The 121,896-nt window shown below is 49.1% G+C and overlaps 1 long non-coding RNA gene and 1 pseudogene across 1 annotated transcript; one reads left to right on the top strand and one right to left on the bottom strand.

Moving 5' to 3' along the window:
* Positions 1–527: 527 nt before the first annotated feature.
* Positions 528–4,557, top strand: LOC144110044 (uncharacterized). Its single transcript, XR_013309686.1, has 3 exons — positions 528–733; positions 1,524–1,612; positions 4,448–4,557. It is a non-coding gene; the product is annotated as an uncharacterized LOC144110044 (long non-coding RNA).
* A 20,112-nt stretch (positions 4,558–24,669) lies between these two features.
* On the bottom strand, positions 24,670–87,256 carry LOC144115973 (uncharacterized; annotated as a pseudogene).
* Between the last annotated feature and the right edge of the window lie 34,640 nt (positions 87,257–121,896).

The following is a 121,896-nucleotide window of genomic DNA, read 5'->3' as shown; positions in this document are numbered from 1 at the left end:
GAGTTAACGCTACCCAGTAAACCAAGAATATGCAGAAGATATCCACAAATGGTCCTAACGTCCAATGTCCATGTATCGATATCCTCTGCATGTTGAGGGGACTATTGGATTCAGATATCAGTTAGTGGATATTCAGAGGATATTCGAATATGCATGATGTTCTTTCAGCACATTGAAAGTTTTGGAAATGTGCTAACATCTTACCAAAACTTGATATTATTGTTTTTGAAGGCATGAACATGCTGAAATTATGCTTCCTTTAGATTTTAATCATTCCTGCTTTCGCAGTCTTACATTTTCAGGAACTAATTATTTCAAGCAGTCGACTATTGCACGCCCTGATTTTATTTTATGCGTGCGAATGCATGTACGGTATGATTATTTAAAGAAATTGCTCAAGTTAGACCGACAGCCACAAACGCCGCGATTTCAAAACCAGAACAATAATTAGAACTCTCTTGACACTGGGCAGCTTAACGGCCATGGGCACCGTCATTAGCCGCGACGCTAGCTTCACATTCAATCCAATCCAATCCAAGCGCCATTACCAGTTTATTTGCGACGGCCGCAGTTTTCGCGATTTCTTTCAGCGTTTCTTCGCAAGTTTTTATTTGTTGTTTCGCGAGTTCACATTTTCTTCGTTGTGGCGGCAAGCTTGTTGTGCATGTTGTACACAGTCGTGAGCCCTCACTGGTGGAAGTACTGGAGGATTACGCGGATAACAGCATTAATGGTGAGTGTTTATGACACTGTTCTGTCAAACAAAGTGTTAGTGTTCGTTTGTGGCATTGTGCAATTTTCATGCTGGCAATTTCATCATCCGGTTTATCAGTTCATGGAGTGCAGGCATGGATTTAAAATCTGTGGTGTTTAGTTGGGGCTCGATTTGTCCCCGAAGTAGTTTCGCGGGAATGGCTGCGCTCTGTGCCACTTCTCTGCCTTAACAGCCTTCACGCATGATACTTCAGTGCTCAGTTGTAAGGCAGAGTTGTTGGCAGTTAGCTGTGCCCTCTAACAATTGTTGGAATAGCCTGCACTTTGATGGCGCACATTCCACTGCATATTCCGGCCATCCGGCATGCTATGGCTTTTACTACAGGGGAAAATCTAAAATTTGCTAACAGCGCTAAATACACTCTTATCTGCCTTCCTTTAGTCAAGCCCTTGTGTCTAACTCTGCATTTTTTCTACCCGGAATTGTTTTTTTTCATCTTTGTGCTTTTAAACTTTTGTGGGAACTTGGTCTATTCTCGCTTCTTGTAATTTCCTTTTATTTCAGTAGCACATTTCAAGATAATTGGCTACTGAATACTTTTTGTTTCAGCTCGTGGCTTTGACTGCTTTTTCTGAAATTTTCTATTTTATTACAGTGCGTAGAGTGAAAGTTGTGCTGTCAAAATTCTTGCTACTTATTGTGTGCCCCAGCAAGGGTTTACATCTTATGTATACAATGAGAGTTGCTGGTTGTAAACCTCGTATAATGCAGCAGGGCATGACTATTTCTCTTTGCTGTTCCATTTCAGATATTTTGGAGAACATGTTCAGAGAAACAATAGCCTCATGCATCTTGCCACTCAGTAGATGCATTTTGCGTCATGAAGACAAACAGCTGGTATGAAACTGTTTTTCATACTTCATTTTTAGGTAGTTATAGTCATGACTACAGAAAGCAAATAGCTTTCACCAAATATTTTCTAGTTCTTCATTAATTACAGGCCAATTACCAACTACTGCCGCGTCTTTCTTCCTCGCATAGCACATAAAAAATTCAATCAATCACTTTTCTTTGGCCTCATTGACTCGCTTCATTTAAACCTGTTTTCCCACTTGTCCCAACTTCGATTCCATAAATTCTTTCGTGAAAAACAATTTCTAATGTTCAACAATGATTAACATACATTTGGAGCTTCTGGGTTTGGAAAGAGCTTTGTTCTTAGATGTCTTCAAGACATTTCTCACTGTTAAGCTCTAGGTTTCTGTAATAAAACTAAGGCACCGCAACATTGACCACTTGGTTCTCTACAGGATCACAGACTTCCTTTTTAACTACACAACATATGACTGCTAATGCAACCAGCTCATGGTTTTCCCACCCTTTCAGGCATGCGTCAATAATGTGCTTTAGCATGTTTATAGTTTCTGACCTGCATTAGCAGTTCATTCAATGTTGTTTCTAGTTCTACTATTTTTTGCTGCTAATTGTTCTGATAGTTCTAACATTGCATCATTTCGGACTAAATTCAATAACACTGTGTAATGGTTTTGCTAGAGTGTGGAGCTTTACTTTATAAATTTGAGCATTTCTCATAACCAGTCACCCTGTCCGTATTATTTTCAAAATATAGTCACCTTGACTTCTCCCTAGCATACAAGTACTCTGACATAGATATTACAACCTTTAACAAAAATTCATGGAAGTCTAATATTGACTACCTAACATGAAAATCTAGCGGCATGCTGCTGCATTTATTACACAATTTTTCCAGTGAAACTGAAAAGGCCTACCTATATCTGGCTTAATCTACGATATCCTTGTCCTTTGTGGGCCATGGCTGGTCTCTTTATAAATTCCCTCAAGAATGTGCACACCTGCTCAATGCATTTCATCCTGCCTGCTTACTGCAAACATCATAGACATGAAAAAACCAAATATCCTCCCTCACTCTTTGCCATAAGGTGTCTTCTGTCTTTTTCAATACACCGCAACTGGCTCTGATCGCACTTTGTTATACCTGCTACTTCATACTTGCATGCACCAACCACACTCATGAAGTCAGCATACGTCACCCAATATGGTCATATACGCATGCTCATTCCTGCTGAAAGCCTGCTGTGATTGGCACCACTGTCCCACTGCAGTATTTTTGGATACGGATTAAGAACGAAGCGACAGATGTTCCTCCATCCAAAGGCGGGGATCGATTATCATGCCATAGTGGTTAATCCCCTTTCATCTACGACGTCACACTAGCTGGTGCAAATTGGGTAACACCCATGTCATGAGACTCTGTTGATGCTAGTGGATGGAGGGCCTGCTTTGAGAAGGCATTTGCCACTTCATTCTTGAGTTTTATTCGAATGCAGTCGCCAGCCAACATTATTCACTATTGCTGTGCACATTCTAACTTCATTGCAAAAGTATGGTTGCATATATGTACTTGAAATTCTTGGTTGTCATCCTTGTGTTTGTTTGCTGAGGCTTGGGTTTCTTTCTTCATGTTAAGCATTCAGGCTATTGCATGTGAAGCTGTAAATACTTAGGTGTAATCATCACCTCAGATCTCAGATGGAATGAACATGTTTCATACATTACAAAAAAGGCTATGCAGAAACTAGGTTACATGAGAAGAACCCTGCGCAATTCTACACAAGAGATAAAACTCCTTGCCTTCAAAACTTTTATCAGACCCGTTCTTGAATACGCTTCTGTAGTCTGGGATCCGTGCACTCAATTAAACATTGCCAAACTTGAAAGCATCCAAAAAAAGGCAGCTCGATTCATCTATAACTCATATAGTTGGCGTACCTCAGCAACTGCACTTGTGGAAAAAGCTAATTTAGAACCATTACAATTGCGACGGTATTTTGAACGAATGAAATACATGCATCTACTCTACAATAGTAAGCTAGGTATAGATAGTAGCATTTATATCGAACATGTTATACGGCGATGTACACGATCAAACCATTCCAAAAAATTAAAAGAATATATGTGCCGAACAGATACCTTTCAAAATTCCTTTTTTCCGAGAACCGTCCGTCAGTGGAACGCTTTGCCTTGTGACGCTGTGGAATGCCCGACTGTCGAATCTTTCTTATCAAAATTGAAGTGCATAAGTTAACTCAACCTAAGCGTTTTTGGTTCCCGCTATTGATATTGCTTTGTGGTTGTGATTATTGTCATTGCTGATGGATCAGCGTATGTCTACCGTTAGTGTTTATTTACTAAAGCGTGCTATTGATGCCAGTGTTCTTGTGTTATGTGCCAGTGTTGTTTCTATATGCCTGAACAGCGCGAGCTTGTACAAAGCATTTTCTTTCTTATTTTTTCTTTTTTTCTCGGTGTTAATCTGCTCAAGCAGGTGGATGACACCACTGTTATCATTATCATATCTTGTAGCACTTTTTTGTACTTTCTTCACCATGTATGCTCACTCCTGCCAAAGGCCTTCTGCGAAGGCTGGCAGTACCTCTGAAATAAATAAATAAATAAATAAAACCCCTGTCTGGATTTAGTCTTACCTCTGGTAAGGCTAGAGGTTATAGTGGATGCACGTTTGTGTACTTGGCTCCTACCGCATGCTTTTTCCTCATTACTTTTCAGAAAAGATACTAAGCCAATTGGATGAAACATTAGCTTTTGCATTATCTTGTGCACCTGTTTTTTGTCCATATTTCCTGCTGTGTCATTTTTACTGTTCAACACAATGCACTGTTATATTCACAGGCCTCCGAGGACTTGGAGTAAAAGAATGCACAGCAACAGACGCTGATCATTATGGCTACTGGGCAATAAAATATGGCTGAGGGCAAAACAAGTGATTGAATTCCTTGACGTTCTTCTGTACTCGAAGCCTGTGCTGTGCATATTCCTTGCCCGCGTACTGCCTCGAGGTGCAATATTCTGAAGAAACGAGAACTGCAGCTGTTTGATTACGATTTGTTATTTTATGCGCTGTACAGCTTACAAGAACAGAATGAGTATGATGAAAGATCACAAAGTCACAGAGAGCACAAACTAATGACTTCACTACACATGAATTTTCTATCTTGCACGTACTGGAAATGACATTTCAAGTAACTTGCATACCAGAAAATGACACTTCTTTGTGACATGTTTATGTTATTGCATTGATCAGAGCCCAGTGTGTAATTTTCTCATAATGCACCTGTTATTTGAAATGTTATTCCCAGATCATGTACAAAATATTGAAGTTTCCTGTGTAATGAGCAACTGTTGGTCTTTGCTTTGTATCTCTGTCATATCTTCCATCATATTTGTTTTCTTGTAAGCTGTACAGCACACAAAATAAATGGTACAGCATCCAGCCCCCAACCTGAAAATAGATTGGCAGAATATCTGGTTAACATCCTCTGAATGTCTGGGAATCGTCGCATGTGGGCATAATATGAGCATTATATGGATCCACTATGATCAAAATGAACATTGTATGGACATTACATGGATGTAATATGAGCATTTATGAACATCGTATGGACATCTGATATCTTGTGGAGGATATTATATGAATATCCACTGGACATAACTTGGTTGGCTGGGTAGAAGTAGTAGATGAGTACAAGTATCTTGGGATGTGGATAAATAACGGTGCTGAGTATCTGACAGAGCATGAAAAATATGTAATGAATAAAGCTAGTATAGGAACGCAGCTGTCATGAAATATAGGGCACTGTGGAATTACAATATGAAGTGGTAAGAGTGATCTGGAAAGGGGTGATGGTTCCTAGCCTGACTTTTGGTAATGGGGTCCTGTGCATGAGACCACAGATGCTCAAGCAAGGTTAGAAATTAAACAACGTGGCGTATATTGCGGCTAGCTTTGGGAGCACATGGCAATACGTCAAATCAGGGGGTACAGTGTGATATATGGGATGGGCGTCGTTCGAGAGCAGATAAGCTAGCAATAAGATAGCATTTGAGGAGCGATTGAGAAAAACGGGGGAAAAGCAGTGGGCTAGGAAAGTTTTCAGATACCTGTATATAAGTAATATGTTGACACGAAATAGAGAAAGCGAACTAGAAAATTGACAAGCAAAATTAAATGTATACAGCAGTAAGGGGAGGGGGGGATCAGTTATATAGGTTAAGAAAAAGGTTAAAGAAACAGAGAGAGCTCTGTGAAAACATGGATGCTGACGAAATCGGCACCGGGAACATACAGGATTTTTAAGCAGGATTGCCAAAGAAAATATCTATGATAATTGTAGGGGAAGCTCTTTGTTGCCAGGACGGGAGTTTTGCGGACTAAGACATATTGCCAATTAAGGTTCCTTGCACCACAGCGATACCACGGCTGCACCCAAATCAATCGCGGACAGTGGTGCAGGGGGCGCTGTGAATCGAAGGCTTTGGTGCAGCGCACCGTGAACCGGTGCCGGCGGAGCAGAGAACCACGCCTGAATCGAACAAACATATCGAGTCAGGTACCACGAGATAGACACGTACGTAGTACGTACGTTATGCGTTGCGTGTGGAGAGGAGGAGGAAACAGCTGAACACTTGATACTTTTCTGTAAAGGGCTTTACAGTGGAAAGCAGCGGGGCTGATTAACACAAGGCATTGGGGTTTAAGAACAGTGAAGGGAAAGTAGATTTTAAGCGGGTAGGAGTAACCAAGCGAAGGGTATCTGATTGGTGGCTAAAATTAAGACAACAGTAAAATTTCGTAAGTCATGGCTAGGTGACTTGAGCCACCGCCCGATTTAAAGGGTTCAGCCGTGTCCATCCATCCACCCATCCATCCATCGGAGAAGAAACAGCGCCGACAGCGCGTCGTAGGTATTGTGCGTGAAGACTGATAAGTTTCCTCGCCTCAACCGCTGGCTCATTTGCGATGAAACTGCACGCAGAGCTTGCGTACTATGGTAACTTTTGTATCGTAGCAAGTTTGACAACGGTACTTACTTAGTTGAGCCGTGCATGATGCGAAAACGTAATCGTCTACGTAGAGATCGGCGAACCAAAACCCGCAGACGACGTTTTTTCGCAGAATGGCGGTAGTGGCGCCATCTGTTTTCGGCAGTCGAAAGCGTCACGACAAGGACAAGGCCGCCGAGACGAGCGCTGCAAGAAGCGCGGGTCCTTTGAATATGCCGTTTCGTCTGCTTCAACTGAAGCCGAAGAAGACGAAGACACCGAGCTGTGTGGACGTATTCTACATGGGCTCTCGCTTCACAGCCAACTTTTGGCGGAAATACTGCATTCTCTGAGCTGCCGTTTTTGGGAAATCTTCGGAGCATTGCCCCGTACCCGCGAACAGCAGTTCTGGCAAGTCAACGCCCTTTTCTGTGTGCCTTACGGACTTCTCTACACGCTGCCGTGCCCTCAGGGCCCTGGGCCCTGCGCTCGCTTGTTCGAGCCAGCCGGCCGCTCACACGACCTCAACTATGAACTACACCGTCGTGGGGGATGACATTTCGCCCGCGGAGCTGGCGTCCGGAGAATGGGAAACCGTTCTTCGCCTACAAGACCGCGCCCGGCGCCTGCAGCAAGACGCCGCCAACGATGACTCCGGCGTTCCTGCCAAGAAGAAACGGAAGCCGCCCGCTATCAAAAGGCGAGTGCCGCTACCGCAACTCCCAAAGAGCGACTACAAAATAGTCTGCCGTCCGCGAGGCTGGAACTTAAACGACTTTGCGCCACGCCAACTCGAACTCGCCATGTGCGCGGCAGCCAAGGTTCCTCTTCAGGCCGCACTAACTGAAGACACCATGCGTGTTAATTCTAATAACAACATGCTCACTCTAAGCACCCCGGCACGCCAGCGAGCTGCAATGTACTCCGAAGTCAAAGCGTTCCAGCTTGGAGATCACACCTATGAAGTGGCGACGTATGTAGCAGCGCCAGACGACTCAGTCAGAGGTGTCATTTATCAAGCCTACGACGGAAGCTCGCCGGAGGAAGTCCGACAAGGCTTCATTACTCGCAACCCGGGTGTCGTGATCCTCGACGCTCGTCAGTTGGGTCGTTCAAAAACGATCCAGATAACATTCCAAGGGAACAAAGTTCCGAGCCAGATATACTATTGGGGATCCGTATTCCATGTGCACCCTTACCGGGAACAAGTCGAAACCTGCTACAACTGCAGGAGAGTCGGACATAGAGCCGACGTCTGCTACAGACCCAAAGCCAACCTGTGCCACCGATGTGGCGAGAACCATCCTGCACCTCCTGATGGGGAGCCACTCACATGTAAACCCGACTGCATCGTGTGCCATGGGGCACACCACACCGGGAGCCGGAATTGCAAGCACCGCCTCGTGGTCCGGAGACAACAATCACATAGGCTTAACGAGGGTGCGGCCCAGCATCACGTGGAAGGTGCGGCCCAACATCACGTGGAGCATCACCCGAGATCCAGGCACCGATCTTCGAGCCGGGCGAGGAACCAAACATGGAACCAGGGCAGAGATAGATCCAGTTCCTTCCCGCCGCTGAGTGGGGCGGCTGATAGAGAAGAGCACAAGTTCAGACCGAGGCAGAAGCAGCAGAACCAACAAAAAGGTGAGCTGGCCAAATCCGGCCTCCCAACAGATGAGCGCTCGGGAGAAGGAACTTGTAGAACAATTCCACAAAGAGCTTAAGGCGCGTGACGAGGAAAACGCCAGACTAAAGAAAGAAATGGCGGAGCTTCGTCGGCTTGTCATGGCCTCGAGAGAGCAAAGAGCACAGTCACAGCAAACACCTGTGCAAACCCCTCTTAAAGCACCCATTCCCGCATGCGAGGCTATGGAAACAGACAAACGCACCGCAGTTAAAAGACCCCCTCCCCCCGCGGAGAATACCCAAAACAAACGAGCTGCCGAAGCCTCTGCAGGCGATGTACCGCAGCCGGCTACGCCCGCTCCATTAAGAGCTAACCATAATGCAATCACTACAAGAGTGGATAGCATTCAGAACAAGGTAGACAGCCTAGAGGTTAGAGTAGGAAACTTAGAGGCTAAGGTAGATGCCTTAGCAGTGGAATTCAGACCGTTCCAAACTCAAGTAATGTCTATGTTCCAACAAGTGATGGAGAAGCTGACCGCATTGGAGAACAGCTTAACATCATTACAGCAAAGAGTGGATCACCAATATGGCCCCGTCGCAACAAATTGGGGTATGGCAGTGGAATTGCAGAGGCTTCCGGCGCAAACGGGGGAATCTGCAGTTTCACATTCAAGCACAACAACGTCCACCAGACAATATTGCTCTATACAAGAAGCTAGTGGCGCGGTCAAATTACCGGGCTATAAGGCGTTTCTTCCGCCAGGATATGATGCCGGCTCAATTACGGGCGTGTCCACCGCCGTATTATTGCAACGCAATATTACTGCTCTACAGCACTCCATAGAAAGTTCAAAGGAAGACTACGTCCTCCTTGAGATTTTACCCAAGAAACGAGGAGATATAAATTTGTTTCTGCTTAATGTATATAGCCCACCCAAAGATAAGGGTACCGGTATGCCGGAATTACTTATCAAGACTGAAACTAGCGACTAAAGCCCAGCTATTAATAGTAGGGGACTTTAACGCACCACACCTGGAATGGGGATACACTAGAGCCGGTCCCAAAGGCAACAGGGTATGACAAGTGGTCCAAAATCTAGGCCTAACTTTCCTGAACAACCCCCAAGAAATCACGAGACTAGGCAACAGTATATGTAAAGACACGTCGCCAGACCTAACCCTGGCAAAGAACATACAAAACCGAACATGGACTAACACAGGACACATGCTAGGCAGTGACCATTACATTATATCTACCACCTTTGAGACAGCAAAGCATAAATCAGTCTTCAACAAAGTAAAAATTACGGACTGGGACAAGTTAAGGGTAATAAGAGAACAAAGACAAAAAGATGAAAGCACAGACCCAATAATTGAACATCTCGGGGACTGGGTGGAATCACTAAAAATGGACATTAAGGCTACCACAGCCGAAATCGGCATGGAAGAAGGACAAGTCACTGACTCTAGGTTATTGCATATGTGGGAAGCACATTTCAGCTTGCAAAACCGCTGGAAGAGGAACAAACACAACAAAAATCTTAAAAAGAGAATTGCACAGTTGCAGAGACTAATTGAAAAATAAATATACTCTAGAGCTTCAACACAAACAATGGGAGCAAATTTGCGACCGCATGAATGGCAAGCTCGCGTGCAGGAAAACTTGGCATTTGCTAAGGCACCTTCTTGACCCCACAGAGGCTAAATCAACTAAACGAGGTCAACTTATGAGATTAGTGCATTAGTATCAAGGCACCACAGAGGAGTTCTTAACGGAACTACGAGATCGATACTTAAACACAACCCCAAATGGACCGCTGCCAAACTATCAGGGAACACCAAACGAAGACTTGGACGCTGAGATTACGGAGTCGGAAGTGTGGCTTGCCATGGGGCAACTACGCACCACGTCTGCAGCCGGGCCTGACGGTGTTACTAACAAAGCACTTAGAAACTTGGATGCAGGGTCAGTGACAGCACTCACTGATCTCATGAACAAATACTGGACAGACGGAAACATTCCACAAGAATGGAAACATGCAAAGATTACATTCATTCCAAAGCCAGGCAAGAAATTGTGTATAGAGAATCTACGCCCAATCTCTAACATCCTGCTTAGGAAAGTTAATGGAACATATAATTCTCAATCGGCTACAAGAATACGCTGAGGACAATAACTTACTCCCTAACTCCATGCTAGGCTTCAGGGCTAATCTTTCTACCCAACATGTTATGCTGCAACTCAAGGCAGACATAATAGACATGGAACGCAGCAGAGGAACTAAAGCCATATTAGGCTTGGATTTGAACAAGGCGTTTGATAATGTCACGCACGATGCTATCTTAAGGAATCTCTCGGACATCAACCCAGGGGAAAGAACTTTCCAGTACATCAAGTCATTTCTCAGTAACAGAACGGCAGAGATAGCAGTGGGAGAGATTAAATCAGACTCTATCTCACTTGGAGGTAAAGGAACGCCACATGGCTCAGTCCTGTCACCCTTCCTATTTAATCTCTCACTAATTAAAATTCCTTCTAAATTAGCAGCCATCCCGGGGCTGCAACACACATTCTACGCAGATATCACTTTATGGACCACAACTGGCAGCGATGGTCAGATAGAGGATACCCTGCAACAAGCTGTAGACATAATACAAGACCTGGCGGGTAAAGCAGGGCTAACCTGCTCGCCCTCCAAGTCCGAATTATTTCTAATCAGATACAAACCAAGGGGCCCTCGAGCAAAAAATTACAAACCTCCGCCTCCACTGAAAATCTGGGTGGAAAAGGAAGTTCCCTGTAAAGGAAGTTCAAACTATAAGAATCCTAAGACTCTTCCTTTAGTCGAACTGGAAGAACAAGGAAACACTACAAAAACTCCAGACAACCGTCAATATGACGGTAAGACTAATTAGACGAATTGCAAGCAAAAGGACGGGAGTGAAGGAGACAGAACTTTGCAAAATAGTACAAGCATTTGTAATAAGCAGGCTTGTCTACGCACTCCCATACTTAAAATTAGACAGTAGTGAAAAAGCCAAAGTAGAGTCTATGATTAGAACAGCATACAGGTAGCATTAGGGCTACCGAACTGTACCTCCACCGAAAGGTTTCTGGGCTTGGGAGTGCACAACACCTTAGACGAGCTTACAGAAGCACACTTAACAATGCAGAGAGGCCGGCTTTCCCGCACCAAAGCAGGAAGAACCATACTTGATCGTTTAGGACTAGGCATACAGTTGCCACCCCAAGATACCAAAACACGATACCTAAACGCATCCCTAAGGTAATAAGAGTTAAGCCACTAGCTAAGGATATGTATCCTGCTCACCACGAAGGGAGAAGAAGGGCTAGGGCAAAAGCTCTACACAACATATACAACGAAGATGAACATGCAGTATATGTAGATGCCGCAGAATATCCCCAGAAACAAGCGTTCGCACTAACGGCGGTGGATACGCAAGGTAAACTGATAGTCTCCGGCACTACCATAACGAAATCCTCGGAAACGGCAGAAGAGGCGACAATCGCCCTTGCTATCATTAACACAGAAGCTACTACCATACTCAGCGACTCTAAATTTGCCATACGCGATTATGCGAGGGGCAGAATTTCTCAGGCAGCAATGAGCATATTGGGTCAAACCAAAGACTTAGACAGAATTATTGAATTGATATGGGTCCCGGCTCACTCGGGGAACCCTGGTAATGAAACGGCACACATAACAGCTCGAGGATTCGTCAGCCGAGCAGGGGACGCTGTCGTAGCTGAGAGTTTTTCAAAGGACGGCCTATCATCTTTTCACGATATTACTAATCATTTTAAACTTGAAAGGAGGATATTCCCTCCTCCAGACAAAGCCTTTAATAAGGAGCAGGAGTCTACTTGGAGGCGACTCCAGACGCGATTCTTCATGACGCCTTACCTGTTGTCAAAATTCTACCCCGGTGAATACGACCCTGCATGTACATTATGTGGTGATTTAGCCACTTATGATCACCTATTGTGGAATTGTAAAGAGGAGCCGCCCCCGAAATCTCTAATACAGGTTCCTACTCTCGAGCAGTGGGAGGCCGTGTTGGTCAGCTCAGACTTGGGAGTTCAAACCCGGGTCATTGAATGGGCTACCCAGGTCGCTGTCAGCCGTGGACTGATAGCCACCTAGCACGGATCGTCTTCATTCTGCCTTTTCTGACGAGTTAAATGTTTTCTTATCCAATCCAACTGAAGCGCTCACAACATTTTCGGCTAATTGAGCGGGAAAAAAAAATCAGAACAACTGATTTAACGAGGCTTTACCTTTCAAATTATATTGTTTGCAACGCTCGTATCGGCGGCCTTGTCGTGACGCTTTGGACGCAGTGAACTAAAGCAGCGATACACAAAAGACAAGGCCTGCCAAACATGTGCCAAAACAGCCAAACAACCACGCCGGTCGTGCAAACAGCCAACCAAGCTAAGGTGGCTAGAGTGGGCCTAGCCAAGCGCCACTAGGGTCCCTAGAAAGTAAAGTATTTCTAGGGACCCTAGCTACAGTGTTCTAGAAGTTTGTAGTGGCAAGAGCGAAGCGGGTTTCGGCGGGAGGAGCTGAAGCAAAAAAAGCGGTCGGCCGCTCGGGGCGCTGCCGTCGAATACTGGAGGAGAAAAGCGAGCCGTCTGCTTCACCGCGTCGCTGTATTGAGCGGGTTTGAGCGTTGCCGTTGGAAAAAAGTGGCGATTTCGGCTGCTTGGAGTAGTTGGGGTAAGAACAGCAGATAACAATATTCCTTGGGGGACGCAAAGATGAGCAAAAAGACAACAAAACTCGGAGAGCGCCCCTCAGACATTTGGCCCTGCTCAATTAAAAGCCACCTGCGAACACGCACGCTGAACGAGACACCCTGAGGAAACATTGCTGCACAGAGGCCCAGAGAGTGAAAAAGCGTATGGGACAGAGAAAGTGCAGTGCATAGTAAGCTCGGCGGCCAACGAATGCAAAAGTTGACAAACAAAAGTGAGGGGTAGCAGAGGGGCGAAGGGGAAGAAGATGGGTGGAATGAAGCGAGGGAGGGGTTGCGAAATCACATAGGAACAGCGAGAAAGCGGCGGTAGAACCAGAAAGAAAGGGTGTGAAGAACTGGAAAAGGGACCTGGGGTGAAGAAGAAGAAGAAGAAGAAGAAGAAGAAGAAGAAGAAGAAGAAGAAGAAGAAGAAGAAAAAAAATGAGGCGTGAAGAGGAATGCAGCAGGGAGATGTCCCGTACTTCAGTGCTTTTGCCCCTCGAATTTTTTATCAGCTTTCAAATTGTGGTAAGTTCATCTTGTCCGTACAGTCTTTTTTTCTAGCCTTCCCCGTTCCTCCTGCTTCGCTACTTGGAAATAAATGCTCAGTTGAAAGCCAGCACTCGTCAGTGTGTCCGTGTTGTGTCTCTCCCGTGCTGTCTTCTCATCGCTGGAACAAGGCGTGTTTTGCATCGCGTGTTCTGTGGAATAGTGTGCTTCTCCTTGTTCGTTATTCGGCCACGCTAGTGCTTTGTAATAAACTCAGACACATTTTCATCCAAAAACAAATTTTAAAACCCAACGTTGCGGAGCCAGCTGGGCTCCTTCTTCAGGGGTGAATGTGGGCAGTAGTTAGCGTCTTTAAGTATGCATGGATGGGAGCAGCAGGAGGCCGAAAAAAGAAAAGCGCTGATGCGAAAGAAGCGGGCAGGGCGGGGGTTATGGCTGCGATTCACATTAGGGTGTGTAGAACAACGGTACGTTGTCGGATTGACGCAGTCAATGGCTGTCAATGGCGACTTAAATTGTCTCCTTTGAGCCGAAGAGCGAATTAAGTTCCCTGTGCATATACTGCGGCCAGGTTTCCTTTTGTGCGTTCGATGTCCCAGGAATGTGCCAGGATTCTGGGACTAGCCGTTTTTGAGAATTTTTTTTGGTTCAGAAGATGGCACGCACGTACGAGGTTTCGTCAAAGTTGATTCTGTGGTTTGAGTCTTCGGAATGTCCGGGTACACAGGACTGCGCTCTCTTGCGAAGTTGCGGACGTCGTTTTTATGTTGCCGAATTCTTTCCTTAAGTTTTTCAGAAGCGCGAAGCCGCGAAATATCTTAAACTTGGCGCACCACGTAAGTCGCACTTTCCACGACATTTTTATTTCGTTTCCTATATATATTTTTCACATGAACGTCATTATTTTCAAAGTGTGTTTACTTCTAGGTTGTCACAGTATGTAACTATTTAACATGTATAGGACTGCATATATAATACACCTGTTCGTGATTTTGTAACACGATTTCTCATGCGTGCATTTTTATTGTATTTAAGATTCGATTATTTAATGTTGCGGTAAATATACACGTCTTTGTAATCTTTTATTGCGGAAAGGTATTCTGTTTTCATGATTTCTTTTCTCGTGCTTGTTCAAGTTTTGTAGTGAGCACATTGCTTTCACGTCTGAATATATGTAGGCATTCCTTTGCGTTTGGAGTGCAGTTCTGATGCACAGAAAGCAGCAACTGCATAGATTTACAAAATCGTCGTGTCTGATCGAGAAGCGTCTTAGTTTTACATTTTCACTAAATTCATTTTCGTCTTTCTCAACTAGCTGCAATCAATTTGTTCAGTGCTGTGATGTCATGCAACTATATTATATCCGGCTATTAATTGTTCTTGTTCCGCCACTGTAAAAAACCAGGCTCAGTACGCCTGTGAATTTATATTGCAAAGAAACAAATAAAGGAAGAATATGGACAAATTAATATTGCGATGTGTTGTTATCATAACGAGTGCCGTGAAGTGAAACCGTCGAGGTCATCTCCGGACCTATAGCAATAACTATCCCATTTCGTCGGGAACACATTCAGCCTGACCTTCCTGAAAATAAGAAAAATGAAACCTTGGAAGAACAGAGGTAAGCAGTTGGCCTTTTTTCCCGAAATTAAGCGAGCTTGCAACTCCCTGATTTCCTTCTAAAAGCCTCAGTCATTTCTTTTGTGCCTTACATCAGCAGCCAAGCGGTGATGCATAAAAAAAGGGGATACTTACGCGATAATGCCACAACAAACAGCGTGACTCTCCGATCGGCCCCCCTTAGCCACGCACCGCGCGCAGCGGCAACGCGCTCGCTTCTGCTCCGGATGGATGGACGGATGGATGGATACGGCTGAACCCTTTGCATCGGGCGGTGGCTCAAGCCACCTAGCCATGTCTTGTGAAATTTTACTCCTGTCTTGCTTTTAGCCACCAATCAGACAACCTTCGCTTGGTTACTTCTAACCTCTTAAAATCCACTTTCCCTTCACTATCCCTAAACCCTAATGCCTTGGGTAAGTCAGCCCTGCTGCTTTCCACTGTAGGGTGAAGCCCTTTACAGAAAAGTATCAAGTGTTCAGCCGTTTCCTCCTCCTCTTCGCACGCAATGCACAAAGTGTCTATCTCCTGGTACCTGACTCTATACGTCTTAGTCCGCAAAACTCCAGTCCTGGCCTCAAACAACAAAGAGCTTCCCCTACAATTATAATATATATTTTCTTTGACAATTTCCTGTTTAAAGGTCCGGTATGTTCCCAGTGCCGATTTCGTCAGCATCCCTGTTTTCCACAGAGTTCTCTCTGTTTCTTTAACCTTTTTCTTAACCGATAATTGCTGATTTGCCCCCTTACTGCTGTCCAGATATTTGCTTGTCAATTTTCTAGTTCGCTTTCTCCATTTCGTGTCAACATTCTTTATATACAGGTATCTAAAAACTTTCCTAGCCCACTGCTTCTCCATCTTTCTCAATCGTTCCTCAAGTGCTATCTTACTGCTAGCCTCTCTGCTCTCGAAAGACGCCCATCCCATATCACCCTGTACCCCCTGATTTGGTGTATTGCCATGTGCTCCCAAAGCTAACCTCCCTACTCCCCGTTGTTTAATTTCCAGCCTTGCTTGAACATCTGGCCTCATACACAGGACCGCATTACCGAAGGTCAGGCTAGGGACCATCACCCTTTTCCAGATCCCTCTTAGCACCTCATACCTATTGTAATTCCACAGTGCCCTATTTTTCATGACAGCTGCATTCCTACTAGCTTTATTCATTACATATTTTTCATGCTCTGTCAGATACTCAGCACTGTTATTTATCCACACCCCAAGATACTTGTACTCATTCACTACTTTTAGCACGAACTCCTGTATTCTATGCTCGCCGCCCTCTTCATTAAATATCATGACTGCAGATTTTTCCTTACTATTCTTGAAACCTAATCTATCTCCCTCTGTACTGCATATGTCTAACAACTTCTGCAGGTCTTCCTTGTTGTGAGCCATTATCACTATATCGTCCGCGTATATTAGTCCCGGTAATGCCTGCTTAATCAATTCCCCTTGCTTGAAAAAAGATAGGTTGAAGCCTAGTCCGCTCCCCTCTAGCTTGGTCTCCAACCCTTGCAGGTACAACATGAACAACAAAGGGGACAGAGGACATCCTTGTCTAAGCCCCCGCTGTATCTCTACAGGCCCTGATACATTTTTTCCCCATTTTATGAGCATTCTGTTACCTCTCTCTATATATATATATATCTTTTAAAAGATTAATTACTCCATTTTCCACATCCAATGTGCCCAGTATGTCCCACAAATGCTCCTGAGTAACGTTGTCATAGGCTCCCCTAATATCCAGAAATGCTAGCCATAAGGGCCTATGTTCCTTTTCCGCAATTTCTATACACTGTGTCAATGAAAATAGATTGTCCTCCAACCTCCTTTGTTTCCGGAACCAATTCTGTAGTTCCCCTAACACCCCCTCGTTCTCCACCCAAGCCTGGATGGATGGATGGATACGGCTGAACCCTTTACATCTTGCGGTGGCTCAAGCCACCTAGCCATGTCTTGTGAAATTTTACTCCTGTCTTGCTTTTAGCCACCAATCAGATAACCTTCGCTTGGTTACTTCTAACCTCTTAAAATCCACTTTCCCTTCACTATCCCTAAACCCCAATGCCTTGGGTAAGTCAGCCCCGCTGCTTTCCACTGTAGGGTGAAGCCCTTTACAGAAAAGTATCAAGTGTTCAGCCGTTTCCTCCTCCTCTCCGCGCGCAATGCACAAAGTGTCTATCTCCTGGTACCTGACTCTACACGTCTTAGTCCGCAAAACTCCAGTCCTGGCCTCAAACAACAAAGAACTTCCCCTACAATTATCATAGATATTTTCTTTGACAATTTCCTGTTTAAAGGTCCGGTATGTTCCCAGTGCCGATTTCGTCAGCATCCCTGTTTTCCACAAAGCTCTCTCTGTTTCTTTAACCTCTTTCTTAACCGATAATTGCTGACTTGCCCCCTTACTGCTGTCAAGATATTTGCTTGTCAATTTTCTAGTTCGCTTTCTCCATTTCGTGTCAACATTCTTTATATACAGGTATCTGATAACTTTCCTAGCCCACCGCTTTTCCTCCATCTTTCTCAATCGTTCCTCAAATGCTATCTTACTGCTAGCCTCTCTGCTCTCGAAAGACGCCCATCCCATATCACCCTGTACCCCCTGATTTGGTGTATTGCCATGTGCTCCCAAAGCTAACCTCCCTACTCCCCGTTGCCTAATTTCCAGCCTTGCTTGAACATCTGGCCTCATACACAGGACCTCCTGATTTTGTGTATTGTCATGTGCTCCCAAAGCTAACCTCCCTACTCCCCGTTGCCTAATTTCCAGCTGCCTAATTTCCAGCCTTGCTTGAACATCTGGCCTCATACACAGGACCGCATTACCGAAGGTCAGGCTCCAGGAGTCTACGCCAGCGCCACACCGCGGCAACCGCTTCTAAAGCCTCACGGGAGCGCGCCGCTTTTGCCGCTGCACCTTGTAGAACACACAGGACCGCATTACCGAAGGTCAGGCTCCAGGAGTCTACGCCAGCGCCACACCGCGGCAACCGCTTCTAAAGCCTCACGGGAGCGCGTCGCTTTTGCCACTACACCTTGTAGAACACTGTACCCTAGCGCCACTATAGAGGCTAGAACCTTCTAGCCTCTATAGCGCCACCACTGACTTTTGCTTTGATTTGGCTATAGTGCCTAGAATATACTGGCTAGTGTGCCGACCGTGGCCACCCTGGTGGCACCGCGAGCGATGAATGCCGACGGCCGCCGCATGGAGCGCTGCAAGTCAGGAGGGTGCCGCCGAGCCGCAACGCTCTCGCAACATTGGCAAGAAGCCTAGTGCATTTTCGCTTTCGTTCAGCTGTAATCGACCAAAGCTGTCATGGAGGCAGCTGATTATAGGTTTCAGGGTATGTTTTGAGTCTCTGTCGAGGAGCTGCACATTTAACACTTGTCGCTTGCGCGAAATCTGCTGTGAAATTCAGCACAACTTCGTGTTTCGAAACACGAAACTTGTGCTGTACATATCTTTTAGATATATATGAAGTACTTTTTCGGTAACATTTTCTCTAATAACGTAGGCGAAACGCTTCGGTTAATTTTATTGGATTATATTTAGGTGTTCTCGCTGTGTACGTACTACATTTGCGAACGAGTAAACACATGCAATGTGAATAACGCAGGAAACACAGTCGTGCAACACTCGTTTTTATTCGCGTGCAATATCAATCGCGGACATGTTACAGAAGTACAGCAAGCAGGGCCCATATGTGCACATGAGAAGCATTTATTGGCAGCGACGCAGTTTTAGAAACTTATGCCGCTGCCTTTGCGCTTCCCTCTCTTTGTTGAGGCCCTTGACAAAAAAACGAAACCTTAAGAGAACATAAAACTTTACAACGGTATATAAAACTGCCTTTTCATGCTCTGAGCAGCCAAGTTGAGGAAAAGACAGTGTCTGTAGCTGACTCGAAAATGCAACTAAACTCATTTCATGAAGCTTGTTTTTACTAAAAAACACAGTAAAGGCATCTTCCATGGCTTTTACAGCAGTTGACAAGCTCTGGCTGGGGTACACTAGGCCCCCATTGTCAAAATGGCTAATAAAGTACGAAGCGGCGTCGGCACTTGCTTCAGCTTTGCTTACACATAGGCAGCCTGCACACTGTGGACAGCAGTTCTTAGCAATGATCTTTCTTGCCACGTAGCCTGTAGTGTAGTAGATCAAAGCACTGTGGCTCTTCTTCTCTATGCATGATGCATGGTCACTGCTAGACACGACAGCTTGAACTACATCTTCAGCTTCACTGACGTTTCCGTGGTCAAGAAGGTCATCTATTTTGTCTGAAAGGAACTTACTCGTAGTTTCACACACCTCCTTTGGGCTCAGCAGTGCTTTGATTACGTCTGGGGTGCAGTTCACTCCTCTTGGTGGCTTTGCCAGGTTGTAGAATGCGAGTAAATTCACAGTCATCAGAAACTGTGACACTGTCGGATGGTCGTTACAGCCAGACGACTGTCTAATTATACCAAAAAGGTTTTCAAGCTTATCCTGGCTTAATCTGGATGTTAAAAAATACTTGAAACCCACAGTCGACGTCAGGTAGGACAACAAGCCAAGTGTACTCTTGATGGTAACCCTTAGCCCAGCAGACGTGCTTTCTCTAAGAAAACCACCACCAGCTGGTTTTGCAGTTTGCTCCCATTCCTGCAGATACTCTAGGAAGCCTTTCAGAAATTGCACATTTGGACTGTCAGGCTTGAGTGCCTTCTCGCTTGTTCGCGATGTCATAACAAGAATCAGGTTATTCATATCTTTTACGAAATCTACTGTCGGCTGCACGGTCCTATGTGAGGCTTCAATGTGTTCTCTATAAATGAAAAGTCCTTTGATGACCTGGTCGCTGAAGAGCTGAAATGCGATGTCCACTTTCATTTTTTCAAAGCAGTTTGGCTTAAGGTGTGCATTTGTCAGGCTTGGCATAACTTTCAGTGTAACATTTTCTCGACCCGCTTCGAAGGCTGCTAGTACAATACCGATGTGAACATGCCCAGCTGGTGCCAGGTATCCTTTTCCAACAAATCCATTTCTCACATTCTTCAAAAGGTGTGGAAAATCTGACAAAAAATAGAGCTGCCTTTTAGGATCCACTGGGTGTTTGGTGCTGCTCCGAACGTGGCTTGGAGAACCTTTGAAAAAAAACAACTCGCGATCAGTTTCTTCATCACAATATTTAAACATTAGAAACATGAAATCTGCACTAGCACCATGCACACTCTAAACAATCTTGCATTTTGCGTGAAATTACAGCCTTACCCTGTATTCAAAACAGCCGCCACATGCTCCTATATTTCAGCTGGCGCCGTCGCATGTTATGCAATCCACGAACAGGCCAGCCTTTTCCGCAAGGACTGTGGTTTCCAAAATGATTTTCGCCAGTGTTAGGGCCTTCACATTGCCCTTTGAGGCAAAAACACCGAGGATTTGCGTCCATTTTCCTGCGGAAAGGTAATCTCTCACAAATGTACGTGCGTTTTACGTATAAAGTTGCGAACTGTAACCAAGAGAAAAAAAAAGTTTACCAGTAAATGGCTGAAACAGCACAATCATCCCATGGTCTGCCAGCACATTCTTCTGGTAAGCAGGTGTATGACCTCCAAGGTCAACAAAGCCTTCAATATCACCTGAATTGTAAAAAAAAAGCACAGGAAAAACACCTTGTTTTATGCGCAGACATCTCTCAACACAGATTAGAATATGGCAAAGTGCTAAACCAGCATAAAAAGAAACACGTGCTAAAAGACTTGACGATCGAATATTACCAGAGCACTGCACGGCTCGAGCAATATTGTAATGCTTAGCAGAACATCGTATTTTTCTCATACTGTAAAAGCTCGCTGATTCGTGCTTCAATGGACCGGAAAAAATGTTCGCATAGTCTGAAATTAAGTTCGAACTATCGAATGACCCCGAAAAAAAAACTGTCAAGAACCGCTTGCATCGCGGTAAATTTATTTGGTGAAAGACTTGGCAGTAGTTGCTTGTTATTTTAGATGAGAACGGCGCAACAATAACTATTTTTAGCGGTGGAGCTCTACCGCTAGTGCATCGCACGCCGCAAGCGCGGAAGATTCACGGGCGATGAATACGGCATTGCTCAGCAGCTCCGAAGCGGCAAGAAAAAAATGTGGATAGGGAAGATTAGCGAAACAGCCAACCAACGCTATAAACGGCGCGTAGCTGGGTTTGGCTGGCTGGCTAGTGCGGTTGGGCGCACGTTTCAGAAAAGCAAAATCGAAACTATCAGTGTGTCCGCTCTTGTAGATGAGGCCGTCCGTCCGCCATCACGCCTGCCGTGCAGCGCAAGTCAGAGATGCGCGAGTGATTCTGCAGCCCAGAATTCAGCTTTGAGGGGGGCTATTTGGACGACCGCTTGCCGAACCGATACCTGTATGTACACAACCTCCTTTGGGAGCCTGTTCGAATTAATCGGTGCGAGACCCGTAGCTTCCGAAACAGCGGGCGTGCAACGCCATAGACTTGCATAGCGTTGGCCGGGACCGCGCCGGCAGTTCGATTTATGCGGATTTTCGCATTGCGGGGTTTGAATCAAAGAGCTTTTACCGTATACACAGAACGCTCCAAGAATTCATTGCAGCTATACTCACCAGCTGATTTCACATTTAGGTACTCCGAAAGCTTTATTTCGTCAATGACGAGGCCACCGTGACGACTGTAAGCATCCATGGTCTTTGTTTTTTCATTTAGGGCATCGAATACCTTTGTACTGAGGCCAAAGCCACCCTTGAAGCGCTGTAGGTACTTTTTCAAGCAAGTTCGCCCTGGCAGAACCATAATAGATTGTCTGCTTAGTGTTCATACAACTTCGGGCTTCGCATCCTCATCAGCATACATTATAAAATCCACTCATCATCGTATCGCATTCCCTTGTGTGATTTTCGCCTTGCAGCAAGGAAACAACTCTTTATAACCAGCTGCTGCTTTGAGGGAAGAGATTTAATTTTGCTGTTAAATGTCTTTTCACTAAGAGCCTCATTTCGCTCTTTCATGTGAGCCACCTGTATCCTTGCATTTGCCAATCTTTTCTTGGTTCTTGACAGGCTTCGAGAAATGTTCCTGCACTGTTTCTTTTCATCAGATTTTCTGGCAATTTCATTTGTGCTTTGCTTTTTTCTGCACGCTTGGTTTTGAGCCAGAATCCTTTGGTACTTGCAGAAAGCGCAGGATTCACCTTCAGACCTCACAGATAATGAACACTTCTCAGAAAAAATCATGCCTTTGTAGGAGGTGTGCTTTCCTGAGGCCGGCTTTATGCCGCATCCATCACAAAGATTTGTCAAGGCAACTTCCTTGATCAAAGTTTCGGCCTCTTCGCAAGTTGTGACGATGTGTTTTGACTTTTCCCTTCCCCTGAGGTAAACCGTGGCTACCACTGTTTGTCCATCAAGTAATGGCTTTGCAAATGCTACCATCTTTTCAATGAAGAGGTTAGCGAAGTTATTTTTTTTCAGCCTCACAATAGTCGTACGCTAATGAATCGACTGTCACGGATGGCACTTTCATCCATGTCACTGGAACAGCGACGTTGGAGAATGGATGGAGACGATCGTTGGTTGTTCGTGGTCGTTCGTCACCAGCATTTTGCGCTTCGCCAGCGCTTCCTTCTGCAGAAACACAGCGTGGGATGGTGCACTTTTCAGTTACTGCAGCTCCGCTGTTGGTGTCAGATGCTTCCATGCTCACCGATTCAGCATTATCAATGCCTGAGCACAACTCGGAGGCTTCCGACGCAGCACGCCTGTGACGCTTTGCTGGAGGCTCTTGCTGGCACAGATTTCTAGTTTTCCTTTTAGCTGACACTTTAGCAGAATGTGTTCTGGGTAATTCGTGAATATCGAAGGCACGGCGTCGGATTTCAGGCGCGGTTTATCGCGTGGAAGCTCGCTGGTAACACCATTTACGCTGACACTGAATGTGCGCTCGATACAACTGCTCTCAAAATGTTTCTCGCAAACCACAGCAGCTGGTGTCAGCCTTCTGTCCTCTCTTTTGATGTTTCTTTCCCCTTCTGCAAGCCGCGTAGCATCAGATGGTGCAGTAAACATGGAAACACGTTCCTTGTTCGAGCGGCAACCGCTTTTACACATTGGCACGAAGCAAGTCTTCTATTTGCACTGTCGCTTTGGCTTTGACATCTTTTTTGTGCAGTCACATGTAGCTCGTTTAGTGGTGGACACGGGAAAAAAACAATCGAGAGCTCAGTGCATGATTTGACTACACGGTGAAAGCACGCAGAACGGATACACGCACGCACAGAACGCGCGCACAAAACCGACGAAATCACCACAGAACTGCTCGGAGGAGCGGATGCGTCGACTTTCATGTGCAAAGAGCCACACAGGACAACATACACAGTTAACAAAATTTCGTGCACAAGCCGGTTAATCGCGCACGCACAAGACCAGGTCGCTGCCTTCCGAAGCGAGAAAACCGCGTCGTCTGCTGCGGCAGCACCCTCCCGACAAGCAGCGCCCTCTGCCGCCATCGGTGGGCTTTCATTGCAAACGGTGCCACCTGCTCCCATTGCGCAGCGCTGGGGCTCGGCACACTAGCCAGTATATTCTAGGCACTATTATTTGGCTTCGGCTCGCTGTATAGTGAACTAGAATATATTATAGTGGCATGAACGGCTCCGCGCAGGCGGCCCGTTTGCGCATGGATGCCGCGAGATGGCGCCACTGCAACCTTTCCTACTGCTCCGGCGCGGCGGCGAACGGTTTCTGGGGCTTTCTCGCACGCAATAATTGCAGGCTGCGAAATTACCGAAGCTGTTATCTAAACACATCCATTTTCCTCGTGCATTTACTCATTATTTGCACACTTGTAATGCATATGCCGGTAAATCAATCAAGCCCGAACATCGCGTTGCGCGTTTTCAACCCAGTATAAGCTATTTCGCCGGTTGGGGGTAGAAAAAAAGTTCATTATCCTTTCTACATCAGCGCGAATTTGCCACTTAATTACACTGTGCTGAACATGTACAGTCGCGACCAGAATGACCTGCAATGCTTTACCGGGCACTTTCTCTTGGTTTGCGTTTAATAGCAAAAGATTACGCTGTGCTGCACAGTACCAGGCACCCATGAAAACTGCTCAGGAGCTATATACGAACTTCGTTACAGCCACGAACTAGCATAGCTTCCTGACATAAGCTCGCAAAACCTGATGCGCGTTGCGAGTCATACTGAGCGCGATAGTGTAAGCTGTCCACAGACATAAGCAGGCATTTAATAACACATTTTGCGAAACTTGCGTCCTTTTACCGATGTCGCGCGCGAAAAACAGGAAACATTCCGACGGGCGTTTCTCAATGCTGTTAATGGCGCGGAAATTTAGCAAGAGTTGATTCCCACCTTCGGCCCACTTACGCCCACCCCGATAAATTCTTGATCATCGAGTTTTCCCATGTAATTCAGAGTAAGGGCAGCGCTCCACATATGGTAAGCAGCTGCTGTGCTGAAGAAATCAGAGAGAAAAGCAGGGCTAAAGTGTGATTTATTCAAAATGGGCAGAGTGATGTTTAGCACCTGCTCAATTTAAGGTGCTTTGCACCTTCACGCCTTTTGAGACTAGCCTTGTTTAGGCTTTTTGTAAAAAAATGTAGGCGTGTTGTAACATAAAATGCAATTACTTCAGCTGCAACTTGCTCACAATGATCTTGGCGTCCAAGTACAATCTTCTGCTTTTGCTTAATGTGGCCAAGAACATCAAGTACACTGTCAGAATGCAGTTCCAAAAGGCTAAAGCATTCAGTAAAGGCTTCGTCCAGATTTACTACAAATGCATAGAGCACACTTGACGGGTACAGGAGGCCGCCGTTATCTCTCATTCGGGTGAATGACGCCAAGTTCAATCATTCTGCAGCCTCTTTTGTCATCAAGAGACGAGTGAGACATGCCTCACATCCAGACTTCAGGATGCACTTCCGGGCAACATACCCGGCAATATAGAAAATAAGCCTGCTGTCACTGCTTGCAACAACACAGGATGCATGATCTGGGGCACTGTCCGTAAGCAGGTCTTCTGCTGCACTCAAATCTCCCGAGTCAAGCGCTTTGTCAACAAGCTGTTGTTTACCACTTGAACTAGCTTGAACACCAGCATCTGCAGGCAGAAGAGCGCTGAGGACACCAGCCTCACAATTTCCTCTGGATACTGAGTGTGCTAGGTTGCTGAAACTCAGACAGTTAACGGTGATAATAAACTGCTGGGGCGTTGGATGCGAGTTGCAACCAGACGACTGGCGTACAATTCCAAAAAGACGCTCAACAGGGTCTTGACTAACTCTAGACGTCATGAGGTACCTGAAGCCAAGATCATCACATAGGTACTTCAAAAGTGCTAGTACGCTTGCTACAGTCACTCTTAGTCCAGTAGCTGTCGATTTGCTAAGGAAGCCTTGTTGCCCCTTTGTGTGGTTTTCCCAGCTCCCCAGAAACTCCAAGAATGAATTAAGTTTCTGCACAGCAGGGGAGTTCGGCCGCAGAGCCTCAGCAGGAAAGCGAGACGTCAGGATCTCGATGAGGTCGTGAATGACTCTGCAAAAGGGAAGGAGAGAAGGTTTTACTTTGTTCATTGACAGTATAACTATATGCAAATTGCAATAATAACAGAAAGGGCTACTAAGCAGAAACAAAAATGTGCTACATTAGAACAAATGTGTAACACTTACTTGAAAAAGTTCACTGTAGCTGTGATGTCACCACAGTGTTCCTCGATCGTGGTCTTGTAGAGCTCCAGCCCATCACTGACTTTTTTCCCAAAAAGCTGAAATGCTAATGAGACCCTCATTCTCTCAAAATTGTTGGGGTTTGTATGACTGTTTGTGATGCCATGCATTGCCTGCAGAGTGACGCAACTCCTGGTGCTGTCCACTCTGAGAGCCTTCCGAACCACCTGCATGGACACCTGAAACCAATGCAATGTGATAGTCAGCGAATATATATGACCATTTTGCAAAAACTAACTATAGTGTGAAGTTCAGCTGCACAAATTATTCAAACTTACTTTTCCTTCAGGCACTTGGAAGTCAGACTTGAGCAGCCCATTCCGCAGACATTTTATCAGATGCGGGAAATCTGAGATGAAGTAGAGCTGACGATCAGGGTCAATAGGATGCACAGCGCTGCACGTGGCCCCAGTTAATGATGCAGCAATGCCCATTTTGGTCCACATTTTTCTGTTCCAGGTTGCTCCATCTGATGTAATAAAATCGACCCGCAGTCCAGCTTTTTCCACTAGGATCACAGCTTCAACCATGATCTTAGCCAGAAGACTGCCTTCTACGTTTCCACGTGTGGCAAATGCACCCAGTATTGGGGTCCACTTCCCAACAAAAGGCACAAAAATGATGACCATTCCATGGTCACAGACAGCGTGTTTGTCTTCTGATGAAGAGAAGGCACCAAGGTCAACAAACCCATCCACGTGACCTGCTGTCGTCACGGAAAGGTGTTCTGACAGTTTCATCTCGTCCACTATGAGACCCCCGTGACGCGAGAAATTGTCCATTGTGGAGGTTGTCTTGCTGATCACTTCAAAAATCTTCTCGCTGAATCCAAATCCAGTCCTGTACAGCTGCAGGTATTTACGAAGTGTGGACTTACTTGGCAGTACTAGGATTTTTTCCTTCCTTAAGTGTTCATACAATCGTGCACTCTTCATCTTCATAATTAGGCACTCAAGCACCCACTCATTAGAAAACTTCATTCCCCTGGTGCTTTTACGTGACGAGGCCTTGAAGATATGCAGTGCTGCCTCACGCTGATTTGGAGAAAGGGCTGCCACCTTTTCAGTCAGTTCCCCCTCTGCAATAGCTTTGTTTTGGATCATCATTTCATTTAACTGCTCCTTCAGAGAGTTGGTGTTGCTTTTAAGTCGTGCTGTCTTTCGCTTAAGCAACTTGAGTCGATGAGCAAGGGCCCTTCCAGTAGACAGGCGCACAGCGGCATTTACGCATGATTTTCTGGTAAGCAAGGATTTTCGGAGAATCTTGCACTCGTCGCAGATTTGTCCTGAAAGTAAAGAAAATCAAAAGCACACACATGAGCAAACATGCCAGCAAAGAAAGCGACACTGTTCACAAATACAACACAAGCCGGTTGTTTCAAAGAAGGTGAACCAATAAAACAGAGGGCTCGCTGAACAGTCAAAAGTCAACTGTTAGAAATCAGTGAACCAGCTTGCTAGAAACAATCCATTTTTTTATGCCCGCCAACACTGCCATCACATTACAGAGGCCGGCACAGTATCTAAAAAAGTTATATTAACAATTCTAGTTCGCTTAGGCTGAAACACTTGGTATTATAATTAAAAGGGAATTACCTTCTGTGGATACTATTCCGAGGCACTGTGCGCTGAAGACACCATGTGCAGTTTTGGCAGTTGCAGCTGCCAACTTTATGGTCAGAGAGTGGGAAATCTGACTGAAATCCTGAATGTTCATGGCTCCTTTGCAAGCAAAACTTGTATGTACATCCTTCAAAATATTGCTTGCATCACACACAAAATTCACAACTTTTTCAGCACACAGCATGCCTTGAATGTACACCTTTGCAGTGAACTCTCCTCCTGATGCTGTAAAACACACAGCTTTTTCATGCCATAGTTCTAGTCTTTTCGCCATTTTGACAGATGATGTAGCAAATATTACGGTCTCGACCCCCTCCAACTCAATTCGGCACCAATCCTTGGATGGAGCTTCCATGGTCCGAAGAGATTCTAGAGAGAATGAATTACGATCGGCTACAAGCGAATCTTCATTCTCTTGCGCTCCAGCATCATCCTCGTCGCTGCAGGACCGGCTCCTGGTTTGATGGCACGCTCTCTTCCGCGGCACTTGAGTAGTCGCTAAAACTTTCCTCTTCCTTTCCGATCTTTGTCGAGGTGTTGAGGTGGAAAGATACGTAGGGCAGCCTGGAAGTAATGTTGGTACCGCGCCCGGAGGAAGCGACGGCTTCCCTCGCGGAATCCGCACTTCGTTGCAATTTATCACGTGCACATTGTCGCGCAGAACTAAGTGCGGTTCAAAATGATGTTCGCATACCGCCGAAGAAACGGTGAAAGTTTTATCCTTCCTGTGAAGGTTGCGATCCCACTTCTTGCGAAGATCGTCGTCTTTCGGAGCCGCGAATAGCGACGCTTTCGGTCCACTTGGGTAACCCGTGCGGCAGCCCGGAGCGAAGCAGTGGGAATCTGTCCGCCTCTTCGCCACACCGTGGGCTGCACGCGGTGAAAGCGCACATACACAAGGCACACGGTCGACACGAGAAGTCCCTTCGCATGAAACACAAAGCAAACGGATGCACAAACACTCACAACAGTTTTGCCAAACGTCGGAGAGGCAACCTGACGAAAGTCTATCCGTGCCCCACGAGGCCCCGCCGTCCGCGCCGCAGTATGAAAGAGAGCAGCAGCACCTCTAGCGGCTTTCCAGAGCGTAAGGGGACGCCGGAAAGCCAGGCGCTCCCTTCCGGTCGCGCCACTATATTATATATTCTAGTTCACTATAGCTCGCTGCTAGCCAATGATACTGATGGCGTTGCTGCTGCCGTTGACTCTGATGGTGGCTACGACGCAGCTGCAGATTTTGCGCCGATATTTTTTGCAAAAATGATTTCCGCGCGGGCTGAGGCGACTTTTCAGGAGATTTAGGCTAGTGATCGTACAAGGTGCAGTGAAAAATCGGGAGTCTCCCGACTGAATCGGGAGACTTGGCAGGTATGCAGCTGGTATCAACAGGACAAGCGTTTGCGGGTCGGTAGGCTGGAAACTCTGATTGGTAAAAAAAGTGACGTCACGCTTGTAACGTCATGGTCACGTGACTTTTAATAACGTCATGTCCGGTTGGGGACAGACATTGCGGCTGAGGCCGTGAGGCATCAGCTACACCGTCCTCAGCCGACGGCCTCTCCTCCTGATCGGGCTTAGGCTTCGGCGGAGCCTGAGAGGGGGTAGGGAGACCACCATCTGCGGGAAATAAAGTTTTTCTGAACTGAACTGAACTGAACAGACATTTTACCTAGATTTTTCTCGGAATTCTCCACGTTTTTTACAGCGTACGCGGGATAAAAAAGCGCATCTTTACCTCCACCCCACCCAGTTCGACCACTTTGCCGAGAAGAACCCTTGCCTAAATGCTGCCACCATTCACGCCCCCCCCCCCCCGACACTTTCCCGAACTCGGATGTTTTGTCGCCTTTTTTATTTTTGTTTTGTGTGTTTGTGTTTGCATGCACAGTGTACGTGTGTCTAGTTAAGCTAACTGCGCCGCTGATTCCGCATTGACTATTCCTGCCGAAGAGGCTCCAGGGAAGTGTCCTGCACGCGAGAACATGCATCTCCGGGAATCCACCACCGTCTGTTTCTGTACTCGCCGCCGCTATGCCTTGAGGGGCGCCTTTCTCCCCTCTCGCTCCTCGTTTTCCTTTTCTTCTTTCTCATTTTTTTTTGCCCGCTCCCAGTGGCTTCTCGGCGGACAGGGTGTGACAGCGCGTTTTTCTTTTTCTATTTATTACTTTTTCTTCCTTTTCTAGTAATTTTCTTTTTTGCCCATCTTCTTTCCAGCACCCGACTGCTTGTTGCTCTTTTCATGTGGCGGACATGTGTGCCAATTACAACTCCTCAAGAACGGGAGGAAGATCGCTGTGACTTCAATCTTGAGAAAGGACAGGCTCTGTCCGAAACGTCGACTCAAAATAAATGTCTAAATGAAGCGTCTCCCAACATTACACACACACACACACACACACACACACACACACACACACACACACACACACACACACACACACACACACACACACACACACACACACACACACACACACACACACACACACACACACACACACACACACACACACACACACACACACACACACACACACACACACACACACACACACACACACACACACATATATATATATATATATATATAGTTACCCTTGATGTAGTGTCTCTGTACACCAACATACCGCATGATGATGGCATCCGAGCTCTGATCGCATCCTATGCAAAACACAAAAACGCTGATGCTCCTAGCCAAAGTACCATCGCTGCACTTACTGATCTGGTCCTCAAGCTCCACTTTTTTTTAATTCAAGAACTCCTTTTACCTACAAACGAGTGGTACCGCTATGGGAACGAAAATGGCGCCAAACTATGCCAACATATATATGCATAGCATTGAATCGGAGTTTATCCGCTCATACCCAACAAAACCGGCTTTTTACAAACGCTTCCTAGACAACATATTCATGGTATGGACGAAAACCGAGGACCAACTCATCCAGTTTATTTCAGCATTTAACAACATATATCCAAACCTCTGTTTCACACACACTTACTCCACCAGTCAAATTAATTTTTTGGACGTCTCAATTCGAATGCAGAAGGGTACCTTAATCACCAGTGTCTATAGAAAGCCCACGGAGAGGCAACAGTACCTCCATTACAAGAGCTGCAACCCACGCCACTGCAAAACTTCAATTCCATATTCCCAAGTCATCAGATTCAAACGGACCTGCTCACGACCAGAAGACTTCGAAGAACATTCTAGCCGTATGCGGGAGGTTCTGAGGGACCAATGCTATCCGGCTTCTATTATTGATGATGCCATTAGGAAAGCGGAAGCAAAAGATCGTAACGAAATGTTTGGGGATCCCAATCAGCAACCGCAAATGAACGCCGCTCTAATCTCGTCTTAACCTTCGCAAACAACCTTTTTAATTTCAAGAAAACTCTAAAAAAACATTTCAACATAATCGAACAAAACGATCGACGGTCAAAAATTTTTCCAACAGTTCTACAGGTTACCTACAGACTACCCAAAAACATGCAGAATTATGTAGTTCACTCTACTGTCAATAAGTAAAAGCCTGTGGTTTGCCTACCTTGCAGGAAGAATCGCTGTCAAGTTTGCCAGCACATGCGGACAACACTAGCTCAAACACACACTCTATAACTTCAAACACTCCATCCGTGAAAACTTGAACTGTGACAGTAGTAACGTAGTATGCATGCTCGAGTGTCGCGATTGTCAGATGCAATACATTGGTCAAACCGAGAATTCCTTCCGAATTAGATTCAACAACCACCGCGCGCACACAAGATCTCTTTCTCTCCTCCCCCTGTCGAAAAACCTTTCCCAGGAAGGACACGAGTTTCACAAACTAAAAGTTACGCTGCTACAGAGCGGCTTCCAAAATACCCGTGAGCGTGAGCAACGAGAATCATGCTTTATATATAAGTTTAATACTGTGCAGGCCGTGTAAATGAGAACCCTGGTACTTCAGAAGTCAGAGTCCTAGCCCTACTCAAATTCACAGCACCCCGACTGCATCGCCTGAGGTCATGCCAATTTGCATGTTTGCTTCCACATGCCGCCCTTCTCCTCCCCTGCCATTCTTTCTTGCTCATGACCAGAGAAAACAGTTGTGACAGCAAAGCATGTTGCCTATTCCCCCCTCAACTTTTTATATCTTTATATATTTTATTTTTCTTTATTTCTTTTTTTCTTGCTTTGCAGATAATAGAGCGTGATGCTCCATATAGGGCAGTAACCCATTGCAATAACGCACACTCGGGCGATTTCGCGCCTGCGTTCCCCATTTTCTTTCTGTTACTCTCCTCTCTCGCTCAGTTTCTAGGAAGGAGCCCTCTTTTTGTCTCCGCGACGGAAGGCGGGGCGGAGGCGCCCTCGACGCATCTTCGCCTTTCGTAACTTCACTTAATTGAGGTCTCCTTCGTTTAAAAATTGCGTTCGTGGCGGGGAGCCGTTCCGGAACGACGGTGACCTTCGACGCCGCGCGAATGCAGAAGCAATGCTTTGCGCCGGGATGCAGCAAACTCAAGCGCCAGACGCCTCTAAATAGGTAGAAGACAGTGCCTTCCACTGGTTCCATGGTATTGGGGGCTGGCCCGGGGTTTCCAGGAATGTACGATGGGGCGTAAGATCCCGTGAAACTCATAGTAAAGGTTTACCTCGTCGGCATGTTGTTGTATTGTAGATGCAAGATCGAACGACACACCGGAGCGAGCGATGTCATGCTGACGCCACGTTTCAGGCGACCCCCTCCCCTCTACTTTTCTTGCGCCACGTATACGTGGTGTCAAGCAACATGCATGTGACTGAAACTGAAACTATGAAGAAGCGAAACTGAAAGAGAACCGAAACTGAAAATAAGAAGAGAAACTGAAACGGCCGCACAGTTCATTACCTGATGGACACAACGGTATCACGTATTACTTAACGTCTTCATAAAACCGCTGTTTGTTCTTCTATAAGATTAGCAGCATTAGTATATGTTTGCTATTAATGACACCCAGGTAATGAACATGATTTACCAACTTAAGTAGTGTTGGTTCTGGTGTAACGCACGAATAATTTATATGCATGCCTTTGTGTATACGTCAGAAATTAAATTGTGAAGCAAGCCTTGAAACTGCCTGTGCATTTCTCATAAAAAAGGAAAAATATTATTTTGCTTTCATAGCATGCGTGTCATCTATATCAGATGTGATTATAATCTTGAACTATAACTTGAAATGACCCATGCTGGCTGATATCAAAAATAACTTTTTTAATTGTTCAACAAACCTCATAACTCATTTCGGTCACGAAAGGAATAAAATGTTTCACTTATGTCTCATTGCTTTGGTACAGTCATGGTTCATTATGCAATGTAAAATCTGATTTAGGAATATTTTTGTTACTTGTTGCACGGTTTGTTCCTGAAATTTAGCGCATCCAACAGTGCTGCGTTCCCCCGTGGTTTTCTTTTTTATTAATTGAGTACAGATGAATAGCCACCGGATTCTTGGCCGATCGCCCAGTGTGGGTATGTGCCATCTTTTGATAAGCTAACAATATAAACAACACTCGTCTTTCACTTTCAATCATATATGTGCTGCACTATACTTTTTCTTCTACTTTGTATTGATTCCATCCATAATGATGCAAGAGTTTAAAGACAAATCTTCAATGCTTGCAGATCTTTACTATGTGCCCAATTTTCGTTATTGCGACAATGATGGTACAATGTGTAATGAAGAAGTTAATATATATTTCACCACTAAAGTTCGCAAAAACACTATGAGAGAGAAAGGGCAAATCACTCACAGCCAAAGTACCTTTCACATACTTGTAAGCTGTGCTGATAAAACGACTAAAAAGGTAATTTTCCCTAAACTCATTCCATACTACGACAGGCTTTCAGGCTAATTGTGAGAAATGTCTGTGTAAGCATGGAGAAAGGGTTGAGCCGGAATGTTGTCATGATTCATGGAAGAAAAAGACAGTAGGCATGGGAGGCACTGGCCACGATGCGCAACCACGTGCATTTCCTTTTTATTAACTGCGTTCAGGTGAACAGTCACCCGATTCTTGGCCGATCCCCCTGTGTGGGTATGTGCCACCTTTTGATAGGCTAACAACAACAACAACTATCAGCTTCCGCAAGTTAGGTTCAGGCAAGCTTCGCTGCAGGTTGCTCTGATCTCCTTGCCACGAGTTGCTGATACGCAGGCTGACACCGTCTTCTATTACGACCATATTTACCCGTCCCATGTGAAACATATGCCCGCAAATATTCTAAACGGTCTCCTTTCTGAACACCTACAGAATTTTCCTCATCATACTGTTCTCTCCACTGATGCCTCCGGCAGCTGTGAGAAGGCGGCGATTGGGATATATTCGCAAGATCTGGCTTGGAGCTATTCCGTTCCGTTAGTATCCCTGGTAATACTCCTATATTCTTCGTAGAGTTTTTGGCTATTGGTTTGGCTTTTCTGAAACTTCCCAGGCATGTAGCACGGGTTCTTATTCTTGAAGACTGCCTTTCAGTTATTGTCTCTCTCCAAAATTCGGAAAAATCTTTCTTGACTCGTTCACTTAGGTTTTTTGTTCCGTGCACATTCCGTGAGATCCGCTTTGTCCGGGTACCTGCAGGCATTCGGGTGTCTATTTGAACGAGGTGGCTGATTTATTGGCAAGGTGAGCTCTCAGCGCTCCTGTAATCTATCCCGTCCCCTCACCTCATTCTGTTGGAAACTTCACGTTTCCATCTTTTCCAAAATATTTCAGCCAGCTTGAGGGATCCGTGGCTCATTACCGTGGATTTTCACCACTTAAAGTACCGATGGAATTTCCGGTGGTGTAAATCAAGCCGTTGTGAAGTGTCCACGACACTTCTGCGATGCAGAATCCTTCACTTAAATTTGTACTTACGCAAATGCGGGTTCGCTGCGACAAAGCTTTGTGTCTCATGTGTGCAAGTTGAAACATTAGATCATTTTCTCCTCTCTTGCCGGCGGTTCGCAGTTCAGAGAAAGCAGTATTTGGAGGTCCCTCTTTCGAGGTTAGGACTCCCTCTGTCTCTTCCAGTTCTTCTCTGTTCGGTGCGAGCGCCAAGGAATTCCCGTTGAGCAGTGTTTGTGGCTACCTTCATGATTACATAAGTACAACTGATCGGTTACCTTGTTAGCTGTATACAAAATTCTGTCTCATGTCCAAAATGCTTGATTATATTCCTGGTAATTCATATTTCTTAAATTTAATTGAATTTTCCTATTTTTATCTTGATTCAGTCTTCTAGCTGCCTCCTCACGTCTTTTTTCCCCCGTGGAAATACTTCATTGGCAATCTCCACTGTACCTTGGCCAATCCCCCCGCGTGGGTATGTGCCATATTTACTGAGGTGAAGAGTGTGGACTATAAACACTATCTGTACTTGTGCTCTGTGTTTTTTTTGTCTGTTTGCATTGTGAGCCATTAATAGGTAGAAATGCATGCACGTAATGGGCATACCCTGTGCACATGAATGCGGAAAGCTGGTCATGTCTGTCAAAGCATTGCCAGCAAAGCAATGGGACCTTCAAGAAACAGGTTATGGTTGTGACCCCTCACATGCAATGATTTTCACACAATTTGAAAATGTGTCAAGTTACAGCAGTCCCGAGGTTATATTGCTGCAAAACAAGCCAGCTCATTTATGCGGAAACATTTTTAGAGGTTGCCAAAAAGGAACATGTCAAAAAGTTACACATAGCATCCTGTTTCATTGATGATGCGTATAAGTGTGGTAAACGATATGAACAAGCATCTCTTTGTTAACTGTCCTGCAATCCACGCACTGTCATGCAGTTCATACACAATCACAGTCCAGTGACTGCAGAGCGGTCTGCAACCAGTAACTTGCAACTATACTATGCAGCAAGCTTCTTTGCACGGTATTTGTTACATTTATCGAACGATGACATGGAATTGGTACAGCTATTTCTACACAGTGCATTTCCTAAAGACTCCTTTTTGCCATACTGTACTTTTTACCCAAAAGCTTCCTACAGAGTCATTTAAATCGCTACGTATAAATATGTTTGTAGCAGGTGTGTGAGCCAACAAAAAAAAGTTTTTATTTTCCTTAATTTTCACGACATGGGCATTTACATGTTGGTACAACTTTTTTCAGGCATCGCAACTGAGGCACCGATGTGTATGGTACAGATTCATCTTCAGACATTTCATATTTGTTGGGTCAAAAAAAGATACGAAATAATAGTTGACTGCATTAGTTTTGTCTGAGATGACTAGCATCACACTACATGCTCTTGAAATTCCTCTGCCTGTCTGTAATTGGCTTCATTCTATAGCTTCATGCTTGTTTCATTTAAACTCTGCACACTGCTCTTTTCACCGCATATGGTGACATGACACGCGGAGCCCCGCGGGAATGGGCGAGGAGGATTTGGAGGTCGGCTGCTACTTCCCTGGAATCCAAACACAGCTATAGGCACCTGTAAGTCACGTTTAATTTCGGAAATGCAGCTTTGCCCGCTTCCTTTCGTCGTCTTGTCTTGTCCATCGCGCGTCGCGTCTCACGGCGAACCCGACAAAGGGGAGGCCATCAACCCCCACCTCCCCTCCTCCTCTCCTCCTGAAGCGGGGAAAAGATTCCGCAGTTTCCTAGAGACGTCCTTTTTTCGGTGGGGTCAACGAGGGGTCAAACGACAAGCCCAAGTGGTGCGAGGCAACGTTCTCTTTTCATTTTAGAGACCTAAGCTTACACTGCCAAATGAAACCTTGTCTTTCTCTTCCAAATGCAATTTCATTTCATTTCATTTCACTTTATTTTTACAGAATACAAGTTACATCCTAGAGAGATGCAAGGACTAACAGCTGCTAAAAAGCAGCTTGACTGGGCCCAAGCACCTCTGAAATGGCAGTACACGACAAACGCACTTCAAGCAAGAAAAAAATGTATATATATATATATATATATATATATATATATATATATATATATATATATATATATATATATATATGTATTAAACACAAAAAACAACGAAGCAAGTGACATATAGATTCAATGCAATGAAAACAATGAGGATGTATGTGTGACGACCCCCCATAATGCGCAGGTCCACACGGGATGGAGAGGCAAAGAGACACCGTATGGCTCAGTTTAAACAAACAGATATATTCAATAATTATACATGATTATGATTATACATCAGAGGCTGGGGTGTCCGAGCTTACGTGCCGACGACTTCATGGGGACGATGGAGGGGCTCCGGAGTTGAGCTCGAACGGTTGCTGGCAGAAGCTGCACGCCGTCGGGCTTCGGCGCTGAAGGCCCCCTTGGCGAACGATGTCGTCCTGAGCGTTCTTTCTTCCGTCCTCCTTGTCGATTTTTATATCCTTCTTATTCCCCACATTCCCTAGGTTGAGGACGCCCACGCCGGAGTGGGAGGGGCCTAGGGCTTTCACTTGGGCGCACAAACACACCACCGCACGTATGGTCTCGCCCCCGTCACGTGTTGAGTCCGAGGGAAAGAAGGTTGTCGTCGAGGTAGCGTCGGCTGTGGTAGACGGTCTCTGGCCCGCTGACGGTTCCCGCGGGTCACCGACCTCCGTTCTCAATCAAATGACACTCGCCACTCAAGGCCGGAACGCGAGGTCTAAAAGGCCGGGAAAGTGGTCCCTTGTCCTAGGATGTGCTCGGGAGTGTTGGTGATGATGCCCGCCGTCTTGTCACGGGGCCAGGCCCGCCGAAACGAGGCCCTTTGTCCCCGGCACGGTCACGGCAATTGGGGAAGATAACGCCCGTCTCCCCGCGGCGGCGGCGGCGGCGTTCGACACGTGCCGACTCTATGGAAAGGGGGTCCGGTTGTGCTTAAACCCCTTCGTTTTGACGATGATCCATAACAGCGCGACAGACGGGACAAGGAAGAGGAGACACAACACACAGCGCTGTGTGTTGTGTCTCCTCTTCCTTGTCCCGCGCTGTTATGCTGTGTGTTGTGTCTCCTCTTTCTTGTCCTGTCTGTCGCGCTGTTATGGATCATCGTCAGCACCAACTCGCCCAACAACTGGTATTGTCCCTTCGTTTTGGTCGTTCACTCTCAACGAGTATGGCTCGGTAATTGGACGCAGCTGTCACCTGGGTCTTCTCTGTGCGGTCCATGGCGGCAGGCCCAAAAGCAATCCCACTCAAGTTGCTTGCAGCCATATACAGTAGAAACATGTGTGCTGGCTGCTTCCAAAACGAGACCGGCTGTCGCCGATCTCCTCTCTTCCAGCTGAATTGCTTTCCCTTGAGTGCTTTTGCCGCCACTGGGGGCTCGTGGCAGGAGCCTCTTCTGGCGTTATCTGCGCGGCAACCTCGCGCGCTTCTTCTTCTTCTAGCAATGCATGAAGTAAATCCGGTGGCATTCCGGCCGTCACCTCTGGCGCCTGCCGAACAAATGCAGGAGAGGGCGTTTCTTGCGAACTATCTGCGCGCTCCGCTTCACTTCTGTCCCCATCAAAATCCGCGCTTTCCCTTTCCTCATTTCGTGAATACTGAACCGGTGCCGACTTGAGGCGATTTGCGTGTATCCTTATCAAGCGCCGGTTCACGTCTCGGACTCTGAAGTTTACCGGAGAAAGCTTCTCGACAACCTCGCACGGTCCTCTCCACTACGTCTGGAACTTACGAGCTAGCCCAATCTGCCTTTGGCAGTTTTCAATGTACACGCTGTCCCCCACATCAAATGGCGCGTCTCTAGCACTGCGATCGTGCACCTCCTTCCTGCGCTTCGCCGCTTTCTTTAAGGCCTCCTTTGCGATGTCCCTCGCCACTTGCAAGCGCGATTCTAGCTCAACGTTATAGTCGTCCAGTGAAGCGTATGGGACACGGCGGGGGCCCTCTGGCACTTCACTAGGCTGGTCCGGGTCTCGGCCGTAGAGAAGAAAGAATGGCGATTCGCCCGTGCTCTCGTGTGCTGCGGAATTGTAGGCAAACATTGCATACGGGAGCCACAAGTCCCAGTCCCGCTGGTCGCGCGAAACAAAATGCGACAGGAACCCGGCCACGGTTTGGTTCAGTCGATCCACCGCGCCGTTGCAAGCCGGATGGTACGGTGTTGTCTGCTTCTTAGCGATCTTAAGCAGCTCGCAAACTCTCCTCATTACCTGCGACACGAAGTTCGTTCCCCGATCTGTCAAGAGTTGCTTCGGGAGTCCATGTCGGAGCACGATCTGTTCGACAAATGCTATTGCAACCGTGTCTGCCTTCTGATCTGGGAGGGCTACCGCTTCCGCGTATTTTGAAAGGTGATCGACAAATACTAAAATGTACCTGTTTCCGGAAGTGGTCGTGGGCAATGGGCCAATTAGGTCCATACCTGTCCGCTCGAAGGGAGCCGAAACCTCAGGGAACGGCTGAATTGGAGCTGGTCTTCGTCCCTTGGGTGTTTTTCTTTCGAGACAGGAATGACACTTCGCACAGTAGTCTCTAACATCCTGTCGCATGCCACTCCAAAAGTACAAACGCTCCACACGCCTGCGTGTCTTCGCTACGCCAAAATGACCGGCGCATGGCGCATCGTGAAACGCGCGAAGAACCCTTTCTGTTTTTGAAGAAACCATGTTGCGCATAAAAAGACAACCACAGGAAAGGCCAAAGGAACAGAAAGAGCGCAAACTATCAACTGGGTTTATTTGTGCGAAAGTGCCTTATATATGCAAAATCACATCAAAAGAACAAGGAGGTTGAGAGAGGGGGTATATCCAAGCAACTCCTGATCAACAACAGGTGCGCAGAAAATACTTTTCCTTATTGTAAAGTTTGACGGAAGTGTCGCTAATACATTTATCACCTTTATCTTTTATGCGATAGGCCTCCAAAAGCTCACGCGCTGGTTTGTTATTACTTTTGCCTAGTATTTTAATCTGCTTAAGCAAAGGCTCGAATCCACTGCAATCAAAGCAATGAGCATGCAAGTTAGCTCCTTCCTTATTCCGAATGGATCGGGCATGTTCCCCTGCGCGTTCATTCACGCAACGGCCTGTTTGGCCTACGTAGGCACTTCCACACTTGAGTGGGATTTCATACACCACACCAGTGGCACATTTAACGAACGTCTCAGCATGTTTGATGCCGCATCCACTGCCTCTAGTTCCTTGGGTGCCGGTTCTCGGGCACAAGGCTGCGAGTTTCCGTGGGGCAGAAAAAACGACAGAGACGCCATGCCTCTTGGTCACTTTTTTACATTGTGCGCCACTTTGTGTATGTATGGCATCACCACGATCTTCTTTTTTGGCGGCGGCTCATCCACACTACCTCGATTTCTTCTTTTTATCTTCCTAAGAAGATTCTCGGCCACGGCTGATATGACATCGCAGGGGAAGCCGGCTGAAAGCAACCTTTCAATTTGATTATTGAAACTAATATGCATTGCATGCGGGCATGACTTGGTGATGGCAGATTCCAGGCACGGCATGGCGTCTCTGTCGTTTTTTCTGCCCCACGGAAACTCGCAGCCTTGTGCCCGAGAACCGGCACCCAAGGAACTAGAGGCAGTGGATGCGGCATCAAACATGCTGAGACGTTCGTTAAATGTGCCACTGGTGTGGTGTATGAAATCCCACTCAAGTGTGGAAGTGCCTACGTAGGCCAAACAGGCCGTTGCGTGAATGAACGCGCAGGGGAACATGCCCGATCCATTCGGAATAAGGAAGGAGCTAACTTGCATGCTCATTGCTTTGATTGCAGTGGATGCGAGCCTTTGCTTAAGCAGAATAAAATACTAGGCAAAAGTAATAACAAAACAGCGTGTGAGCTTTTGGAGGCCTATCACATAAAAGATAAAGGTGATAAATGTATTAGCGACACTTCCGTCAAACTTTACAATAAGGAAAAGTATTTTCTGCGCACCTGTTGTTGATCAGGAGTTGCTTGGATATACCCCCTCTCTCAACCTCCTTGTTCTTTTGATGTGATTTTGCATATATAAGGCACTTTCGCACAAATAAACCCAGTTGATAGTTTGCGCTCTTTCTGTTCCTTTGGCCTTTCCTGTGGTTGTCTTTTTATGCGCAACATGGTTTCTTCAAAAGCAATGTACCAACTTGCCCAACAAGAAGTTCTTCTAAACAACCCTTTCTGTCCACGACCGAGGTATGACGACTCTCTCCCAAGCGGTTTTCTCTGGTCTCCCTTTCCTGGTTGGCCTCGTGCGCCGACACAGGGTGCCGTCTTTGCCAATGAAATAAACTAGCTGTTCGGGGTGAGACGGTGCGCCCTCTAAGCTTTCGATTATTCGCTTCACGTCAGGATCTTTGCACTGCTCTGTGCGTAATTCGGCGGGGTCGACTACGGGGACAAACTCATCTATAGCTGCCACGGCAGCTGTGCGGCTGAGTGCATCAGCATTCAGATGTGTCTTTCCTGACTTGTGCTCCACTTCAAAGCAGTACTCCTGCAGGTGCAGATTCCATCTAGCGAGTCGCGAGCTAGGGTCCCTGACACTCAGCACCCATTTCAGAGGATGCCAGTCTGTGACTAGCTTGAATTTGCGGCCGTAAAGGTAGCATCTGAAGTGCTTTACTGCCCAGACAACGGCGAAGCACTCTCTTTCCGTAGCTCCGTACTTTTGCTCTGTGGGGCTCAGCTGTCGGCTAGCAAAAGCAACGGGATGTTCTTTGCCCTCGATAACCTGAGATAGCACGGCATCAACTGCGAACTTTGACGCATCTGTGGCCATAACGAAGGGCAAATTAAAATCCGGGTGGCGCAACAGCGGTGCACTCATTAGCTTCCTTTTCAGGGCCCCAAAAGCATCCTCCGCGTTTTCGTCCCAGCGAAAGGCGACATTCTTGGCTGTTAAGGCGGTGAGCGGCTTAGCGAGCTTGGCGAACTCCTCTATGTGCCTTCGGTAGTAACCGATCAGGCCGAGAAACTGCCGGACCTGGCGGACGCTAGTCGGGGATGGAAAATCCGAGACACACCTTAGTTTAATGCGGCGAGTTGGGCGTGTTGGTACATAGTTTTCTAGAAAAGCAGCGCTGAACAGACGAGGACCTTACTTTCTCAGGGTCCGGTCGCAACCCCAGCCTCTGATGTATAATCATAATCATGCATAATTATTGAATATATCTGTTTGTTTAAACTGAGCCATACGGTGTCTCTTTGCCTCTCCGTCCCGTGTGGACCTGCGCATTATGGGGGGTCGTCACACTGGTGTCAGAAGTGGGGTGTCCGAGCTTACGTGCCGACGACTTCATGTGGACGATGGAGGGGCTCCGGAGTTGAGCTCGAACGGTTGCTGGCAGAAGCTGCACGCCGTCGGGCTTCGGCGCTGAAGGCCCCCTTGGCGAACGATGTCGTCCTGAGCGTTCTTTCTTCCGTCCTCCTTGTCGATTTTTATATCCTTCTTATTCCCCACAATCCCTAGGTTGCGGACGCCCACGCCGGAGTGGGAGGGGCCTAGGGCTTTCACTTGGGCGCACAAACACACCACCGCACTTCTGGTCTCGCCCCCGTCACGTGTTGAGTCCGAGGGAAAGAAGGTTGTCGTCGAGGTAGCGTCGGCGGTGGTGACGGTCTCTGGCCCGCTGATGGTTCCCGCGGGTCACCGACCTCCGTTCTCCATCAAATGACACTCGCCACTCAAGGCCGGAACGCGAGGTCACTAAAAGGCCGGGAAAGTGGTCCCTTGTCCTAGGATGTGCTCGGGAGTGTTGGTGATGATGCCCGCCGTCTTATCACGGGGCCAGGCCCGCCGAAACGAGGCCCTTTGTCCCCGGCACGGTCACGGCAATTGGGGAAGATAACGCCCGCCTCCCCGCGGCGGCGGCGGCGGCGTTCGACACGTTCCGACACTATGGAAAGGGGGTCCGGTTGTGCTTAAACCCCTTCGTTTTGGTCGTTCACTCTCAACGAGTATGGCTCGGTAATTGGACGCAGCGGTCACCTGGGTCTTCTCCATGCGGTCCATGGCGGCAGGCCCGAAAGCAATCCCACTCAAGTTGATTGCAGCCATATACAGTAGAAACATGTGTGCTGGCTGCTTCCAAAACGAGACCGGCTGTCGCCGATCTCCTCTCTTCCAGCTGAATTGCTTTCCCTTGAGTGCTGTTGCCGCCACTGGGGGCTCCGTCTACGCCGCGCCGTCGAACGCGGACCCTCGTAGCACACACAAGGAACGTCACATATGTTAACTAACAATAGTTTGCCGACGCATGAAAACAAAGAGAGGACCCGAGAAAAATAGAAAGAAAAAAACACGTAATAAGCATACATCGCACTGGCAGACAACAGAGACACATAAAATGCAACCTGGCTATATATTAACAAATTACATTTTTAACTCGCTTGGTTTAGCACTAGCCAAAACTTTGTACTTATTAAGAGTGGGCGGTAAATTGTGTTGAAGCGTTTGTAGTTTATAATTGTTTCGAAAATATGGAATATACGAGAGATCGGTGTTTGGGGTGTACAGTCGATTAGAAGCGGTCCTTAAATGTGCAGTACGTATTCAGAAAAATCTACAAGCAGAAGAAGATTGGTAAAAGAACCTCAAAATGCGAGAAATATACATATGTTCAAAACGAATTATGTTATAATTTCTAAAAGGAGTTTGCGTTGGAGAAAGATAACGAAGGTTTGCAATCTAGCGCATCATTTTCTTCTGCAGAACCTGTATTTTTATCTCATTTGTTTTTGTGGTGGTTGCCCAAACCTAGTTACAATAATTAAAAAACGGAACCGAAAAGAACATGATAAATTTGAATTTTCACGCGAGTGGGAAGGAGCCATAGACGTCGTGACAGAACACCTGCTACTGAATAGAGCTTTTTACAAATATTTTCCACATGTCGATCCCAGCTGAGATGCGACGAGAAAGGAACTTCAAGGATTTTGTGGCTGTCAACAATTTGAATTTCTTGACCTGCGTATTTAGGAGCGGGTTGTAGTTCGACTGGCTTGTTCCTTGCACGGAAAATTATTACCTTAGTCTTTGTAGGGTTTATTTGGAGGCAATTAGAAGAGGACCAGTTCTATAGTTTCGTAGGGATTACGTTGCACTCAATTAACTTGTTCATGTCGTGATCAGAGATAAGTATACTGCTATCATCGGCGTATATAATTAATTTCGCTTTGTCTTAAATATGCACAATGTCATTTATATAGATGTTAAAAAGCATCGGGCCCAGAATTCTGCCTTGAGGCACACCATTTCGTACCGCCGGAAAAGAACACTGATGGTTGTGGATATAGACAGATTGTTTTCGATATTGCAGGTATGATTTCATGAGGTCTAAAGGTGTTCCACGAACTCCGTTTTGAGAAAGTTTATGAGTTAAAATTTGATGCTTTAGGGAATCGAAAGCCTTACTAAAATCAATGAAGATTCCGACAGTGAGAATACCTGCTTCAATGTTTTGCAGGGTACATTCCTTAAGTGATAACAAAGCTGTTTCCGTCGACTTGCCCCTTCAGAAGTCAAATTGAGCCTCAGACAGGATTTGTTTTGCATTAAAAAAGTTCACTAGACGAGAAAAGATTACTTTTTCTAAGCCCTTTGAAAAGACTGGAATCACAGATATTGGTCTGTAATTGGACACTACATCTTTATCCCCCCCTCCCCCTAAATACAACTGTCACTCTTGCTTTCTTCATTTCTTCCGGGTAAACTCCCGTTTCAATTACCAAATTGAAGATGTATGCAAGCACAGGTGCAATAAAAGATAGTACATATTTGACTGGTTTTATCTGAATATTGTCAACATCTAAGACTTTATCATTCAAATTCATAAAGGTTGTACATACTTCGGTCTCATTGGTGGGCTCAAGGAAAAGGCTTTCGAAAAGGCAACAAGATGAAGGAACTTCAGATAGATGCATCATATGTAAATGGGTAGTTAAAAAATTGCTGTTTAAATGGCCAGCAAGAGCCTGGCCGGATAATTCAGAGCCCTTATAGATTATTCGTTGAGCTGGCGCATTTTTCGTATTGCGACGTAACAAGTTATTTACAACTTTCCACACAGTGTCTGAATTTTTCATTCTAACATCAGAGAACAGTTTTTGATGATCCACAATCTTAGCGCGCCTAAGCTCAGCATTTAGATTATTTCTTGTTGTTTAAATAACATCAGAGATTCTAGAGAGCGATGATTTAAAAAAGGCATGGTACAACTCGTTTTCGCGCCTTATCATTTTTTGAGCTCTGGCCTGATCCATGGTTTTCTTATTCGTTTACTTAAGAGTATATTCCTACAAAAACCTTGATAAACGCTGAATATGCATTATTTGAGTCTTTTATATCTAATTACTAGGAGTCCCGTCCAAAACCATTTCAGCTTGTTATTTGGGTACCTCCAACCTTTTTTTTTATTTGCGTGTAACTCCAGCCCTTCTTCATCTTTTTCATTGTAGCCGCTATTGTTTCTCAAGTACCATACATCATCTTAATATTTGCAGATCCTAATTCAAGCCTTCTGCAGGGCTTTAAGGACCTATTTAATTGGAAATGAGAACACGTGCACAGGGTGGAAAGCGTGTGATCTGCCAGGAAACACTGAGGCGGCCCCGAGAAGGGCCTTTATTAAGGTTGACAGCCGTTTTGTGCCTCTTCACTTGGCAGCGACGACACAGCGTGTGCGGTCCCCATGGTTTTGCACCAGGTGTCGAAGCAATCCTCGGACACGACCATGACCTTCGACATCTGATGTTTTTATTTAAAAAACACAGGGACCAAAGTCGTGCTGTATGCAGTGCGATCGCCATGTGGTTCCACTGACGGCGAACAATCACCCACCTAGCCCGGCTCTTTGGACGGATTCAGGAAACAACTGAAAAGAACAAAAGTAACGAGCAAACAAAGGTGCGCTGCATACTAGCTCGAACGCAAAAAACGAAGGCGCGCTACGCTGGGCTAATGCTGTAGAGAGGTCTAATATGTAAATTTTCACGGCTGGCGTCGATTTCTACAAAGCGTGAGTAGTCGCTACGGAAATAAACAAAGGCGCACTGGAGCTTGGTAAGTCTGTTGCTACAGGCACAAGTTTTTTGTCTCTACCGCTGATTTCCAGACCGCGCAATCGTCATAACTTTTTTTGGACTTGCTGTTGAAGCTGACAGCGATCATAAAAATTAAGGCCGCCGACTGTAGTGGCAGAGGCTTGCCATTGAAAGGAACAAAGCCGTGCACTTTGTCAACCAGGCAACGAGGCCTAGCGCGAGGTTTAGAGCCGACTTGGACAAAGCGCGAGACGGCGCGCGCTTCTAACGCTTGCCAACGCAAAGAAACAAAGGCGCGCTGCGCTGAGATAATGCTGTAGCGAGGTCTAATATGTATATTTTCACGGCTGCCGTCGATTTCGACAAAGCGCGAGAAGTCTCTAAGGAATCAAACAAAGCTGCAGTGCATTGGGTAAATGCTGGATACTTAGGCCAGGCGCGATTTCCACAATGCGCGAGTCGGAACTTCTGGACTTACCGTTGCAGCTGATAGCGATCCTAAGAGGCAGATGGTAGTGGCAGAATTATCGTGGCCACTTTTACCCTGGACTTGCCACTGCAAAGGAACAAAGGCGCACTGGGGTCGATGCCCCGGCGTCTCGCCACGTGGTATCGGTCCGCGGCAAATAAGGACAGCATCGGCTTGCCAGAAGCATCCAGGAAACGATGCTGCAAAAAAGTTACGTTACAAGCGCCGCAATTTGGTGAGTTCTGTACGAGAAAACTTGCGAAAACGTTGTTGAACCCTTACCTTAGGGTTGAGAACGTGCACGCCCGACAAGCGCTTCATCGTGGCTGTCAGACGGCGGTTCAGCTGGCGATGCCGGCGGTCCTCAAACCGCACCTAATGTGGGTCGTCGTAATGGCGTTGCAAAACTTTGAACACCAGCACGACACTAGCCACGTGCTCCTGCAGCAGCAAAACTAGGTCCTGGAATGCGCAAGGCATGTAGGTAAGCGGTACAGCACTTCATGAAGCGAAATTTGAGATAAAATGCGTACCTTTATGTCGCTGGCGATTTCTCGCGGGTCAGCGCCTTTCGGGGGTCATCGCAATGTCGTGGAAGCAAGAACTGTACAGATATTTCAGCTGGCTGTCGCCGACGAGCGTACCACGCAAAAAAAACATACCTGGACAGCTCCCGAAACGTGCGCGGCGCCGCCTCATGAAGAGAATGCCCGCTGACCACGCACGCACGCGCGGCGGACGGCCGGCCGGCCCTAGCGATTCCCTAGGCCCTCTAGCGACAGGCCGAGAGAGGCGCGGCGGCCCCACATCCGGTTGAGAACGAGGGCGAAGCGAAAAAAACGTCACGCAGACACGCATCCCACCGACCAATCAGCGTTTCCAGCCTACCGACCCGCAAACGCTTCTATCAACTGGTCCCATTGAGCAAGCCAGTGTTGGCGGTAACGCGTTACAACTAACGGCGTTACTGGTAACGCGGTACTTTTTTCGGTAACGTAGTAACGTACTCGTTACCATTTGTGACCTGTAACGGGCAACGTACTTACGTTAACATTTTTCGGTAACGTGAGGTGTCACGTTACTAGTTACTTTTTGTTCCAGTTGTCCCCCACTCCATTCCCTTTTTCTAAAAGAAGCGCAGAACACCTACAGTGATGTTGCAAATAAACAAACAGGTGCTGTCGACGACCTTTGTTGCGGCTCGCACGCATGCCAGAAAACACCCGCCCTTCACGACGCACCCAACTAAAAAAAGACACAATAGCCATCAAGCACGAAACACGTGCACGAACACGAATTCACACACTCGCCTTCGCCTACCTCCCCTTCCCAAAAAACTCACACACACAATTCTCTAAAGAGTGGAAGCATGCCGAACATTTTGGAACATCACATTTTTCAGAATTAGTTCAGTGATGTTTTCTTTGTGAAGTTAGAATTGATGATGAAGTGCCATTTTGTGTTTAATGCCACATTCAGAAGATGGCTTCACCATGTGGCGCAGAGTTAGAACCCAACACATGTAACTCTACAGGCAACTTTATACCACTATAACATTGATAAGCTCCTGACCATTTGTGCAAACTATCGCGTAAAATGGTTGTTTGGGCTTGAGGTTTTATGTGAAATAAGGGCTTTATAAAATTGTTATCTTGAGTTCTTGCAGCGTAGACGCACTAATTAAAATTTATAGCGATGAAGTAACGGCAAAGTAACGTGCGGTGCTTTTTTCGGTAACGGTAACGAGTTACCTTTCTTTATAGGTAACGTAGGGCGGTAAAGCGTTCTTTTTAGCGTAACGAGTAACGTATTTAGTTACTTTTTTTCGGTAACGCCTACAACACTGGAGCATGCAAATGGTCCCAGTTGGGACCCAAATGGGGACCAATTGGTTCCAGTTGGATACCAACTGGGAGCCAACTGGTATCTAGTGGGAATCCAATGGCCTCATTGAGCAAGCAAATGGTCCCAGTTGGGCCCAAATGGGGACCAATTGGTTCCAGTTGGCTGCTGAAAGAGAATAAACTGGCCGGATTGGCAGGCAAAGTGTGGCCAACTGTTCCTGCTGGAAACAAATTGTGAGGCAGTTCAGAGGTCAAATGAAAACCACAATTCCTAAATGTGCAGCAGCTATTTCCAGCTGGAGCCCAAAGAAACTATCCACATCGTAATGGCACCTTACTAATATAGCGAATGGTGACATCAATGAATGGGTGAAAAATATAACAAAGGCCGTTTTAGGGATGAGAGATTGATTTTTATTGACAGCATCCAGTTCACTGCTGTTGAGTGCATGCTCGTACTAGGACAGGTCATACACTTCAAGTATACTACTTTGGCAGGCACTTTAAAAAAAAAAACAGGTGCTTTCCATATATATCTGGCAAGAGAAGAAAAACAGCACTGGTTTATCCTAAAAGCACTGGCTCGTATATGTGAGACAAAAACATGCTAAAGTTGGCAAAATGCCAAATGCAAAAGTTTTGTAAACTAGTCTGGAGGCAGTACAAGTTCCAAAAATGAAAATGATGTGGGCTACATCAAGAGACAGATCAGCAAGTAATAGAGGACTTGAGCAACCTCATTGATTTAACTGGGCAGGGAATGTAATGTGCACAGTATAGGGAGTTGTATGGAGCAACAACCTCTGGAACTTTACTGATAGAATGGGCATGTTTAACATAAGACACGGGTGGTTAGAAATGACAGAGGCCATTGGCCCATCGTTCAAACTTGGCATATACTTGGCAAGCTATGCCTTTAGCGTCACGATGGTTAAGACCCCACAAAGCATTCCCCCAAAGCTGAAGCTGGCCCTCCGCGGTGGCTCAGTCGTTAGGGCGCTCGCCTACTGAGCCGGAGTACCCAGGTTTGAACCCGGCCGCGGAGGCCACGTTTAGGTGGAGGCTAAACGCAAAAGGCGCCCATGTGTTGAGCGATGTCAGTGCACATTAAATATCCCCAGGTGGTCGAAATTGTTCCGGAGCCCTCCACTATGGGACCTTTCTTTCACTCCTTCCTTTATTCCTTTCTGGAGCCCATCGACATGTAAGACAGTTACCGCACCATTTCCTTTCTTCAAAAACCAATTTTCATTCATGCCCACTAACAAAAGCTGAAAGAATCAAGAGGATAAAGTGAAATCAAGAAGAAAAAATATGCATGGGCAGAACATGTAACGCAAAGGGTAACAAAGTGGATTCCAAGAGAGGGCGAACATAGCAGGGGCAGCAGAGGGTCAGGTCAGCGGATAAAAAAAAAGAAAATTTGTGATGGTACTTTGTTGCGGCTTGCACAGAACAGGGTCAGCTGAAAGCCAGCAAGACAGGGCTGTCCTGCAATGGGTGCCATTAGGCTGACAATAATTATGAAGAGCCAAACAACATTAACAATGCATATGCATATACAATATATGTCAGTACAAAGCCACTAATAAGTTTCCGACAAAACCCTTTGCGCTACTTTTGCAAAGTAGATTTTGTTACCGATATCTAAAAGTACACAAGGAACAGTTCCTGGAACTATTTAAACTAAAACCTTATGCTGCTCCAACTGTGCTCTAAACTTGTGAGCTGTCTAGAGCGCTGGTGTAGTGGAATACTTTTTACAAACAGGAAAAACCCTCATCTTATCCAGAGTGTCATTAAAAGCAACTATATGCTCAATTTTAACAAATGATCCTGCTGAGCTCACCGCAGCTGTGGAGTCTGTTTTGTTTGGCCTGCAGTGCTGCCCACTATGGAGCATGTGTCCACAGACTATGACTCGGTGATGTTCTACAACTGGTCCATTTATAATGCTGCTGACATTATGTTGGATGAATGCAAGCAATGGCCCATGCACTTCACGTGCTTTGCCCTGTGGCAGCACTGCATCCTTGCTACTCAATTTAGACTGGCCAGCGCCATCAGGCTTTTGCTGTTGCTGATCATCAGTAAGTGTTCCACAATTTGCAGAGGAACACCCTTGGCTGATGTCACCAGCTCTTCAAACAGCCAATCTTTGCCTCAAATGTAAAGCAGGAATGTGCCCACAGCGGTCCTTGAAGCATTACAATGTTGGGCAAGTGCATAATATGATGCACATTAAATGGCATCTTCCTCTTACTGTACATATACTGTGTGTCGACAACAAATTCCACGAGGCAATGAGTACTTTCCGTGACATCTGTTGCAGTCACAGTATCTTTCAGCAAAAGATAGATGCCTTTTACAAGAAGTGTGAAGTTCTTCAAGTACACTGGGGCAGTATTCCTTCAAGGCATGGCAAAGCAAAGTATAAAAGCCACAGCTGCCACTCCTTGGCTTTCCAAAATTTTCTAACCAGCAGGGAACGCTGAATTCGGGATAAGCACATTGGTGGCCTCAGCATTAGTTAAGGACTATCTAACAACTCTAGCACTTGTGGAGAGCCAATATAATAGAGCTCATGCACTTCTGTCAGCCAGACCTCAGTAAACTGACGAGCTACCCCAAGCAATACACGTTGCATGTCATCTGGCATAAATGGCCAGATTACATCAAAGTGCTTTAGGTTCATCAGGGGTGACGGCCCCTTCACTCCGGCGATAACTCTTGTGGATGCTGCAACATCAGCCATTTGTTGCTTAGTCACACTGCTGGTTCTTTCTTGTACAGCAACACCAACAGGGTACTTTATGGTTCCTGCATAGCCAAAAATATCAAGTGTAAGGGGACAATATGATACATATGCTATAGTAGGATAGTACTTAAAAAAATGGCAGCTATAAACACCGGGCCACAGTCCGCGGCATCCTGTATTAGTCCAGTGGCCATTCACAACAGTAAACAAAATCAGCTTTTTAATGTTTGACTATGTTAAACAAGCCAGCATCAAAACTCTAGGCCTTAATTTTTTTCTTGTGATAAGGTTCTTGTTTACGTAACAAGAAAGGTTCAAGCAACGGACTACATTTTCGTCACAGAAGAATTCTGTGCGGCGGTCCTCAATGTGCGCGCAGCTTCATAGCAGACTTAAGTTGTGTATGTCTATAATACTATGCCAATCATTTACAAGTGGTGGACATTAAATAGTCCCTGGCAACACTAAACAAACAATGCCTTTATACAGAATGCTGATTATTTATACTGCTATGGATTACAAGTGGTCAATAAAGTTAAGGACATCAAAATGCCATGTCAAGTCTAAACTATAATTGAGGCCTTCTACGCAACACAAACAGTAGCATAAAGGAAAAATAGCAAGTATTCATGTAGGCGCATCAGCATTTGCCTACCATCAATGGTCTCTCCTGGGTGAAGACACCAACCGCAGCCGTAATGGCCATTAAACTGCACCATGTTCTGTAACAGTGCCGTTGCAGGTGAATCTGCACAGCAGCCCAAGGAATACACCTGCAATGACAAAATGCAGACTAGGATTAGAACACTTATTACGGCATCATACTATATTTTCTTAATGACATTGCTCGTAAAATACAAAAAATTTTGACGGCAAAGAACAAAAACCACAGAATGGTTGTTATAGACATCTATAGTTAATTACCTCTGAGTGGATGGTTTGCTGCCCAGCTTTCCAAGTGACTCCATTCTCTCCAAGTTCATTCATTTCTTCTACAAATGACTGCAAAAGCAGAGTCATGTCGGCATGACTTTGTCCATACCACAAAGCTGGTATTAATATGTTTCTGCAGCACAAGTGTGGTGGCAGCTCGTTGATGGTGACCTGAATCGGCCAGATCGAATACTTGGACGACTTGAAGATCGGTGCTCCATCGACATTGAGAGTGAATGTGAGGTCATATTTTGAAAGATTGGCACGGTTTTTTTTTGTACAAGTGGCCATCTTAAGGTCACTCATGGATTCTGCTCTATTTTCTACAATACCTTCAAGCCGGCCAAAAGGGGCATCTGACAATGCTTTATCGGCCAGCACGGAGATCAGCTGCAACTCCAACGGCAGCGTTAAGAAGAAATGGCCGTCTTGGTGTAGCTTCCTGCCACTGTAGTCTTTCTCGCACACTGTGCAGCATCCTTGCACGCTACTTCTTTCTGCGAAGTTTCCCGACGTTTCGTCTAATGACGTCATCCACTCCGCGCAGTAAAAATGAAATCGTGCGGCCTGGACTCCAGCACCGACGTACTTTTTAAACAGAAACTTCGTTTTAGGAAGGTCCTGGCTGGTCAAGGACATATGCGATTAATTTCTACAGCGCTTCGACACCTTTCCAGGGCAGCCCGAACTCAATTGCAAAATTGAGCGTTAGCGCCTGCAGATCGTGAGGCGAAACGGCCGCGTTTGCACAAGAATTGCCTTCATCGGTTGGCGAAGCTGCATCGGAATTGCGGTCACAGGATTGAGCAGGCTCCAAGTCTCAGCACTGTTGCGGAGGGTGAAGACGGGCGTCGGAGCTGCGTCTCAAGGGGTAGTGTTGTGCTGGGGCGGGGGGGGGGGGGGGGGCTCAAGCAGCGGCACGACGCTGCCTGACTGCTCTAGATATTGGTTGTGTACTGCGCTTACTTCCGCTTGTGGTCCGCTCTCAGCATTTCGTGCACCTGTCGAGACTTCAGGTTCGCACGCGCTTGCTTCCACTGGTGGTGTGGTGTCCGCGTTTGGAGAATCTCTCACTTCAGGTTCACACGGCCGATAGTTCATTATGCGTTAGTTGGTAGTCTTCTGAATATCTCCGATATCACCACCGCATTCCAGATATCACTTTCGCCGCTTCATCCTCTCACGAAGTTAAAAAGAGACGCAAACGATCACACAAGTAGGGTCCCTAGAAATAGTAGAAATAGCAAGTACTTCTAGGAACCCTAACACAAGAACGCAAATTGCTGCTTCGTGACGATGATGGATTGGATTGGATTGGATGTGGGGCCAATGCCTCCTGAAGAACATGCCTGAAGCGTCAGGAGTTTTTCTGCCTACCGTAGAGCGTGCGTCCGCCGTATGGCGGCGCTGTCGGATGACCCTCTATAGAGTCACTGGACTCTAACCCTCTAGCATTTCTGGATATTAATGGCGTCTTCGGCTGAGCCGCACTACTGCCTCCGTGCCGGTGCTTAGGAAGTGACGTCAAATACTACACGAGTGGCACGTCCACTTGCACCTCAGCCGAACGTGCAAAACATTCTCAGAGTGCCGTTGCTCTTTCTGCCCTCTGTTCACCGTGGCCTCCGAGATAATCGCGGATCTCAGAGGCCATTTTTACGAGCGGCCGACGCCAAAGACCGCAGTCAGCAATTTGTACGGTTAGCAACACCCCTTCAGTAACAGCGCGCAGGACCGGCGTTCATAGCTACGGTGGGCAATGCGTGAACCACGACCATGCTCATGAAATACTGCGACTGTGCTTGTGCAGGTTTTTCATACACACCACGGCGTTATGCTTGCTGTTTTTGATGCATACGCTTTAGAGCATCTAGATTGGCTTCCCGAAAATATCTACCGACGATTCTCAATCCAATCTCAGCTCCCCACATTCTCACTGTACATTGATATACCTTTTAACCTATGTTCATGTTGGCAAAAAGTATGATGTCACAAAGTGCAGGCATGCCAGATGGACCGCATTTGCCGTTCGCCGCACTAAAAATATTGACGAACCTTTAATTTTGTCAAACGGTCAAGGCACAGCGCTCGCCGGCCGGTGGCTGATTGCAGCGCGAATAAATGCATTGCAGCCGCTACAAGATTCAACATTTCTTTAAAAATATTCCCACTTGTGATGCTTCGTGTTTTTTCCTGATTCTGAACGTAAAAGTGATTCTGAACGTAAGAGCGCAAAAACACAAGGACACAGACTAAGGCAGACAACACGAGCGCTTACTTCCAACTGATTTTATTTCATGCAAGAAGGGAAATTTATACTCTTGATAAGCGTCTGCACATGCTTGCAGGGCAATTGCATAAGTGCTCCATCAATTCTGCTGTCACAAAAAGAGATGGCATATCTGACATCTTTCATATGTGTTACATGATAACTGGTATCTGTCATAACTCTGTGGTAATTGCCCTGTAAGCATGTGAAGACGCTTATCAAGAGTATAAATTTCGGTTCTTGCATGAAATAAAATCAGTTGGAAGTAAGCGCTCGTGTTGTCTGCCTTAGTCTGTGTCCTTGTGTTTTTGCGCTTTTACGTTCCGAATGGAAAACCAACTCGCCCAAATGCAGCCATTATTGTGTAGTGATATTGTCTGCGCCAACAGCGTCGTCTGCCCGCGACGTCTGCTAGCGCGAGCTGCACGACGGGATTGCACCGCGCTCCACCGTCGGTCTCCACGGTGGCGCGGTGGCACGCACTCGTGTTGTGTTCGTCCCAGCCGAACGTAAGGCACTGCATGAGTGGCATCCAGCCGAACGTGGGGCACCGCACGAGTGCGTGGAAAATTCCCCGAGTGCCGTCAGCTGAAGACGCCATAGGAGAGCCTACGACAACGTTATTCAAGAGTATCTGTGGGACATACTGGGCACATTCGATGTGGAAGATGGAGTAATTAATCTTTTAAAAGATATATATAAAGGTACCAGAGTGCTTATAAAATGGAAGAAAATGTATCAGCCTGTACAGATACAGCGGGGGCTTAGGCAAGGATGTCCTCTGTCTCCTTTGTTATTCATGTTGTACCTGCAAGGGTTGGAGACCAATCTAGAGAGGAGACTAGGCTTCAACCTTTCTTTTTTCCACGACCGGCTTCGTGCTTTTTTTCAAGCAAGGAGAATGGATTAAACAGTCATTATAGGGACTAATATACGCCAATGATATAGTGCTAATGGCTGACAACAAGGAAGATTTACAGAAGTTGATAGGCATAAGTGGTACAGAAGGAGATAGATTAGGTTTCAAGTTTAGTAAGGAAAAATCGGCAGTCATGATATTTAACGATGAGGTCGGCGAGTATAGAATACGTGAGTTCACGCTAGAAGTAGTCGATGAGTACAAGTATCTTGGGGTGTGGATAAATAACGGTGCTGAGTATCTGACAGAGCATGAAAAATATGTAATGAATAAAGCTATAGTAGGAATGCAGCTGTCATGAAAAATAGGGCACTGTGGAATTACAATAGGTATGAAGTGGTAAGAGATATCTGGAAAGGGGTGATGGTTCCTAGCCTGACTTTCGGTAATGCGGTCCTGTGCATGAGACCAGATGTTCAAGCAAGGTTAGAAATTAAACAACGTGGCGTAGGGAGGCTAGCTTTGGGAGCACATGGCAATACACCAAATCAGGGGGTACAGGGTGATATGGGATAGGCGTCGTTCGAGAGCAGAGAAGCTAGTATTTGAGGAGCGATTGGGAAAAATGGGGGAAAAGCAGTGGGCAAGGAAAGTTTTCAGATACCTGTATATAAGGAATGTTGATACCAAATGGAGAAAGCGAACTAGAAAATTGACAAGCAAATGCCTGGACAACAGTAGGGGGGCAAATCAGCAATTATCGGTTAAGAAAAAGGTTAAAGAAACAGAGAGAACTCTGTGGAAAACAGGGATGCTGACGAAATCGGCACTGGGAACATGCAGGATTTTTAAGCAGGAAATTGCCAAAGAAAATATCTATGATAATTGTAGGGGGAGCTCTTTGTTGTTTGAAGCCAGGACGGGAGTTTTGCGGACTAAGACATATAGAGTCAGGTACCACGAGATAGACACGTTGTGCGTTGCGTGCGGAGAGGAGAAAACGGCTGAACACGTACTTGATACTTTTTCCCGAGTGCGGAGCAGTGGGAGAGCCGGCTCACCAGCTGCGAGCTCGCCGCCCAAAGGGCAATGGTGCAGCACGAAAGTGAAGCAGCGCGACTCAGTGGAGCCCTGGACTAGGGGCCCAACCCTGCTTTGAAGGTCAAGAGACTGCAGCGATGAAGACGAAGACCGAACGCTAAACCCTTAATGGATCCAATAAAGTTTTTTTTTCTCTCTCTGTAAAAGGCTTCACCCTACAGTGGAAAGCAGCGGGGCTGATTTATCCAAGGCACTGGGGTTGAAGGACAGTGAAGGGGAAGTAGATTTTAAGCGGGTAGAAGTAACCAAGCGAAGGTTATCTGATTGGTGGCTAAAATCAAGAAAAGAGTAAAATTTCACAAGTCATGACTAGGTGGCTTGAGCCACCACCCGATTTAAAGGGTTCAGCCGTATCCATCCATCCATCCATCCATCCATCCATCCATCCATCCATCCATCCATCCATCCATCCATCCATCCATCCATCCATCCATCCATCCATCCATCCATCCATCCATCCATCCATCCATCCATCCGTCCGTCCGTCCATCCATTCATCCATCCACCCACCCACCCACCCACCCACCCACCCATCCATCCATTCATCCATCCATCCATCCATCCATCCATCCATCCATCCATCCATCCATCCATCCATCCATCCATCCATCCATCCATCCATCCATCCATCCATCCATCCAATGCCTCCTGAAGAACATGCCTGAAGCGTCAGGGGTTTTTTTGCCCGCCGTAGAGCGCACGTCCGCCATGTGACGGCGCAGTCAGCTGACCCTCTAGCAGACGACACGCAGGCAGCACAGAATTTTCTTATGACTGCCGTTGCAGCAAAAAGTATGCCTTCTGGTGCGCTGTTTCTTATATTATTTTTGTGGTGTGTTTAGTGTTACCGTTTGACAAGTGACGTGTCGACGACTGCAGTTGTTGGAGGGATGGAGGGAGTAGTGAGCGAAAATGCGTTTCTGTTGCGTTCCGTTTTGCACGTCGAGTCAGCGAAACAAGCCCGGCTTTTCGTTCCATGAAATTCCTGCCGACTTAGAACTCCGGGAACGATGGCTCAAGGTAGTTAGAAGGAAAAACTGGCAGCCAAACATAACATCAAATTATTCTGTAGTTTGAAGCTTGCATTTCCAGTCAAGTGACTTTCGGGAAGGCACCAAGTTGACGATGTTGAAAAAGGGTGTCGTGCCAAGCATCTTCAATCAGTACCCGTCGTACCTAATGCCGGCACCGGCGAAATCCCGCGACGACAGCAGTATAAAAAAGCGAAAACGCGAAGACTCGCCTGTGGGCACCGTCCATAGTCCTGAACCTGGACCATCGGGCGTGACCGCCGTAGAGGCCGTAGAGGCGGCTAGCGAATCAAGTGATGCAGCTGGCACAGTAAGTCCTGTTCCCATCCGTCAGACCGCGTCCGTCTTACTTTAGTCCGGCACCGAAACAGACAAACAAAAATCATCAGTGGCTTTCCTTGACCGAAAAAAGTGGCACATAAGGAACGTGCTTGGAAGTCACGAAACGAAAGGAAATGCACTGTTGAAGCGTACAAAAAAGAACTGGAACGCCCCAAGGAAAAATGCCACGTAAACACGTTCCTTCGGATTGTGGCAGACTTCGAACAAGACAAGAAAGCCAGGCTATTACTAGATCAGGTTGTTAACTATATGGCAAAAAAAAAAACAGTGTGGAGTGAGACCACTGTCAGACACTGCATCATTCTGCGCAACATTTCTCCCAGGTGCTATGAGCATCTCAGAGCAGAAATACTCCTTGTCCTGCCTACTAGAACTACACTTAACAAATACATGAGGACCTGCTCAGGAGAAGTTGGGTTCAGTAGCCTGGTCAAGAGAATGTTGAGCACTGAGCTAGATTACTTAGTCACCTCACAATCAAGGGTGTGTATAGCCTGGTCATAGATGAGATGCACATCAAACATAAGCTGGAATATCACAGGTAGAGGGACACTTTTCTGGGAGACATTCATATCAGCCCAGATCTTGACCATCTCCTGCCAGTGCAGGAAAATGGTGAACTCGCCAATTCTTTGTTGTTTCCTGCTCTGCGGGCTGCAGCCAGGTTCATAATTTTAGTGGGGTATTTCTTCACCAAGGGATGCACAGGCGAAGTGCTGGCAGAAGCTATTAGGCATGTGGTAAAGAAGACGGAATAAATTGGATATAAAATTGTCATACTCGTCACAGACAACCCCAAAGTCAACGTGACTGCAATGGAGTTCCTATCACAAGGACAGCCACTAAATATAATACGAGTACCACATCCTGCCGACCCGTCTAGGTGCCTCATGTTGGCTTTCGACCAAAGTCACATAATCAAAAACTTACGTTCGCAGTTCCTGCCGAAGGAAATGGTAGCAAAGAAAGAAATCTCTTCACTCTTTGTCAGAGAATTGTACAACATGCAAAAAGGGTCCACCGTAAAGCCAGTGCGATTTCTCACTAGAAAACACGTCTACCCATCCACCATACAAAAAATGGCACTAAAACCAGCGATTGAGCTCTTTTCACCTCCTGTGACCGCTGCCTTGAGCTTTATGAAAGAACAGGCTGGGCACACATGCATGTGATGCTAAGTTCTTAAACGTAGGCCCGACAGTCGAGTTCTTGTGCAAGATGAACAAGTGGTTTGTAACCATGGACGTCAGTAAGCGTAGCCAGCACGTTCATCAGAACTACCGGGACACAAAAGAATTTTCGGACATTGATGATCGAAGGGTGCACTGGCTGGAGCACGAATTCGTTGAGTATATGGAAGGCCTGAAAAATGCGAGCACCCAAGAGAACTTTTTAACTAAAGAGACCTACTACGCCCTCATGTTCACGACACTGTCAAATGCGCACTGCATCCGATTCTTGCTAAATGAGTGCAACTTCAAGTTCGTCTTGACGCGCAAATTTTCAAGTGACCCCACTGAGTCTCTCTTTGGCTCCCTGCGGCGTTCAGCAGGACGTAATGACATGCTAGATGTGAGAAGTGTTGTGAGCGGGTTGGAGAAAGTGCTGCGTAGTTGCAGCCTCAGAGAACAGCAATGTCAGAAACTCCACTTCCTTTTCTCATTCCGTGCCATTGACAATTTAACTGAAGCTGGGGCTGTCACTGCTGCTGAAAACGAAACTATAGAACTGGCTACAAACGCACTCCAAGACATGTGTATGTCATCGGAGCGTTTCCTGCCGACTCCGGAAATGGCAGCTATCAGCCTTATTGGGGGCTACATAGCTCGTGTGGTTTCCGAGAAGGTCGAATGTGACAGCTGTGTGGCTTTGGCGCAAAAACCCAAAGGAAATGCTGCTGTAGACAGTTTGACAGCACACCAAGGCTGGGGTGCTCTTTTACCCGACGTCAGCGCTCCTAAGAGTGTTAGACGGCCTCAAGAAGTTCGTCGATATCATGCTCAAAGACCGAACGCATCTTCAAAGGCCAATGGACACATGCTTGCTCTATAGTATGAATAAAATCATAGGTTTGCCTGTCCTGACCTGCGAGAACAAGGAAAGCGGTCACAGGGAAGCACTACTGCATATTATATGCAAGAAGTTCATCAAACCATTGCTAACAAACCATGCACTTGACATAACAGACAAAAACGCAGTTGCATAGATGTATAACACGGAATCTCTTTCCCGAAAATTCTTGAAACTGCAGTAATAAACGATTTCCGCCGCCTTCATCCCACTGACGCATGCCATTTTTTCTAATAAGTGCGCGCGTGTCTGCGCCTTCAAGCGGTTTTTTTTAAATATTCACAAGTCGCTCGCCATGCCTGATACTCCCCTTGTTCCAGTTGTCGTTTCATCAACGCACGCGTGCTTGTCATTTAGAAAAATCCGGTCAGTCAGGCGTGCTGTGTTACGCCCAAAGTCACTGTGCGCGTGTGCATCACGCAGGAACCTAGTGAGCTGTGTTTCTTGCGGAAAGAATAGACAAGAGGGGCATGGGTTTATTTGAAATTTGTCAACGTACGTTATTCAAGGAGGTACCGTTCGGCGAAAGCTCGTCGGAAAAATGACCAGAAACAGCGCAGGCTGGGCCTTCCAAGACCTGCTTCACCCGATCGAAACATCTCCCGCAATGCTCCACAGCAAGGCTTCCTTCCATTGAGCGCCATGCAGTCCTCCTTTCCAACGGGTCACGTGGCTACAGTTCAGAGCTCAGGTAATTCGGAACCTCCTCCTGTCTTTATTCTATCTCATGGATTATTTTCCCTTTTTTGCTTGTTTGAAGTAGTTGTAGATTTTTTTGCCATTGGCAGCAGTACGATATACAACCATGCATCAGGCAGAGTAAATACTTATCTTGCGGAATTTCTCGCCACTTCAAGCACTTGTTGCAAAATGGATTTTTCAAACATGTTCCTTTCGTTGCAAACCGTCCAAAAGTTACTGGTTATGCAGCAGACATAAGGTCCTAACGGCATGATAGAACGGGGTGCACAGCACGCTTTTAGATTTCGAAATCGAAACTGATAATCCTCTTTTAGAGATTTGCTGCACTCTGAGACATCCAAAACATGTTTTTTGTCGTTTACGAACTAATCGTTTTTGCTCAATGCCCGAAAAAAGAATGAAACAGCATGATCGGGAGCCACGCATCACAGTCTCCCAGCCATTGAAACCGAAATCGAGGGTTAAAGTCACTGGAACGGGAAAAGTACCGCAACCATCATTGGAGCCGCCATATTTGGTCCAGCGCCGCTGAAGCGACGGCCACGCGCAGTCTCTACGCAGGCATGAACTGCACACATCCCCAGGATTCTGGACCATGCGGCTCGAAAAACCGGTCGCGCCATCTCGCGACAGCCGGCGGCGCGGCGGCGCGTAACTCAATGGCGACGAAAAATAAAAATTGATATTTCGTCGCGCATAACAGTCAGAAATTAGCTCTCTCGCCTAGATGTTAAATGAATCTTAAAGTTTCATTTAGTCGAGTTTCATCGATGTAGCTTACATATTGCGTTTGCCATGAGCAATGATCTATGACAGCATGGAGCCTATGGCGAGGTCCTGAAAAATACCCCACTTGACTTCAATTTATCGCTCACTACAGCCCTATTTTAAAATATATCGACAAGCTCTAGCCGGTTCACGTAGGGTAATGTCCTACCTTTAAGGAAGTATAAGGTATTTTACATTTCAATGGCGTAAAAGTCTTCCTGCGCTATTTCACTATTGATCATGCATCATCAGCTTTTTCATGAAACGTGTGGCGCCCTCTCTCGGTGCGTTGGAAAGGCACACGTCCCTGCTCGCGGCCGGGCTCGAGTAGCGGAGGCGGCTCGATTCCGGCCGTGCCCTGCTACAGTGTCCCTGCTTTGGTAGGTTGCTTTGGGAGGTTGAGCCTGCCGTACGAATGCGCAGTTTTATCAAAAGTGCCCCCATCGGAGGGAGGCTATGGCCATGGGCTGCTACATAAAATGCTACAAGAAAGCGTGTGCCTTCTATGAGGTATATAGAGGAAATTATAAGAAGACTCTTTTGCTTGACAGGTACATTTTTCATTAAGCGCGTACAGTGACCACGCCGGCATAGGTGATAGTGGAATTGCGTACGCAATAGCAGTGCAAAGCAATGAAGCTTCTAGGTACTTTCGTTCAAGCAGTGAAATTTGTAATTCCCGGACGCTCATACTTAGAGCTCACTCACCGATACTTGTATATGGTTCTTGCACTGTGCATTCAAAATTGTAAAATCGTGTCTTAATGTCTACATTTCAACACTCATGTTATTAGCCTCAATAGCAGAAAGCTCTTCCAATCTTTTGTCGATGTGGTGCAAATGCAGCAAGGATGCGTTGAAGTGAATGTTGCATGTGTTGCACATAAGAGGCGGCAAACCTGATGCTGCGTTTTATGCCAGTAGGTTATTTGTCCAATGTAACAATTAGTAGTGTGGTAGTTCACATTTTTGTCTAGGTTGGTAAAGTGCTTCTCACGATTCGATCGTTCGCCGTCGAGAAGGGGTTTACCATTGCTGTAATCGATGCTAGTTTCGGCAATTCTGTCAAAGATGTACGTGAAGGATGAACCGCTAACGAAGACTTCATAGAGTGGCATGCTGGGAACTATTCTGAAGAGTGTGCCATCAGTTCGGCAAGCCAGTAACTACGCCGTTACCCAGAGCAGCAATCAAGAGTCAAACTCTAGTTAAATGTTCTTGATTATAATTTAAATCTGCTAAGAAATGAACAGAAGTTATTGTCGGATAACACGATGTTTAAAAGATTACTGGTTTTCTCCAGTACGGTGACTCGGCGCTCCACCCAACCCGTTTGTGCAATGCGCCGCTAGCGCGATTCATTAGCGACAGGACGCCACATGCTCGCGACCCTGAATATGCAGTGAATTTACCGTGTTGCGAATATGTGCAACAATACCCATAAGCACTTTCGCACGAGTGGCGCGAACATATTTTTTTTGCAAAAGTTCCAACCTGCCCTCGTTTTTTTTTCTGCCGCTCTCCTATCTACTTTTCGCTATCCTCTCTCTTTGCTTTTAATTCCACCGGTTGCAGTTCCAGTGCTTGAGGGATTAGATAGCAATCGCTGGGCCGGCAACATTTTTAGCTTCCTTTTTGTATTCTCGTCAGTTGTTGTTGCCTCTGAATCTGTTGGCAAACTACTACTTCTTGGATGTGTGACTCCCGGGGAGTTAGCGCGGCTTTTTAAGCGCACAAACCGCGGGAGTCAGAAGAGGGAGCCGTTTCCACGGAACGATCCAGCGACTTTTAAATGTGCCATGCATCTCCATGTTCCTGGTGCTGGCTCCCTTCCCCTGTCGAGCGGACGGAGAGAATTTCAAGCCGTGGAGAGAAGGGGTTGGAGGGCGATGAAAGAACAACTTAAACCGCGAAGAAAAGTTCGGGGAACCTGAAATAGCTTCAAGCCATGAAGAAAAGAGCCACCGAGAGCCCGGCGATCCTTCCATTGTTATAAACCGGACCCCCCTTCCAACGCGTACACGAGCGCCCGCGCGCTGATGCCGACATCTAGCACGGACGCCTCACCTAGGCTTGCTGGCGTCTCCTGCAGTGCGCATGCGCAGACCGGTTTCGGCTTACGCTAAGAGCGCGGGCGCTGAGCGCGTACGCCCAGGAAGGGCCATTCGAGTTGGCGCCTCTAGGCCTTTTTTGGGGTGGGATGACTGTCTTTGAAGTGGCACAGGAGGCCTCCGATAATGATGTCCGGCTTGTGTGTAGTTTGCATCCCTTCCTTTCTGAGAACACTGGCCAAGGTTTCGCAGACACCCTTTACGTACTAACTGCATACGCGTTTTTGCCACCAGCGTGTCCTTAGCATAAGCATATCGAGTTGTTTTCGTTGCATCCTTTTCAGTTTTAGATGATACATCGAGTGAAGAATCTTGGGTATCCATTGCCTAGAAATGTTTTCTTTTGCTGATGATGAGTTTTAATGGCGCACTGGCAACCTCGCACCAAGCGCAATGGGTTGAAGTGTTTTCTTCAACACAATGTTAGGTGGAAGACCATTTTCCGAGCACTTCAACTCAAAGAAACCAAGCGCCAGGCTTCGAGAAAACTTCTACACATTGGAAATCAGTGGGTACACGGCGACACTGCGGAACGAATCACACACCGTCCTCGAGCCGCATGCTCAAAGCGATGTGTCATTGCTGTTGTCGCTGATTTTAAATCAAATATGCAAGAATTGGGAATCGTCTTAACCAAAACTTGCTTGAATTCCACCCTACCCTTAGGGCACAATTTTCAGCACTGTTCCTCCCAAAAAAGCTACGGGAACAAGACGCACAACACGCAGCATCAAACGGATGAAGAACGTGGAGAGGCGGTAACGGAAAGGGCCAAGGATGATTTGAGCAGGTGCATAGGTACGGAGAAAGTCTTTTTCAAGAGCTACACGGGCAGCCGGTAGCAGGGTGGTAAGAGGGAGGAAGAAAAGGACAGTGGGGAGGGGTCTCCTGCTGTGCCTTTGCCTGCCTTTCTTGTTTTTTCTCCTTTTACTTTTCCTCGAATCGTGGAGCGCAGTCCATGGTTGCTTTTTGGATGCGCTATGTTTCTGTTCCCTATGGTGCGAAGCACGAGCTGCACGACATAGTCGGCGCCTCTGCGAAAACGGCCCGGAAAGGTCATGGACGCACTCTTGCCTCCAGGCTGTCACAAAAAAAAAACTTACAACCTGTAATGTGTCAGTCCTGGCAAAGGGTTTCTCCACACGCAGACAAAAATCTCCCAAAAAGGACATCAGAATTTCTGCAGAAGATTCTTTACTGCCTTCCGCCAAACTAAGGAATTCCACCAGCCTTGTTAAAAGCACAGCGCATGGCACAGGTAGACAGTGCCACCAAAATCAATTTCGGACGAGTTAGCGTGGTTACGCCAGTTGCAACTAGGAGTGCTAGCACTTCGGTTTTCAGTGCTGTTTCAGTGTTCGGTTCCGTTGCGCATAGATGCAGCTGATGAAGACGACGATATCCAAAATACAGCGCAAGAGACTGGTATTTTATGACGCAGAATGTTCCGCTGCGGCGGTGTGGCAGTCGACGGCGGCAAAAAAGCGCTCCGCTGCCGCCGACGCCGGCGAATCGCCCGGAAAAAGCGCTCCATGCGGGCCACGCTTAACGCAGTAACCAGCAAAACGTATGCGTTCTCGCCGCCTCGGGTTCGAAACTCACTCGCGGCCGTAAAACATTTTCGATTATTTTATTTCAGGTCAAGTAAATTTCAGACATACAAAGAGGCCACGTCGAAATCCAAAATTGAAACCTCAGTGCTGCAATGAAAAATGCGACCCCGTTAGCCCGCTGTTCTACCAGCTTGTGGAGGCAACGGTTGGTACCAATGCGGCCACTCGATGGAACCGCATCACCGGGTGGCCGTGGCTCTCATCTGCTCACTCACTGAAAAAGGCAGCGCGTTGGAAATGTTTTCCTTAAGCCCCAACTCGATGAGCACATCCTAGGCGTACGGCAGAGCGCCTGCGCGCCCAGCCCCGCGCCGCGACGAGGCAACACAAAGCGGACGTCCGACAAATGAACCGTGACCGCAGCGCTGCGGCCGAACACTGCGAGGCATGCGACCACCGAATGGACGTTGACGGCACTAATGTACTGGAAACCGAAGCTAACCCGCACAGGAGGCTTCTACTTGAGTCGTGGCACATCCAACAGACAGGGAAGAATGTTAATCGCTCCCTGGGGACACTTCCCGCTTCTTACATCCATGGTTTGCAGCCACTGACCCGGATGTCTTCAACACGAGGGCTTAAAAAGCCGAGGTTCGAACCATCCGAGGGTTTGTCGACAGCCCGGCGCCGAGATGCGGCGATTTCCCTGTTAATCCCCGTCAGCAGGAAGCGTGCATGGCGAGGCAAGCGGGCGTAGACCGGCGAAGGCAAAGACCGAGCCAGAGGAAAGGAGCCAAGACGTTTTCCCGAAACCGCCCGCCCCCCTTCGCCCGTCTAAGGAAACCACCGCAGTGATAGCGTAGCATAGCGCATGGTCAGCGCGGACGCGGCAAGCAGACGCCGCGTCTAAGCCGCGACGGCGTCGAAGTCAGAGGATGGGGCATACCAACGGGTCCCGAGAAGCGGGCCTGCTTAACGAAACGCTGAAGCGTGTTCAGAGGCAGCAACGACAGGCTGGCGCCTCTTTCCAGATTTTGCGGGGACGCCTGTCAACAGTCGTCCCGAAGACGAGTAGTCTACTACTCGCAGCGGTAGCGATCGGTTGAATATCGGTGATTGGCGTAAAGCTGGGAGCCGCATGGGAATGTTTTGATGTATTTTCATATGTTTCTCTTTTTACTTTTTAAGGGAGAGAGTTTGAGTAATACTGTGGAAGAATGGGGCGTGGCACGTAAACCTGTTGGCCCAAGCATTTCGAGGGTTCATTCCCGGAATTACATTTTCTTATAGCAATTTAGATGTGCTGTGTATTTCAGGGAGAGGGTTTGAACCTTGCCGAAATTGGAGGGCGTGCCATGAAGTTTGTAAACCAATGATGGGTTAGTTTGCTGTTGATTGGGCGATGCAAGAGGTGGGCCGGGTTTCTAGGTCTTTAAAACCGGGGTCCGGAGCCATGGGAGATCAATCTGAGCTAGATTTAGATCCCTTGCATCTTCGGCGGTGCCAATGAAGGAAGATTTTCCCTTAGCCAGTTCCATGTAACCGCCATCGCCCCATACACCTTGCCCTCGTCTCCCGCATCCTTTAAGCTCCTCAGGACCTGGCTGTCTCGCTACTGTCTGTCATCAGCTTCATCTGGTTAGCCAGTTCCCTGCGTCCATTGACTTTCTTCTGCTGAAGTTTTGATGTACCACCTGGTTGAGAGAGTCATTGCCAAAACGGTAAGTAACAACCTTCCCAAGCCATTTCTTTAAGCACCTCGGTCCATGTTACGTTTTGTGTTTGTTTGCATGTCCTGATTACACAATTCAGGGCGGTCTGTAGAGCTTGTTGGTAACTTTTTTTTAATTCCTACAGCATGACAAGCGTAGAGCTTACATGCGTGTGCAATCACTGTGGATTTGGTTTGTGTGGAAGGATTGTCACGGAAATTCAGTGTGGGGTCATCGTTTCGATTAAAGAAGATAAGAGGCTTAGGCAGAATTCGACACAACCACTAGGTTGCGAACCAAACGCGCTCGAGGCCACAAGCACGCTTTGGTGTTTTGGCGAAAGGAAATGGCGCAGTATCTGTCTCGCATATCGGCGGACACCTGAACCGCGCCGTAAGGGAAGGGATAAAGGGGGGAGTGAAAGAAGAAAGGAAGAAAGAGGTGCCGTAGTGGAGGGCTCCGGAATAATTTCGACCACCTGGGGATCTTTAACGTGCGCTGACATCGCACAGCACACGGGCGCCTTAGCGTTTTTCCTCCATAAAAACGCAGCCGCCACGGTCGGGTTCGAACCCGGGAACTCCGGCTCAGTAGTCGAGCGCCCTAACCACTGAGCCACCGCGGCGGGTAATGATCTGGGAACAAGAACAAACAAAGGACGCGTCTTCGTTTGGAGCTATCCACGAGGGCCACGATTAAACCCTAATTCTTTCGCATTCCATGATTTCACAAGCAGTCTTCAGTGTCCTCAAAATTTCTTCGTTTTTTTTCTGACATATAACTGCGAATTTGTTAAGATAATACTTGTACATAGTTCCTGACCACTCTCCCTCCTATAGTTTATGGCTATAGTTATTTCATTTCTCTAATCTGCCTGATATCCCTTTATTTGCGCTGCCCCAGCTCAGGTGCTCGCAGCAGGAAAAATCTTTCCCTTCTTTTCTTTTTATTATTTGGATAAAATCACCGCTACTACTACTACATAGAATTGCCACCCATCACAGTTAGCATTCAACATTGCACATGCGACACGTGACACGCCGCCGCGGTGGCTGAGTGGTTATGGCGCTCGGCTGCTGGCCCGAAAGATGCGGGTTCGATCCCGGCCTCGGCGGTCGAATTTCGATGCAGGTGAAATTCGAGAGCCCCGTGTACTATGCGTTGTAGATGCATGTTAAAGAACCCCAGGTGGTCGAAATTTCCCAAGCCCTTCACTACGGCGTCTCTCATAGCCTGAGTCGGTTTGGGGCGTTAAACCCTCATAAAACAACGACCATAAAAAATGTACAAAACGACCGGTCGTTCATCAGCTTAAGGCACTTGCTTACATGGTGCTAATTGCGGTTTACGTAGTGTTCTCATATTTTATTAGGTAAAATTACAACATTTGGCCAGAAAAAAGCAGTACAGGTAGACGTCGGAGCAAATGTATTATTATTCCAAAGGATATGCAAGGCACTGCAGATAATTTAGCGAAGCTTAAAGAGATAACATGCAAAGGTCCGAATAATGCAGAAATACAGCCGGCGCCTTCTGCTGGACATAATATTTCTGAAGTACGTAATTAACAAGTAGCGCTATCTCTCTTGTTATTCATAACTTTAGCTCAACATTTTCAACATAAATGTAGACCAAGTGAGGACTTTATTTACTAATGTACGCATGCCAGTGTTACCGGATACGTTGTCATTCACAAGTAGACATGATGCAAAGCATGCAAGGCGAGCGAATTAAAGAGGAATCGCTCGTGGGCGATGTAAAACGGTATAGCATACCTACTGACAGAGGAGTGAAGCGGCAAGATTTGACACATGAAAAAAAACCTGCAGCTGGTTCGCTTTCCCATCTCGAGGAATAAAAATAAGCGCACAACAATATGTTTGGATAGAACAGATGACAACCTAAACCTTGCAAGTGCAGAATATTTGCAGCGCGCGCATTTGTTTCTTCAAGCTTTCCTTAGCATTAGCTGAGCGACTCTGAATACCAGGTGTTACCTGGAAGACGTTTCAAAAATATGCGTTTTGGCTTTAACATATGGCTTTTACGGCACAGTATTACCAGTGTGAATTGTTTCCGGTGAATCGTTTTAACTATTCAGCTGGTTAACTAGATTTTAATAATGAACTTTTAACAATTGCAGTTAGGCGCTTAGTCGTAATTTTAGATTTGTAGCCGGTAGTTAGTAATAGCCACATAAGTTTTTAGAATTTCCAAAATATGGTTACCTTTGGCCATATGGATCGACAAAATTTGGCTGCTTCGACTAGTTACGCGCACTGGAAAGGTTTCTTTGCTTGCATGCTTTCGAAAGCGCATGTATTTTGGCGTTAACTGGTTCTTGAAAATTGGCTTTTTTGAGGAGAGGAAATGACACAGTAACTGTCCCGCCTATCTCGGCGGGCACCCGAATTGCACCGTAAGGGAAGAGATGAAGGAGGGAGTTAAAGAAGAAAGGAACAAATAGGTGCCGTTGTGGAGGGCTCCAGAATAATTTCGACCAACTAGGGATCTTCAAAGTGCAGTGATATTGCACAGCGCATGGGTGCCTTTTGCGTTTCGCCTCCATAGAAGCGCAGCCGCTGCGGTTGAGTGCCAACCCGGGTACTCCGGCTCAGCAGATGAGCACCTTAACCACTGAGCCATCGCATGATGTAGCCAAATTTTGTCGAGCCACTGCGAGGAGGGTAATCGCGTTTTCGAAATTCTAAAAACTGATACGGATATTAGTAACCTACCTCTAACTGCAACTAGGCGCCTAACTTATAGTTAAAAGTTAATATCAGAATTAGTAAACCAGCTTCCTCCCGGTTTAATGCCTGTTAACTACTGGGTAACTGCCGGTTAGCTACAGTTTGCGGGCACTGGTATACTACGCCGCAAAATCCATATTTTAAAAGCGAAAGCTTTTCCTGCTTTCGTCGGAGCGATTTCGCCGTCACCTCACGTTTGATCTTGAACGTCCTTGCTGCGCCGCTGCCATAGCAACCCAGCAAGTGACTTCGCCGCGCCGCCAAGCCTAGTCTTCGCCGTCTCTGCGCAGGGGCTCCCCAGCCGTGCAGCGGCTGCTGCCTGACCACGTTATCTAGCCGAGTATCAGCTGGATAAAAAAATATTAGCTGTTGCTCAACTACTGCTGAACCTTGTTAGAGAGCGAGAGCTGTGATGTATCGTGCAAGCAGACGCGGCTTAGCGTCTGTAGCGTTGAGTGCGTTCCGCACACTGGATGAGCAGTGCGCCCAACCTGCCACCCTGGCATGTGGCATTTGAATTAATGGCTGATCGCGAGAGGTTGGTCAGGCTGCGGCCTATTGCTGCAGTGCCGCGTGTCTGCCACAACGTTGTCAGCGCTAATGCATGCAGCCCACATCTTTCTCTCACCACCATCACGTACCTCAAAGCGCTATTGAGGCGCCCACTTACACAGGTGGCCAGTTATATGCGCCCTTCCTTTCCACAAAATCACCAAGAAAGTTGTCAACGCCAACACCAATGAACACAATGAACGCCGACGACTTTCGCTTTGTTAGCTGAGCTAATCCGAGAAAGCTTAATTTTGATGATGACTTAGTCTTCTCTGTAACACCTGGTATGTGTTACTGCTGTTATCTGTATAAGAGAGCCCAGAAAAATTCAAACCTTTTTCTTTTGCATTTTTTTATTGATGTTTGAAAAAATGTTGTTAGCTTGCATATAAATAAGCTGCCAGGAATATAAACTTAAGAGGTGTCTTGATCACGTTTTCTTTAGGTTTTTAGGTTTTCATTGACTAAAATGTGTTAGAGAAATTGGTAAAATTGCACAGTAGGAGGCCCCAAAGCGCGGCAGTCAGGGAGACTTCCTATAAAATAAATGTCTCCGCAATTGGTATACCGCCAGTTTTCACTCGGACTCACAAAAGGGACGACGAAAGGCGCGAGTGGACTACCTGCGCCGCACACACCGACAGGCACAAAATGCTGTATACGTGGACGCAGCCATGTACCCCAATTCCACAACGCGGTGGCGGTAGTTTTGGACACCAACTTCAAGGAAATCGCCAGCGCCTCTCTACGCAACTGCTCTCCCACAGTAGCAGAAACGGCCGCAATCGGTCTCGCCATCCAGCACGGCGATACCACGCGAAACGGACTAAAAATCGTTACAGACTCCCATACGGCGTGTCGGCTCTTCCTCACTGGCAGACTTCCACACTCCATCGCTCCCATTCTGACTACCCCACATGTTAAAAATTCCACATGCAAGCACCAAATCACTTGGGCTCCTGGGCACGAGGGGCTCGAGGGAAACGAGGCCGCGGACAGTCTAGCTCGAGATACACCAACCGAGCGACTAACCTCCCCGACGTCACCCCTCTTCCCTCTATGTACGGCGAACGCCTCCTCCTTCTCCGAACGCAAAGGCAAGTCTATCCCCCACCACACTCGAAGATAACGGCGGCAGAGGCGAGGGGCTGGCGACAACTACAGACGAACACCTTCCCAAACCTACACAAATACCATATCATGTTTCCCGATAGATACGACGGAATCTGCCCCTGGTGTGGCGGAATTCCAACAACATACCATGTAACATGGGGCTGTTCCGGTAGCAAGCATCCCGAACTAGACAAACATCAATCCGAGGAACAGTGGGAGTCTGCCCTGCTCAGCTCCGATTTGGTGACCCAGCGTAGCCTGATATCCCAAGCAAGAGCAACTGCGGTGGACATTGGGGTCCTGAAATAAGGACTCCACCCAAAATCTGTTTTTTCCCGCCTCTTTATCCTACCTTTCTATGAATAAATGTTTTCTACTACTACTACTACTACCGTCAGTTTTGAACACTCGACTTCCAAACTTAGTGATGATGCCAGAGACAAAGCATTTTTCATAAATATATTTTTTCGCGCTAAGCGGGCAGCCTGAGTCCAGTAAGGTAGATAACGCGGTCAAGATTTTGAGCAAACCCTTCAATCCCCAGTAACTCAAGTCCTCTAAGGCACTCATTTCGTCACAAATGGATATGTTAACATTTGCATAAATTACCATTCAAGTTCATTGGCTCTTCATTACGTAGTGACATATCTTTCCTATGTCTTTTCTTTGGTTCACTTGTGCTTCGTTTTGTCGTTCCTCGGCGTGTGTGAGTTTTCTTGCGCTAAATGTTTCACCATGCCATCTTTTTTTTACAGAGCAAGGGATACCTTATAAAATGGAAAGGATATTCCAAGTGGCATTGCTCCGTTGAACCAAGAAAAAATCTGAACAGCGCCTGTCTCCGGGAATTTAAGCACCCAAGCAAGCCATCGCCACAACGACTGGAAGCTGCTGCTGAGGAATTAATTTACGCTGTGCAAAAGAAACTTTCCAACAGCCGTCGATCCAGCGGGCTTGTCAAGGTGAACATAGACCTGGACATCTTTAGATGGGTTTTCAGTAGGAAAGGAAGGCCGCTCGAAAGGGGTTGGATTGTTTGCAATGAGTCAGACTTTTCAAAGCTGAATCTTCCCTTTGGGTGGCATACTCGAGAAACGAAACTTGGCAGTGTAGTGGCAGTTGAGTTCCCAGTGCGTGTGAAGGCTGCTGTGACACGACAGAAAGCTTGCAAGCTCTTTCCAAACGGCTATCCTGTGGAAAGTCTGCAAATGTTCCTTGTGTCGAAGGTTGTTGCATGCAGAACCTAACCCACAGAAATAGTGAGCCTTCCGCCTTTCACATATATGTTGCCAGCAAACGTTTTGGAACTTTGTTTTTTTTTCGATATAGTATTGATTCTTGCATTTCAATTTGTGTTGTTCAGAATTTCTTAAAAATGAGTTCGGGAACTTTGCGCTTAGAGATTTCTGAATGTGCAATTTCATTTACATTGACAAATAAGACAGTTCTGGAAATCTTTAACAACAAAACGGTTTTGGAGAAATCTTATTTTGAGACAATAACATCTTTTATTCCACTTGGCATGTCCATCCCAGAGAGTTTAAAGGTTGCAGTAGAGACAAGATTTAGAAGCCTCTGCTTCTCAGTAGATACTCATTACAGAAAAATTAATGGCCGAGCAAAAGAGGGGTTCCTTAAAAAAGAGCGCCATGTAAAAATTCCCTTCGATAAGGAAAGTTCTGTTCAAAATTCAAATAACAGTATCAAGGACATCATTATTCAAGCTTTACAAGAAGAAGTGAAGCGAATGGAGGGTGTATCAGAACGGCCTGTCATCACAGGCAAAAAACTGCCGCTTGCTCAACAACTGCGGAAAAAGGGTCGGGGAAGGTTCGAAAAGCACCGATAGAAGAAAGCTGCATTCTGTAGGCAGCGTGATAGTTCAAGGGCTATAAGAAATTTTGGAAAGCTATGGCTTGGACTTATGCCAGTTGGTTGTAGAAGACCTTCGAGGGCTACTGCACAAAATTACTTTTTCTGACATTGACGGAATCTCCGTGGAGCGAGGAATCAAAAAAGAATACCGCAGTAATGGTAAAACTGACTATCAGGATCTTTCTTCCCCCGAGAAGAAAAGCGTCCGTGCAATCACCGCGCTCATAGACGACCACTTTGTAAGCAATGTTTTTTGGGAAAAAATGTCTTCAGCTGTCCCTAATTTACCCTCGCTCCGTGTCATCAATTCATACAGGCAAAAACTAGACGAAAGCACTGCTGTGTTTAAAACCCTAGGAGAAGCAGCTGGCGCTCAGGTGTCTTTTGTGCACGAACTTGAAACTGCCGTTGCGGAGTACGCAGTGAATAGAGGTATGACAGGAGAACAGCTCAGGTCGCAGCCAATTTTGCTCAAAATAGAAGGAGATGGCTGTGTAGTCAGCACACCAACAAGCTGGACAACTCTATCTTTTCTCCTGATTGACAGCAGCCGGAGGCTGCAGAGCCATACCTTACATCGCCTGCTCGCAGTCGTCGAAGTCTCTGAAAACTATTTTCAGATTAGAGAAAGTTTGAAGGATTTGATAGACGAAGTTAACAGTGTTGTGAAAAGGGGCAGTGTCAGCTTGGAAGGACAGGAAGTTCCCGTCATAGTCTGTCTGGGCTCAGATCTAAAATTCTTGCTCATGGTTCAAGGATTGCAGTCAGCGTCTTCTAGGCACCCATGTCCTTTCTGTCGTATTAATTTAAAGGAACGAAGCAGAGCTGGGGCAAACACAGAGGAGTGTAATAAGCCGCCTCTTCTGCGCACTCTAAAAAACATGAGGGAGGACGGCATTGTTGAAGAATTCGGAATGAAAGTCGTTCCCCTATTCAACATTGAACCTGCATTTGTGGTTCCAGACATTTTACACATGCGCATTAGAGTCGTTAATCGCCTGGTTGATGGATTGATTGTCGAAGCAATGGACAAAGACAACCGCGATAAAGTTACGAACTTAAACACCAAGAGCACTCACGTGGAAGCAATTGTGCAGGCAATTAATAGCTGTGGTGTAAAATTTGAACTGTGGCAGGACGAAAGAAAAGGAAAAAATTTCACCTGTATTCAAGGAGACTCCTGCGAGCGCCTGCTCGAAATGCTGCCAGAGAGGCTCACTGGAAAACTCAGCCGGGAAACAGAAAAAAAAATCATCTCACTTTGGAAAATGCTTAGTCGCATTTTTGATCATTTTGAACATAACACGACCGGCGAAAGCATCGAGCAAGAAATAGCCAAATTCCATAAAACGTACTTAGAACTTGGAGAACGAGGGCATAAGGGTTACGGGGCTGAAAGAATGACGCCAAATATGCATATTCTTGTCTGCCATGCCTCAAATAAGCATATATAATTCAAGTGTTTGGGGTGGTTTTCGAGCGAAGGCATTGAGAAAAAGAATGATATTCTGAAGCATTTGCATCATGCAAGATCCAATAAATGGGATGCGGCCGCCGATGCGCTGAAGCTGGCAAAACGCCTTGAGAATAGCGCGCACGTAACAACAAGTCGAGCGTACAAAAAACACGATCGTTCATACTGGGTTGAGGGTATGATTGAAGAGAGTCGCACAAATAGGGCTCGAAGCGCTCCTGAAATGGAGCGCGAGGATACACCTCCCGCTTGCATCGAGGATATGGACGCGGTTGAACTGCAGACCGAATTGAAAGCTGCTGGCATTTCAACGAAAGTAAAATCAGTTCCCAAACTGCGTGAAATGCTTCGCAAAGAAAGACAAAAACGATGTTTTCAGCAGTCGACTTGACTTCTATTAGCAAAAATTGCCTGCAATTAGCAATTGCCTGCTCGCGATGTTCCACAAGTCTGTATGCCTCAGTTTTTATCATTTCTTACTTTTTTAATGAAATATTCATGAAAAATTTTTGTAGTGCAGTATGTGCACACTTGCAGCTTGAACGGTTTACTATGTCTCTTCACTCAATGCTAAAACTCGCATTCTCGCTGGTGTGACTAAACGAGAGTTAAATGCTTTGTTTGTGCTTGTGGCGACTTATATGTGCAGTAAACGTTCTTCGTTCTTCGCCATATTTGTGATAATCTTCCTTGATGTGCAATATTTACACGCTGTATCTGTATTCATGTATGATATGTTTATATTTTTTGTATCGCGCCACGCTGTGTTGTTTTGTGTTTTTTGGGTTTCATCAAGATTAGGCCAATTGTGTTTTATAATTACTGCAGTGCACGCTTGAAATGCCTTCGCAGTGCACCTCTGGCTGCCTATGTTCCCTGCGAAACGGCGCGGTTCATGTGGCTGACCTCATTGTAGCGCGAATGTTGCACCTCTCCTTTCCTCACAACCAGCCTAGTGATGTGTGGCGGTAGCAAGTGGTACACGTCTATGTAGAAAGTGTAAAGTTTTGCCATACTTAATATTTACTACCGACACTTTCTCAAGTTGGTTCTGTGCATAAGTGCATTGTGTATTTCTAGCAAACTGTCGAAATGTATCGTTTAGACTTTTTCTGCGCCATGATGTGATGCGATAATAAATGTATTCTGTCATGTCAAGTAAACTGCCGCTTTGGTTTTTTGTACGAGTTTTTGTAGCGATTATTACGGCAGCATTTCGAGCCTTCAACGTGGCGGCGCCGTGGTGGTGGCGGCACCGCCACCATGTGGCTGCGTTGACACCCTGTAGATGCGCCGCCACCCTGTCACATGGTTGGTCACGTGGTGCGGCTGATCACGTTGTTGGTCACGTGTTTGGTCACGTGACCAAGTTCCACTCGGGCAGCTGTAGCTATCGCGTCACTCCAGGTTTAACCAAAGCTAAACCACCGTTATTTTTTTTTGCAACTTGCACAAAAGGACAGGAACAAAGAATTGAGCAAAACACTCAACAGGTTAGGAAATTCGGTAGGCTGAAGAAGTTAAACTGAATGTACGCATTGCTACATTTAATTTTCGCTATTTTCAACTTCACTCCTGAACCTAATATGGACTCCTTTTGGAGATTCTCATTTGCGATGGCATGTTCTATCTGCGGCCGCCTCAGCATTCACAGTTGACGGCGAGGGGACCGAATTCCCGGGGGTATTCAGCGTCGGTCGTAATCGAGTCACGTCACCATGCTGGTGAGTAACGTCATGTAGATCCGGGCGTCAGGGCACGTTAGTAAATTTCAGCTTTAACATAAGTGATGTGTCTCCACTTGGACCCCAATTTAGATCAGTTACGAAAAACAACAGAAGGAACGAAGAGGACCGGGTGGGACGCATTGCTGCCGTTATATGATCTCTAATCGTCTTTGAAACATTTGTCAGGCAGTGCTTTCAAATACGTGAAAAGGTATGTTTGGCGCATCACAGCTTCAGCTGCCGCTGAGCGAGTTCTAACAACGTGAAAAAGCAATGCTTGCTTTCCGATCCCTCATAGTTATGTCACACCCAAAAATAATTGTGGAATCTCCTTCATCACGCTTTTCCATAAGCCGTATAATATTTCCATGCGTTTTGGTTTATGGTTTATCGTCCCAAAGCGACTCAGGCTATGAGGAACGCCGTAGTGAAAGACTCCGGAAATTTCGACCAGCTGAGGTTCTTTAACATGCACTGAAATCGAACAGTACACGGACCACTAGCATTTCGCCTACATCAAAATCCAAGCGCTCCATAACGATCGCAAAGTACAACATTGATGACTTGACTACACAACTGCTCATTGCGGCAGCACTATGAGCAGTACTTTTGAACAAAGAAAAGAAATCGCGCTGAAATCAAGAAATTTGGGGAACACTTAGCTCCGCCTTGTTGGTATGATGCTATAGCATTAACAGGTCTTTTCTGCGGCTTGGTGTCCTCTGCATATTTTGTATTCGAAATTTCAGGCTATTTCGCATGGTCTCATGACGTAACATTTAGCCCGGCGAGCAATGAGCACTCGACCGTATAACCAGCCAACAGCCACCCGCTAGTGCACCTCCCATCTCGGACATGTGACGGCGCTTGGTCATGTCACCAGGTATCGTAATCTAGTATCTTAACCCCGCTCAGCCACAGCGTTTAATGCCGGGATGCATGAGGCGTTTTTACGGCGTGAGGCCGGCGATTTTCACCCGATGGTGAGCGCCGCCACCAATGTGGACCTACCAGATAATTTTCGCACGTCGTCCGACGACGGTTGATGAGGCGGCGGCTGACGCGAGCGAATAGGTGCGCAGAAAGCCCGCTCTTTTCCGATATGACTGCTTGCGCACGTCGCCGTCGACGAGGCCCCATGGCCGACGAGCACGTGGCGACTTGGGGGGCGGGGATGGAAACGTGACTGTCTTGAAGATGAACGATTCATCAAGCATAGCATGTCTTTTTTTTATGGGGACATGAATTACTGTCGTATGAAAATGGGCGCGCGCGTTTCCTCAAGGCCGGTGGAAGAAAACCACGCGCGCAAAAAGCCTGTGTTGTCTCGAGCGTGTGGTTCTCGATATCTGGGCATGTTCTGCGGAGTAATGTGATGAAAAAAAAAAATCCGAGGGATCTGGTTGCATGTTACATTCTCGAATTTCCTGTTTACATTATCCCTACGTCATAATACAGGCCGGTGATCAGCCATGGAACTTAAAAGCTTCACATCCTGAGCCGGCCCTCGCCCTCTTAACCAAGCCAAACTTGCGACAAGCCAAGTGGGAGCTCCGCGTTTTTGCACCACTGCATGCAATGGACTCTACCATGGCGCGCGCGCGCACACCCACACACTCAGCCCAACACACACACACACACACACACACATGCAGAAAAAGGCAGTGAACTATAGGGCGCCAGAAAGTCACGTGCATGCAGATACAATTCCTATACAAGCGCATCCCGAAAATGGTTACACGTTTAAATGGTATTATTCAATAATTTGTACGCTGAGCAACCTGTCACCATACTTGTGTATAAATGCAGGAAACTCATGTTGTGTGCAAGCAGCCTAGGTAAAATGATCAGCGCCGTTCGTAAGTAGAAGGCAGCATATTTTCATTTTTGCGAAAGCATAGCAGCTCATAAGGAGGAAAATCAGGCGTTGTCCTCCCCAGAGGTTTGTAAAAACCACGTGACCTAATCAGAAAAAGAAAAATTAAGTTTCGTAAATAAAATACTTTCCGAAGTGGGTTCCGCACCCACGAAGGGAACCCGCCGCATTGGCTCAGAGGATAGGGCGCGATGTCAGTGCACGTTAAACATCCCCAGGTGGTCTAAATTATTCCAGAACCCTCCACTGCGGCACCTTTTTCTTCTTTTTTTTCACTCCCTCCATTTTCCCTTTACGGTGCGGTTCAGGTGTCAGCCGATATGAAAGACAGATACTGCGCCATTTCCTTTCTCAAAAAATCAATATTCAATTTTTACTTTCAAGGTTAGTTTCTAAAATTGGTTTTGAGGAAAGGAAATGGCGCAGTAACTGTCTCACATATATCGGTGGACGCTCGAACCACGTCGTGAGAGGACTGACCTGTGGCCCACTTGAAGGTCAAAACCGTAAGCACCGCGAAATCGTTACGAGGTAGCATAGTGAAGCTTTCGCATCAAAAGTGAAGGAAAATAATTTTGCCGGCCGTGGCAATTGCTATCTAATATCTTAACCACCCGAGCTGCAGCCGGCGGAGGAGAAAGGGAAATGATATCGAGGAGAAATATAAAGGGGAGCGATAGCAAGGAAGCACAGGATCGAGTATTCGAGTGTGGCTCAATCCCCGGTCCGCTTTCGAAGGGGGATGCCATTCACATACCTGGCTTAATATCTCATATGGGCCCTTGAGGCTTGGGTGTTACGCATATTTTTGAAAGTATGGCGGAGTGCTTGGCGTAACGCACTCTGGCACAGGTCAGCCTGGTATTGCACTGCCTCCGGGATTGGCCCGTGGCCTACGGGCTATTGCGCGCTTTTCTTCTGTCTCTTTACTCCCATCTTTCACCTCCTACTATCAGCACGCAGGCAGCTGGGCGTGGCTCCGCATTGAGCCAGGAAGCAAGCCCGTGCTTTTCCTTTCGTCCTTCTGTCGACAACTCAACTCAAGTCGAAAAAAGGAAGCACAGGGGCTCGAGCTGGGTTTGGGTATCGTCGCCTTCATCAACTTCCATTCGGGCGGCGTGAACTGATCAGCTTGGCTGGCCATTGCATTAGAGCAGCACGCCATCGCCGCAGCCGAACACCACGCTGCAAGCTTTCTCCTTCACAGCTCGTCAGTAGACTTAATTGTTGTCCGTAATTTTTTTCCCCGTTGCGAAAAAACTTGACAATTATGGTGAGTCAGGTTATAACTGCAACCTCTTTCGAAAAAATAAAAACACTGACGTGTAAACAAATGCGCAACATAAGGTTCTTACTGATGCTTATACGGCCGCTAGTTCTGTTCTGTCACCAGTCATCAGATTTTCTGTACAGCAAAACACCATTTACCATGAAGACACAGACCGTCCCACGGGGAGAAGTTGGGTGCAGCGCTAAAAAAATTCTATTCCACGCATTATGCTCTGGACTCACTGAGTGATAGCTGGGCCTTGGCACAATTCTGGAACGTTTAGCCATATCTTGTGTGATGTGCATATATACCGCCAGTAGTTTTTGACAAATGGCCCCTCAAAGTCGGACAAAGACGGGGCGTGTACACCGCTTCAACCCCAACCCGACTTCTTTTTTTTCTTGCACCGCAGTAAAGGAACAGACTAGGGGAGCCGCACAGTCAGCCCGTTTCGAACACGCTGGGTGGAAAAAAAAAAACAAACGCGAAGGTGCCCCCCTCCCGAGGAGCTTGGCTTGAGGGGAGGACACACAAAGCGGACAATGGGCGAAGCTTACTAGCGTCTCTCTCTCAAACCGGGAGGAAGAATGTAAGAGAAGGAGGAGGAGCTCAACTTCATGCGGCCCGTGGTGGCGGCGTTGTGAACTAGGAGCGGATGAACCATGGATGGATGGAAAAACTTTATTTTCGTCAGAGAGCATGTGTGGACGATTCCGTGTCAGATGGCCATCAACCCATGGCTGACGGCGACCTGGGTGGCCCACTCCACGGCCCTGGTCTGGACGACCGGGTCTGAGCTGGCCAACACGGCCTCCCACTGCTCGAGGGAAGGATCACGCATAATGTCCGCCGGTGGCGGTGCTATGCTACAGCTCCATAATATGTGGTCATAGGTTGCCAATTCGTGACACCATTTGCACTCCGGCTGAATGTCCGGGTAGATTTTGCTCAATACGTATGGGTTGAAGAAACATCTAGTCTGCAATCGTCGCCAGACGCATTCCTGCGCCTTCACCAATTGCTTGTCCGGGGGTGGGTAAATCCTCCGCTCAAGTCTGAAATGATTAGTAATGTCATGAAAGTATACCAGCCCATCTCTCGTGGACCTTCCCGGGACGTCCAGCTCACCTACTCGGCTGACGAAACCTCGAGCATTCATGTGAGCCGTCTCGTTCCCAGGGTTCCCAGAGTGTGCAGGTACCCAGACAATTTCCGTCTCCGTAATCCCTCGCTCCGTGGCCCGATTCAGCAACCGCGCCGCTGTGACAGATATTCTGCCCCTCGCCAAATTTCGGATGGCTGTTTTTGAATCGCTGAAGATCAGGTCAGCATTACTACTAGTCATAGCTAGTGCTATCGCCGCTTCCTCAGCAGTTTCTGGGGAGCGGGTTTTGACTGATCCAGAGGCGATCAAGCGTCCTCGCCCGTCCACCACCGCAATTGCAAGTGCATCCTTGTCCTTATACTCGGCGACATCTACATAGACTGCCTCGTTGTACTTCCCGTACTTAGCATGTAAAGCTTTGGCTCTTGCCTTCCTGCGGTCCTCATGATGTATTGGATGCATGTTCTTGGGCAAAGGTTTTATGTACAAGCCCTTCAGAATCCTGGCCATGAGCGGCACTCCGCGACTGGAAATGCTGTGCACGCTTATCTCGGCCCATAAGAGCAAGTGCTACGTAATGCTCCGGACGATCTGTGTGTCGGCGGCCGCGAGAAAGAAGCGAGCGGACCATTTATGGCGGGGAATGACTACGTCACCGCGAAGAACGAATCGGGAGCGCGGCGCGCGCTGGCCCGCCGGCGCGGCGGCGAGAGAAAACAAATGCGGTACTTTTTCCGTTCCAGTGACTTTATCGAGGGTCAGCTTTTAGCGCTGCCTCGCGGCCAGTCTGCGCAATGTCGTGGCGATCTCGGCGCCCATTGAAATTGAGCTGATGCTTCAAGCATTTACTTCAGGAGGCATTGATCGATCCATCCATTCATCCATCCATCCATCCATCCATCCATCCATCCATCCATCCATCCATCCATCCATCCATCCATCCATCCATCCATCCATCCATCCATCCATCCATCCATCCATCATCCATCCATCCATCCATCCATCCCATCCATCCATCCATCCATCCATCCATCCATCCATCCTAGCAGACGACACGTAGGCAGCACAGAATTTTCTTGTGACTGCCGTTGCAGCAAAAAGTATGCCTTCTGGTGCGCTGTTTCTTACATGATTTGTGTGGTGTGTTTAGTGTTACCGTTTGACAAGTGACGCGTCGATGACTGCAGTTGCTGGAGGGAGTAGCGAGTGAAAACTGCATTGCTGTTGCGTTACGTTTTGCATGTCCAGTCAGCGAAACAAGAAGCCTGGCGTTCCGTTCAATGAATTTCTGCCGACTTAGAACTCCGGGAAAGACGGCTCAAGGTAATTCGAAGAAAGAACTGGCAGCCACACACAACATCAAATTCTTCTGCAGTTTGTAGCTTGCATTTCCAGCCAAGGAAATGCTACTGTAGACAGTTTTGACTGCCCACGTACCAAGACAGGGGTGGACTCTTTTACCCGACGTCAGCGCTCTTAAGAGTGTTACAGGACCTCAAGAAGTTAGTCGATGTCATGCTCAAAAACAGAACGCATCTTCAAAGGCCACTGAACACATATGCTTGCTGTACAACTAGTGGGGGACAGGGTTAATTGTAGAGACATGGGAGAGGCCTTCGCCCTGCAGTGGGTGTAGTAAGGCTGATGATGATGGGGATGACAACTAGTGGGAATAAAATTGCGGGTTTTGCTGTTCTGTGAGAACAAGGATAGCGGCCACAGGGAAGCACTACTGCGCATTATCTGCAAGAAGTTAATCAAACCGTTGCTAACAAACCGTGCACTTGACATAACAGGCAAGAATGCAGTTGCGAAGATGTACAACAAGAAACCTCTTTTTCGAAAATTCTTAAAACTGTAGCAAGAAACCATTTCCGCCGCCTTCATTGCACCGACGCATGGCATTTTTTCTTGTAAGTGCGCACGTGTCTTTGCACCTTCAAGCGCAGTTTCTTTTTAATATTCATAAGTCGCTTGCCATATCTGATACTCTTGATATCTGATACCCTTGTTCAAGTTGTTATTTCATCAACGCACGTGCTTGTAATTTGGAGAAATCCGGTGAGTCAGGCCTGCTGTGTTACTCCCAAAGTCACTGTGCGCGTGTGCATCACACAGGAACCTAGTGAGCTGTGTTTCTTGCGGAAAGAATAGAGAAAAGGGGCATGGGCTTATTTGAAATTTGTCAACGTTATTCAAGGAGGTACCGTTCGGCGAAAGCTCGTAGGAAAAATGACCAGAAACAGCGCAGGCTGGGCCTTCCAACATCTGCTTCACCCTATCGAAACATCTCTCGCAATGCTCCGAAGCAAGATTGTAACAGACGCGCGCTTCGCAAAGTTCTAAGAACATTAAATATGAGGGATGTGCCCACTGTGGGCCGACGACTCCCCAGGCAGGTTATCGCGACGACTCCGGCTTCCATGCATCCATTGAGCGCCATGCAGTCCTCCTTTCCCACTGGTCACCTGGCTACAGTTGAGAGCTCAGATAATTCCGGATTTCCTCCTGTCCTTATTGTATTTCATGAAATATTTTCCCTGTAACGGGGCCTTAGGTTAATGCTGAGGCGGCGGCGAAACCACGGCGGCGACCAAGTCTCTCGTCTGTTCAGGTCAGCAGGCGCTCGGTGTGAGCGATGGCAGTGCGGCTACCTCTTCTTTTTCTTCATTTCCTCAGTCAGGCTACCTCTTCTTCTTCTTCCTTTCCTCAGTCAACATAGGATGATGCCCTTTTTCTTCACAATGGCCCCGGGGAGAAAAGGAGCCATCCTGGCGACTCAGGGTGCCGACAACACGACCGGGTCATAGTATGGCTTGAGTCGTTGGACATGCACAGTCTCGCGACCACGTCGGCGAAGATCCGAAGGCGGTGTGAGGGGCTCAATAAGGTAGTTCACGGAGGATGTGCGCTCCAGGACGCGGTAGGGGCCATGGTATCTCGAAAGAAGTTTCTTTGAGAGGCCGGGAGCAGTGGAAGGGATCGACAGCCAGACAAGTGAACCAGGTGAGAAATCCGGATCAAGTTGACCGTCGTCACGGCGGTGTTTCTGGCGCCCCTGAGTGTCTGCCGTGAGCGACCATGCTATCTGGCGGCAGTCTTCGGCGTGCTGGGCAGCTTCAGAAATAGTACACTCAGATGAGGCAGGGCGGTATGGGAGAACTGTGTCGATGGGAGCGGATGGATGTCGGCCGTAGAGCAGAAAAAATGGGGGGAAACCGGTGGTGGACTGAGTAGCAGTGTTGTAGGCGTACGTAATATAGGGTAGAACGAGGTCCCAGTTCGTGTGGTTGGCAGGAACGTACATCGCCAGCATGTCGCTCAGAGTGCGATTAAATCGTTCCGTTAGACCGTTTGTTTGCGGATGGTAGGCTGTACAAGTCCGATGAATGATATTGCACTCGGCGAGTAGAGCTTTAATGACATCAGACAAGAATACGCGTCCTCTGTCACTGAGGAGTTCACGAGGAGCACCGTGGCGAAGTATAAAGCGCTGTAAAATGAAGGACGCCACTTCACGAGCTGTAGCAGCTGGGAGCGCGGCGGTTTCTGCATACCGGGTCAGGTGGTCAATGGCAACAATGACCCAGCAGTTGCCAGCAGCGTTGTATGGCAGAGGGCCGTATATATCGATGCCAACACGGTCGAAGGGGCGAGGAGGACACTGCAGTGGCTGCAACTGACCAGCAGAGTGATGAGGCAGTTGCTTACAGCGTTGGCAGGACGGGCAGGAGCGGATGTACTTGAGAATGAAATTATACATGCCTCGCCAGTAGTACCGGAGACGGATGCGATTGTACGTCTTGAAGACTCCAGCGTGGCCGCATTGCGGGTCAGCGTGGAAACAGGTGCAGATTTGGGACCGGAGATGTCGGGGGATGACGAGAAGCCATTTCCGTCCGTCGGAGTTATAGTTGCGCCGATAGAGTAGATCATCGCGAATTGTAAAATGTGAAGCTTGGCGAGAAAGGGCGCGGGATGCTGGAGGCTTAGATGGGTCGGATAGAAAGTCAAGAAGAGAGGCAATCCATTCATCCTTACGCTGCTCAGAAGGCATGTCGCAGGTGGTGAGCGAATGCGCGGAGGATTCGAGGGCGGAGAGGCTGGCAAGCTCGGCCGGTATCGGGGAGTGGGACAGGGCATCAGCGTCCTGATGCTTGCGGCCCGACCGATATAAGACACGTATGTTGTACTCTTGGAGGCGGAGAGCCCATCGAGCCAGGCGACCGGAGGGATCTTTGAGCGAAGAAAGCCAACATAGCGCATGGTGGTCGGTGACCACGTCAAACGGACGGCCATGGAGGATTCTTTCCAAGGGCCTAGACAATTGTCAAGCACTTTTTTTCCGTCACGGAGTAGTTGGATTCAGATTTCGTGAGGGTGCGGCTGGCGTAAGCAACCACATATTCCTCAAATCCAGACTTTCGTTGGGCGAGCCCAGCCCCGAGGCCAATGCCACTGGCGTCCGTGTGTACTTCAGTTGGGGCTTGCGCGTCGAAGTGACGCAAGATGGGTGGCGCCGTGAGGAGACTGCGCAAAGTGTTGTAGGCGTCGTCGCAGGCAGGCGACCAATTCGAAAAATCTACATTGCTGCCGAGAAGCTGAGTTAAAGGGGCAGCATTGGCCGCAAAGTTGCGAATAAAACGTCTAAAATAGGAACAGAGGCCTAGGAAGCTGCGCAGTTCCTTAATGCAAGTAGGTTTTGGAAACGCAGTCACACCACGAAGTTTGGCGGTGTCGGGGCGGACGGCCTCTTTTGACACAACGTGGCCTAAAATTGTCAGCTCACGAGCAGCAAATCGACACTTCTTTAAGTTCAGTTGAAGGCCAGCGTCCGTAAGGAATGTTAAGACGTGCTTCAGCCGGGATAGATGAGTGGCAAAGTCGGGCGAAAATATCATGATGTCATCGAGATAACACAGGCACGACTTCCATTTCAGGCCACGCAGAATACTGTCCATCATGCGCTCAAAAGTAGCCGGAGCATTACAGAGGCCAAAAGGCATGACGTTAAATTCATACAGGCCATCAGGGGTCACAAATGCGGTTTTAGGGCGGTCGTCGGCTGCCATGGGGACCTGCCAGTACCCAGAATGTAAGTCGAGAGAAGAGAAGAGTTCCGCTCCTTGAAGGCAGTCCAGAGCATCATCAATGCGCGGAAGAGGGTAAAAATCCTTTCGTGTGACCTTATTCAGGCGGCGGTAATCAACGCAGAAACGAATAGAGCCATCTTTCTTTTTCACGAGGACCACGGGCGAAGCCCAGGGACTGTGTGAGGCCTGGATCACGCCGCTCTGAAGCATGGTGTCAACTTGGTCTTGAATAACTTGGCGCTCACTGGCTGAGACACGATAAGGGCGCTTACGCACAGGCGCGTGGTCACCGGTGTCGATATGGTGGGCGACAGTCGACGTGCGGGTCAAAGCGGTTGGTGTGAATCGAAGGAGGAACGAAATTGATGAAGCAGAGCGAGAAGTTGAGTTCGCTGAGGTGCAGGAAGAGAGGCGTCGATGGAGGGAAGGAAAACGTCTGGAGACGAAGTGTCGGGTGCAGGAACCGGCGGGCTGAGGGCATCGACGTCAAGGGACGGGGAATCGTCATTTTCATCGCGGTAGAGAATGGAGTCAATGATTTGCACGGTACCAAGGCACTCACCGCGACGTACAGCGGAAGCATATGTAAAAGGATTGGTCACGAACAATGCGCTAAGGCCAGCTGACATAGTGAGGACGGCGTAAGGTATGGACAGGTACTTGCGGCACAGAAAGAGGGGCGATGGTGTAAAAAGTACGTTGCCGTCGCGAACAAGGTCGGAAGTGAGGGGCACAAGAACAGAAGAACAGGCAGGCAGTTCAGTGTCTTCGGCAACGACGGCTTTGGCAGGAGCAGCAGAAGGGGCATCGGGCGTCGAGGAACCTCAGAGCGCGAAGAACTCAAGTTCAGCACGAGCACAATCGATGACTGCGTTATGGCGCGACAGGAAGTCCCAACCCAAGATGATCTCATGAGAACAGCTTGGTAAAATGACGAATTTAATCACGTAGAGGATTTCCTGAATAACGACGCGAGCCTTATACGCCGCTAACAGCACAATAGCCTGCGCGCTTGCGGTGCGCAGCGAGAATCCAGAATGTGGGGTCGTCACTTTTCGCAAGGAGCGGCAAAAGGAAGCGGCCATGGCAGAAACAGCAGCACCGGTGTCGACAAGCGCCAGAAAAGAGACACCCTCTACGGAAACGGCGATCAGATTGGCGGGATATAACTGAGGCCTTGGACATTTCACTGGTGGCGCAGTTCTCGCCTCAGGAACTGCGGCGTCTAGCTTTCCTCTTGCGAAAGATTCGGGTGCCGACGCATGGGAGAAAGGGAGCAGCGACGAGGAGAAGGTGAGCGCCGGGTGGAGAAGGTGGTGCGATCAGGGGAAAGCGGGCGACTCTGTGGCGGCTGGGCTGGTGGGGAGTAGTCACTGGGAGGAGGCCAGTAACCGGCAACTGGGGAGATTGGCGCAGGACGACGGCAAAGCCGGGCCACATGACCAGACAGTCCGCAAGAGTAACAAATAGGCCGATTGTCACTAGTACGCCAGGGATTGCCGAATTGTCGAAGCGGTCGCAAAAAAGGCGTCGGAGCGTGAGGAACTTGAGGCACAGACGCTTGAGGTGGAGCGTAGGTTGGGCGGTAGTTAGGCGGCCGCGGCCGTGCGACGGCGGCAGCGTAGGTCAGGGGTGCAGCGACAGGTGCGGGCGGCTGTGCTGGTGCGGGGAGAGGGACCGGTGGAAGGGCCTCAGCCACTTGTTCGCTGATGGCAGTGCGAAGGTCGGGCGCCAGGAATGGAGATTGCACGGAGGGGGATGGCAGAAGCGACAGCTGACGTGCAACTTCCTCACGCACAAAATCTTTGATGTGCGCCAACAGTTGCGAGTGGTCGGGTGCAGCCGACAGGCCGGCAAGCGACTCGACAGGCACTGCTGCGTGCTGGCGAGTGATGAGCCTCTGCTTGCGCGCAGCTCGTCGTAGCTCTGGCAGAGACTGACGATTTCGGCAACGGTGCGAAGATCTCGCGACAGCAGCATCTGAAAGGCGTCATCCTCGATGCCTTTCAGAATATGCCTGATCTTGTCCGCCTCGGACATCTGGGCGTTGACGCGCGAGCACAGGTTGACCACGTCTTCAATGTAGCTGGTGAACGTCTCACCCGACTGCTGAGAGCGCTCTCGCAAGCGGTGTTTGGCGCGTAGCTTGCGCACAGCAGGACGTCCGAACACTTCGGTGAGGTTTGCCTTAAAAGCAGTCCACGTGGAGAAGTCTGCTTCGTGGTTTCGAAACCACAGGTTGGCAACGCCAGTCAAATAAAAGATGACATTGTTCAACTTGGCGGTATCGTCCCACTTGTTATACGTGCTCACCCGCTCGTATGATGTGAGCCAGTCTTCAGCGTCATGATCGTCAGTACCGCTGAAGAGTGCCGGGTCCCGCTTCCGGAGGGAGCCGGAACAGAGCACTGGAGAGCCAACCTGCACGGCTTGGTGGTGGGCGGCTTCAGGCATGGCGGGGGCCGGTAGCGTGCGTTTGCGCAGGTCCAGGGTGGTACGAGGATGCTACCCCGCACCTCCACCAAATGTAACGGGGGCTTAGGATAATGCTGAGGCGGCGGCGAAACCACGGCAGCGACCGAGACTCTCGTCTGTTCAGGTCAGCAGGCGCTTGGTATGAGCGATGGCAGTGCGGCTACCTCTTGTTGTTGTTGTTGTTGTTAGCCTATCAAAAGATGGCACATACCCACACTGGGGGATCGGCCAAGAATCGGGTGGATATTCACCTGAACGCAGTTTTTCCTCAGTCAGGCTACCTCTTCTTCTTCTTCCTTTCCTCAGTCAACATAGGATGATGCCCTTCTTCTTCACATCCCTTTTTGTTTGTCCGAAGTAGTTATTGATTTTTTTGCGATTGGCAGCAGTGCAATATGCAACCATGCATCATGCAGTGTAAATACTTATTTTGCGGCATTTCTAGCCACTTCAAGCACTTGTTGCTAAATGGATGCTTCGAACATGTTCTTTTTGTTGTAAACCGTCGAAAAGTTACTTATTTTGGAGCAGACGAAAGGTCCTAACTGCATGATAGATTTCGAAATCGAAACTGATGATCCTCTTTCAGTATTATGTGGAAGTCAGCTCAGACTTCTTAAGCATTTGCTGCACCCTGAGACATTCAAAAACATGTTTTTTTGTCATTAAGAAAATAAAAGTTGTTGCTCAAAGCCCGAAAAAAGGATGAAACAGCACATGATCGGGCGCCGCGCATCACAGTCTTCTATCCATTGAAACCGAAAATGAGGGTCCTCTTTTATCGTTGCCTAGCGACCAGTCTGCGCAATGTGTTGGCGATCTCTGGGCCCATTGAAATCAAGGAGATGCTTCAGGCATTTTCTTCAGGAGGCATTGGTGGGGCTCATCCATCCATGGGCTCATGCCTTTATAGCGATGACGACATGGCTACCATCATGGCCACCACTTTTAGATGCGGATCATGGAGGACGTGATGCGGATGTTCTAAAGTGGCGGTGGTACGTGGCTTGGTTAACATAGCAGAGAAGCCTAAAAGAAAATAAATCAATAAAAATGATTCCATAAATATCTTGCACTGCCATAGTTTTACGAACAGCCGTCCTGTTTGATGAAAGTCATGCATAATGAAAAAGAATCTTAAAAAAAATTATAAACGCTGAAAGAATAATTTTTAACAATTTTAGGTACTTTTTTTAATGGTACTTACTAAACTGTAAATTTCGAAATTGCCCGTTTGGTATTAATATATAACAGTGAAACAGAGCAGAACCTCTGAAGAAAGCACTGAACGGAGCAATCTTGGCAACTTTAGAACAACAGCATTGTCAGCACGGTTACTCTAGCCACTGTAGCACGGTCCTTGCTCTTCCGTGCGGTCTCGCTTGTGTTGTCGCGTCTCTACTACAGCGTAATATTTTTGCGATAGTTTCTTGTGCTTGTTAAGATTTTTAGCGCTTTATAGTACTTCCGTCTCTTTTATTTCATTTTTGCATTTCTAGCTGTGGCTTGTACGCGCAGTATGTTTGCACTTGTGCGTTTTGTGCACGAAGAGGGCAGTCTCCTGTTTCGTGAGTCGTACCCGTCGTCTGCTATTCCAATGTTGCCAAGTTATAGTGTTGCCAGACTACACACTTCCCAGTGTTGCTAGGTTTGAGTGTTGCCAAACTTTAAGGTCAAACCTAGTGTGGCCAGACTGCCCCATACGCCCCACCCCCCTTTCCCCCCTCACTTCTTCACGTTCTTGCCTCCCTCGGGAACCGCCAAGCGCGTTAGAGCAGCGCAGTATGGAGCGGCCGTCGCCTGTTGGCCAAGCGAGAGAGCACGTCCGTGGCTGTTGTCTAATTGGTTTCTTCTGAGGAAAGGAAGCCGCGCAACTGAGTTGTCATGTTAGAAAATGATGTCTCGCGCAGGCGTGTACCGTGCTGTACTTGAAATAGACTCGAAATGCGCGCATTCACGTGACTCAGTTGTCGTTTGACGTCTCGCGGAGGCGGGTACGCCTGGCGCAATCTGCCGGTGTACGGCCCTTGCGAGCGTGTTACGGCGCATTAATGGCGTGCTATACAAGAAAAAAAATCGAAATGCGCGTATTCACGCGACTCAGTTGTCGTGTGATGTCTAGCGGAGGCGGGTACGCCTGGCGTAATCTGACGGTGCACGGCCCTAGCGAGCTTGTTACGGCTTGTTCATAGCGTGTTTTACTTGAAATAGACTCGAAATGCGCGCATTGACGCGACTCAGTTGTCGTTTGACGTCTAGCAGAGGCGGGTACGCCTGGCGTAATCTGACGGTGCGCGGCCCTAGCGAGCTTCTTACGGCGTGTTCATCGCGTGCTGTACTTGAAATAGACTCGAAATGCGCGCATTGACGCGACTCAGTTGTCGTTTGACGTCTAGCAGAGGCGGGTACGTCTGGCGTAATCTGACGGTGCGCGGCCCTAGCGAGCTTGTTACGGCGTGTTCATCGCGTGCTATACTTGAAATAGACTCGAAATGCGCGCATTGACGCGACTCAGTTGTCGTTTGACTTCCAGCAGAGGCGGGTACGTCTGGCGTAATCTGACGGTGCACGGCCCTAGCGAGCTTGTCACGGCGTGTTCATCGCGTGCTATACTTGAAATAGACTCGAAATGCGCGCATTGACGCGACTCAGTTGTCGTTTGACGTCTAGCAGAGGCGGGTACGCCTGGCGTAATCTGCCGGTGTACGGCCCTTGCGAGCGTGTAACGGCGTGTTAATGGCGTGCTATACTTGAAATAGACTCGAAATGCGCGCATTGACGCGACTCAGTTGTCGTTTGACGTCTAGCAGAGGCGGGTACCCCTGGCGTAATCTGACGGTGCACGGCCCTAGCGAGCGTGTTACGGCGTGTTATACTTGAAATAAAGGTGTTATACACATTCACGCAAAATTGACACTTTTACTCGACTAGGCAGTGTTAAACTTAATTACTGGTGAGAACAGAGAAATCGGAGAATGTGAAGCTTGGTGAGCACTCGAGAAAAGTGGGAGATTCGGACGTCTTCAGAAGCAGGGTTGGAGATATAGTTACGTCATGTGCGTGCATCATGCTAGTGCCCAGTCACTCCGCAGTGACAAGTTTCTTTTTTCCCCGGGTTAAGAAAGCTCTCTGGAGCTCATGCTGAGTTAAAAGCCGTATTCAGAAGCTGTCAACTGAGCGTAGAAAGTACTAGCGGTTCATGGAATGTGAACACTGCAGTAGAAGGAATTGTACGTGGTCACGCCCTAACAGGTTTTGAGCTGATAGACCATTTGGAGATTCAAACTGCAACGCATTCTTTAAAGCTAGTGGCAACTAGGATAATAATCTTAGAGATCCGAAGATTATTCTTAATTTCCATCTCTCAATGCCCACTACTTGCGTACAAACAGACATGAAAAATTACTTTGGTGGCCACTTTGTTTTTCACGAAACGTGATTGTGAACGGCTCGCTTTATCCGCACTGTTGCTCGGGAATGAAAGTGCCCACTTTAACGAGGCAAAACTGTAAAAGAATACAGCTCAGATCGCCTAATTCCGAGCACTTCATAACTTTAATGAGATATTGATCAGTGAGAAGAGAGGGATCAGCGGTCCGTTGGGACGCAAATGCATTTCTGCCAAGTAACCAGTTGGGTGGCCCTGATAAGGGCCGTTTGTGACGTTCCTTGTGATTACGTTTGGGGATACTGGCGGGCAACGGCCTCGACCAGTCGCAGGAATGGGTCCTGGCACTTTGTCCGGCCGTTTACGCTTGCCCACCAGACCCAGTTCAGGTGTGACTGAAGGATGCGCGGCTGGTTCCACCGGTGCGCACCAGCACGCGCTTAGCTTTTTGCCACGCTTGCTCGATGTATTGCGTGTGCGCACCGGTGGTCGGGTCGACGAAGCTGACTTCGTGACACACTGTGTCATGCTCGAGGTCCATGTCGCCGGCCGCGTCCTGCAGGGCTTCCAGGTTGTTGTAGCCCCGCCATTTGTCAGTGACTCACTTCGTCTGCGACAGGATGTTGTCGGTGATGATCGCCTTCAGGGTGCCTCCCGCTTCTCGACTTGAAAAAGTCGGGTTTCTCCCGTGGAAACCCAATACAGGCCGACAACCCAGGGTCCGCGATCCTCCCCACCGCCATAGATTCCGTTGAAACGGCATGGAACGCCGTCCCCAGTCATCAGACGACCTCGGTTCGCCTTTCGGCGACCGCGGAACAGAGATTCGTCGACCTAGACTTCCTCCCCGGGGCCGCCCATACGTGGCCTCTGCAGCAAGCCGTTGGCCACAACTTCACGAATGTAGTTTGTCCAATCCGTGCGGGCCTCCGTTCCGAGCTTAAACCGCCCCCGGCTCCACTTGGTAGCTAGCGTGGCGTTCATTCCTTTGGCTCTTGCGTACATAAGCCAAAGGATTTCACACCGCGACATCTTCGCATGGGGCCGGTTGGCGGCATCCCTGAAAGCGAAGAAGCTGGCCGTGGCCTGACGGCCGTGAAGAACAGCTTCTCCGTTTTGTTGGGAGAGCTCATTCCGGCAGGTGCCGCAGCGGAAGGTGGGCCGAGGACACTTCGGGCGCTTCCGCATCCGTGTCACCACAGAGCCCGTGCAGGCCGGCTTATCGGGGTTGAAGCCCAGGTCTCCGAAGACCCCCAGAAGTGCTCGGTGTTCAGAAGTCTTCCCCGGCGCTGCGGGTGCGATGACGGGACTGTTGGCGCTGGTGGGAGCAGCCCGTATTCCCGGCGAAACGCGTCCACGGCCTTCTCATCGTCGAGCATACAGGCAAAAGTGACGATGTCAGGGTCCACCCTAACAGCAGCGGTAGCCATGTTGTTCTGGAACTCTCGCACTATACAGGCTCGCTTAAATATGGTAGCGTCGATTACTCTCAGACATTGAGACGGAGAGAGAGGTTTCTTCCAACTAAAAACCCTCATTCACAGACCCTGTTTTCACTTCCTGCTCTGCTGACTGAATCGGGGGGTTAGCACGAGGGGAGATGAGTCAAACGCCACTGTATGCTTCTTCGAAAAGGGAGTGGCTGCCCGTGATGACCCTGAATCCCCCACGGCCACTACCGTGCAGCATTCGAGATACAGCTTAGGGGAAGTTGTCAAAAGGTCCTTTCAACAGATTCCTCCTCATACAGATATAGGGACATCTCCCCTCTCCATTTTCGAAGAAGAATGCGAGATTTGTGCCTGCGAACGCGCGTTTTCTGTTGGAAAATTGTAGAGGGCCCTCTAACCAGCCAGTTTCTGCGCCCTCTGGCTACCCTTTTCCTAAATGGATTTTTTATCGCGCATTTTATTATCTGCATTCCGTCTTATTTCATTATTCTTCATTAAGGGATTGACCGCGATCTGTCATGGTAGAGACATATAAATATGCTAAAGAAAAGACTCACCCTCTTTTGCCATGTCCTTCGCTTCGTAGCAGGCATTAAAAAAAACATACAGAAGAGCTGTGAACGGGAAGAGTGAGTCGAGACAAGTGCTGGTCAAGGAAATGTGTCATTGTAACCTTTTGACAACTTCCCCTAAGCTGTATTTCAAGCATAGCACTCGATGAACACGCAGTAACAAGCTCGCTAGGGCCGTGCACCGTCAGATTACGCCAGGCGTACCGTACCGCCTCCGCTAGACATCACACGACAACTGAGTCGCGTGAATGCGCGCATTTCCAGTTTATTTCAAGTATAGCACACCATTAACATGCCGTAACGCGCTCGCAAGGGCCGTGCACCGTCAGATTACGCCAGGCGTACCCGCCTCCGCTAGACATCACACAAGTACGTCGCGTGAATGCGCGCATTTCGAGTCTATTTCAAGTATAGCACGTCATTAACACGTCGTAACACGCTCGCTAGGGCCGTGCACCGGCAGATTACGCCAGGTGTACCCGCCTCCGCTAGACGTCAAACGACAACTGAGCCCCGTGAATGCGCGCATTTCGAGTTTATTTCAAGTATAGCATGCCATTAACACGTCGTAACACGCTGGCTAGGGCCGTGCACCGTCAGATTACGCCAGGCGTACCAGCCTCCGCTAGACGTCAAACGACAACTGAGTCTCGTGAATACACGCATTTCGAGTTTATTTCAAGTATAGCACGAAATTAACACGTCGTAACACGCTCGCTAGGGCCGTGCACCGTCAGATTACGCCAGGCATACCCGCCTCCTCTAGACGTTTAACGACAACTGAGTCTCGTGAATGCGCACATTTCGAGTTTATTTCAAGTATAGCACGCCATTAACACGTCGTAACACGCTCGCTAGGGCCGTGCACCGGCAGTTTACGCCAGGCGTTACCGCCTCCGCGAGACGTCAAACGACAACTGACTCGCGTGAATGCGCGCATTTCGAGTCTATTTCAAGTATAGCATGCCATTAACATGTAACACGCTCGCTAGGGCCGTGCACCGTCAGATTACGCCAGGCGTACCCGCCTCCGCTAGACGTCAAACGACAACTGATTCTCGTGAATGCGCGCATTTCGAGTTTATTTCAAGTATAGCATGCCATTAAAACGTCGTAACACGCTCGCTAGGGCCGTACACCGGCAGATTACGCCAGGCGTTCTCGCCTCCGCGAGACGTCAAACGACAACTGCGTCGCGTGAATGCGCGCATTTCAAGTTTATTTCAAGTATAGCACGCCATTAACACGCCGTAACGCGCTCGCAAGAGCCGTACACCGGCAGATTACGCCAGGCGTACCCGCCTCCGCGAGACGTCAAACGACACTGTTTGCGTGAATGCGCGCATTTCGAGTCTATCTCAAGTATAGCACGCGATGAACACGCCGTAACAAGCTCGCTAAGGCCGTGCACCGTCAGATTACGCCAGGCGTACCCGCCTCCGCTAGACATCACACAACTACGTCGCGTGAATGCGCGCATTTCGAGTTTATTTCAAGTATAGCACGCCATCAAAACGTCGTAACACGCTTGCTAGGGCCGTACACCCGGCAGATTACGCCAGGCGTTACCGCCTGCGCGAGACGTCAAACGACAACTGACTCGCGTGAATGCGCGCATTTCGAGTTTATTTCAAGTATAGCACGCCATTAACACGTCGTAACACGCTCGCTAGGGCCGTACACCGGCAGATTACGCCAGGCGTACCCACATCCGCGAGACGTCAAACGACAACTGAGTCGCGTGAATGCGCGCATTTCGAGTCTATTTCAAGTATAGCATGCCATTAACATGTAACACGCTCGCTAGGGCCGTGCACCGTCAGACTACGCCAGGCGTACCCGCCTCCGCTAGACGTCAAACGACAACTGATTCTCGTGAATGCGCGCATTTCGAGTTTATTTCAAGTATAGCATGCCATTAAAACGTCGTAACACGCTCGCTAGGGCCGTACACCGGCAGATTACGCCAGGCGTTCTCGCCTCCGCGAGACGTCAAACGACAACTGAGTCGCGTGAATGCGCGCATTTCAAGTTTATTTCAAGTATAGCACGCCATTAACACGCCGTAACGCGCTCGCAAGGGCCGTACACCGGCAGATTACGCCAGGCGTACCCGCCTCCGCGAGACGTCAAACGACACTGGTTGCGTGAATGCGCGCATTTCGAGTCTATCTCAAGTATAGCACGCGATGAACACGCCGTAACAAGCTCGCTAAGGCCGTGCACCGTCAGATTACGCCAGGCGTACCCGCCTCCGCTAGACATCACACAACTACGTCGCGTGAATGCGCGCATTTCGAGTTTATTTCAAGTATAGCACGCCATTACCACGTAGTAACACGCTCGCTAGGGCCGTACACCGGCAGATTACGCCAGGCGTACCCGCCTCCGCGAGACGTCAAACGAAAACTGAGTTGCGTGAATGCGGGCATTTAGAGTTTATTTCAAGTATAGCATGCCATTAAAACGTCGTAACACGCTCGCTAGGGCCGTACACCGGCAGATTACGCCAGGCGTTCTCGCCTCCGCGAGACGTCAAACGACAACTGAGTCGCGTGAATGCGCGCATTTCAAGTTTATTTCAAGTATAGCACGCCATTAACACGCCGTAACGCGCTCGCAAGGGCCGTACACCGGCAGATTACGCCAGGCGTACCCGCCTCCGCGAGACGTGAAACGACACTGGTTGCGTGAATGCGCGCATTTCGAGTCTATTTCAAGTATAGCACGCGATGAACACGCCGTAACAAGCTCGCTAAGGCCGTGCACCGTCAGATTACGCCAGGCGTACCCGCCTCCGCTAGACATCACACAACTACGTCGCGTGAATGCGCGCATTTCGAGTTTATTTCAAGTATAGCACGCCATTACCACGTAGTAACACGCTCGCTAGGGCCGTACACCGGCAGATTACGCCAGGCGTACCCGCCTCCGCGAGACGTCAAACGACAACTGAGTTGCGTGAATGCGCGCATTTCGAGTTTATTTCAAGTATAGCATGCCATTAAAACGTCGTAACACGCTCGCTAGGGCCGTACACCGGAAGATTACGCCAGGCGTACCCGGCTTCGCGAGACGTCAAACGACACTGGTCGCGTGAATGCGCGCATTTCGAGGGTATTTCAAGTATAGCACGCCATTAACACGTCGTAACACGCTCGCTAGGGCCGTGCACCGTCAGACTACGCCAGGCGTACCCGCCTCCGCTAGACGTCAAACGACAACTGAGTCTCGTGAATGCGCGCATATCGAGTTTATTTCAAGTATAGCACGCCATTAACACGTCGTAACACGCTCGCTAGGGTCGTACACCGGCAGATTACACCAGGCGTACCCGCCTCCGCTAAACGTCAAACGAATACTGAGTCTCGTGAATGCGCGCATTGCGAGTTTATTTTAAGTATAGCACGCCATTAACACGTCGTAGCACGCTCGCTTGGGCCGTACACCAGCAGATTACGCCAGGCGTTACCGCCTCCGCGAGACGTCAAACGACAACTGAGTCGCGTGAATGCGCGCATTGCGAGTTTATTTCAAGTATAGCACGCCATTAACACGTCGTAACAGGCTCGCTAGGGCCGTGCACCGGCAGTTTACGCCAGTCGTTACCGCCTCCGCGAGACGTCAAACGACAACTGAGTCGCGTGAATGCGCGCATTTCGAGTTTGTTTCAAGTATTGCACGCCATTAACACTTCGTAACACGCTCGCTAGGGCCGTACACCGGCAGATTACGCCAGGTGTACCCGCCTCCGCGAGACGTCAAACGACAACTGAGTCGCGTGAAATCGCGCATTTCGAGTCTACTTCAAGTATAGCACGCCATTAACACGTCGTAACACGCTCGCTGGGGCCGTACGCCGGCAGATTGCGCCAGGCGTACCCGCCTCCGCTAGACATCACACAACTACGTCGCGTGAATGCGCGCATTTCGAGTCTATTTCAAGTATAGCATGCCATTAACACGTCGTTGGACGCTCGCTAGGGTCGTGCACCGTCAGATTACGCCAGGCGCACCCGCCTCCGCTAGACGTCAAACGACAACTGAGTCTCGTGAATGCGCGCATTTCGAGTTTATTTCAAGTATAGCACGCCATTAACACGTCGTAACACGCTCGCTAGGGCCGTATACCGGCAGATTACGCCAGGCGTACCCGCCTCCGCTAGACGTTTAACGGCAACTGAGTCTCGTGAATGCGCGCATTTCGAGTTTATTTCAAGTATAGGACGCCATTAACACGTCGTAACGCGCTTGCAAGGGCCGTACACCGGCAGATTACGCCAGGCGTACCCGCCTCCGCGAGACGTCAAACGACACTGGTCGCGTGAATGCGCGCATTTCGAGTCTATTTCAAGTATAGCACGCGATGAACACGCCGTAACAAGCTCGCTAAGGCCGTGCACCGTCAGATTACGCCAGGGTACCCGCCTCCGCTAGACATCACACAACTACGTCGCGTGAATGCGCGCATTTCGAGTTTATTTCAAGTATAGCACGCCATTAACACGTCGTAACACGCTCGCTAGGGCCGTATACCGGCAGATTACGCCAGCCGTACCCGCCTCCACGAGACGTCAAACAACAACTGAGTCGCGTGAATGCGCTCATTTCGAATTTATTTCAAGTATAGCATGCCATTAAAGCGCCGTAACACGCTCGATAGGACCGTGCACCGTCAGATTACGCCAGGCGTACCCGCCTCCGCTAGACGTCAAACGACAACTGAGTCTCGTGAATACGCGCATTCCGAGTTTATTTCAAGTATAGCACGCCACTAACACGTCGTAACATGCTCGCTAGGGCCGTGCACCGGCAAATTACGCCAGGCGTACCCGCCTCCGCGAGACGTCAAACGACAACTGAGCCTCGTGAATGCGCGCATTTCGAGTTTATTTCAAGTATAGCATGCCATTAACACGTCGTAACACGCTCGCTAGGGCTGTGCACCGGCAGATTACGCCAGGCGTACCCGCCTCCGCGAGACGTCAAACGACAATTAAGCCGCGTGAATGCGCGCATTTCGAGTTTATATCATGTATAGCACGCCATTAACACGTCGTATCACGCTCGCTAGGGCCGTACACCGGCAGATTACGCTAGACGTACCCGCCTACTCGAGACGTCAAACGACAACTGAGTCGCGTGAATGCGCGCATTTCGAGTTTATGTCAAGTATAGCACGCCATTAACACGTCGTAACACGCTCGCTAGGGCCGTGCACCGTTAGATTACGCCAGGCGTACCCGCCTCCGCTAGACGTCAAACGACAACTGAGTCTCGTGAATGCGCGCATATCGAGTTTATTTCAAGTATAGCACGCCATTAACACGTCGTAACACGCTCGCTAGGGCCGTGCACCGGCAGTTTACGCCAGTCGTTACCGCCTCCGCGAGACGTCAAACGACAACTGAGTCGCGTGAATGCGCGCATTTCGAGTTTGTTTCAAGTATTGCACGCCATTAACACTTCGTAACACGCTCGCTAGGGCCGTACACCGGCAGATTACGCCAGGTGTACCCGCCTCCTCGAGACATCAAACGACAACTGGGTCCCGTGAATGCGCGCATTTCGAGTTTATTTCAAGTATAGCACGCCATTAAAACGTCGTAACACGCTTGCTAGGGCCGTACACCGGCAGATTACGTAAGGCGTTCCCGCCTCCGCGAGACGTCAAACGACAACTGAGTCGCGTGAAATCGCGCATTTCGAGTCTATTTCAAGTATAGCACGCGATGAACACGCCGTAACAAGCTCGCTAAGGCCGTGCACCGTCAGATTACCCCAGGGTACCCGCCTCCGCTAGACATCACACAACTACGTCGCGTGAATGCGCGCATTTCGAGTTTATTTCAAGTATAGCACGCCATTAACACGTCGTAACACGCTCGCTGGGGCCGTACGCCGGCAGATTGCGCCAGGCGTACCCGCCTCCGCGAGACGTCACACGACAACTGAGTTGCGTGAATGCGCGCATTTAGAGTTTATTTCAAGTATAGCATGCCATTAAAACGTCGTAACACGCTCGCTAGGGCCGTACGCCGGCAGATTACGCCAGGCGTACCCGGCTCCACGAGACGTCAAACGACACTGGTCGCGTGAATGCGCGCATTTCGAGTCTATTTCAAGTATAGCATGCCATTAACTCGTCGTAACACGCTCGCTAGGGTCGTGCACCGTCTGATTACGCCAGGCGCACCCGCCTCCGCTAGACGTCAAACGACAACTGAGTCTCGTGAATGCGCGCATTTCGAGTTTATTTCAAGTATAGCACGCCATTAACACGTCGTAACACGCTCGCTAGGGACGTATACCGGCAGATTACGCCAGCCGTACCCGCCTCCGCGAGACGTCAAACAACAACTGAGTCGCGTGAATGCGCTCATTTCGAATTTATTTCAAGTATAGCATGCCATTAAAGCGCCGTAACACGCTCGATAGGACCGTGCACCGTCAGATTACGCCAGGCGTACCCGCCTCCGCTAGACGTCAAACGAGAACTGAGTCTCGTGAATGCGCGCATTCCGAGTTTATTTCAAGTATAGCACGCCACTAACACGTCGTAACATGCTCGCTAGGGCCGTGCACCGGCAAATTACGCCAGGCGTACCCGCCTCCGCGAGACGTCAAACGACAACTGAGCCTCGTGAATGCGCGCATTTCGAGTTTATTTCAAGTATAGCATGCCATTAACACGTCGTAACACGCTCGCTAGGGCTGTGCACCGGCAGATTACGCCAGGCGTACCCGCCTCCGCGAGACGTCAAACGACAATTGAGCCGCGTGAATGCGCGCATTTCGAGTTTATATCAAGTATAGCACGCCATTAACACGTCGTATCACGCTCGCTAGGGCCGTACACCGGCAGATTACGCTAGACGTACCCGCCTACTCGAGACGTCAAACGACAACTGAGTCGCGTGAATGCGCGCATTTCGAGTTTATGTCAAGTATAGCACACCATTAACACGTCGTAACACGCTCGCTAGGGCTGTGCACCGGCAGATTACGCCAGGCGTACCCGCCTCCGCGAGACGTCAAACGACAACTGAGTCGCGTGAATGCGCGCATTTCAAGTTTATTTCAAGTATAGCATGCCATTAAAACGTCGTAACACGCTCGCTAGGGCCGTACACCGGCAGATTACGCCAGGCGTTCTCGCCTCCGCGAGACGTCAAACGACAACTGAGTCGCGTGAATGCGCGCATTTCAAGTTTATTTCAAGTATAGCACGCCATTAACACGCCGTAACGCGCTCGCAAGAGCCGTACACCGGCAGATTACGCCAGGCGTACCCGCCTCCGCGAGACGTCAAACGACACTGTTTGCGTGAATGCGCGCATTTCGAGTCTATCTCAAGTATAGCACGCGATGAACACGCCGTAACAAGCTCGCTAAGGCCGTGCACCGTCAGATTACGCCAGGCGTACCCGCCTCCGCTAGACATCACACAACTACGTCGCGTGAATGCGCGCATTTCGAGTTTATTTCAAGTATAGCACGCCATCAAAACGTCGTAACACGCTTGCTAGGGCCGTACACCGGCAGATTACGCCAGGCGTTACCGCCTGCGCGAGACGTCAAACGACAACTGACTCGCGTGAATGCGCGCATTTCGAGTTTATTTCAAGTATAGCACGCCATTAACACGTCGTAACACGCTCGCTAGGGCCGTACACCGGCAGATTACGCCAGGCGTACCCACATCCGCGAGACGTCAAACGACAACTGAGTCGCGTGAATGCGCGCATTTCGAGTCTATTTCAAGTATAGCATGCCATTAACATGTAACACGCTCGCTAGGGCCGTGCACCGTCAGACTACGCCAGGCGTACCCGCCTCCGCTAGACGTCAAACGACAACTGATTCTCGTGAATGCGCGCATTTCGAGTTTATTTCAAGTATAGCATGCCATTAAAACGTCGTAACACGCTCGCTAGGGCCGTACACCGGCAGATTACGCCAGGCGTTCTCGCCTCCGCGAGACGTCAAACGACAACTGAGTCGCGTGAATGCGCGCATTTCAAGCTTATTTCAAGTATAGCACGCCATTAACACGCCGTAACGCGCTCGCAAGGGCCGTACACCGGCAGATTACGCCAGGCGTACCCGCCTCCGCGAGACGTCAAACGACACTGGTTGCGTGAATGCGCGCATTTCGAGTCTATCTCAAGTATAGCACGCGATGAACACGCCGTAACAAGCTCGCTAAGGCCGTGCACCGTCAGATTACGCCAGGCGTACCCGCCTCCGCTAGACATCACACAACTACGTCGCGTGAATGCGCGCATTTCGAGTTTATTTCAAGTATAGCACGCCATTACCACGTAGTAACACGCTCGCTAGGGCCGTACACCGGCAGATTACGCCAGGCGTACCCGCCTCCGCGAGACGTCAAACGAAAACTGAGTTGCGTGAATGCGGGCATTTAGAGTTTATTTCAAGTATAGCATGCCATTAAAACGTCGTAACACGCTCGCTAGGGCCGTACACCGGCAGATTACGCCAGGCGTTCTCGCCTCCGCGAGACGTCAAACGACAACTGAGTCGCGTGAATGCGCGCATTTCAAGTTTATTTCAAGTATAGCAGGCCATTAACACGCCGTAACGCGCTCGCAAGGGCCGTACACCGGCAGATTACGCCAGGCGTACCCGCCTCCGCGAGACGTGAAACGACACTGGTTGCGTGAATGCGCGCATTTCGAGTCTATTTCAAGTATAGCACGCGATGAACACGCCGTAACAAGCTCGCTAAGGCCGTGCACCGTCAGATTACGCCAGGCGTACCCGCCTCCGCTAGACATCACACAACTACGTCGCGTGAATGCGCGCATTTCGAGTTTATTTCAAGTATAGCACGCCATTACCACGTAGTAACACGCTCGCTAGGGCCGTACACCGGCAGATTACGCCAGGCGTACCCGCCTCCGCGAGACGTCAAACGACAACTGAGTTGCGTGAATGCGCGCATTTCGAGTTTATTTCAAGTATAGCATGCCATTAAAACGTCGTAACACGCTCGCTAGGGCCGTACACCGGAAGATTACGCCAGGCGTACCCGGCTTCGCGAGACGTCAAACGACACTGGTCGCGTGAATGCGCGCATTTCGAGGGTATTTCAAGTATAGCACGCCATTAACACGTCGTAACACGCTCGCTAGGGCCGTGCACCGTCAGACTACGCCAGGCGTACCCGCCTCCGCTAGACGTCAAACGACAACTGAGTCTCGTGAATGCGCGCATATCGAGTTTATTTCAAGTATAGCACGCCATTAACACGTCGTAACACGCTCGCTAGGGTCGTACACCGGCAGATTACACCAGGCGTACCCGCCTCCGCTAAACGTCAAACGAATACTGAGTCTCGTGAATGCGCGCATTGCGAGTTTATTTTAAGTATAGCACGCCATTAACACGTCGTAGCACGCTCGCTTGGGCCGTACACCGGCAGATTACGCCAGGCGTTACCGCCTCCGCGAGACGTCAAACGACAACTGAGTCGCGTGAATGCGCGCATTGCGAGTTTATTTCAAGTATAGCACGCCATTAACACGTCGTAACAGGCTCGCTAGGGCCGTGCACCGGCAGTTTACGCCAGTCGTTACCGCCTCCGCGAGACGTCAAACGACAACTGAGTCGCGTGAATGCGCGCATTTCGAGTTTGTTTCAAGTATTGCACGCCATTAACACTTCGTAACACGCTCGCTAGGGCCGTACACCGGCAGATTACGCCAGGTGTACCCGCCTCCGCGAGACGTCAAACGACAACTGAGTCGCGTGAAATCGCGCATTTCGAGTCTACTTCAAGTATAGCACGCCATTAACACGTCGTAACACGCTCGCTGGGGCCGTACGCCGGCAGATTGCGCCAGGCGTACCCGCCTCCGCTAGACATCACACAACTACGTCGCGTGAATGCGCGCATTTCGAGTCTATTTCAAGTATAGCATGCCATTAACACGTCGTTGGACGCTCGCTAGGGTCGTGCACCGTCAGATTACGCCAGGCGCACCCGCCTCCGCTAGACGTCAAACGACAACTGAGTCTCGTGAATGCGCGCATTTCGAGTTTATTTCAAGTATAGCACGCCATTAACACGTCGTAACACGCTCGCTAGGGCCGTATACCGGCAGATTACGCCAGCCGTACCCGCCTCCGCGAGACGTCAAACGACAACTGAGTCGCGTGAATCCGCGCATTTCGAGTCTTTTTCAAGTATAGCACGCCATTAACACGTCGTAACACGCTCCATGGGCTGTACATCGGCAGATTACGCCAGGCGTACCCGCCTCCGCTAGACGTTTAACGGCAACTGAGTCTCGTGAATGCGCGCATTTCGAGTTTATTTCAAGTATAGGACGCCATTAACACGTCGTAACGCGCTTGCAAGGGCCGTACACCGGCAGATTACGCCAGGCGTACCCGCCTCCGCGAGACGTCAAACGACACTGGTCGCGTGAATGCGCGCATTTCGAGTCTATTTCAAGTATAGCACGCGATGAACACGCCGTAACAAGCTCGCTAAGGCCGTGCACCGTCAGATTACGCCAGGGTACCCGCCTCCGCTAGACATCACACAACTACGTCGCGTGAATGCGCGCATTTCGAGTTTATTTCAAGTATAGCACGCCATTAACACGTCGTAACACGCTCGCTAGGGCCGTATACCGGCAGATTACGCCAGCCGTACCCGCCTCCACGAGACGTCAAACAACAACTGAGTCGCGTGAATGCGCTCATTTCGAATTTATTTCAAGTATAGCATGCCATTAAAGCGCCGTAACACGCTCGATAGGACCGTGCACCGTCAGATTACGCCAGGCGTACCCGCCTCCGCTAGACGTCAAACGACAACTGAGTCTCGTGAATACGCGCATTCCGAGTTTATTTCAAGTATAGCACGCCATTAACACGTCGTAACACGCTCGCTAGGGCCGTGCACCGTTAGATTACGCCAGGCGTACCCGCCTCCGCTAGACGTCAAACGACAACTGAGTCTCGTGAATGCGCGCATATCGAGTTTATTTCAAGTATAGCACGCCATTAACACGTCGTAACACGCTCGCTAGGGCCGTGCACCGGCAGTTTACGCCAGTCGTTACCGCCTCCGCGAGACGTCAAACGACAACTGAGTCGCGTGAATGCGCGCATTTCGAGTTTGTTTCAAGTATTGCACGCCATTAACACTTCGTAACACGCTCGCTAGGGCCGTACACCGGCAGATTACGCCAGGTGTACCCGCCTCCTCGAGACATCAAACGACAACTGGGTCCCGTGAATGCGCGCATTTCGAGTTTATTTCAAGTATAGCACGCCATTAAAACGTCGTAACACGCTTGCTAGGGCCGTACACCGGCAGATTACGTAAGGCGTTCCCGCCTCCGCGAGACGTCAAACGACAACTGAGTCGCGTGAAATCGCGCATTTCGAGTCTATTTCAAGTATAGCACGCGATGAACACGCCGTAACAAGCTCGCTAAGGCCGTGCACCGTCAGATTACGCCAGGGTACCCGCCTCCGCTAGACATCACACAACTACGTCGCGTGAATGCGCGCATTTCGAGTTTATTTCAAGTATAGCACGCCATTAACACGTCGTAACACGCTCGCTGGGGCCGTACGCCGGCAGATTGCGCCAGGCGTACCCGCCTCCGCGAGACGTCACACGACAACTGAGTTGCGTGAATGCGCGCATTTAGAGTTTATTTCAAGTATAGCATGCCATTAAAACGTCGTAACACGCTCGCTAGGGCCGTACGCCGGCAGATTACGCCAGGCGTACCCGGCTCCACGAGACGTCAAACGACACTGGTCGCGTGAATGCGCGCATTTCGAGTCTATTTCAAGTATAGCATGCCATTAACTCGTCGTAACACGCTCGCTAGGGTCGTGCACCGTCTGATTACGCCAGGCGCACCCGCCTCCGCTAGACGTCAAACGACAACTGAGTCTCGTGAATGCGCGCATTTCGAGTTTATTTCAAGTATAGCACGCCATTAACACGTCGTAACACGCTCGCTAGGGCCGTATACCGGCAGATTACGCCAGCCGTACCCGCCTCCGCGAGACGTCAAACAACAACTGAGTCGCGTGAATGCGCTCATTTCGAATTTATTTCAAGTATAGCATGCCATTAAAGCGCCGTAACACGCTCGATAGGACCGTGCACCGTCAGATTACGCCAGGCGTACCCGCCTCCGCTAGACGTCAAACGAGAACTGAGTCTCGTGAATGCGCGCATTCCGAGTTTATTTCAAGTATAGCACGCCACTAACACGTCGTAACATGCTCGCTAGGGCCGTGCACCGGCAAATTACGCCAGGCGTACCCGCCTCCGCGAGACGTCAAACGACAACTGAGCCTCGTGAATGCGCGCATTTCGAGTTTATTTCAAGTATAGCATGCCATTAACACGTCGTAACACGCTCGCTAGGGCTGTGCACCGGCAGATTACGCCAGGCGTACCCGCCTCCGCGAGACGTCAAACGACAATTGAGCCGCGTGAATGCGCGCATTTCGAGTTTATATCAAGTATAGCACGCCATTAACACGTCGTATCACGCTCGCTAGGGCCGTACACCGGCAGATTACGCTAGACGTACCCGCCTACTCGAGACGTCAAACGACAACTGAGTCGCGTGAATGCGCGCATTTCGAGTTTATGTCAAGTATAGCACACCATTAACACGTCGTAACACGCTCGCTAGGGCTGTGCACCGGCAGATTACGCCAGGCGTACCCGCCTCCGCGAGACGTCAAACGACAACTGAGTCGCGTGAATGCGCGCATTTCAAGTTTATTTCAAGTATAGCACGCCATTAACACGCCGTAACGCGCTCGCAAGGGCCGTACACCGGCAGATTACGCCAGGCGTACCCGCCTCCGCGAGACGTGAAACGACACTGGTTGCGTGAATGCGCGCATTTCGAGTCTATTTCAAGTATAGCACGCGATGAACACGCCGTAACAAGCTCGCTAAGGCCGTGCACCGTCAGATTACGCCAGGCGTACCCGCCTCCGCTAGACATCACACAACTACGTCGCGTGAATGCGCGCATTTCGAGTTTATTTCAAGTATAGCACGCCATTACCACGTAGTAACACGCTCGCTAGGGCCGTACACCGGCAGATTACGCCAGGCGTACCCGCCTCCGCGAGACGTCAAACGACAACTGAGTTGCGTGAATGCGCGCATTTCGAGTTTATTTCAAGTATAGCATGCCATTAAAACGTCGTAACACGCTCGCTAGGGCCGTACACCGGAAGATTACGCCAGGCGTACCCGGCTTCGCGAGACGTCAAACGACACTGGTCGCGTGAATGCGCGCATTTCGAGGGTATTTCAAGTATAGCACGCCATTAACACGTCGTAACACGCTCGCTAGGGCCGTGCACCGTCAGACTACGCCAGGCGTACCCGCCTCCGCTAGACGTCAAACGACAACTGAGTCTCGTGAATGCGCGCATATCGAGTTTATTTCAAGTATAGCACGCCATTAACACGTCGTAACACGCTCGCTAGGGTCGTACACCGGCAGATTACACCAGGCGTACCCGCCTCCGCTAAACGTCAAACGAATACTGAGTCTCGTGAATGCGCGCATTGCGAGTTTATTTTAAGTATAGCACGCCATTAACACGTCGTAGCACGCTCGCTTGGGCCGTACACCGGCAGATTACGCCAGGCGTTACCGCCTCCGCGAGACGTCAAACGACAACTGAGTCGCGTGAATGCGCGCATTGCGAGTTTATTTCAAGTATAGCACGCCATTAACACGTCGTAACAGGCTCGCTAGGGCCGTGCACCGGCAGTTTACGCCAGTCGTTACCGCCTCCGCGAGACGTCAAACGACAACTGAGTCGCGTGAATGCGCGCATTTCGAGTTTGTTTCAAGTATTGCACGCCATTAACACTTCGTAACACGCTCGCTAGGGCCGTACACCGGCAGATTACGCCAGGTGTACCCGCCTCCGCGAGACGTCAAACGACAACTGAGTCGCGTGAAATCGCGCATTTCGAGTCTACTTCAAGTATAGCACGCCATTAACACGTCGTAACACGCTCGCTGGGGCCGTACGCCGGCAGATTGCGCCAGGCGTACCCGCCTCCGCTAGACATCACACAACTACGTCGCGTGAATGCGCGCATTTCGAGTCTATTTCAAGTATAGCATGCCATTAACACGTCGTTGCACGCTCGCTAGGGTCGTGCACCGTCAGATTACGCCAGGCGCACCCGCCTCCGCTAGACGTCAAACGACAACTGAGTCTCGTGAATGCGCGCATTTCGAGTTTATTTCAAGTATAGCACGCCATTAACACGTCGTAACACGCTCGCTAGGGCCGTATACCGGCAGATTACGCCAGCCGTACCCGCCTCCGCGAGACGTCAAACGACAACTGAGTCGCGTGAATCCGCGCATTTCGAGTCTTTTTCAAGTATAGCACGCCATTAACACGTCGTAACACGCTCCATGGGCTGTACATCGGCAGATTACGCCAGGCGTACCCGCCTCCGCTAGACGTTTAACGGCAACTGAGTCTCGTGAATGCGCGCATTTCGAGTTTATTTCAAGTATAGGACGCCATTAACACGTCGTAACGCGCTTGCAAGGGCCGTACACCGGCAGATTACGCCAGGCGTACCAGCCTCCGCGAGACGTCAAACGACACTGGTCGCGTGAATGCGCGCATTTCGAGTCTATTTCAAGTATAGCACGCGATGAACACGCCGTAACAAGCTCGCTAAGGCCGTGCACCGTCAGATTACGCCAGGGTACCCGCCTCCGCTAGACATCACACAACTACGTCGCGTGAATGCGCGCATTTCGAGTTTATTTCAAGTATAGCACGCCATTAACACGTCGTAACACGCTCGCTAGGGCCGTATACCGGCAGATTACGCCAGCCGTACCCGCCTCCACGAGACGTCAAACAACAACTGAGTCGCGTGAATGCGCTCATTTCGAATTTATTTCAAGTATAGCATGCCATTAAAGCGCCGTAACACGCTCGATAGGACCGTGCACCGTCAGATTACGCCAGGCGTACCCGCCTCCGCTAGACGTCAAACGACAACTGAGTCTCGTGAATACGCGCATTCCGAGTTTATTTCAAGTATAGCACGCCACTAACACGTCGTAACATGCTCGCTAGGGCCGTGCACCGGCAAATTACGCCAGGCGTACCCGCCTCCGCGAGACGTCAAACGACAACTGAGCCTCGTGAATGCGCGCATTTCGAGTTTATTTCAAGTATAGCATGCCATTAACACGTCGTAACACGCTCGCTAGGGCTGTGCACCGGCAGATTACGCCAGGCGTACCCGCCTCCGCGAGACGTCAAACGACAATTAAGCCGCGTGAATGCGCGCATTTCGAGTTTATATCAAGTATAGCACGCCATTAACACGTCGTATCACGCTCGCTAGGGCCGTACACCGGCAGATTACGCTAGACGTACCCGCCTACTCGAGACGTCAAACGACAACTGAGTCGCGTGAATGCGCGCATTTCGAGTTTATGTCAAGTATAGCACGCCATTAACACGTCGTAACACGCTCGCTAGGGCCGTGCACCGTTAGATTACGCCAGGCGTACCCGCCTCCGCTAGACGTCAAACGACAACTGAGTCTCGTGAATGCGCGCATATCGAGTTTATTTCAAGTATAGCACGCCATTAACACGTCGTAACACGCTCGCTAGGGCCGTACACCGGCAGATTACACCAGGCGTTACCGCCTCCGCGAGACGTCAAACCACAACTGAGTCGCGTGAATGCGCGCATTGCGAGTTTATTTCAAGTATAGCACGCCATTACACGTCGTAACAGGCTCGCTGGGGCCGTGCACCGGCAGTTTACGCCAGTCGTTACCGCCTCCGCGAGACGTCAAACGACAACTGAGTCGCGTGAATGCGCGCATTTCGAGTTTGTTTCAAGTATTGCACGCCATTAACACTTCGTAACACGCTCGCTAGGGCCGTACACCGGCAGATTACGTAAGGCGTTCCCGCCTCCGCGAGACGTCAAACGACAACTGAGTCGCGTGAAATCGCGCATTTCGAGTCTATTTCAAGTATAGCACGCGATGAACACGCCGTAACAAGCTCGCTAAGGCCGTGCACCGTCAGATTACGCCAGGGTACCCGCCTCCGCTAGACATCACACAACTACGTCGCGTGAATGCGCGCATTTCGAGTTTATTTCAAGTATAGCACGCCATTAACACGTCGTAACACGCTCGCTGGGGCCGTACGCCGGCAGATTGCGCCAGGCGTACCCGCCTCCGCGAGACGTCACACGACAACTGAGTTGCGTGAATGCGCGCATTTAGAGTTTATTTCAAGTATAGCATGCCATTAAAACGTCGTAACACGCTCGCTAGGGCCGTACACCGGCAGATTACGCCAGGCGTACCCGGCTCCACGAGACGTCAAACGACACTGGTCGCGTGAATGCGCGCATTTCGAGTCTATTTCAAGTATAGCATGCCATTAACTCGTCGTAACACGCTCGCTAGGGTCGTGCACCGTCTGATTACGCCAGGCGCACCCGCCTCCGCTAGACGTCAAACGACAACTGAGTCTCGTGAATGCGCGCATTTCGAGTTTATTTCAAGTATAGCACGCCATTAACACGTCGTAACACGCTCGCTAGGGCCGTATACCGGCAGATTACGCCAGCCGTACCCGCCTCCGCGAGACGTCAAACAACAACTGATTCGCGTGAATGCGCTCATTTCGAATTTATTTCAAGTATAGCATGCCATTAAAGCGCCGTAACACGCTCGATAGGACCGTGCACCGTCAGATTACGCCAGGCGTACCCGCCTCCGCTAGACGTCAAACGAGAACTGAGTCTCGTGAATGCGCGCATTCCGAGTTTATTTCAAGTATAGCACGCCACTAACACGTCGTAACATGCTCGCTAGGGCCGTGCACCGGCAAATTACGCCAGGCGTACCCGCCTCCGCGAGACGTCAAACGACAACTGAGCCTCGTGAATGCGCGCATTTCGAGTTTATTTCAAGTATAGCATGCCATTAACACGTCGTAACACGCTCGCTAGGGCTGTGCACCGGCAGATTACGCCAGGCGTACCCGCCTCCGCGAGACGTCAAACGACAATTGAGCCGCGTGAATGCGCGCATTTCGAGTTTATATCAAGTATAGCACGCCATTAACACGTCGTATCACGCTCGCTAGGGCCGTACACCGGCAGATTACGCTAGACGTACCCGCCTACTCGAGACGTCAAACGACAACTGAGTCGCGTGAATGCGCGCATTTCGAGTTTATGTCAAGTATAGCACACCATTAACACGTCGTAACACGCTCGCTAGGGCTGTGCACCGGCAGATTACGCCAGGCGTACCCGCCTCCGCGAGACGTCAAACGACAACTGAGTCGCGTGAATGCGCGCATTTCAAGTTTATTTCAAGTATAGCACGCCATTAACACGCCGTAACGCGCTCGCAAGGGCCGTACACCGGCAGATTACGCCAGGCGTACCCGCCTCCGCGAGACGTGAAACGACACTGGTTGCGTGAATGCGCGCATTTCGAGTCTATTTCAAGTATAGCACGCGTTGAACACGCCGTAACAAGCTCGCTAAGGCCGTGCACCGTCAGATTACGCCAGGCGTACCCGCCTCCGCTAGACATCACACAACTACGTCGCGTGAATGCGCGCATTTCGAGTTTATTTCAAGTATAGCACGCCATTACCACGTAGTAACACGCTCGCTAGGGCCGTACACCGGCAGATTACGCCAGGCGTACCCGCCTCCGCGAGACGTCAAACGACAACTGAGTTGCGTGAATGCGCGCATTTCAAGTTTATTTCAAGTATAGCATGCCATTAAAACGTCGTAACACGCTCGCTAGGGCCGTACACCGGAAGATTACGCCAGGCGTACCCGGCTTCGCGAGACGTCAAACGACACTGGTCGCGTGAATGCGCGCATTTCGAGGGTATTTCAAGTATAGCACGCCATTAACACGTCGTAACACGCTCGCTAGGGCCGTGTACCGTCAGACTACGCCAGGCGTACCCGCCTCCGCTAGACGTCAAACGACAACTGAGTCTCGTGAATGCGCGCATATCGAGTTTATTTCAAGTATAGCACGCCATTAACACGTCGTAACACGCTCGCTAGGGTCGTACACCGGCAGATTACACCAGGCGTACCCGCCTCCGCTAAACGTCAAACGAATACTGAGTCTCGTGAATGCGCGCATTGCGAGTTTATTTTAAGTATAGCACGCCATTAACACGTCGTAGCACGCTCGCTTGGGCCGTACACCGGCAGATTACGCCAGGCGTTACCGCCTCCGCGAGACGTCAAACGACAACTGAGTCGCGTGAATGCGCGCATTGCGAGTTTATTTCAAGTATAGCACGCCATTAACACGTCGTAACAGGCTCGCTAGGGCCGTGCACCGGCAGTTTACGCCAGTCGTTACCGCCTCCGCGAGACGTCAAACGACAACTGAGTCGCGTGAATGCGCGCATTTCGAGTTTGTTTCAAGTATTGCACGCCATTAACACTTCGTAACACGCTCGCCAGGGCCGTACACCGGCAGATTACGCCAGGTGTACCCGCCTCCGCGAGACGTCAAACGACAACTGAGTCGCGTGAAATCGCGCATTTCGAGTCTACTTCAAGTATAGCACGCCATTAACACGTCGTAACACGCTCGCTGGGGCCGTACGCCGGCAGATTGCGCCAGGCGTACCCGCCTCCGCTAGACATCACACAACTACGTCGCGTGAATGCGCGCATTTCGAGTCTATTTCAAGTATAGCATGCCATTAACACGTCGTTGCACGCTCGCTAGGGTCGTGCACCGTCAGATTACGCCAGGCGCACCCGCCTCCGCTAGACGTCAAACGACAACTGAGTCTCGTGAATGCGCGCATTTCGAGTTTATTTCAAGTATAGCACGCCATTAACACGTCGTAACACGCTCGCTAGGGCCGTATACCGGCAGATTACGCCAGCCGTACCCGCCTCCGCGAGACGTCAAACGACAACTGAGTCGCGTGAATCCGCGCATTTCGAGTCTTTTTCAAGTATAGCACGCCATTAACACGTCGTAACACGCTCCATGGGCTGTACATCGGCAGATTACGCCAGGCGTACCCGCCTCCGCTAGACGTTTAACGGCAACTGAGTCTCGTGAATGCGCGCATTTCGAGTTTATTTCAAGTATAGGACGCCATTAACACGTCGTAACGCGCTTGCAAGGGCCGTACACCGGCAGATTACGCCAGGCGTACCCGCCTCCGCGAGACGTCAAACGACACTGGTCGCGTGAATGCGCGCATTTCGAGTCTATTTCAAGTATAGCACGCGATGAACACGCCGTAACAAGCTCGCTAAGGCCGTGCACCGTCAGATTACGCCAGGGTACCCGCCTCCGCTAGACATCACACAACTACGTCGCGTGAATGCGCGCATTTCGAGTTTATTTCAAGTATAGCACGCCATTAACACGTCGTAACACGCTCGCTAGGGCCGTATACCGGCAGATTACGCCAGCCGTACCCGCCTCCACGAGACGTCAAACAACAACTGAGTCGCGTGAATGCGCTCATTTCGAATTTATTTCAAGTATAGCATGCCATTAAAGCGCCGTAACACGCTCGATAGGACCGTGCACCGTCAGATTACGCCAGGCGTACCCGCCTCCGCTAGACGTCAAACGACAACTGAGTCTCGTGAATACGCGCATTCCGAGTTTATTTCAAGTATAGCACGCCACTAACACGTCGTAACATGCTCGCTAGGGCCGTGCACCGGCAAATTACGCCAGGCGTACCCGCCTCCGCGAGACGTCAAACGACAACTGAGCCTCGTGAATGCGCGCATTTCGAGTTTATTTCAAGTATAGCATGCCATTAACACGTCGTAACACGCTCGCTAGGGCTGTGCACCGGCAGATTACGCCAGGCGTACCCGCCTCCGCGAGACGTCAAACGACAATTAAGCCGCGTGAATGCGCGCATTTCGAGTTTATATCAAGTATAGCACGCCATTAACACGTCGTATCACGCTCGCTAGGGCCGTACACCGGCAGATTACGCTAGACGTACCCGCCTACTCGAGACGTCAAACGACAACTGAGTCGCGTGAATGCGCGCATTTCGAGTTTATGTCAAGTATAGCACGCCATTAACACGTCGTAACACGCTCGCTAGGGCCGTGCACCGTTAGATTACGCCAGGCGTACCCGCCTCCGCTAGACGTCAAACGACAACTGAGTCTCGTGAATGCGCGCATATCGAGTTTATTTCAAGTATAGCACGCCATTAACACGTCGTAACACGCTCGCTAGGGCCGTACACCGGCAGATTACACCAGGCGTTACCGCCTCCGCGAGACGTCAAACCACAACTGAGTCGCGTGAATGCGCGCATTGCGAGTTTATTTCAAGTATAGCACGCCATTAACACGTCGTAACAGGCTCGCTGGGGCCGTGCACCGGCAGTTTACGCCAGTCGTTACCGCCTCCGCGAGACGTCAAACGACAACTGAGTCGCGTGAATGCGCGCATTTCGAGTTTGTTTCAAGTATTGCACGCCATTAACACTTCGTAACACGCTCGCTAGGGCCGTACACCGGCAGATTACGCCAGGTGTACCCGCCTCCTCGAGACATCAAACGACAACTGGGTCCCGTGAATGCGCGCATTTCGAGTTTATTTCAAGTATAGCACGCCATTAAAACGTCGTAACACGCTTGCTAGGGCCGTACACCGGCAGATTACGTAAGGCGTTCCCGCCTCCGCGAGACGTCAAACGACAACTGAGTCGCGTGAAATCGCGCATTTCGAGTCTATTTCAAGTATAGCACGCGATGAACACGCCGTAACAAGCTCGCTAAGGCCGTGCACCGTCAGATTACGCCAGGGTACCCGCCTCCGCTAGACATCACACAACTACGTCGCGTGAATGCGCGCATTTCGAGTTTATTTCAAGTATAGCACGCCATTAACACGTCGTAACACGCTCGCTGGGGCCGTACGCCGGCAGATTGCGCCAGGCGTACCCGCCTCCGCGAGACGTCACACGACAACTGAGTTGCGTGAATGCGCGCATTTAGAGTTTATTTCAAGTATAGCATGCCATTAAAACGTCGTAACACGCTCGCTAGGGCCGTACACCGGCAGATTACGCCAGGCGTACCCGGCTCCACGAGACGTCAAACGACACTGGTCGCGTGAATGCGCGCATTTCGAGTCTATTTCAAGTATAGCATGCCATTAACTCGTCGTAACACGCTCGCTAGGGTCGTGCACCGTCTGATTACGCCAGGCGCACCCGCCTCCGCTAGACGTCAAACGACAACTGAGTCTCGTGAATGCGCGCATTTCGAGTTTATTTCAAGTATAGCACGCCATTAACACGTCGTAACACGCTCGCTAGGGCCATATACCGGCAGATTACGCCAGCCGTACCCGCCTCCGCGAGACGTCAAACAACAACTGAGTCGCGTGAATGCGCTCATTTCGAATTTATTTCAAGTATAGCATGCCATTAAAGCGCCGTAACACGCTCGATAGGACCGTGCACCGTCAGATTACGCCAGGCGTACCCGCCTCCGCTAGACGTCAAACGACAACTGAGTCTCGTGAATACGCGCATTCCGAGTTTATTTCAAGTATAGCACGCCACTAACACGTCGTAACATGCTCGCTAGGGCCGTGCACCGGCAAATTACGCCAGGCGTACCCGCCTCCGCGAGACGTCAAACGACAACTGAGCCTCGTGAATGCGCGCATTTCGAGTTTATTTCAAGTATAGCATGCCATTAACACGTCGTAACACGCTCGCTAGGGCTGTGCACCGGCAGATTACGCCAGGCGTACCCGCCTCCGCGAGACGTCAAACGACAATTAAGCCGCGTGAATGCGCGCATTTCGAGTTTATATCAAGTATAGCACGCCATTAACACGTCGTATCACGCTCGCTAGGGCCGTAAGCCGGCAGATTACGCTAGACGTACCCGCCTACTCGAGACGTCAAACGACAACTGAGTCGCGTGAATGCGCGCATTTCGAGTTTATGTCAAGTATAGCACGCCATTAACACGTCGTAACACGCTCGCTAGGGCCGTGCACCGTTAGATTACGCCAGGCGTACCCGCCTCCGCTAGACGTCAAACGACAACTGAGTCTCGTGAATGCGCGCATATCGAGTTTATTTCAAGTATAGCACGCCATTAACACGTCGTAACACGCTCGCTAGGGCCGTACACCGGCAGATTACACCAGGCGTTACCGCCTCCGCGAGACGTCAAACCACAACTGAGTCGCGTGAATGCGCGCATTGCGAGTTTATTTCAAGTATAGCACGCCATTAACACGTCGTAACAGGCTCGCTGGGGCCGTGCACCGGCAGTTTACGCCAGTCGTTACCGCCTCCGCGAGACGTCAAACGACAACTGAGTCGCGTGAATGCGCGCATTTCGAGTTTGTTTCAAGTATTGCACGCCATTAACACTTCGTAACACGCTCGCTAGGGCCGTACACCGGCAGATTACGCCAGGTGTACCCGCCTCCTCGAGACATCAAACGACAACTGGGTCCCGTGAATGCGCGCATTTCGAGTTTATTTCAAGTATAGCACGCCATTAAAACGTCGTAACACGCTTGCTAGGGCCGTACACCGGCAGATTACGTAAGGCGTTCCCGCCTCCGCGAGACGTCAAACGACAACTGAGTCGCGTGAAATCGCGCATTTCGAGTCTATTTCAAGTATAGCACGCGATGAACACGCCGTAACAAGCTCGCTAAGGCCGTGCACCGTCAGATTACGCCAGGGTACCCGCCTCCGCTAGACATCACACAACTACGTCGCGTGAATGCGCGCATTTCGAGTTTATTTCAAGTATAGCACGCCATTAACACGTCGTAACACGCTCGCTGGGGCCGTACGCCGGCAGATTGCGCCAGGCGTACCCGCCTCCGCGAGACGTCACACGACAACTGAGTTGCGTGAATGCGCGCATTTAGAGTTTATTTCAAGTATAGCATGCCATTAAAACGTCGTAACACGCTCGCTAGGGCCGTACACCGGCAGATTACGCCAGGCGTACCCGGCTCCACGAGACGTCAAACGACACTGGTCGCGTGAATGCGCGCATTTCGAGTCTATTTCAAGTATAGCATGCCATTAACTCGTCGTAACACGCTCGCTAGGGTCGTGCACCCTCTGATTACGCCAGGCGCACCCGCCTCCGCTAGACGTCAAACGACAACTGAGTCTCGTGAATGCGCGCATTTCGAGTTTATTTCAAGTATAGCACGCCATTAACACGTCGTAACACGCTCGCTAGGGCCGTATACCGGCAGATTACGCCAGCCGTACCCGCCTCCGCGAGACGTCAAACAACAACTGAGTCGCGTGAATGCGCTCATTTCGAATTTATTTCAAGTATAGCATGCCATTAAAGCGCCGTAACACGCTCGATAGGACCGTGCACCGTCAGATTACGCCAGGCGTACCCGCCTCCGCTAGACGTCAAACGAGAACTGAGTCTCGTGAATGCGCGCATTCCGAGTTTATTTCAAGTATAGCACGCCACTAACACGTCGTAACATGCTCGCTAGGGCCGTGCACCGGCAAATTACGCCAGGCGTACCCGCCTCCGCGAGACGTCAAACGACAACTGAGCCTCGTGAATGCGCGCATTTCGAGTTTATTTCAAGTATAGCATGCCATTAACACGTCGCAACACGCTCGCTAGGGCTGTGCACCGGCAGATTACGCCAGGCGTACCCGCCTCCGCGAGACGTCAAACGACAATTGAGCCGCGTGAATGCGCGCATTTCGAGTTTATATCAAGTATAGCACGCCATTAACACGTCGTATCACGCTCGCTAGGGCCGTACACCGGCAGATTACGCTAGACGTACCCGCCTACTCGAGACGTCAAACGACAACTGAGTCGCGTGAATGCGCGCATTTCGAGTTTATGTCAAGTATAGCACACCATTAACACGTCGTAACACGCTCGCTAGGGCTGTGCACCGGCAGATTACGCCAGGCGTACCCGCCTCCGCGAGACGTCAAACGACAATTGAGCCGCGTGAATGCGCGCATTTCGAGTTTATTTCAAGTATAGCACACCATTAACACGTCGTAACACGCTCGCTAGGGCTGCGCACCGGCAGATTACGCCAGGCGTACCCGCCTCCGCGAGACGTCAAACGACAATTGAGCCGCGTGAATGCGCGCATTTCGAGTTTATGTCAAGTATAGCACACCATCAACACGTCGTAACACGCTCGCTAGGGCTGTGCACCGGCAGATTACGCCAGGCATACCCGCCTCCTCTAGACGTTTAACGACAACTGAGTCTCGTGAATGCGCGCATTTCGAGTTTATGTCAAGTATAGCACACCATTAACACGTCGTAACACGCTCGCTAGGGCTGTGCACCGTCAGATTACGCCAGGCGTACCCGCCTCCGCGAGACGTCAAACGACAATTGAGCCGCGTGAATGCGCGCATTTCGAGTTTATGTAAAGTATAGCACGCCATTAATACGTCGTAAAACGCTCGCTAGGGCCATGCACCGTCAGATTACGCCAGGCATACCCGCCTCCTCTAGACGTTTAACGACAACTGAGTCTCGTGAATGCGCGCATTTCGAGTTTATGTCAAGTATAGCACACCATTAACACGTCGTAACACGCTCGCTAGGGCTGTGCACCGTCAGATTACGCCAGGCGTACCCGCCTCCGCGAGACGTCAAACGACAATTGAGCCGCGTGAATGCGCGCATTTCGAGTTTATGTCAAGTATAGCACACCATTAACACGTCGTAAAACGCTCGCTAGGGCCGTGCACCGTCAGATTACGCCAGGCATACCCGCCTCCTCTAGACGTTTAACGACGAGTCTCGTGAATGCGCGCATTTCGAGTTTATGTCAAGTATAGCACACCATTAACACGTCGTAACACGCTCGCTAGGGCTGTGCACCGGCAGATTACGCCAGGCGTACCCGCCTCCGCGAGACGTCAAACGACAATTGAGCCGCGTGAATGCGCGCATTTCGAGTTTATATCAAGTATAGCACGCCATTAACACGTCGTATCACGCTCGCTAGGGCCGTACACCGGCAGATTACGCTAGACGTACCCGCCTACTCGAGACGTCAAACGACAACTGAGTCGCGTGAATGCGCGCATTTCGAGTTTATGTCAAGTATAGCACACCATTAACACGTCGTAACACGCTCGCTAGGGCTGTGCACCGGCAGATTACGCCAGGCGTACCCGCCTCCGCGAGACGTCAAACGACAATTGAGCCGCGTGAATGCGCGCATTTCGAGTTTATGTCAAGTATAGCACGCCATTAACACGTCGTAAAACGCTCGCTAGGGCTGTGCACCGGCAGATTACGCCAGGCGTACCCGCCTCCGCGAGACGTCAAACGACAATTGAGCCGCGTGAATGCGCGCATTTCGAGTTTATGTCAAGTATAGCACGCCATTAACACGTCGTAAAACGCTCGCTAGGGCCGTGCACCGTCAGATTACGCCAGGCGTACCCGCCTCCGCGAGACGTCAAACGACAATTGAGCCGCGTGAATGCGCGCATTTCGAGTTTATGTGAAGTATAGCACGCCATTAACACGTCGTAAAACGCTGGCTAGGGCCGTGCACCGTCAGATTACGCCAGGCGTACCCGCCTCCGCGAGACGTCAAACGACAATTGAGCCGCGTGAATGCGCGCATTTCGAGTTTATGTCAAGTATAGCACGCCATTAACACGTCGTATCACGCTCGCTAGGGCCGTACACCGGCAGATTACGCCAGGCGTACCCGCCTCCTCTAGACGTTTAACGACAACTGAGTCTCGTGAATGCGCGCATTTCGAGTTTATGTCAAGTATAGCACACCATTAACACGTCGTAACACGCTCGCTAGGGCTGTGCACCGGCAGATTACGCCAGGCATACCCGCATCCTCGAGACGTCAAACGACAATTGAGCCGCGTGAATGCGCGCATTTCGAGTTTATATCAAGTATAGCACGCCATTAACACGTCGTATCACGCTCGCTAGGGCCGTACACCGGCAGAATACGCTAGACGTACCCGCCTACTCGAGACGTCAAACGACAACTGAGTCGCGTGAATGCGCGCATTTCGAGTTTATGTCAAGTATAGCACACCATTAACACGTCGTATCACGCTCGCTAGGGCCATGCACCGTCAGATTACGCCAGGCATACCCGCCTCCTCTAGACGTTTAACGACAACTGAGTCTCGTGAATGCGCGCATTTCGAGTTTATGTCAAGTATAGCACACCATTAACACGTCGTATCACGCTCGCTAGGGCCGTACACCGGCAGATTACGCTAGACGTACCCGCCTACTCGAGACGTCAAACGTGAACAGAGTCGCGTGATTGTGCGCATTTCGAGTTTATATCAAGTTTAGCACGCCATTAACACGTCGTAAAACGCTCGCTAGGGCCGTGCACCGTCAGATTACGCCAGGCATACCCGCCTCCTCTAGACGTTTAACGACTACTGAGTCTCGTGAATGCGCGCATTTCGAGTTTATGTCAAGTATAGCACACCATTAACACGTCGAAACACGCTCGCTAGGGCTGTGCACCGGCAGATTACGCCAGGCGTACCCGCCTCCGCGAGACGTCAAACGACAATTGAGCCGCGTGAATGCGCGCATTTCGAGTTTATATCAAGTATAGCACGCCAATAACACGTCGTAAAACGCTCGCTAGGGCCATGCACCGTCAGATTACGCCAGGCATACCCGCCTCCTCTAGACGTTTAACGACAACTGAGTCTCGTGAATGCGCGCATTTCGAGTTTATGTCAAGTATAGCACACCATTAACACGTCGTAACACGCTCTCTAGGGCTGTGCACCGGCAGATTACGCCAGGCGTACCCGCCTCCGCGAGACGTCAAACGACAATTGAGCCGCGTGAATGCGCGCATTTCGAGTTTATGTCAAGTATAGCACACCATTAACACGTCGTAACACGCTCGCTAGGGCTGTGCACCGTCAGATTACGCCAGGCGTACCCGCCTCCGCGAGACGTCAAACGACAATTGAGCCGCGTGAATGCGCGCATTTCGAGTTTATGTCAAGTATAGCACACCATTAACACGTCGTAAAACGCTCGCTAGGGCCGTGCACCGTCAGATTACGCCAGGCATACCCGCCTCCTCTAGACGTTTAACGACGAGTCTCGTGAATGCGCGCATTTCGAGTTTATGTCAAGTATAGCACACCATTAACACGTCGTAACACGCTCGCTAGGGCTGTGCACCGGCAGATTACGCCAGGCGTACCCGCCTCCGCGAGACGTCAAACGACAATTGAGCCGCGTGAATGCGCGCATTTCGAGTTTATGTCAAGTATAGCACGCCATTAACACGTCGTATCACGCTCGCTAGGGCCGTACACCGGCAGATTACGCTAGACGTACCCGCCTACTCGAGACGTCAAACGACAACTGAGTCGCGTGAATGCGCGCATTTCGAGTTTATGTCAAGTATAGCACACCATTAACACGTCGTAACACGCTCGCTAGGGCTGTGCACCGGCAGATTACGCCAGGCGTACCCGCCTCCGCGAGACGTCAAACGACAATTGAGCCGCGTGAATGCGCGCATTTCGAGTTTATGTCAAGTATAGCACGCCATTAACACGTCGTAAAACGCTCGCTAGGGCCATGCACCGTCAGATTACGCTAGACGTACCCGCCTACTCGAGACGTCAAACGACAACTGAGTCGCGTGAATGCGCGCATTTCGAGTTTATGCCAAGTATAGCACACCATTAACACGCCGTAACACGCTCGATAGGGCCGTACATCGGCAGATTACGCCAGGGTATCCGCCTCCACTACACGTCAAACGACAACTGAGTCTCGTGAATGCGCGCATTTCGAGTTTATTTCAAGTATAGCACGCCATTAACACGTCGTAACACGCTCGCTAGGGCCGTGCACCGGCAGATTACGCCAGGCGTACCCGCCTCCGCTAGACGTCAAACGACAACTGAGTCTCGTGAATGCGCGCATTTCGAGTTTATTTCAAGTATAGCACGCCATTAACACGTCGTAACACGCTCGCTGCGGCCGTACACCGGCAGATTGCGCTGGCGTACCCGCCTCCGCGAGGCGTCAAACGACAACTGAGTCGTGTTAATGCGCGCATTTCGAGTTTATTTCAAGTATAGCACACCATCAACACGCCGTAACGCGCTCGCAAGGGCCGTACACCGGCAGCTTACGCCAGGCGCACCCGCCTCCGCGAGACGTCAAACGACACTGGTCGCGTGAATGCGCCCATTTCGAGTCTATTTCAAGTATAGCACGCCATTAACACGTCGTAACACGCTCGCTAGGGCTGTGCACCGGCAGATTACGCCAGGCGTACCCGCCTCCGCGAGACGTCAACCGACAATTCAGTCGCGTGAATGCGCGCATTTCGAGTTTATATCAAGTATAGCACGCCATTAACACGTCGTAACACGCTCGCTAGGGCCGTACACCGGCAGATTACGCCAGGCGTTCCCGGCTCCGCGAGACGTCAAACGACACTGGTCGCATGAATGCGCGCATTTCGAGTCTATTTCAAGTATAGCACGACATTAACACGTCGTAACACGCTCGCTAGGGCCGTGCACCGGCAGATTACGCCAGGCGTACCCGCCTCCGCCAGACGTCAAACGACAACTGATTCTCGTGAATGCGCGCATTTCGAGTTTATTTCAAGTATAGCACGCCATTAACACGTCGTAACACGCTCGTTAGGGCCATGCACCGGCAGATTACGCCATCCGTACCCGCCTCCGCTAGACGTCAAACGACAACTGAGCCTCGTGAATGCGCGCATTTCGAGTTTATTTCAAGTATAGCATGCCATTAAAACGCCGTATCACGCTCGCTAGGGCCTTACACCGGCAGATTACGCCAGGCGTTCCCGCCTCCGCGAGACGTCAAACGACAACTGAGTCTCGTGAATGCGCGTATTTAGAGTTTATTTCAAGTATAGCACGCCTTTAACACGTCGTAACACGCTCCCTAGGGCCGTGCACCGGCAGATTACGCCAGGCGTACCCGCCTCCGCCAGACGTCAAACGACAACCGATTCTCGTGAATGCGCGCATTCCGAGTTTATTTCAAGTACAGCACGCCATTAACACGTCGTAACATCCT

The sequence above is a fragment of the Amblyomma americanum genome, chromosome 1, assembly GCF_052857255.1.
Source record: "Amblyomma americanum isolate KBUSLIRL-KWMA chromosome 1, ASM5285725v1, whole genome shotgun sequence".
NCBI lineage: Eukaryota > Metazoa > Arthropoda > Arachnida > Ixodida > Ixodidae > Amblyomma > Amblyomma americanum.
This window is presented reverse-complemented; position numbering and strand designations above follow the sequence as displayed.